Consider the following 124,999-nt stretch of genomic DNA (forward strand, 5'->3'; position numbering starts at 1 on the left):
ATAAGTATAATGTGTGTAAAAGAAGAGCGAAATTAGTGATTGGGAATAGTAAAATGAAGGCAGATTAAGATTTTGGTAAACATATTAAATTAGATTTATAAATATAATGAAAAACAGTACTGGAAGCAAGGGAGGAAGAATGGAAGAACAGGATGGAGTAGTAATGATAAATGTGAGGGAAAAAATAAAGGAGAAATAAATGTTGAGGGAATGAATAGTTAAATGAAAATGGGTTGAATATTTTAAAATACTTATGAAGGTGGAAAAGTATGGAGGAACAACAGTAACATGCTTAGACATGAATACAAATAGTTCAACACTTGTACTTGTCACTTTTTTTATTTCCTTTTTATTTCCCTTCTATGCTTTCTCTACTAAATTGCATTCCTGTTTTAATGATTTTTGTTGCCGCTCCTTCGATGTCACTTCTATGCCCTAATTTTCTATGACCTCAATAGTTCAATTCCATGAAGTTGCGTAGTTCTTATTTGAGTTCTAATATCTATCATACTGTAGTCATACTCCCACGCATACCCCTAGGGACTATACATTACCAGAATTCCTCCATTTCCTCTCCGCCCACTGACTGACAGCACCAACCTACATTCCCATTCGCTAATAAGTATGTCATTCCCATCCTCCGCATCCCTTCTCCTTTCATCAGCAGGCCTAGTGGAGGATGTGGCTAGGAATTCAAGTCAACAGTTCACCCAAGTAGCACAGCAGGACAGATCAAGGAGGAAAGGCATGATCATCAACATTCTCGGGACACGGGATCTTTGTAATGGTTAAGGTTACATTATCTCACTTCTGTTCCTCTGGATAAGAAAGGCTAAAGGTTCCTGATACCATTGATTGTAAAAGAAGAGTGAAACTACAGTAGTGATCGGAGATAGTTAAAGGAAGGCAGGTGAAGATTTTGATAAACATATTACGTTTGATTTATAAATGTAATATGAAGGAGTACTGGAAGCAAGGGAGGAAAAATAGAAGCACAGGATGGAGTAGCGGAGATGATAAATGCGAGGAATAGCATTGAGCTCTGCATCGCATCGTAGGTCCCGGTGCATTACTTTTATTTAGTCATCGATGCAAAAGTTTATCAGTGCTGAAAGTCAAAGAAAATGAATTTCTGCATGGATAGCCCTACTATTCTACATCACTTTTTTTTTTCTTATTATTATTACATTTACAGACTGTCCTGACTTTTGTTCACTTTAATGTTATTGTCATCTATCAATAATGCATGGAAAGCTAAGTACTAGGTGAGTCAGTGCAGAGCCTCGGCCTTATCTCAGTGATAGTGACGCAGCAAGAGCAGCCTACACTTACGTAAGCCAGCAACATATTTCTTAGACACAAGAACTGCCTCACGTGGAGGATTACCTAACCCCACCCATGGCCGCGAAACACCGTAGTAGCTATTCATGCCATGCCGCCGTTTCTCTTCATTTATTTATTTTTTCTATCGCCACAACCATCACAGTCTTAAGCCTCCAATATTTTTTTTCCAGCTACCACTTTCGCATTGCATTCCCGACCTTCCCTCTTTGCCACTGTTGACTTCCTTGTTTATCAATCTAATGTTCATCTTGTCCAGCTCCGTCGTCATTTATATTCTCGTTATTTTACTGTGATATCGTGCCATGCCATCCAGGTTATGTATGTGTTAATAATTTGTTTTCATCTTACTTGTGTCTGTCTGTCTGTTCTACCCAGTCACATTGCTTCATTAAACCCTTCCCATGCTTACAAGTATCAAAACAGCGTGGATTGCAAAGATATGGTGATGATGGTTGATATCTTATTTACTTATTAATTCATAAAGACATTTTTTTCATCCTATACTTATTCTGTTCTCGCTAGCCACAACGTTTTGACCTCCTCCTATGGTTATTACAGTGGCGTGGATGGCAAGGATACGATGATGAGTGTTGGTGGCAGCGGCGCCTCAGATCAATAGTTGGTTGGCGTGTTGTGGTGATGGGGAAGGGCGGGGAACGCGCAAGGTGCGTATGCAGAGATCAGGCTGCACGCACACTTCCTCAAGGCACCGGCACCGCGCACCCCACCCCCACGCCTGCAAGAGCACTGGCGACGCTATATAGCTACATGTAAAGAATGTGATTTTTCTGAGATATCAAAGAATGCCAAAATGGTTACGATTTAGGCAAGAAAGAGCGTAATAGTATAATTAAAAAAAGACGCGAGATAACGAAAGATATGATTCAGATCTGATATACGTATGATGTCAAGGGGCAAGGGAGTGCCCGAGTGTATGGTCAGTGCGTGGACGTGGTCATCCCAAAGGTTGGAGTCAAAGTCCTGCCGCAACTAGCTGGAAAATTAGTCATCGTCGAGTGGCAGAAAATAACCCAGACCTTTAATCAACCCAAGCTTCAGCTGCATCGGTCAAGAGAAACACTTGGGAGTAAAATGGGCCAAGCAAGATTCATATATTACGGCACCCACTTAAAATAAATTTCGCCCGCGTTACTGACGAGCTGGGGCCGACCAACAGGCAGGGTTATGGACTCAATATCCAAAAAAGCCCTATAAGAAAACTAGTCTACTTATTAGTCATGCCATCATCATCATCATCATCACCACCACAACAACAACAACCATCATTATCATAATCATTATCAGCAACAGCATCACCAACACGTTCACAGTCATCATCATCATCATTATTATCATCATTATCACTACCATCGTCATCATCATCATCATTGAGGCTTCAGTTCGTTTTCCTGTGCCCTTATCTTTTTTTTTTTTCTTTCTTTTTTTGTTAATCAATTTACCCTACTGTTATTAGTGTTCTGTAGTCTACATGAGCTGCTTCAGTTTCTCTCTTCGAAGTCGCCTCCATAACTTGGCTTTAAATTTAATAATCTCATTCAAACATTTTTCATCTCGTGCCGGTGTGTTATGTGCTCTAACCTCATCCTCCACATATCTACTTGAGGCTTTCCAAGTTTGCGCTCTTTTTTAATAAGTAAGGGAGTGAGATTCTTTCGTGCTGTCGGTAAAGAAATCAGGAGTTTTTTTCATAAAGTTTTGCGAGTTTTCCATCATTAAATTTGCATATTTCATTAGATGACTTTTCTGGCTCTTTTCCATGCTTTTAACCTTAAATTTAATATTCTTTAAGTACACTAATATTTGCAAAGCAGTTTTTCAAGCATCAACATTGCTATTATGTATGACGTACTTCGTAATTACCTCCATCATTTTCTGCTGTGCTATTTTTTTGTCCTTCTTTATTGTTTCACAGTTATCTGCAGCATTCAGGAGAAAATATATTTATACAGAAGATCATCTTACTTCCATCTTATTCTTTAATATGGATGTTAGAAGTATAATTGCTCCTGTGTCTTGTTCTTTGTGTACTTTTTATTGCGATTATTTGTTCATTCGTTATATTTACACTTTTGAGACAATATATATATTTTTTTTTAAACCCCTCGATGGTGCTGCTTCTGTTAGTCATGACTTCTTATTTTCATTCTTTTACTTTGAACTTTAGTATACTTTATCCATTGGACGTCTATTTACAAACAGTCTTTATGAAAAATTTACTTCCTTTCCGATTTTTAGTTCTGTTTTCTTTGTAAAATGGTTGCCTTTCCTCTATACGGAATCTCACAACTATGATACTGATGCCAGACTTGACAGTTGAGTTAAATCAGTGTCATATTTTTGGTAACCAAGCTCTCATCTTCAGTGTATTTCTAAGTTGATTTTGTTTTATATCTCCCTCCCTCATGAATTATCACTCCATTTTTATCGGCGTCGCAGACGCCGACCAACAGATTGTCCTTCTTCTTAGTGTTGTTGTTGTTGTTCTCTTCAAGTTGTTTTCCTGGCCTACCCATGCATTGTAGACATGACATTGTATAATAACATTTGTTAGCCCTGATGAACCCTACAACATGGCATTATAAACAAAGTCAGCTTTTTTTTTTTTTTTTTTTTTCTTTTTTACATCTTGGCTTGTGGCGCCGGTAGGCCTTCATAGTAAGGCCTGATGGCCGGCCCCAGTCCGTTGTGGCGCTGGCAAGTGTTTATAGTGGCGCCATCTTTACTTTTCAGCATTTTCCATTTTAGACCCCTAGTTGCATAATATAAATTGTTGGGAGGGGGTGTTGGAGGGTCATGCGACGCCGATCTAGCACAGTTTTTGTGCTATTAACACTTCTCTCTCTCTCTCTCTCTCTCTCTCTCTCTCTCTCTCTCTCTCTCTCTCTCTCTCTCTCTCTCTCTCTCTCTCTCTCGTGTGTGTGTGTGTGTGTGTGTGTGTGTGTGTGTGAGAGAGAGAGAGAGAGAGAGAAAGGTGAGAGGTCAGGGAAGGAAAGAAGGCCTGTGAAGGGGGATGTAATCCTACCTGACAGACGCTCAGTCTTGCAGTTACCTGCACACAGAATTCAGGCAAGCCGTCCCGTCCAATGTGCCTCGTCAAAGGTTGCTTTCAGCCTACATCTGCCGCTGCCTCTACATTCCCAGAGACACCGAGACATTCGATAATGGTTTTGCCTCGTCAGAGATAATGATTTACGGAGGAAACAGCGTCACAGCTCACCAGGCAGTCAGGCTGCCGCGCGGCCCTGCCAGGCATTGTTGTCCCCTCAAGAAAGTGGCGGCTTTTTCAAGTGGGCGGCCTAGCCTTTAGGTTAGGCCTGGCAGACAGGGGCGGCCGGAGCGAGGGGGGTATATCCGCCCTCATTCAGGAGAAAACTAATTAAATCACTATTAATTGTATGATTTATTTAGTACCTTGGACTTCTGTTATCTCGTGCAATAGCCTGGCAGAAACATAGTGGCGACGCCAATTCAATAACAGGCGAATGTGAAGTGAATGGTCGAGGTGGGAGCCACGTGGTAGGGCATTCCGTTACGACAGTTGGGTGGGCATTATGCCGGCGGGAGGTGCCGCACGCTGCCACGGCCGCCACGGCCTGCCCACACACGGCCCCATGCCCACCCGCCGCACCTCATTACACTTGGTCATTCCGCAAGTAACCGCGTACACTACTTCACTCTAAAGACCCTGGTATACTGTGTTAATAGCTCAGAGTGTGTGCATAAGCAGGGGGCCTGTCATGGGAGTCCTGTTACGTGCCGAGGTAATAACGTCGAGCATGCAAGCCGGAATTTAGATTAAGCCAACTTTTTCCTGATTCCTTTCTGACAACATCCACTCCCGCCCCTGCATAACATTTAAGGGTAGAACGAAAAGTCTAAGTGCGATTTGGCGTTGGCAATTTGGCAAGACGTAGGTCAGCACCCGAGGTAGCCAACTTCTGTTATCACCCGATGTTGTCAGCCTCCCTTCCTATATATAATCAGTTAGTCCACTCAGCAATGAACTCATGGCCTTAGCACCTAGTTTGGCCGCTCATCAAAACAATGCAAGTGTCGCCTGCCACACGTGGCCATAACCAAGGATTTGCCATAACGTCCGTTGCTGGTTTAGAGCTCGGAGTCTTGGCGAGGTCGAAGTTCCCGGTAAACAAGAGGCTCCAGCCCTCGGTCGATCATGCCGAGCACGAAGCACTGCGGGTCGAGGGAGACCAGTGAGTCACGTCTTACCAGGAACGGCGCCGTGACAAAGCCTGGTCCACATTTTGTAATTCCAGGCAGTGACGTGCACCGACCCTCCCTGACACGCCACATGCTTGCCTCTTGACGCTTGCTTGATCCGAATGTTTATAAATGTATATTTATTTACTATACTTTTTTATGTAAACAGAATATCTATTAATATACAATGACAGTTACTGAATGCAGAACAACAACTGATTGTAAGACTGATACTGATAAGGCATCACAATGGACGGCACCTCATCCAACGTCTAGCAGATAAGCTGATTAACAATGTTTTACTAATATATATATATATATATATATATATATATATATATATATATATATATATATATATATATATATATATATATATACAGCGCGCGCGCGCGCGTGTGTGTGTGTGTGTGTGTGTGTGTGTGTGTGTGTGTGTGTGTGTGTGTGTGTGTGTGTGTGTGTGTGTGTGTGTGTGCTCGACCTGCGATATTCGACTTGTGCTCCCCACATGGGAATTTTCCGTAACCCTACAAACAGATTTTTCGTCCCTCCCCTCAACAAACCGTGGCTCCCTCCCTCCTTCCTTCCTGCCCTCCGTCCCTCCCCCACCTTGCCCGAGGCTATCATATAACCCCCAACGGCTACAATAGGAAGCTCGGCCCCCGAAGGTCGTACCGTAGCTTCAACGCGGTGAGCCTCATAGGATTACGATGTAGTATTTGTTTACTGCACATTATTTACGTATTGACCACACACACACACACACACACACACACACACACTACACACACACATCAAAGATAACTGACAATATTTTCATAGATTTGTTAATAGATTGATAGATTAAGTAATCTCTCCTTTCATAAAATTATTAGGTGTAGGAAAGATCGGGTGGGTGGCAACAATGAAACAAGATTTGTTTTCACAATTATCTTGTATTTTGTAGTGAATATGCGGTACAGTTTTGGTCTCCCCACCATGCAAAGGATATTGCTAAATTAGAAGGTGTTCAGCGTCGGGCAACGAAAATGATCCCTTCCTTGCGCAACAAATCCTACGAAGAAAGGCTTTCTACCCTTAACATGTTCTCTCTTGAGAAACGTCGCCTCAGAGGAAAACTGATCGAATGTTTTAAAATACTTAATGGTTTCACGAATGTAGACAGATCAACATTGTTTATGATCGATGACACTTTGCGCACGAGGAACAATGGCGTAAAACTCAGATGTAGACAAGTAAATTCAGACTGCACCAAATTTTTCTTCACCAACGTTGTAGTGCGAGAATGGAATAAGCTTCCACCGTCAGTGGTCCAGTGTAACACGATTGACTCCTTCAAAAATAAGCTCGACCGTCACTTCCTTCAACTTAATATCAACTAGAGTAGAAATGCAACGTTTTGGAGTCTTCTGATTAATGTAAAATCACTTAGGTTTAAGGACAGACCACCAAGTCTGGACCATGGGGTCTGTGTGGTCTGATTTTCTATGTAAATCTATGTAAATCTCTCTCTCTCTCTCTCTCTCTCTCTCTCTCTCTCTCTCTCTCTCTCTCTCTCTCTCTCTCTCTCTCTCTCTCTCTCTCTCTCTCTCTCTCTCTCTCTCTCTCTCTCTCTCTCTCTCTCTCCCCCCCCAGTGTACCTCTTTCGCCACACAAACACACCTCCGCACCCTGGCTGCCCTCCCCACCCATTGCTCCCACCCTTCACAAAGGCCGCCGCCCCAGGTGCTGCTCAGACGGGAAGAATTCGTGCAGGTTCCCAAGCCCCAACACCTGTCTTACCTCCCCTCAGTCTACCCTCCCCTCCTCCGCCCATACCCTATACCCTCGCTCAGGTTCATAGGTGGTGTGTACGAATAAGAGTTAGCCAAACAACACCGTGACGAGGCTGGGGAGAAGCAAATGGGGAAGGGGGAGGCTTCTCACTTTTTTAGCCCCCTGTGTGAGCGAGGTATAAAGCTGGAGACGCCGCCTGTGTGGTTCGAACACTGGCTGGGTTATCTCATGATATGTAAGTTAAATTTCCTGGAATGACAATATCCGTTTCATTCCACAAGCAAGTCTACATATCATTTTATTGTTCTTGTTCTTTTTTGTTGTTGTTTTTTTACTTTCACGCATATCAGATTTTCTCACTCAAGTGTTTCCACTGCTGTAGCCTATGTAACCCCCCGCCCCCACATACGTGTTGCCCACTTATTGTTCTTTATTCACTGGGTCACAACTGTACCGCTGCAGGCCCTAATCAGCATATAACTTTCAGGTAACAACTCATAATGGCACTTTCCCTGGGGGACTCTAACTTGTTCCTTGTCTGTGGGTGTTTCGTAGGGGGCCTTTTGAGTTCCGTCCTGACCCAACCTGTATATTGAATTTGTCTCTCACGAAAACAAATACCAATAACATGTTCTTAGGTGGCTCTTCTCTGCTTCTTTCCGCAATCTGGCCGAAATTTTTCCTCAATTACCAAACTCTTCTTTTCATCGGTCTTTCTTCTGTCTTACCGAAAAGAAAATTACAAACTTTACTTTTATTAGTTTTTTTGCGTTTTTCTGCCGCAAGAGAATCATCGCATTTCCGTGCTCTATCAATAACCTTGCCTTGTAGCGTGCCAGGAGGGAGGGATGACTGTGATAATAACAGTTATCAAGGAGCAGTACGCCCCCCCACCCCTCCCACCTTGTGATATGCTATGCTGTGCCCCCCCCCTTTATGCATGCACTGCGTATATTGCCGATAGTTGCCAACTGTGATCGTCGTAGTTGTCTAACTTCTCTGTGAGTGACAAGTAATTTTCCAATCATTACCTCGGCAAGTGTCACTAACATCTACTACAAGTGTATTTATTTTAGTGTGTTCTGCTCCTCGAAGTGATCTTTGTATTACGCACATTATAATTTTATGTATTTTATTTTTTGCCTTCGCACTCTTCCCTAATCTTTGCTCCTACCCTGGCTTCTCTCTCTCTCTCTCTCTCTCTCTCTCTCTCTCTCTCTCTCTCTCTCTCTCTCTCTCTCTCTCTCTCTCTCTCTCTCTCTCTCACACACACACACACACACACCATGGAGGTAGAATTGGCACACACACACACACACACACACACACACACACACACACATGCGCGCACACATACACACACCATGGCGTCTATCCTCGATCGTTTACTCCCTGTGGCTCGGACGGGTTTATCCTTCCTAAGCGGCCGCAGTGACCCGTATACAAGGGAAGGTCTTTACTCTTTAACCCTACACCCCTACAGGCTCTCGGGCTGACTAATTGTTCCCAGATATAAAAGAAAAAACTTCCTGATGGCGGGACGCGCATGTGTTTAGAGCCTAATTCTGGTGAAGCCTTGCAAAAGGTGACGAGAGAGGAAGAGTAAGCCTTGCTCTTCCTTAATTTGGCACAACGAGTCTTTTCTTTTTCCTCTCATATTTTTCTTCTTTTTTCTCCCAGACATTGTTATCATATAGTAATTTAAGTTGTTTGCGATCTGGCCTGACAAACCAGCCACTGCCGCCGTGCGTGAAGTGCCAGGCTGTGATTGCTTGCAGCTGTGGCGCAGGCAGGGTCACCAAGACAGTGATGACTCAGCAGCTCCGTATCAGGCGGCTGAAGGTGCGTTGCGTGGCCTCATGACGTTTCTCTCCTGGCTGGATACATGTGCATTGCTTGTGGCCTCGCGTGGGTTTAGACTAGAGAGGAGGCAGCCATGGTGTGAGGCGAAGGATGGGTTTTGAGGCAATCTCTCATGATTCAGACTTTCTAACCAACTAATATGCAGTAACTGACACAAACTATCGTCATCATCTAGACTTACTGTTGTCGTACACCTTGAATATCTCTTCTTGTTCTTTCTAGCAAGTGATTACGTTACTTGTTTATGCTTATGTTCTACTTGTAAGAGTAATAATTTATGTGCGTGGGATGGAAACTGTTGCAAGTCCTCTAGCTTTGAGAACATACGCTCCTCAAAGTGTAGTGTAGTTCTCTGCGTGAGACTCATTCTCAGTCGTCCAGTTTTAGGAATATGCTCTCGTGTGGGTGTGTTTCTACATGCATGGGAGGGGAAGTGTTGTCAGCCCCTCAGTTTTAAGAATATACTCTGGTAAGGTTGTATAATTTTATGTGTTAGCGGGAGGGAAGTGTTGTCAGCCGTTCAGTTTTATAAAGATGTGCTCGGAAGAGTGCATATATAGTGCGTGTGCGTGGAAGAAAAGTGTTCTCACCCCTCTGGTTTCAAGAATATGTGGTCGTATTAGTGTATAGCAGTATGAGTGGGATTGGGAGAGGGTGTTATCAGTCGTTCAATTTTAAGAATAAATGCTCATAAAGATTTGTATATGTGTAGGTGTGGTAGGGGGAAGTGCTAGCAGTTTTCCATTTACCATAGGTTCTTAAAACACCCTCCAGACGCTGCATTACGAGGAATATTATTGATAGATAGATAGACAGATAGATGTGTGTGCGTGTCTGTGTATGCTTGTGAGTGTGTATAGTTGTGTGGGTGGGAGGGGAAGGGCTGTCGATCTTCCGTGGAGTTGGTGACAGGGCAAGGTGCACGGGAGACGTCACGAGGGAGGGAGCAGTGCCAGGCCAGGTGATGCCAGGTGAGGGGAGGGCTGCACACGCACACCTGAAGCCTCACTCATACGACTGACTGTAAGGCGGAGGCAAGGTGGGAGAAGGGATTATTGAGGGAGTTGCCATGGTGATAGTGGAGAGGTTACGCTCATTCCTCGTCCTTCCAGTTTGCTTTCCCTCCCCCCCCCCCCCTTCCCTCCCCCGACTCCCAGCTTTCCCTTTCATCTTACAGTATGCAGTTTTTCCCTATGCCAAAGCCTCACCCTACCTTTCCTTCCCATCTTGCCCTGTACAGCCTGCCATCACTTATCTGGCGAAAAATTTACCCCGTCACACCAGGAGATAATTATTTCCATCTTTTCTTTATATAGTGGCGTCATGAAACCACAAATCAGGCCGTCAGTTAATTGATCGTCCACGTCAACTTCGTAATTATTCCTCCCTCCCCCAATTATTTCCTTCCCGCGACACACACACACACACACACACACACACTACCACCACCACCATTAAACCGTCCTCCGCTACACATCTTTACGCTGGCCTTCCAATAAGAGGTGGTTCACTTCGGTAAAAAAAAATCACAATATTATCGCTTTCCCACACACAGGACCCAACCTAAATCTTTCATCACCTGGCGCTGGCGTGTGGCAGGGTGACCGTGGCTAAAGGGAAGGTGGTTTGGAAGATGGCGGGAAGAAGGGAGACGGAAGCAGCACCACGCCCGCCATGGCCCCGTCCACCATCTGTCTCCTTTCACCACTCACACCACAGCCAAGGTATTCATTCCATCCGTGCCCTCCTGTCTAGCTAGCCACTCACCTCCCCTTTCTCCGTTTCTCTCTCCCTTACCGAATACTGCTTCATTTGATTACAAGAACGGACTCCCATTTATACCAACTAACCACGAATTGGCGCTGTGTCTGGCCAGGGAACGTCCCCCCCGAACAAGAGCTATGGAACACCTAGGGCAGCCTCCACAACTAATTCTTCAGGCATTAAATCGAACGACTTTATTGAAGTGTTGTTGGTACATCCTTTTTCTCGGGATGTCGCCGTTTGATTAAATCTTTATCCCTTGCTGATGCACCGAAGCTCCATCAGAATCGTTCCATTTAGTGCTGCCTTTAATCAAGTATGAGTTTACTCACGGCCACTATAGTGTTCTTGCATCAAGAGATACTTGCCTCTACTGGCGGTTAAGTAAATTTTGACTGCCGTGAAAAGTTGGTCCAATATTTTCTCACATTGAAGCAATACTCGACAGCGCCTGACTACATATGTCAATGTCCGACTCATGTCATTACTTTCATTCAGCGAAGAGAGACCAACCATGAACGACATAACTGACACAGCAAATGCAAATATGTTACCATTTCCTACGCATTTTCTTTATTTTCCACATAACTGACCTTTATTAGAAAGCGGCATGATATTATTCAGTGTGTCATCCTTTCTTCATTTACGTGTATGAAAATATCAGTCATTTTACAGCGAGGAACATCGTCATATTACAAGCACCTGCCCAATGGGCGAAAGCCGCTCCCGGTGAGGTATATACGGAGTAGAGGGGGTGCTGCAAGCCTATCGAAGACCCTCACGTGTCCACAAAATTTTAATGTATTTTCAAAATGTGGTTAGAAAAAAATGCCTCGATGTTTCATCTATAGAAGGGACAGACCCTACAGCAGCAAAGTACTGCCACCCCTCCAGCGGCAGGGTACTGTCACCCCTACAACTGGAGGGTACCGTCACCCCTACAACGGCAGGGTACCGTAACCTCCACAGCGGCAGAGTATATCGTCACCCCTAAGTATAATGGCAGAGGAGCGTCACCCCTACAGCAGCAGGGTACTGTCACCCCTACAGTTTACATGTGTGCATGTTCGTCACTCCTGCAGCTCATAAGGGACCGTCACCCATACAAGGGTAGGGGAGCCTCACCCCTACAGCCTAACAAAGGTCTTCGTACCCAGGAAGCCTGCAGGACCAGACAGCCAGCCAGCCTTGACTGGACCCTTTCATCGCTGTCCCGCCATTCCCGCTCTCCGCCATGCCCCATACCCCAGCTGTTACGTCACGCCCACCATAAGTACTGCAGGGGTGATGATTTTAACATCGGTGAACTTTTTTTTAATTGACAACCCTTTCTACAAATGTTCATGTCTATGTCGTGTTTTGAGATGCAAGTTTATCGTCCTGGTGACGGAGGTATTTTAATTGAAATTCGGCGCTTTGACAGGACAAAGAGAGCGGTGAGCGCCGCCTGAGTGCGGTAACAAGGTGTAGTCATTCGTTTGTTCAGCTCATACCCGACCCTCACACGCCGGAAGACTGAATGCCGCTCAGCATGGTTGTGGGCGGCGTAATTTCCTGCATCCTTCTTCACCCCCTCCCCATTCTCTCTCTCTCTCTCTCTCTCTCTCTCTCTCTCTCTCTCTCTCTCTCTCTCTCTCTCTCTCTCCATTATTTAATTTTCTGTCTTCTTCCCCTTCTTTTTGAATCCAACATCAGCCGCAGGTTATTACGACTTACATTCCCTGAAAATATGACTCACACCGAAGCAATACCCTCTTCTACCACAAATAGAACTGTCTCTATCACCGTTAACACCAACGCAGCATCTACATCCTTAATTAACCACCGCGCAAATAAATGTACACCTGGTGGCCGTTGCAGGTGAGGCGGCAAAGGGAGACAATATAGCATTCCTCTATCAATGAACACCTACAAAGCCACCACTGATAATAATTCTGCATCTCACCGAGTACCTGCACACACCGCGGCGGTGTCTGGCGATGGCCATGCGTGCGATTCGTGCGAGAGAAGTCAGCGGCGTTATGCAAGTGGGAACATGTGGCGCGCGACAAGTAGGCAGCCACGTGGTGCTGGTGATTTCCTCCCCTCCCCCATCTGTTCCTCTCCTCTCCTGCTGCAACTCCTTCCCCCGGGCGTGGCCTTGTGCTGCGGGGACCCCAGGGCGGCCACCCCCCCAAGGTCACCACCCACAATGCCCGCGCTCGCCTGTCAATGCCCTGCCTTGCCTGTCTTGCCTTGTGCATCGCAACCGACGGAACAAAGGAAGATGAAGGAAGCGTCCACAGAAGCTCTCTGCACACACACACACACACACACACACACACGATATTACGTTAAATATTCCAGTTTTTAGAGTATAAATCAAACGAGAGGATGGATCACTAACTTGACTAGCGCCATTTCCTTGACAATTTGCACACTTTGCCGATTGTTCTCTCCATTTATGTTTCTATACTCAGCAGTTCAGCGTATTTACGTCAATATTTGTTTCGCCAAGAGGACGAGGTAACATAGTAACAGCCAATCATCCTCGTACACCGTGGACACAGGTCTTTTGAGCGAGGCAGCGTAATGCTTTGACGTGCCGGGTGGTGGAAGGTGGATCAGAGGCGGGAGGGGGGAAGGTCTTGGTGAGGCCCCTGGGTGAGGCGGCCTGACTCGGCTCACACAAAGGCCCTTCACGTGGTGCTCGCCGGCCTCTACAACCGGAAAGGAGACAGGGGATGGAACTGCTCCTAAAAGATAATGGATAGATAAATAGAAAATCCGTATGATTTTATTTCAAAGACTCGAGCATGTCAGAATCTTGGGCGATTAGGGGGAACGGTCGAGAATGTTCTTCCTAAATAGATGGTGGGGAAGGCGACCAAGAACCATGATGTATGTGTTGCCTTTCGTCCGTCACCACAGCAACCGGGCAAAAGTGCGAAGGACGAAGGGCGGAGAGGATAGGCTTCGTACAGAGTTCAACAAGTTCAGGCAGACAGGAGGACGAACTAGTCTAATAAACGTTGAAAAGGAGAAAGGGGACGATAGTTTCTCCTAGGATACGAACTCACAAACAACCATATAAATCTGTTTACCGGGGAACCCAAATGACCTCGGGGCAGACCTGACAAACTGACCCTTCACAAACATTAATTTTCTCCTGGAGCTTCAGCAGAAATAGGAATATACGCTCCCGTGACGCTGTGGGTCCGTGGAAGCTAACTTTTTTTTTTTAAGGAAGCCTCTAATTGTGTAAGAATCCCCCCAAAATCGAATGAGTGTCTTCATTAGCGAAGTATTGAGGAATGGGAAGAATGCTGGGACCAAATACCTCAGCTCCCTTAATTATTAAATTAAAAGAGTATTATGTCAGTGCAGACATAATGGGTTACAGCCCTCCTCTCTCTCTCTCTCTCTCTTCCCCAGACCCTTCAGCTCAAACAGCCGCCGCAGCACCCCTGGCAACCGTACATACCAAGACCACTGGCTGCTGAATACAAAGCCTCTTATCTGCTATCTCGATTGCATCTTGTTGCTATACGGTAATTTGCGTACCCGGCTGCAGTTTGATTATATTTCAGTGTGTTTCATCGTAATAAGTAAAGTTCCTGCGTGCACATCTTTTATTCAATCAAAGAATATAGTAAAGCTGAAAACAACTAATCATACACCATACGTCAGTTCTATATATATCCGTTATTTTTTTGCGGCAACGTTGCAATCTGTAAAAACACAAATACTTCCTGTAAGATACCTGATCAAGGCTCTTTGGCAACGTACGTGTGTTATGGCGTCTAATTCTGTCGATGCTGAGGACGATTTACGTCATGGAGACTGGCGAGGGTGGGGTGACGGAGAGGGTGGTGGTGGCGGTGATGGTGTTAGCATTGGCGGCGTGTAGGTGATGGCGGGTGACGTGGTGGCGGTGGTGGGTGGTGATGGTGGTGACATGGTGGATAGTAAATAGTGGCGGTGGTAATGGCTTGGTGATGCTGGAGATGTGGTGCTGGTTGGGGCGGTGTTGTGACGGCGGATGGGGTGACGGAAGTAGCAATGGTGATGGCGTGGTGGCTATAGTGCTGGTATGTATCCGGATATGGCGTGGTGGTGACATGCTGGCGGTGGTGATGACGTGATGTGTAAGTAGTGGTGGTGGGAGTGGTGATGTGGTAGTATGTAAGTGGAGATGATAGCGTGGTGTGGTGGTGGGGACTCAAGTGGCCATGGAGGTGAGACACAACGGTGACTGAAGGTGAATGTAGGCACGGGCGGCGTACCGGGTAGCTGCGTAGTGGAATGTCGTTGGCCGGATGAAGTGGCAATGAATGATAGCGATAAAGTAGATGTCGGAGTGAGATATTATGTTGACACGAGACGGGGTGGAGGATTGGCGCCAGAATGAAAGTTATGATGGAAACGTGGTGGGAGTGAGTGTGGTGTCATGCTGGTGCGCTGAAGTGGTGGGGAAAGAAAGGTTCCGGGGTCGAGATGGATTGGTAGGGATGTGGGAAGTCAGTTCAGTGGGTTGTGGCGATGTGGTGGACTGAGCTGAGTGTATGTGGAGTCATGTTTGAGTTGGAGTGGTCAGGCATGGTTGTGGTGGCAGTGGTGTAGCGTCATATAAGTGGGCTGTAGTAGGTGGGCATGGTTCTGGTGGTGTGGTGGAGCGAGTGGTGGAAGGAAATATGGAGTCATGGTGGTTTGAAGTGTCTGGACATGGTTGTGGTGGAGTGGTGGGGAGTGGAGTCATATTGGTGGGTTGTGGCGGTGAGGTGGAATGAACTGCGGAAATGGAGTGTCTGGGCAAAATTGTGGCGGCGGGATGGAGTAGTGAGGTGTGTGGACTGTGGAGTCTTGTGTGGAGTTACGTTGAGGGCTTGGAGTGGTGGGACGAGGAAAGCTGTGGCGGTGAGGTGGAGTGACTGGAGGGGGCAACTGCTGAGAGGGTGTTGTGGGGGGCTGACTGGCTGAGGATAACCCGCGGCGCCCCTTGTGTCCGCCTCCCTCACCCACTCTCCCGCAAACCCTCACATTAATCTCCGACCCTGAGACTTTCTGGAGTAACCGACGCGTTCCTGAATCCCTGCCTTAACGCACGGACGTCTGGGGTTCAAGGATTTTTCAATTTTCTTCACCGCTTTCGTCGTGCTTCCTGAACTAAAAACGGACTCATTTGCAGATTCACTGTACTGCCCTTATATAATCATCATCTATACTGCTTTCCACGGATGTATGAATGACTAAAGACCACTGTCCATCAAATGATGAAGTGGTTGTACCGAATGTGAAGAAATACCTCGAGTTGGGGCACGCATTATAGCTATTTGAATGAATTAAATTACAGTTAGAATCGTCTCCGCCGTGTTGTGTCGGCATCTCAGAAGCAGCCCTCAGAAGGTGGCATATGACGAGTAGGCCTCCCGCTCGCGGTGTTGTTGAGGGGAGAGCCTTGTGGTGGGAGCAAAATAGGCCACACGCTTCAGGGGTAAGGACGACAGGCCGTGGGTATTTAAATTTACCTAGTAGGTCAAGATAGTTTTATATCCTAACATTCCTGTTCATCCAAGCACTAGACGCCCAAGAAACGTTAAGACCGAAGTCATGGCATCAGTCAGACCAGTCCTCCCGAAGTCGTTGGGTGTATATTATGTTGTGACGGAGAACCAAGGATGTTTCCCGCCACCACCACCTTCGCGGGCACCACGTGGGTCAGCTGGCATGCCCCCACGCCTCCACTCGACAACTCTCTCTTTTCGCCTCGCTGGCCTGAAACGCATCACGTATCCCTCGCTCCCCACCCACACGTACACAACATACTTACGGTAGTCCACGCGTTTAACGGACCACTAAAATCGCCAGTATGCGTCCGTAGTTCTCATTAGCGGGGTTGAGTTTGAAATATCCCGCCAACTCTGACCACCTTGTTGTCAACCCCGATAGTGTAGTTGTATGTAAACTTTATAACACAAACAAGTTTATGTGATTGGTGATTCGGTTGCGTCAGACAGGTTTTTCTTTCCTCACGTCTCCGTACTGGTCGCGGCTGCAGGCAGGAGCGAGGCTGGGAGAGGAGGGAGAGAGGGAGGGCAGGAACCAGGAACTGCATGTGGAGGGAAGGAGGAACGTCTGCTGCTGGGGTGGAGACCGGTGGTGTTGTGTAATGTGGTTGTCTGTCTCGTGCTACTACCACTTGCAGTACCACCACCACCACCATTTATACCGTCGCTACTACTGCTGCTATTAATATGTGTACTCAAATTTGCCATTAAAAGGTTAATCACTGTCAACCCCCACTATATACCACTAACATTATCACCACCTCCACCACCACTTCTACTACTACTACTACTACTACTACTACTACTACTACTACTACTACAACAACAACAACTACTACTACTACTACTACTACTACTACTACTACTATTACTACAACAACAACAACTACTACTACTACTACTACTACTACTACTACTATTACTACTATTTTTTTTGTAGGCAACAGCATTCGAATATTAATGCAACGAGGAGGAGCAACATTTTAGGAATGCCACCATCACTGCATGTTGCCTTCATCATCATAACTTCTTAATTAAAATGCTACTACAGTATAATTATTCATCCTTTCCGTCTTTGTTTTCTTCCTCCAACCCCTCCTTCCCCTCCTCCTCCTCCCTCTCCTACTCCTACTATTATTACTACTATTCTACTACTTGTAAGCACTCTAGCATCACAACAGCGAAATGCATGAAGACAGAGAGAACCCAAGGGAAGGGAGTTACTTACATTCCAGCTGCGAGTGGAGTAGCTGCTGCGGTTTCGATATGGCTGGGAGAAAATAAGGTAATGACAGGGATGATAAGGATTTTCATAGGGCATGATGAGGAGTACAGGCAGTAACGAGAATATCAGACCGTGTAACCGGGAGATTGGGGTGAAGGGAGATTAGTTCAAGAAGACTGTAAACTCAAATGAAGCAGCAGTTGGGCAATGAGCTTTCACGCCACAGACGATTCAAGTTTCAGGAACTAAGAAGAATTTCAGGGTAATAAAAATAGGCCTAAGTAGCAGTATTCACCTACGTATTGTGAGTATACATACCGTGAGTGACCTTCAGTGACGGAGGCAGTTAGGCCTAGCAGAAAGAAAGTTCACGGCGAGCGGTATCCTTTTAAGAGAAACTGGCGGTAGTGAGTGACTATGTGGTGATGGCGGGGTTTGTGACCATAGATAGGTGATGGTGATGGCATGATGATGTGTGGTGGTGATGGAGCAATGGATAGGTAGTTAGTTATTGGTATAGTGAATGGTGATGGGGCAGATAGCTTTGAGGGCCGGTGGTGGTATGGTAAGATATGTGGTGGTGATCCGAGTAGTCACATGATAATAAAGTTAGTGATGATAGTGATGCTGGATGGTGATACTTTTTTTGTGGAGATCTGGGAGGTGACATGGTGGTGACGGGTTAGTAATGGTTGTGGTGGTGTGGCGAATGGTGGTGATGCAGCAGATAATGGATAATGGTGATGATAGACGATGGTGGAATAGTGAGACATGGTGCTGATCTGAATAACGATGTGGTAATGGATGGTTCGTGATGATATAGTGATAATAGTGACGGTGATAGCATGGTAAGTAGTGATGAAGCATTAGTGATGTAGTGATAATGGTGATAAGCGATGTGCTGGCATAGTGACATATGGTGATCGGAGTGGTGATGTAGATGGTTATTGATGATGGTGATGAAGGGTAGTTGGTGGGGCTATGGTGAGGAGGGGGATGAGACGGTGGCGGGTTATTGATAATGGTGATGACAAGAGTAGAACAATGTACTGGTGGGCTGGAAAACAATATGTATGAATGGGGTAATGAAGGTAGAGGTGGGTAAACTACCGAACGATTTACCCCCCCCTTTCCATTCATAGAAAACCTGTTTCGCTCATTGGGCAGGGCAGGTGAGGGCTAGGAAACAACAGGCAGCAGCTGTTCACTTAAAGGAGAACAATAAAGCAGGGCACAGGATGATTGTGATCACAGCAAGCGCGATTGTCCGATAACACGGTTTATGCCGGGCCAGTTAGCTTCAGCTGGTGTCTGTTGGATGGCTGGACCGCAATAAACATATATCATCCGCTCAGCACCATCGATTGCCACAATAACCGTCGCCTGGAACAGGGGCCACACCACCCATGAGAAGGGTGGGACCTGAGTAAGGCTCGCAGCATTTCCAGAAATTCATAACAGAACATCTCGTTTTTTTTATCAGTAACTCATTTGACACATTTTATAATTATGTGAATATTGATATCCCAGCATATAATTGTGATCAGAGGATTATGCAAATTAGACAGGAAGATTATGTCCACACCATATGGCTTCGATGCAATAATAGCAAACAAAATTTCAAGTCAATTGCATTACGGTGCTTCATAAAGAAATCATGGATTTTAGATGAAACAAGTGGATCCAGGAATCGTCGTACTGCATAATCTACAATGTAATGAATATGGAGGCTCGTGCGGTCAGTTATCGGGTTTATGTATTTCATGTGCAACATTGAACAACTGTGAATTATGCCAAACCCCGTCATTGTCTTTCGCCAATATCAATTTTATAATCCGTGAGAGTACTTCCGTGCCCAAATAGTATGCGTAGAGATTTCACAAACTGTATTTCGGATATAAGGCAGTATGGGTTGGAGAGCCACAGGATAGTAGATCTAATTTTACAATCGTTTTATTTAATCACATGACTAACTTGAGCAGCGTATACCAAATAATGCGTATTGCCCGCTTTTTGGCCAAAATTTGATGCTGAAGATGGCCGCCATTTTTTTTCTTCAAATTTATAGATTTTTTTCGGAAAAGGGCCGCACCTCCCCTTTGGGAAATAGGAAACTCCTTCCGGACGCCCACTCACTGCTGAGTGACCCAGGACATTATATTAATGGAAGCATTCATGATGTACCATGAATGCTTCCTGAATGCACCTGAAGTCATTCATCATCGCCCGTCTCCGAAGAGCGCGATTATGATTTTTTTCGTTGTCCGTCTGCCTGTATGTTTGTCTGTCCATTACCAAAATATCTAAAATAAAGGCGAATTAAAATACAATTATGAAATTGCATTCTCAGGTGAATATCTCAAGCTGATGTTTGGGAAACCTCCGGCAAGAACTGACTAAAGGATTATGAATTGGAATATATATATATATATATATATATATATATATATATATATATATATATATATATATATATATATATATATATATATATAAACCTATGGCTTAGGGCGGCCATCTGGGGAAATCTACCTGTGCTATAAAGAGCATACCGTAAGTGCTTCCAGTGGCTACCGAAAAGCGTTGGAAGATGTTGTGGCCCAGACCATGAGTGCTTCATTTGGTTTCCCTGATCGGAAGGTGGCCTGGCCCAGACCATGAGTGCAGGAGTTGTTCAGCCCCTTTCCGATAAAATCTGAAAAATATGCTGATTTAACAAAGGCGGCCAATATGCCGGTAATACGTATTATTTGGAATAATCTGTTCAATCCATTCAGTTTACATAGTATAATCTCAGTTATTATTGGACTTTACCCAAAATTTAGTCAACTTAATATATTCAACGTACAACAGTTACATAATTGCCCTCCTGAAGATGAACGAAAATTAGCAGTTTCTGATGAACCGGTCAAAGCACATGGGGAATGCCATAAAAGCGATTATCCGAAAATATCGCTAAATGCATTGGAAAGGTTATTCAGAACAGTTACAATCACCGCGGAAAAAAAAATCCACTCGCTATAATTCCGGAAAGTTGCTTAGTGAGTCAAATTCCGTGTATGTGAGGTCAGTGGAGGGGTTCATGTGCCTTTGTTTCCTTCTCATAATTATCCAGTCATCCTTGGAAGCACAACGTTCCTACATTCCAGTTCCTTACAGTTCAGTGACAAATAACAGGAGGACACACGTTTCTCTTATTAAACATCGTCAATTCACAGTCGCATCAAGCATGAAGTTTTGCTTATTTTATGTTTGTACTAATAGAGAATAAATAACTTGGCAATGAAAGTGGTCATATTCATAAACCGGATATAACGTTGGACAGACACCGGGACAAGTAACACCTCAGGGAGCAACTTCCACAATAACGATCTCATAACTTTTAACGGCACAAATAATAACAAATAATAACAAAGAGATTAGCAAAAAGGGTTGGCGCGAAATGGGCAGTAAGGCATGGCTAAAGCGATGGTAGTTTGGGTACTTTTAATAGTTATGAGAATGGAGATAAGATGGTAGTGGTAGTGGTTGTGATTAGCATCTCAAGGGTAAGGTATTGTTAAGTAGTAGTAGTAGTAGTAGTAGTCGTTATACAAGGAAAATGATACTATGGTGATAATGATGGTTGGTTATGTTCTCACCCATCTGGTTTTACATCAAAGTGAAGGGAAGATGAAGGTGGTGGAAGCGGTGGAGGTGGATCAGCGTTGCCAGATTATCGTATTCACCACACTAAACTTTGCTTCCCTGACGTAGCTCGACCTTGGGCACGTCGAGTGGCGGAGAAAGGGCGAGAGGCGGTGAGGCCAGCAACGACCAATACCCCTCGTGTGGGTCACCTCGGACACCACACCCCCAAGCGAGGCTCTTCTTCCTCCTCGAGCCTCGCAGCCTCGCTCTCTGCCTCATCTATATGGCGGAGGCGCAGCTGGAGTGCACCGGGAATACAAACAGTGGAGGCGGCAGGGAGCGGAGAGCTAAGAGTGTCCGGGCTGCGAGGAGGCTGTTGTCACACGTCTGAGCTGAAGAGGGCGGGTACGGCGGCGCCCAGCCTGCAGATGGGCTTTTCAGGCTCAGCACAAATGAATAGGACCAGTAGTGCAACCCCCCACCTCCCACACCACCATAACCACAACCCAACAAGAGCAACATCAACAACCGAAAGAAGGAGCAGAGAAAAAGTAAGCTTTACTGTAAAACTTTTCGCTCGTCATAAAATATTGCAACGCCGTCTTTATTGGACAACAAAGGTGACAAGAGTGTCAATAGCTGTAGATAGATTGAGCGGTTGATTGACATTCCACGTCATACACAGGCATTTACTTAATCAACTTACACAAGTACAGCGTCACTTATAAACTGTATTTTACAGATGATTATATATCTATATATATATAGATATATATATATATATATATATATATATATATATATATATATATATATATATATATATATATATATATATATATATATATATATATATATATATATATATATATATATATATATATATATATATATGTATATATATATATATATATATATATATATATATATATATATATATATATATATATATATATATATATATATATATATATATATATATATATATATATATATATATATATATATATATATATTAACCCCTTTTTATTTATTTTAAAGGGTCTAGGGGGCAAAGCCTCCTCTATAGGGAAAACCTCAACATTGCACTGAACACAACCTTTTTAGATTTTAGCGATAGTGAGCCGCAGGATGCTTTGGCCGTCTCCCGCAGTAGCATTGTTTTGCACATTTCATCATTATTTTCACACTTGTTTTAATGTACGTTTTTTTCTGAGTTTTTTTCAGCAGGTTTTATACATAGCAGATTATGTATGTGGCAATAGAAGAGTACTTAGTAAGGTGGTGATGGAAGTATGGTCACGTGAATAAAACCGATCTTTACTTGAAGGGCAATAGATGGTTTGGTGGGTTGGAACGGTGTAAGTTAGGTTGGATTAGAATCAGTTACGTTAGATTTGGAAGGCATCTCTGACACACCTTCCCGTTGCTGTGATGCCATGGAAAAATAACGTAAACCTCACCGGGAGTGACTTACATTTGTTTCGGCAGGTGTCTGGCTGCCTTCTCCCGTAGGCTGCCTACTTGCCTGAAGTTTAGTTTAGTGCTCGTTATCGTTCATTCACCAGAATCTGGGTTGCCAAGGTAGCAAGGCACCTCCAAGCCCTTGATTCATCACCATCAAGAGAGGCTGAGCTTAAAACCTCAATTTTGCTGCAGGTAAACAATGTGAGGGAACAATCACTAGGTAAACTTTTCATATTGGTTTGTATATAAATAATGGATAAGACAGATGTTATGTTCTTTTAGTACATGAATATCTTGAGCACACACAGGGACGATCTCGAGTCAGGACTTGAGGCAGGAGCTGAAAATGAGGGATAGAAGAAGGCCGGGAGTGAGTGAAATGGGAGGAGGAGGAGGGGTCAGGTTCACTTGTCATGCTGGCCTCCTTCCACGCCGGACGAGTGTGGGGAAGCCTCAGCCATCGCCTGTTTTAGGGTGCCTGTTATTGCTACTAAAGCTGCATTTATCAATTGAGCTATTAATCAGGACAATCTTTGAGATAGCATTTGGACAGCGTCACAGTTAAGCAAAGAATAAATGCGACAAAGGTTTACTATAACCCTCCGCCGCACCAATTGTTCGACTCTGAAAGTCCCCTCCCTGGTGCGCCTACAACAAAGCATGTCGTTGGATAACAGACCATGAATTATGGTAACCTTGTCACGCATTCTCAAGGCTTGCAACTTTACGAAACTGTAACTTGGGACATTAGATTTATGTCATCAAAAGCCTTCATTGGGACTGCTATGTCTACGCTCTCAGCTTATCGGCCCGCAGCGTGTGGCGTGAGGGAGGTGAGCTGTGAGTCAGGCGAGAGCTCAGCGTGGCGCTCAATATCTCATTTATGACCCGGCAACAGAAAAGCAGTAATTTTGTTTAGCGTTGTGGGTGTGGCACCCACCCCACCACCTGGTCGATATTTACGCCACCACCACCACCCTGCCCAGCCAGTCCCCTCCCCCCCTCTCTCTCTCTCTCTCTCTCTCTCTCTCTCTCTCTCTCTCCCCTTCCTCTTCACCACCACCACTCCTATCCTGCCACAGCTTTGCTAACGTCTTCCACTAACAGCAATCCTACCATTAGCCTCTCGCCACCACCATCACGAGTACCACAGTCGTGTTACTCCCTTGTTACTGACCTTCCAGCGTCGCTACTATATTGTTCCTAACGCATCAGCTGCCTCCTGTCCCCCTCCCACGCCCTGTTCCTTACACCCCAGCAACAACTCATCCATCATTGCTATCATGTTAATATCCACCCACAGACCCCTCCAACACCTTATTACATCACCTCATTACCATTTCTGCCGCCTCACATTGCTGTCTGAATTTTTCTTTCGTCTTTCATCATCCTCTACGACAATCTCTACTCCTCCTCCTTGCCGCTTACCATTCACCCTGCCTTGCTGGACGCCCTGCCACTTCCACCGCCCTGCCTCACCGGTTGACGAAATACACGCCGCACCAGTGTGTCTGTGTGGCAGGTAATTACATACCTCAGCTGCCGTGGGGGTCTTTGAGGATCCTGGCGGTGGGGTGCTCTGCCGGGATTATCCCGGGAAGGCCTTTCTCCAGAGCGTGTGTGCAAACAAAACATTTTAGAATTCAGCCGCGGTGTACACTGGGTAAAGAAAAGAGAGGGTTCAGCAGTAAAACTCATATAGGCATTTGCGTTGAACTCACCGATCTCACCAACTTGAATCAACTTTGCACTACATGAGGAGCCAATAAAAAGGCGAAGACATAAAAGATCAAAGCCCAATAGGCGCACCTAACAATACCATAGCCGATCCAGGATTCAGGACGTTTCTTAAGTTAACGAAGGTAATGTTGTACTTGTATTTCGTAAAGAATCCTTATAACCAAAAACTAGCTAAAATTATGAGTATTCTTTTTCTTAACACAACATTCAATAAACAACAGAAAATACGTATAGCTAACGTTGCCAGATTGTCGTACTCAGAGCATAGTATTTAACGGTGTTTGGCGCCTAACTATTGCCAAGAAACATCAGAATCTTACTCTTTTAACGATAACTATAAATTAGTTTCGTTTTTGGAGCCCAAAAGACAGTTTTGGGGCAGGAAGTCGGGAAATATAATCGGCTGGGTATGACAATCTGGCAATAACCTGTGGCCGAGGCAGCAGCAGCCTGCTATATTGCGGATGTCAGATACCTACAATAGCATACCTTTACTGCGTAAAGCAGGTGATGTCACTTATTGTGACTTCGTGAGCTTTCATATTTATCTATTTGTGTATATTTCATGGTGGCAAAACTTAAATTTCTAGTTTCATTTTTACTAGTGACACAAATTTGTGACTGTTTATCACAATAGAATTTCACTCTAATAAGTGAATCAGACTCCACAGAAATATTACCAGTGTGTGTATGAATGAATACAAAGATAAGCACATACTTTGATTTACCTCTAGGATGTCTCGTGGATCATTAATAAATAAAAACAAAATATCCGGCTAAGCTGCTCTTTAGCCATTACCTTTAATGGCGCCCAAAAAACAGTCCCTCCGCCAAGTTTGTACCCCACATTTGGTAATGTCAGGCGCGCCTATAGGGAAGGTGGTTGTAATAATGGCTGGTCTAGGAGAGATTCTGGATTACACTCACAGAAACGGCGCATTCTTGCAGGTGATGGCTGTGGCGCCAGGACTGCTGCTTGTAACCTATGGAAGGTAAAGTTGGGGGCATACACTACAGCTGAGCGTGGCCTCGGTACTCATCTCAGTCGTATTGGTCCTTGAGCCAGTGGTAGGTAAGAAAGAACCCATTACCTCGGGACACAAGGCCAGAATGACATCCGGGTTGCCACAATTTACCTTCCCTAGGTTTCTTCAGGTATCCTTTTATCGACCATCCCGGAAGGGAGGTTGAACAGCTGGGTGAGCTGTACGCCGACTAACCCAGGCCGGGATTCGAACCCGGGCCAGCGGTCTTAGCTAGACACGCTAACCACTGCACCACGGAGTTTTAATCTGTGGAAGGATATTAAACTCATTGTTTTGAATGAATAAAGGGCATGGATGAATGAGACGATCAAATACTTTCCTTTACTCGCACTATATTATTTTTGAGTTACAGTAAATATATATATATATATATATATATATATATATATATATATATATATATATATATATATATATATATATATATATATATATATATCAGTGACTGCTGCAGTGACAAGACAGAATTGCATGGCATTAATAAATTAGTCAAATATACACAAATGTCAAGGGTGAAATGAGTGGCATACATATGGTGATTGTGATGAACAGTGATGATACACTTGTAAAAGTCACGTGTACACACACACACACACACACACACACACACACACACACACACACACACACACACACACATTTTTGCCTTATTATATAGTGTTGCTTCGTTTCGAGGAAGAGGTTAATACAATACTGGAATGTTAATTAGTACGTGAAGCAAAACATTCGTTGGAAGGTATGGCATCTAATTACCCGGATAGGAAAGAAGTATAGAATATACACAGAAACATCTGGCCTTAGTTAATATAACGCTGCTTTCTGCGCCACTAACGGGCTGGGGACGACCAACAGGCCCTTTCATGAGAACCTACCGGAGCTATAGGGCCAACGTAAAAAATAAAATAAAAATAAAAAATAAAATAAAAAAAATAAAAAAAAGTGGCGGGAAAAAAGGTGAAAGCAACATCAAAAGCAGAGGGAACGTAAAGGTAAAGATTTGTGCAAGTCTGGGACATTTAACTATATAGCTGGATACCGGAAGAGCGAACAGGAGATGAAAGCAAGTATTCGTGGAAGGCTAGGGCAAGAGCACGGAGCTGGATTGGAGGATGGGTGGAAAGAATTTCATCCAGCACGTGGAGTCCAGCCCACGTGGTCCCTTCTTCTCGCATACCTGTGTGTGTGGAGGTGCTGAGGCCACGGCTGCGGGACGTTACTGCTTGTCCGTCCATGCCTGCCCTTGAAATGGGACGGCAGGCAATGTGATGTCAATGGGAAGAGTTGTTTGAACTGTAGACTGATATAACAGCAGCAACATTGTCACTGCATCATCACCCACTTCATCACCGCCCCCACCGCTTGCTACGGCAACGAAGATGACAACTATGGATGATGATAATGACGTAGTGATGATGATTATGATAATATTACTAATAATGAAATAATAATAATAAAATGATAATGACCGTAGTAGTAGTACTACTACTACTACAACACTCACTACAACTACTACTACTATTACTACTACTACTACTACTATTACTATTACTACTACTAATAATAATAATTACGATGATAATATTAAGGGTCAAATCTATTTTCTGCTACTCCCCAAGGCGGAAAAAAACAAAACATTATCGTTATTAGCAGTATTAGTATTCTTGGTATTAGTATTATTACCATCATCATCATTGTTAGCATAAATCTCTAGCTCTGCCGTCTTGATTTACTTCTGTTCCTGCCGTCTTCACTTAATAATCAGTGACATCATCAGAGCAGGAGACGGTTATGGGGAGCCGAGGGAAGAATGGGGCGGAAGAGACCTTTTTGGCAGTGTTGTGGAAGATCATGGTTGTGGCAGAAGAGGGCTGGGGAAGGGAGGAAAATTCCTCCAACAGATCAACGAGGGCTTCCCGACGTATACATCATCGTTATTTCCAAACTGGTGACGCAGGGCAACACGTCTCATTTATCAGCCAATTGTATTTACGGCAGGTTACCTCAGCTACCCTTGTTGGGGTGCAAATATAGCAGAGGCAAAGGCTTGGACGGGTGGCGGCGACGGCGACGGCAGTTGGCATGGTAACGTTATGAAGGCGGTAGGGAAGAGAGGGAGGAGGAAAGGTGGCAGGGAGGCGGGGGGTTGAGGGAGGAAGGATGGCAGGGAGGCAAGAGGGGTGAGGGAGAAAGGAAGGCGCGCGTGGAGAAACGAAGCGGGGATTCTGTAGTTATATTTAGGATGTACTCAGACTTTCAATTTTAATGTTACCAATATCGTGTGTGGTTGTGTGCGGTATTCTCTGGATTTCGAGACTTAGGTATACGTTCCGCAGTCCATTTTCAGAATATACGAGATTGTTGAAGGATAGGAGCATGTGTGTGTGTGTGTGTGTGTGTGTGTGTGTGTGTCATATCATCCCACCTCTGCACTACGATGCCTCTGTCTTCACTTTCAGGAAATTCTCACCCCCGGAATTTCAGGGGAACGCGAGTCGCTTGGTGAGTGATGCTGTTCTCGGGAATAGCTTAGCAGGAGCCATTTGCACCCTATGTATGTTTCTCATCACCACTTCTACGGCTTGCTCTCGCTGCCTGCTCCACTTCTCATTATTGTGCCTCCATCACTAATATACTACATCATCACCACCACCATAGCAAGACTCGCAATCGCTATATCACTATATATCAGCTTGTCCTGTTGTCACTATCCCTTGTTTCATTGCCCTTATCTTGATCACACCTACTTTGCCCTATTATCAGTATTCCCCATACCTCACCATTTTTTTAAGTCCCCCTGTCACTATCACATCTGTAGACTGTATGGCTCTCCTCCCCTTCCCGCCACAATCGAACCTGCACCACACCTCCCCTTTGCCCTATTTATAGCACTCCAATATCACCTGCACACACTACCTTTCCCTCAACACAAAAGAAATTAAGAAATGCATGGTAAGTAGTTTGTCCCCTGCAATAGAAAACTTCTCCCTGCGCTAGGAATTGTAGGTGTTTATGAATGCACAATGTTTTCTGTAAATAAAACCAGCCCTGATCATTATTTCATCGTTTCACTTGCACATAACGTGGTCTGGGTGCGTGTGCGGCTGGCGGGAGTCTTGTCACCAAGGGCTTGGCCGCGCATGGCCGTGAGTCGGAGGGCCGCGTGGTGGTGTAGCGTGGAGGGAAAGCCTGGCCAGGTGCTCCAGGTGTCCTTTAGGCTTCAAAGTTACAAATGAAGGTACTGAGAGGTGGATGAATATTTGAACATGACTGGATAGATCCTTTGGTCATAAATTATACCCGTATAAAAAAAAAGGACAGCTGGGAAGCAGTGGGGGTATAGGAAAGTGGGAGGCCAAGTGGTGGTGTGAGGGTGGAGATGACCGAGAGATGCTGAAACTGGAGGAAGAGGATTGGAAGGCTGACTGGTCGGAAGGTTCGAGATGAAATGCTTTGTGACGAGTATTTGCTACCACGTGGCGAGGGCAGAAGGCCACCTCTGAACTAAACTGTCTCAGCGGCAACACACAGGTTGAAGTGTCCGTGGACCATTCTCCCTCAACCTTCATTCATTTTGACTCATCTACTTTTTATCAGTGTGTGTGTGTGTGTGTGTGTGTGTGTGTTGTACTATATATATATATATATATATATATATATATATATATATATATATATATATATATATATATATATATATATATATATTTGTTTTACGGTTATTTCCGCAGGAAAAGTGTACATGTACAGTTCATTTCTCAGAATTCTAAGCCAATAGTACTGTTAGGGGAGTGAGGGTAGATTTCAGGGTCACTATTTAACCGACTGCTAGGGTAGATTTCAGGGTCATCGTTTAACCCTGAGCAACTCGCTGAGCTGCGGCAAGCGGGTGACATCCTGCGATCGGCGCCGTGAACAGCTGATGTATCCGCCCTTGTCCCGTTCCCTGACTCGGGCTTGTTTTCCCTTCCTGGGCTTTCCCATCCACGCCTGTTTCTCCTGCCCCATAATATACTCTTGTGCTCAGCATGAGTAAACGGGAGTTGCTGTACAATTCTCGTAAATAGTGAACCCTTTACCTGGAGATAGGCTTACTGCAGATGCTAGAATGTGAATGAACAAAGTATTTCCTGCATTCAGTCACAAACTGTCATGAATAAGGCGGGAATTTCAAACACACCAATCAGGAAGGACCCTGGCCGAGTTGTCTATGGCGAAAATATTAAAAGCGGTAACGCTGTATCAGAGTAAGTACGCACTTCTGTTGCACCGCGGCATAATAGGGAACACAAACACTGATATATGAATTAATCTGGAAAGTCTGAGGGCTATGGAACATCTCCAAGTGGCTCAAAAAATAAATAAACAATTACAAACCAAACATCTAGATTGAGCAGTATGCGGCACGGGCATGGGCCAATCAGGGGCGGCGGCGGGGCGGGGGGCGGGGCCTCGGCGGCTGACAGCACCAGCGATGCCACACGTGCGAGAACGATTCCTAAATATGACAGTCAAATCAGCTTATTTAACGTTGAACTACACCTTCCACTCCTCTAAAACACACTAACAAGTACGTTTTAGATGATGAGTGTGAGTGAAGATCGTCGTTAGGGTGCATGCGATATCTTTTGGGTGATGAAACCGATAGAGGCAATGATGTGAGTACGATAACCTGGCGGGGCTGGACAGGACTCACTCATCTCGGTCTCGGAGACTCAGTTGGCATTCTCCCACCCAGCTGGGAAGACGTACGTTGAAGGCCCATTGCCCCTGTAACGTGGTGGATGTTGATGTGCATGTGCTTGAAGGTGGCGTGAGGAAAAGTGTGAGAAATACCCATACTGGTCTACAATGCCAGCCAGTAGTTTGTTCGCAGAAATGGAGCGGCCGACACCGACTCCCAGCTCCACCTCCGCTATGGACGAACAAAGGGCGCTGCAGTTAGCCCTTGAACTGTCCCTAATTGGATTAAACAACGAAACCTCGGTGCCCACAAGCGAATCCGAGCACTACGTCGTCCAAGGCCTGGATGCTGAGCGGGCTTCCACCAAAAGGTCCCAAAATATGACGGAGTGTGTGGCGGTGCCCTCGTCGGAACACGTGGCTGAGATCGTAGGCAGACAAGGTATGTATCCCTTCCCTAGTGTATGTGTGTCCACCTCTAAGCATGCCCCTGACCCCTGTGTGCAAGTGGATATGTGACGAGGCGGCGAAGTGGAGGGCGTGAGGTGGAAGGGACAGGGTGAGGGTCCGGGCGGCGTCCCTCCTCCTCCATGTGCAACGTTGCCGGATGTTCGTCGTGTTGTGTGTCCTTTTATCGCCCTAGATGAAGATAGTGGGCCCACGGTGACGAGCTGCCGGGCGTGCATTGTCCGGGGCGGTAATCTGCTCGGCGGAGGGCTCGGGGCGAGGCTGCAGGACAGGCGCGGGGGAGCGGGGCGGAACAGCGGTCGCGGACATCAGCTGTAGCCTGCGCGAATTTTAAGTTGACTGAACGTGATTTATTTTCCCATTTTATCTGGCGTAATTTCCGGTTGGTTTCGTTTTGATGGTAATTTATCGCGTAGTGAGGCTCCTTGTAGGGATGTTCGTGTGGCGTGGCCCCGGGTGGGTGGGTGGGGGTGGGGTGGCGTGTGGATATCTGGCGTGGGTTGTGGTTATTGCCATGTATCCTTGCCGCGCGAAGGGTATCACTGAGACCTTGGCATCGATTTGACATTTTCGTAACAGTATTGTTGAGGACCCTAAACAAGCGTCCATGCTGCAGTAAAATGACGCGGACAACTGGCTGATAGCTCATGTCAGCGTGTCATGTGTGCTTAGCAAACCGTAAGAGTAACTTAGCAGAATATAGCTGTGAATGAAACAAGGGAAGAATTGACATGACATGCAACTCACATGCATTTCGTGTCATTTATGTGCTATTCAGGTTTTGTGCATGCTTTCTTATTCATGTGTTGTAAGTTGGGAATTATATTTATTCTTAATTTGAAATAACATCCCACGCGGGAGGCGGCCGGGGCGTAACGACCTTGTTGGGGCCGAGTGTGAAGAGCCACGCCCATGGACGCTAAAATAACACATGCCAATGTAAAGTGTGGCCCATTAACCGTGCTGACTCTGATGCATCATAACTCAGGATAACGGGCGTCCGATGACTCTAGTATAATTGGAGTGTTGTAACATGATTTGCGTGCCTACTGGTGGGTACGTGACCCATTCTCGACTAAATTGAGCTCGAGATAATGAATGGGATGTATCACAGTGTACCGCCCATATCTCTAGCACAAAGAGGTGTTCCATCCCATATCTCCCCTCCAGTGCCTACCACCCCAAACAAAGGTGGCTTTTGTTCCTGTGTCGGGCACTGCCACTCCTGGGCCGCCTCACATGCACGTCACCCTCACGGCAAAACATGGCCGGCAGGTTGACTCACCACCAGACTGCAAAGAGCATGTTGTATTTTGTTTAGTTAATGTTACATCCTGCCAATTTAGTAATTATCCACGCTTTTAACAATCGGTAAGTTAATGCAACATATAAGAGTCCTCTGGTCAATTATATACGATCTGCATACTCCAGGTGCAAAGCGGCCTGTTTTAGATGAATAACAATGGAGAGCAAGAAATGTCAGTGGGCAATGAGTTGGTCGAGCTTCTCCTCGGCCTCACTCTTGAACGTGGGGCTGCAGAATAAAGCAAAAACTAGGCGCTGGTGCGGCAGGAAAGGTCACTCCGCGCCACCACGCCCTCGCCTGCCCTACATTGTTTGTAGAGGCGCAGCGTAATTAAGTTAAGCATGTACAGTAGTATTTCCGGCGTTTTGATTGCTTGTCACATGGAAGGTCAACATAGGGTGTTATGGATTGTTCTTTTCCCTTGGCATGAAAAAAGGAATAAGCGTTTGCAGACTTAAGTGACCTCTGCGAGCTATATGACATTACCGCCATGTAAGAATAGCCGAGTCAAGAAAAGGAGGAAATAGTGTGGTAAGAGCTGCTGTATCATATTTTATTTTGTGGAGGGTTAGCATTACTTTCGTTCTTGTACTAACCGTTGTGGCAATATTCGCTTGTGGTTTGAAGTAGAATTTTATTAGAGCAGCATGTTCCTCCAAATATATTCGTTCATGCTACACGTAGTGTGCAACCCACATGGTTCTTCACCGACAATTATTGCCAATAATGCTTCAGCGTTAATATTATGTAATTTACCTCGGAAGGCACAACAATGGGTACTTTTTTTATCTTAGGTATCACAAAACCAGCCTTCAGAAAAGTTGAGATTCAGCATTTGATTTCAGCGTGGTAAAGTGGCACTACTCAGCATGATCTAGTTATAGCCATTCATATGCGATGAGTCGAAAGTGAACGCTGTAAAAACTCGTGTTAAGTTTATCGCTAGCATGTAAATTGACACTACAAACTGTGATGACTACGAGGTGGATATTTCCTCTTACTCAAGTTATGAGTGTAGTTGAATTTTGAATGACACGGTACACACCCATCGTAATTGTTACTATTGATAACATGCGACCGCTAGGAAGGGACGAAAGTGAATGCATTGAAGACCAGTTTGGAAGGTAACCGATTGGTAAAGTTTTTGTGGAGGTAGATGTGGCAGAGGCAGTAGCAAGGAAGGGACGGGCCGACGCGGTGCTTGGAAGACTCATGCATATAATTTATATTCATTATCATTTTAGACTTCCGTTATATATATATTCTTGCCATGTCCTGATATTGTCGGTTTTTTTGAGTAGCGGAAGTGATGCATGTCAGCGGAATAAACGCATGGACACATCAGCCTTGGTGACTGGTCGTCAGGAACCCTATTCGTCTTTATCGTGTGATGTGATTTAGTGTATTTTCCTACATCACACCATTGTCAGTTTATTTGTTGGCATACCCACCCAGTGTTCCAGAAGGGTGGGATTATTATTATTGTTATATTATTATTATTATTAAAAATATTTTATAATTACTAATTTGGCGGATTGTTAAGGAGTCTAGGTAGTCAGTGCTATTATGTACCGCCTATTCATATTTGCGTTTTAACCGTAAGGAGTTATTTGTTTTATGCGGGTAAGCTTTGAAGTTGCTATAATAAATTACCATCGAGTGTTAGCTGTCCTCGCTTCAACTAATTAGGAAAGCTTGGTCAAACTCAGATGATCCAACTTAATAAGCATAACTGTACAGCAATGATAACTCAACGATAATTGTGATAATAATGAAATATACCCATATTAGAAATTAGTGTAGCGGGTGATTTGCGACGTTACCAACACACACACACACACAGACACAGACAGCAGCTCATGGTCAGGATGCACTGAAGTCGGTATATTGTAGTACTACGGAAGGAATAGTTTAGTGATGTAGGTCAACTGACTCAAGATAGATCAGTAAAAGTGGAATAATTGGTAGGGTTGAAGTGGTAGCCGTAATAAGAAGTAAGTAGGCGGCATGTGGTTTGTCTTGATTGCTGTCACCCTAATGGAGTGTGTGGAGGGAAGGGGGATGGTATGGCTGTAGTAGGGCATGGTATGATAATATGGTTGGCCTCAGTACATCAGTCAGCTGCTCTTGCTACCATTAGTCTGGGGATGGATAAGGAGTGATGCTATTTCAGGGAGATAATGAAATGGGGGAGAAAAGGGAGGTCCGTTTGGTGAGGGAAAGTCACTGAGACTGAAGGTGAATGATCGTTTCTGGTGTTGAGTTCCATGGAGGATTAATTTTCTTATTTTGTCTCGTTTGGGTCAAGGTTTCTTTTTTTTCTGCTGCCTGCACTTTCATGTCCGGAAGCTAGAGTATACTTTGATTTGTTCCACATTCACGTAATACTTTTTGATGTATTGGTCGTTACAACAAAGGTTATCGGAGCTACACTTAGGTCTTTTTTTTTAATATTGCATTTTGTTTAAGCACTCACGCGTGGGAAAGACTTAATCTTCTAACTTTCCCGTCATTAGAACGAAGAATTATCGTTATCATGGCAAGGAAGCGGTTGTATATAGTAGGCGTGGTAAGGGGCGGTTGTGTTGCGGGCGGAAATGAGACTTGGCAGTAGCGCGGCGGGGGGGTCAGGTTACGTGTGTGGGTCTAGTCAGTCTGCCTGCCTTGCCTTGCCTTGCCTTTTTTCTCGTGTTATTCTTTTCTAGGTATATGCTCTTATTTTCCCTCGTTGATTTGGCCTTTTCCCCCCCAAACATTCCTCACACAATGATGACAAAATACGTTGCTTATGTGGCTACCATACACGGATTCAACTGTCCTTGAATTCTTAAACCACTAATCCTCATGTGTGTAATTCGATAAAATGGTCTAGTGGTCCAATGAAGACAAATGACATCCACGTGCATGAAGACATTGACGATCACGAGCCATCTGGAAAGTCGAAAGTTTTATAATTTCACGTATCAGCATTGTGAGGAAGATTCGTAATTCGCGGGTGATTACATTAGGCGGAGGTATTCGTGTGTGGGCCTGGAGGGGAGAGTGCTCGCGAGGTCGCACCTGCGATATGGCAACGTCGCGTCTGGGGTGGAGATGGTATTGCCAAGAGCCAGTGGCGGACCTGCTCGGACACCCACTAACTTCATTCTCGCTCTCTCTCTCTCTCTCTCTCTCTCCTTTATCATCAGCATCTAGCACTAGGGCGTTGCTGTACTGAGGAGTGCTGAGGATGGCGTGACTGCGGGTTGTCCTGCAGGTTACGCCGATCTCAGCTGTTGCCCAGAAGAAAATGCTGAATTGCACTTCATGGTTGTGATGTGGTGGTTATGCAGTTGACCAGTTATTTAGCATGTGTGAGGATGGTTTATTTAATTTTATTCCTACGAACCATAGGTACTCGCATCAGACGGAGTAATACCAGCGGTAGTTATCAATTGTTTCCTTGTATAACCGGCTCAGGGCAGTGCTCTTGGTGAGGGGGAGTGGGAGGGAGAGGGAGCTGCGGTGTGCATTGGCATGTTATCTTGGCAACATTTTCGTTGACGAAGGATCGCGCATATATTTTTTTTCTCGCCAGGTCTTCTTTGCCAGAGATGCGGGGTGACTTGCCTCCCCCAGTGCTCCCTTTGGGCGTGAGGGATGTGTAAAACATGAAGCATTCTGGCAACTGTGTAAGGAGTGTCGCAGCTGCCCCCGCACGTGTTGACTATTTATAATACCGACTGGAGGGAGGAGTGGTAGCAGGGGGGGGGCTTCTTTCCACCCATGCTAATAATCGCCTGTAGCATTTTATCTGCACACCTTCCACACCACATCTCTTTACCACTCTCATTATACTATAGCCCCTCATTGACTCCTAACAGCTCCAGGGAATAGATTCACCCCAACTGTTTATGAAATAGTGGTGGTGGCTAGTCTAAGCTGACGGCGTGGGTCATGGGGAAGATTAATGCCTCGAGGCGGTCGGTGTGCAGGAGACTGCTAACGGAGAGACCTCGATCACCCTAGAGAGATTATTTTTACCAACTCCCTTCTTTGTCATGGGCGAGAGAAGGGAGGAGCCGCCCCTAAGTAGTGTGTGTATCGCGCACTGGGGGTTCATGCAAGACGAGTTTATTATGGCAGGATGAATTTTATGGCCGCGTGCCTATGTTTCTTTGTTGTGTGCGGTATAACCCACCCGTGAGCACGTGAACCCAAAGCTCGTTTCGGCTGACAAATCTTGTATAGCTGGACGCGATGATGTTACTGGGAGGACCCTCTTAGGGGAATTTCCTGTAATGTAGACTAGCCAATCCTCCTCCCTTCCCCTTCTTGCCATGCGAGCGGATTGACTGGCGGCTGGCTGGCCGGCCGGCTGCATGGGTCAGACATACCTGCTGTGATGCGGGTTACTCTGCCTCATTACTTTTGCCAGATCTACATACGCTAGGGGAGGAAGGTCACAAAAAAATAATGGTTTCGTGTCTGCCCTTTTTATTTCCGTTGCGTGTGTACTGTGATGGGAACGCCGCGCGTATCATGCCCTGGCAAGTTTTGCAATCATTTGAGGGTTCCGCTCCGCAACCTCCCTCAGGCATTACTGTGTTGCTGCTGCTGGGACTGCCGCCTCATGTTGGTGGCGGCGCAGTTGTCTGGCAACCCCTGGAATTTGTCGTCTTAAGCACCTCGGAGAGAGTATTTTTATCCGTGCCGTGGGTAGTGTGGCGGCCAACACTTGTCTCGGGGGCTTTGTCGCAGGCAGGGGCAAGGGGTAATGGGGGTGAGGTGCTTCAGCCTTGGGAGGTAAGATGAGGATGTTGACAGTACGCTGCTCGAGGACGTGGCTGGAGTTGACGGCTAAAGAAATAATTTTTTAAGCATCCAGTTTTAGTAATGTTCATTGGGTAATTGGGTGGTATTGTGATGCATCATTGTATCACGTGATCAACAGTCATAAGATAGTGGCGTTGCCCTTGGCAGTGTGATTCTTCAGGTGCTCGACTGCCTCTACCCACGTGGAGCCCCGTTTTTGCTATAAATAGCCTGCCAGGAAATAGCCCGGAGCTGTATGGTCTGAACTCTGAGCTGCAGACTGTCACTTGGCGGCCGTATAGACACTGAACCGTGCTTGGCTTCCCCCCCCCCCCCGCCTGCGGAACCTCGGCCAAGGGTGGGGGGTAGGGGGGCTAGGCTCTTTTAGACCGGTCTGAATCAGGAGAAGTGTGACAATGGAGTCAGAAAACATGAGCGGGGTTACATAGCTGTCGCGTGCGATAGGTCGCGTTCTGCTGACGTCCTTCCATATTTTTACTCTGGCAGGGCTAGGCTGAGGGCCGTGGGAGAGGGTTGTCGTGTGGCTCCCAGGACGCAGGTGAGCACCGCCAGCAGCCTGTTCCGCTCCCGCCTGCAGTCTGTTGCCCTCGTAATTGCAAGCGGTGCCCAACCTTCCCGCCTGCCCGTGTCTAGACTATCAGTAGACGCCCTTTGACCGCCACCTCCCTCCTCTCCTTTCCTCTTGCTGCCCACGCCACCATCCCCTTCCCGCGTCCCTTCCCTCCCTCCCGAAATTACGACCGACCGACAGGAACTCCGTCATTGATTATAACTTTGGCCTTTCTTTGCAGATTTTAGCTGGTTGTAATCACCAAATATTTGAAGGCTTGGGAGACAGTGTTCGGACGGATAGGTGTTATCGCAACCCTGTCCTTTTCCCCGAGTGTGTGCGGCGGCAGGGTAGGTAGAGGTGGGTGGGTCGTGGTGTTAGCTCTGATTGAGGGCTTCCGTGCCGTGCCCTCTCGACGTCCTGGGTATGGGCTGGATTACGGGGATGTCAGGGTGGTGGGCAGACGAATACAACACGGGGGTCGAGCTGCCGCGTAGGGAAATGTCACGCTATTTTCCCCTCCGATGGATGGTGACCGGCCGCTTGGTGATGTGGAAATATCACCAGGTGTGGAGGAAAGGGTACGTGGGAGTTCCGGCCTCGGGAGGCTTGGTGTCGCCTCCTTCAGGCTCACCCCTGAGTACCAGCGAGGCTTTGAGTGATCCTTCACTTAGGTCTTTTGTCGAGTGTAGAGTGGATGGCCGAGGGTGCGTGAGGGGGTCATGGGGGCCTGGACAAGCTCAGGCGTCCCTCCGTCAGTATATCACATCTTGACTCACCCTCCTCCCTTCAGTGAAACCTTCCGGCCTGGCTGCCGCTTTAATCCCTTCCTCTCGCGCCCACCACCACCCTCACTCATCCCGTCCGCCTCCATCCTCCCCCGCCCGCCTTCACCCTTTTCTCGTCCACTTCAGAGTGCGACCCTCCCTGCCTCCACCTACCCCCTCCCGACGTCCCCGTCTTCCTGTGGCCGCTCTTCTCCCCTGCCGCCACCACCACCACATCACTTGCGACCACGTGGCCGCCATTCAGACAAAGGGAGCTAAGGTGACCACGTGGGTGAAGATAAGTCCTAACAGTCCTCAGGAGATGTCCTCGGCAGCTGATTATCCCCAAGGGAGTTGGTCTTATGCGAAGTGGGATGGGCCTTGATAACGGCGATAAGGGCGATAGCAGGTGGTGAGGGTGGAGGGTATTATACTGGGAAGTGAAGGGTAGACAATGCTTTCACCGAGAGAATAAGGATGGGAGGAGCTGTCATTGTCTGGAGCGGAGCAGGGGAATCCTTCTCGAACATGTTTGTCCGGCTGTCTGGCGTCGGGGCACTCGGGGGTGCTACACTGGCAAGAGTTACTTCCTTGCTTGCTTATGGGTGGTTACTTGGCGTGGGGCCCAGCTGTGTGTCTTGCCAAGCATGAGGGACAAGATAGATAGATAGCTGCAGCGGCCTTGGTGGCAGCGGGTGGGTTGAGGCGAGGAGACAGCTCAGACAAGGCGAGGGTGTGTTTATGTGTTCGAGTGGCTAAGAGGGATACATACAGAACTTACTACTAGACTTTAATGGGTGTACAGAGCTGGTGCTGTTTTGTTGATGCTACTGATTGTGATGGGGCATATCACACATTTACAAGTGTGTGTGTGTGTGTGTGTGTGTGGTGAGGCAGCAGCCTGTATGTACGTGCGTGCATGCGTGTGGCAGCCGGTCGGTCCGTCGGTCGGTCGGGTTGGCGGTCTTCTCATCAGTAGGCCAAGGTTAACAGTCTTTTCACTTTTTTACTCCGACAGTTTAGTTGTTATTAACGGGTGGTCGTTATGAAACACCCCATGTCGTCGTGCGTGCTTTATGTGTGTGTGTGTGTGTGTGTGTGTGTGTGTGTGTGTGTGTGTGTGTGTGTGTGTGTTTGGTTTATTTGGAAGACTAACGTGGTTTACGGTGGCGTATGATTAATGATTTTTCCCTTGGTGACGAAGGATTCTTTTATTCATGGTTGGTGTTGATGGAGGAGAGGGAAGGGGGTTGGGGTGGAGGTGAGGGTACGGTGGGTGGCGAGGGGGAGGGAGGGTGTTGTCGAGACAGGCGGGATTGGGCCCACTCGATCTCACACTTTCATCAGTTTCCATTTATGTTTGTGCAGATTTACAACACTTGATAGTTTTCTGTGATCGATGACATTTTGTACTTTTATAGAGAGGGCGAGGCCTTAAAAGTTCATGCGTATCGCCTCGTGTGTGTGTGTAGGCAACAAATAGAAACTTTTACATGATGGATATTCACATTCGTCTTTGGAAAGGTTGCCAGGTCGCTCAGGTGTAGAGTTTCCGTGTATATAATTCATTCCAACTGCAGACACGAAAAATTCATCAGTGTTTGTTTGTAAAGACGCAAATGGAAAATATAGAAACGTTGATTCATATGTTTAACCTTTTTTTTGCACATGACATCGTTAGGTAAGCGCTTTCTCTCTCTCTAATTTTGCTTCTTTAGTGAGTGTCGAGTAAAAATTAAGTTAGTACGGAGGTCACAGGTGCACTACGTCAATGTTTCTAAAATATTAAAGAAAAAAAGTAATCCAATATCGATCTCTAAAGTAAGGGGGTCACAAGACTTTGGCACACACACACACACACACACACACACACACACACACACACCTGGTCAGTCGTCTTTTCTGCACCTACGTATACCAAACTACTGTTTCACAATACTTAAGCTGTGCAGTGGCTACGGTGGGGTGGAGGGGAAAGCCGGAGGGAGGGAAGCAGTGAGTGTCGTGATGACTTGCCTAATGAGGGTGGTATTTTTCACTGCACCGGCCACTGACAGGGAACTAATTAACACTGCATCAACATAATATTTTTAAGTGCTAATTGCGTAATGATTTTGATGCAACTGCCCTCGCGAGTTCGGTAAATATTTTGTTATTAATTTAATGTTTATGCACTGAAAAAAAAAGTATCGTGAGGTGGAGAGAGAGAGAGAGAGAGAGAGAGAGAGAGAGAGAGAGAGAGAGAGAGAGAGAGCTGCGGTTGCCCTATTTTTCCTAGAGAATAAAATGAGGAAGTTGGTGGTATGTGCGCCCGTGTGTGTGTGTGTTGTGGGGGGGAGAGAGAGAGAGAGAGAGAGAGAGAGAGAGAGAGAGAGAGAGAGAGAGAGAGAATTACTAAAGAAAAAAAAGTTAATGAAAGGAAAAGCAGGACATGGTATTTAATTCGAGATATACGTTAGAGGAGGGGAAGTCCTTATAGGGGATTGTAGGCAGCATAAGTGAGTGAAATGTGGAAGGTATTGAGGCAAGGTTCAAAGCGTGAGGGTGGCAAGGGAGCATGAATACACACGTACACACAGGCATGATTGAAACGGAGAGAGAGAGAGAGAGAGAGAGAGAGAGAGAGAGAGAGAGAGAGAGAGAGAGAGAGAGAGAGAGATGTGGTGTCCTCTAACCCTGAGTCTAAGCGTGTGAGGCAGGGGAGTAGCAGCTTCTTTATTGTATCAGTAAAATTCAGGTGTTACTCTTCTGAAGACGAGAAAGGGGAGCGCCATGAATTTCAGTGTCAAGGTTTAAAGTTGTTGATCGTGGCAAGAAAAGTTTAAATAGTCGCCTTTGTTTGAGTTTTCTCTTTTATTATCATACTGTCAGTGCGTTCTTTCTTATTATTTGGAGTATCATCGCTTACAAGGTGTGTGTGTGTGTGTGTGTAATTAGTCTTATGTGCAGTGTTTTAAAAATTAAATAATTGTTCACAGGAGAAAAAAAACAAAAAACGAGACGATTACATGCTTCTTAATGGCCTAGTAAGTTATTATATCCACGTCACCATCCGCATCGTCACCTAATCATCATCATCGTTCACTTGGACTTTTTGATCGTGACATACCCGGTTACATAAGAGGCGTGTACCCTAGCTATGCGACGACACACACACACACACACACACACACACACACACACACAATAAGAAAATAAGAAAAAATCGGAAAAAAAAAGAAAGAAAATGCCAGTGGGTAAAGAACAAGGTCACGGTATTATTAGTTGCGTTGGTGGACAGCTAGGTAGAAAGTAATAGAAGCAGGTAAAGGGATGCACCAAAGCCTGCGCCATGGACTTAGGGATGGCTGAATGGCGTTGTGACTGAATGAATGGGCGACTGGCTGACTGACTGACTAACTGATTGGTAAAGATTGGGGTTGTTACTGAATACATGACAGACAAGTGGTTGGTTGACTGACTGGATGACTCGTTGACTGGATGGTTTGAAGTGCTGATTGGTAATTGTGATCACAGCTTTGCGGTGGTGTAGGACAAGAAACTAACAGTTGACTGAGTGGCTGTTTGGGTGGTTGTTAGGTGGTTTGGTATACTTATAGTTCTGACCGGGCGCTGGAGGGCAAGAAAAAGGTGACTGGTTATAGCTTGGTGACTGACTATTGGTATTGACCGGTGATTGTTGTTCGTGGGTGGTGGAGTAAGACAAACCAACAACTGACTGACTGGTTGTTTAGGTGATTGTTAAGTGGGATTAGTGTACTTACGGCTGTGACTGGGCGTTGGAGGGCAAGGAAGGAGTGACGCTGACTGGTTTAAACTGACTATTGGTATAAAGTAGGGCATTTAACTGGTACCCGGCTAACTGAATGCTGTTGTTAGTTGTGATTTTTGGTTGTGGTTACGGCGGGGCGATGGTGGAGGACAAGAAGAAAGGCCATCAGCTCCTCGCTTCCACTATTGACGTGCTATTGATGTGGTTAATAATGAATGACCTTAACACGTGTCCACAGCCAGGGTCGTGCGTCACCACACCACTGGCCAGCTAACACACACACACACACACACACACACACACACACACACACACACACACTTATCTACTTATCTTTGTCTCTTGCTGTTTGCCTTTGTACGTGTGTGTGTGTGTGTGTGTGTGTGTGTGTGTGTGTGTGTGTGTGTGTGACATTAAAGATCAAATGCGTCCGTAACATTTGCTTTAACACGCACGCTGGCACACTCACACGATAGAGAGAGAGAGAGAGAGAGAGAGAGAGAGAGAGAGAGAGAGAGAGAGAGAGAGAGAGAGAGAGAGAGAGAGAGAGTCTGTCATAAAAGCCTTGCCAGAGGGGATGAGTAAATAAATAAGGAAGAATGGTAAACGTACTCTTTCTTACCTTTGTCTCCTATTGGTGCCAACACACATATCAGGACGAGAGAGAGAGAGAGAGAGAGAGAGAGTATACAGGAGCTGATCCATCAACACCATTCTCTCCTCGCCTCGGCCTCGCATCCATGTTTTCCACCTTCGTGTTTGTCAGGTGTAAGCAGGTGTGGGCAGGTAGGCGAGGTGGAGCGAGAGGAGAGGAGCCGGGGAGGGAGGGAGGGAGAGAGAGAGGGAGAGTGTTACCGCACGCCACCGCCACTCCTGACGCCGCCGCTACCTCCGCCGCCGCCTATGCTCGCAGGGAGAAAGTGTTGTCCTTGTCTCCCATTCTCCTCCTGCTCTCCCTCTCCCTCTCACCACCTCTTCCCTGGCATCGGTAGCTTTCCTCTCAGGCGAAACTTGGCGGTGACTCCGGTATCAAATTTTGGCTGGTGTCGAGTGTTCGAGAGAGAGAGAGAGAGAGAGAGAGAGAGAGAGAGAGAGAGAGAGAGAGAGAGAGAGAGAGAGAGTGTGTGTGTGTGTGTGTGGTTTATGGTTGTTTGGAACGTCTTAATAAACCTGGTCTGTTGGGGAATGAGTGAGGAAGTCTCTTGGCAGCAACCACCACCACCACATACCCTGACGTCCTTCTTACTCGCTTACATGCACCTTTTCTTTCTTTAGTGATGAATTAATCCGTCAGTGTAGTAACATTTTACGTTTATACACGCTCTTGGCCTCGGTGTGTAAGTATCAACGAACCTTCCCAGCTAAAACAACTAAGTGATGGTATATATTTCTTTGCATAGCTAAAATAAAACTAAACTGTGCTGGGTTTCTTGATGGTAGTTTGGTAGTTTTGTTTTTAGTGTAGTGTATAAAAGTGGTGTGTGTGTGTGTGTGTGTGTGTGTGTGTGTGTGTGTGTGTGTCATGGCCCTAACCTACTGCTACCTGCCTACTCACCAGCCTACCCGTTAGGACAGCAATGCAGGAAGTTCACGTCTGGAACGCCTTGGGACCCCTCACCTCCCCTTGCACTTCAGGCGCGTTCACTGCATAGCTTGTAGGAGGGAGGGGAGGGAGGAGGAGGCTGTAAGGGGGATAAAAGAGCAACATGACTAGCAGAAGGGAGGCAGGGTTAGCTGGCATTATATATATGTAAACCCGCTCGAAATAATAATAGTGATCTTTTGACGTCAAGCATTCAATAATCTGGGGTCGAGTTATGGCTCTTGAGGAAGCTGGAGTGGCATTATTATAAGCCGCTGTCAAACTGCTAATAGAACAGTCCGTCAGTAGCACTAGTTAGCAGCACACGCGGCTATTATGGAAGGTTTACATTTTGTTTTTACTTACGCCATTCACGCACTCACACTTGTTTCGGAAATCGTGTGTGACCTTATTATAACATCGTAGTAATGACAACAACTGTGGTGATAGTGGCAAAGACATTGACCTAAAAATAGAAATGAGGATGATGATAATGATTGATAGTGATGTTAATGATTGTGAAGGTGATAGTGATAAGTACTGTTGCGTGATGGATGAGAAAGAGGAGGAGGAGGAGTGGGTGGATGTTAGGGTTGATGATGCATAAATAGTGATGAGGATGATGTTTGTAATAGCGACAGTGATGAGAATGACGTTAATGATTACGATTGCGATAGTGATGAAGGACTGTTGCGTGATGGATGAGGAGGAAGAGGAAGGATTAGAAGAAGTGGGGGTGGATATAAGGGTATCGCCGAAGAAGCTGTTTGATGATGCATACACGGCTCTGCCACGTAATTGTATTCATCGGTCTCGCATCACGATCACTCATTTCGATAAGGAACGTGATAAGAAAACCGGATTGGTGGGCGGGCGGGGAAGGGAGAGTAGTGGGGTTGGCGCCGGGTAGTGGTGGTACCGGCGGTGGCGGCGGAGACTGGGCGGTTATCGCGCTCTCTTGATGTTTTGTATTATGTAACGTTTCACAGAGACTCGCTTACCTTCCCTTTCCTTTTATACATCGTTCTATACCTCCTCCTTAGCTTCCCACTGCAGGCCATACTTTCTTCCTTTTCTCTTATTACTAGTCTAATACCGTCACATTATTTGTCTAATACCAACCCGTACTCTTTTTGCCTCTTACTGATACCAGCTTAGTATTTTTTGTCCCTTACTAATGCCAGTACATCAGTTTTTATTTCGTACTTATACCAACACAATATTCACGATCTTGTCTTTATCTATTACTCATACCAGCACAACATTTATTCTTTTATCAATATCAGTACAGCATTATTTGTCTCACTAATACCAGCACAATATTACCTATCGCCTAATACACCATTCATTGCCTATTAAATTAAATCAACAGCATTTCTTTCCTCTCACTAATACCAACCCTGCATACCTCGTCTCCCTGATACCAGCAAAACACTCATTTGTCTCCCCCGTAACAGCACAGCATTCTTTCTCCACAACTCACCCCATTAGTTTCAGGTCTATAATTTACCTCTACCTGGTCTTGGCTGCTCAATGCCAGGATACCACTAATACCAACCAATCTAACCTTTCTTTTTTTATCCACAGGTAAGAGGCAGTGTTGTCCGGCCGTCGTTGGGAAGGGGGTGAGTACTTGTCTGACAATGTCGCCGCGCTGGGAGGAGGATAGGTGAGGAGAGGCGGGTGGCAGGGAGAAGACAGTGTCGCCGCTCCTTGGGTTGGGGGGGGGGAGTGAGGGAGAAGGGCAGGGAGGGAGGGAGGGGATGAAGGGGAGCAGTTGAATAAGTTATGGCGCCACGTAGCCAGGTATATTGTCTCCACACTATATCACGCAACAAGCCTAACCTAACCTGCCACAGCTCCTTTATATACATCTTTCTAACCTACCTGCCTTATTCTTTTTCATTCTCTTTACTTTCTGAGTTTATATTGTCTTGTATTTTTTTCTGCACAAACTTTTTTCACAGTCCTCACTAGATCACCCAACAAACCAACCTACCACAGCCGCTTTATATAAATATTTCTAACCCACCTTTCTCCTTTTTCATTCACCTTACTTTCTAAATTTAACTTGCATATTTTTTTATACACGCCACACTGGTTCACCCAACACACCTAACCTAACCTACCACAACCCTTACCTCTTTCTGCCTACCTGCCTTTTTCTTTTTCATCCACTAACCTAACCTACCACAACCCTTACCTCTTTCTGCCTACCTGCCTTTTTCTTTTTCATCCACTTTACTTTCTAAATTTAAATTCTTATCCTTTTTTTTACACTAACTTTTTTTTCACTGTCTCCACACTAGATCACCCAACAAACCTAACCTAACCTACCACAACCCTTTTATATACCTCTTTCTACATACCTATTTTCCTATTTTCTTTTTTATCCACTTTGCTTTTTGAAATTAAATTATCTTCCATCTTTATTTACACTCAGGATTACATTTATTTATACTCTTTCTACCTACCTTCTTTTTTTCATCCACTTTGCTTTTTTGAAATTAAATTCTCACATCTTTTTCTTTTATACCCATGATTAAAAAAAGTGGGAAAAATGGTAGCATACCCTCTTAATTAAAGCTAGCTAGGTAGGTATTTTTTATTCTTATTTTATGACGTAACCTTCATTAACCTTTTTTTCTTCTTGCCCGCTCCGCTTCTCAGAATTTGCCCTTTACTTGTTGGATTCGCTATTGTAGTCCACGTATTTTAATCATCCTTTTAGTCCAATTGTGAGTCACTGCTTCCACCTCCCCTTCTCGCCCCCTTTGCCTCACCTCTCTCCTTGCACCCTCTTATAGTACCTTCTTCCTTCGTTTGCCCTGTTTCTCTATCTTCTGCTATTGTAGTGCACGTATTTTAATTTCCATCCTTTTCCTCCTATTGTGAGTCTGCTTCCACCTCCCCATCTCAACTCACTTTGCTTCTCCTCTCCTCCTGGGCACTTTTTTCTCCTTCCTTGCATCCTCTTCTTCCCAGCACCCTCTTTTCTCATTCCCTGCACCCCCTTTTCTTTCATACTTTCTTTAATTTGCCTTGTCTCCCTATCTTCTGCTATTGTTGTGCACATATTTTAATTTTCATCCTTTCCTCCACCTCCTCATCTCGCCTCACTTTGGCCCTCACCCCTTTCCTCCTGCTCTCCTTTATTCTCTTCTGCAAACTTTCCTCTTTCATACCTTCTTCGTTTATTTGCCTTGTCTCCTTATCCTCTTCCTCTCACCTCCTTTGTAGTGCTTACCCTCTTCATATTCTTTCTTTTGCCCAATCTCCTGTCCTTTCTTTCTCATCTCCCTCACATTGCTTACTTTTCCTTGTCCCTTTCACGCCTCAACTCTTTCCTCTGTTTCCACTCCCCATATCACCTCACTTTGCCTCTCTCCTCTCCTTTAATATACCTTCCTTCATATGCCATGTCTCCGTATCTTCTTCCTCTCACCTTCCTTGCAGTCCTTACTCTCCTTCATTTGCTCTATTTCCTATCTTCTCATTTCTTCCTCTCACCTTTCTCACAATGCTTACCTCTCCCTTGTCGCCTAAATTCCTTCCAGCTCTTTCAACCCCTCCTCCTCATCTCGTCCCACCATCCCTTCCTGTTATTACTTGTCCCCTCCTCCCCCCACTCTCCCCTCCTAACAACACTCAGCCAAATTACAGGCAGACAGACATGTGTTCCCCCGGGCGTACCCTAGACGGGGCGTGTATAGTGTTATTTGCACCTGAGATGGCAGGAGGGGGGGGAGAGGGGGAAGTTACCTGTGCATTGGGCGAGAAAGGGGCAAAGTGGCACATGGTGAATATCCTTCGTATTGTTATTGTGCTTTTTTTTTTTTTTTTTTTTTTTCTATGCAACGCCCCTTACTGTGTTTGTGTGGGAGGGAGGCAAGTGACTGTGTTGTGTGAGTGGGTTGGTTGGAGGATTGTGTGCGTGTGTGTGTGTGTGGAGGAGACAGGTATGCTTGTATGGAGGTGTGTGCGTGCATTGTGAGGTGGTGGGGCGTAAAGGTGATGGTGCGGTAGGAGGGGTGTGTGGGTGTCATGGGGGGTGAGGAGGAGGGAGGCTGCAACATGACCCCGGGAGACATTAGCCACGTCAAACCCCGCCAAGGCTAACGAGGGACTTCTTCACTCTCTCTCTCTCTCTCTCTCTCTCTCTCTCTCTCTCTCTCTCTCTCTCTCTCTCTCTCTCTCGTAGGAGGTGGAATAAAGAGAAAGAAGAGGAGGAGAATTAGCGCCGTTGGGGGTACTCGCAAAAAAGAGGAGGAGGAGGAAGAGGAGTTTAGGTTACGAGTGAGTGGAAGAGGAGTGTGTCGGATAGTAGTGGAAGGGGAGAATAGACTGGAACTGCTCCCACTCCTTCCCTCTCTCCCCTCTCCCTTCTCCTGTTTCCCTGCCCTCCTCTCTCTCCCTCCCTAACCTTTCTCCTACCCACCCACCACCACTAACATGCAGGCGCTATCGAGGAGGCTGATTAAAATTGATTCTCCGCGTCCTCGCCGACTCAGCCCCTAACCGAGGTGGTGGTGATTGGCTTCTGGTGATGGTGATGAGGATTCTGGGTGTTCAGGGCGATGGTGAGGATGATAGTGATAATGGTGGGGGACTCAACGCTTCGCCTCTCTTCTTTCCTTCCTTCATCTCTTTTAGTGTTTTAATTTTATGTAGTTGCTAAAGCCGCATGTTGATTTATTAGCGCCTTGCACTCATAGTAACTCGTTTATTTATATGTTTTCTGGTGGGGTCAGTATTCAAGGAAGTATGAGTGGTATGATGCAGTGGTTAATTTTCCTTGTTGGTGGCCTGGTGGTGTGTGTGTGTGTGCGTGTGACGGGTCGTGGAGTATGGTGCGTCGTTGCCGTTCTAGCTGTTTGCCCTTTTTATTTTTATTGTCATTATCGTTATTGGTGTTGTGTTTCCTTGTCTCGTGTTTTACGTTGTTTATCTGGTCTGGGTGTCATTCTGGTATTTTTGTTGATAACGAAAGCTATATACACTAATCTGTTGTTGTTTTTGTTTTATGACAGACTCTAATGTCATAGTGGTGGTATGAGGATGTCTGGTTGTGGTGGTAATAGTAGTAGTGGTGGTGGTTGATAGTGCTGTAAAGTGTCGTGGTGGTAATGGTGCTGGTGGTGGTCGCAGTGGTGGTGTTGATGGTGGTGTCAACTTCCCTCGGCCCACATGATCTCGCGCTTCTGCAACTGTACCTTCCTGTCCCCCACATCCCCCTCCTCCCCCCACCCACACCACCTGCATCACCACCACCCACCCTGTCCTGCCCGCCTGTCCGTGTCTCCTGCTGTTCCCTTCTGTTCCTGTCTGTCCTCTTTTTACTGTTCGTCTCTCCCCCACCCTTCCCCCACTACCACCCTTGCCGCCACTTCCTCGCATCCGTTTGTCCTTTCTCTCTTTTTCCGTTCCCATGCGTAATCTTACTCGGGTTATATAGTCACTTCCCGTTTTCCAACTTCCCACTTAAATTGATTATTTTGTTTCCTTCCCTTTCCTTTCGATTTACAATGTTTTAGAGGTGTGTATTGACGTTTCATCACTGGGTATTGGTTCTTATCTACGGTAGCCATTCCCTTTCACTCCTTTATATCCAGTTCTTTCATTATCTCGTTTCCTTCATTTTCCTTTCGATTTACAGCGTTATTGACCTTAATATTGTCGACGTTTCATCACTTGGTATTGGTTCTCATCTAGCTAATCCCTTTCACTCCTTTTTACCCAATTCTTTCATAATTATTTTAGAGTTTATATCATTATTCACAAGTTCATACGGTACTCAGGGGTCAGGCGGGTACACTACGTCCTCTATCATAATTACTCTTAATCACCCTCTAGTTAAGCAATAAGACAAGAGAGCACCCACCACAGTACTGTCTTTCCTTGCATTAATTCCAGTACTTATTAGGGGCCGTAGGGTGCCATTATACGTACTCCGCTTTGTCTAATAGCATAATGTCGACGCTTTAGCACGAGTAGGCATTTTGTCATGTAGTTAATCCTCTATTCAGTCTAATGCCTTAATTTTAACACTTGTATTAGTTAAGAGGATATGTCAAATCTTTTATTTTACCAGTGTTGACGTTTTAGATAGCAAGAGTTAGCTAGGGAGGGTAGGGTTAGGGGGTGAAGGCAGGACAGGCAAGGAGGCACCGCCAAGGCACTTCCTCCTGCTCTCTTCACTCGGCGTCACATCAAGTTGAAGCATCCAGAGACGTGTGGCAATCGTGGCGCGTGCTGTCTGCTGGGGGGACGGGGCTTAGTGCAGGGGCGGCTTTATCCTCCCCTCCCCTACTCTCGTCTCTGCTTCCTCCTCCCCTCCTCTTCCCTCCCTTGACACCACCCAGTCAGGCAGTCACTCACCCTCCCTGCCACCTAACCCCATCCCTCCTTCCTCGTCCCATGTGATTCATTCTCTCTCTCTCTCTCTCTCTCATATTGCAAAGGAAGATGTAATATGGAAGGATGTGTTTGTTTGGTCTTAGATATGTTTGCTTTTTTCTTACTCATTGTGTGTGTGTGTGTGTGTGTGTGTGTGTGTTGAGAGATAACGAGGAAACTATTCTAGGAGGAAGGGGTGGTTGCCTCATTTACAAGTTTACTGACTCACTGACTGACTAACTGTTAGGCTGAATGGTATGCTGAAGGGTGACTCATGGAATGATCGACTGATAGAGGGGGGAGGCGGAGCGAGGGAGGGCGTGGCTAAACGAAATGAGTAAGTCACAAGGACCTTCACCTAACCTTTGAAGATTCTTAGACTTTCGTGTTTTATGTAACGTCTTCCTCCTAATACTACTACTACCACCACTACTACTACTACCTTTACTACTACTTTTACGACTACTAATATCCTCCATAACCTAATTTTTCCCTTCATTATCTCCATCGTCACCACCCTTGCACATTTTTTTTCTTCCTCCTCTTACTTTTTCCTCCCTTCATCCCCTCACACACCCCATTTCACTCACTTCTCCCTCTCAATGTCACAAGGACTTTTTCCCTCTCGTCTCTTCCTCTTCCCCCCTTCCCCCGTTTCATCCCTCTTTCTAAATCACCCGCCGCTCAGTCAGCACACACACACACACACACACACACACACACACACTCTCTCTCTCTCTCTCTCTCTCAATCCTTCCCCATCCTGTCCACACACTGCTCACTTCCTCCCTCTCAACCTCTCTTCCTCTCACCACCGTCAACCACTTTTGCAACCCTCCTCCTCCTCCCCCACCACCTCCCGCTCCCTTTCTTCTCCCTGCGTCACCCACCCACCCACTCGAACTAACGGCCGTCCCTTACCATCAGCCAGACACCCACCCGTCCAGACACTCACGAGAAAAGGTCACTTCGCCTGCTGGTTGGCTCACAATAATCGATCATACTGGTGGTGGTGGTGGTGGGTGGTGTGGACCTTTATTTTATCCCTCCCACTCACCCACCTTCCCTCTCTCCGTCTGTCTCCCTCTACAACGTCGATCTTTTGGTACTTAAGCTAAAATGGGCTTAAGTTGCTCTTGTTAGGTTTAGTGTGGTTGTATTTGTTTTGTTATTGTTGTGTTGGTGGTGTTGCTGGTTTGTGTTGTGTTGAGCAAGTGGGTTATTGGGGTAAGTTATTTGGGTGGTGGTAGTGGTCGAGGGAAGGAGTTTTATCGATGTGGTGTTGCTTGGTGGAGTGGACGGTGACGGAAGAGGGATAATAAACGGTTCTGGGCACGCTTTGAAGTTGGCATTACTGGTGATGGAGTGAAACGTGACAAGTGGTGGTGCTGTTAGCGTGTGGTGGTGGGTAGACAGACAGGCAGGCTGCGAGAAGCATAAACAAAGGGGTGGAAATATCGGGTGGGTGGGAGGTAGACAGGAAGGCAGGCAGGATCAGCTGACTAGGGGAGGGGACGGGAGGGTGGAGGTAGGGTAGGGTAGGACTGTTCAGGGTAGAGTTTGGAGACAGATGTGATCCGCGTGGGGGCCAGAGACATCTAAGACAGCTACCATCGTCAGCATCAGCCATTATCCTCTCCTACCCCCCCCTCACCTCCATCACTTTCCTCTCCCTCTCCTCTCACTCCACATTTTTCACCTCGTTCATCACCCAGAGACCCTTCCCTCTACTCCTTCGTATACTCCCCACATCATCCCTATCTACTCCCCCCAAACACTACTCCTCTTCACTCCCATCACTTGGCTTTGCTATCCTTCACCTCCGTCTCTTCCTTTTTCATCCCATTCATCACAGCTCGCCTACAGACCATCCCTCTACTCCTTTGTATACTCCCACATCTACCCACGTCTGCCTGCCCTCCCCACGCGCCTCCCCCTCATCACCAGTACCCTTCCCCCCCACCACCACCACCATTGCCACCACCACCGCGACGCTCTCCCTGTCCCCACCAGCCCCATGCAAATATCCTTTGTCTCCTTGCGCGGCGTTGAAGCCTTGTGACTCACATTTCTTCCCTTCCTTGCACACTGCACTCGCTCTCGCCACCCCATCACCACACCACCTGGCAGCTACTTCTTCACCTCTCCCTCTCTTGTTTCCTTCTTCCCTCCTTCCTTTCTCTTTCTCCTTTCTCTCCAGTGTTACCTATATCCTCTCGTTTCCTACTTCCTTCCTTCCTTCCTTCTCTTTCTCTTTACTTATTGTTATGCATCTTTGTATTTGTTTTTCTTTCCTCATTCTCTCCAAGTCTTCTTACTGTTTCTCTTCTCTGCTTCCTCCTTCCTTCCCTTTCTTTCCTTAGTGTTCTCTTTCATGCATTTGTTGACTCTTCCATCTTTCCCTTCGTCTTCCTTTCTGTTCCTCTTCTCTCAATCCCTTCTTTTCCCTACGTCTTCCCATCTGTTTCCTCACTAACCTTATTTTTCTCCTTCAGGTTATCCATCTCTCTCACTTCCATTCTTTTGTTTTGACATTCTTCCCGCTTACTCATGGTTCTTTTGTAAGTCTCCTGTTTCAATCGTCATTCCTCCTTCCCATCTGTTATCATTTCCCACTTCTCATGTTCTTCTCTTTCTCTCGCTTCCCCTCATCTCCGTTGCTTCTTCCTGTCGCGTGTTCTCCCTTTCCTATCTCCTCTCCCTTCCTCTTATATTTCCCTACTCCAAGCATTCTCATGTAACCCCTCATTTCCCTCACTCGCTTCCTCCTCCTCCTTCTTCCCGTATTTTCCACCCTCATCACTTCCTGTTCGCTTCCTCTCTCTCTCTCTCTCTCTCTCTCCACCTCCCTGAATGCAATACCTTACGTCCCTCTCGCTTCTTCCCTCTTCCTTCCTTCCTTCCTTCCTCTGCAATTTTCTCCCAACCCCTTGTACTTCTTGATTGAGTCTTCCGTATTTGTAGATAGTTGCCTCATCTTTTCTAGCTATTTCCGTCACAATATTTCCCTCTTCTTCCTGCTAATTCTTACGCCTTTATTTCTTTGTTTTTTCTTCTTGTTTATATGTTTTCGTGTTTGTATTCTTTTCTTCCTGTTTCTTTCACAATATTTACCTTTTTTCCCTGCTAATTCCTAATCACCTTTACTTTTCTTGTTTGTGTTTTTTTCTTGTTTGTATTCCTTCTTTACTCCCCTCCCTCAAAGCCTATACCTCGCTCCTACTTGTTTCTCATATCCTCGCCTTTCTGTTGTTTCATCCTTTTTTCCTTTTTCCATCCCACATTTCCTTTTTGCAAATTCCTATCCCCTATACTTATTTGTCTATTTCTTTTTTGCATTCATTTCTTGCTTCCTCTCCCTCCCTCATAGCTCCACCTCGCTCCCACTTGTTCCTCATGTCTCTCCCTCCTCAGTAGTGTTCCCGTTCATCCTTTACAGCAGAGAAAAGAAGGTCGGGGCATGAGCGAGCACACACCACAAGCCCTCATCCGCCTGTGTGGTCACGGTGCCTGGTGGTGGTGGTGGCTGGGGGTGATGGTGGGTGACGGGGTGACCGGCTGTGACCCAAAGATTTACTCCCCCACTACACCACACCACACCACATCACCCCTTCACCAGCTCCCCACTCTTCCCCTCCCCTCCCTTTCCACACCCTGCCTGTCCAAGGCCTTGGCCTGTCACGTTTCCCCAACCCAACTTCACCCCATCTCCTCGTTTCCCATTCCCTCCCCCAACTCACACCTCTTCCCCTTCCTCACTTCTCCCTGCCTGTCAACCCCCCCCCACCACCACCACCACCACCACCCTCACCCCGCATTCCTTCTTTTCACCTCACCCACGCCACCCCCTTCCCCCTCCTCTCCCCACCATCGCTTCGTGACCCGGGACGTGAGGTCAAACAAGAAAGTTGGAAAAACAGGTAAACACGACCCGACAGGAAGCTCGGACATGGGTTCCTAATCTCTCCTCAGGTCACGTCCAGGTCGGGGTCACAGTGACACGCGGGGACGGCCACACAAGGGCGCTTTTACCTCGTGTGACCTGGGGCGAAGGAGCTTTATGGCCTTGCTCGTGGCCTAGAAGGAACTGGAGGAGGAGAGGGAGGGAGGGAGAGATAAATGCAGGTAAAGAAGGGAGGGGGAACAGGAGGATAGGGAGGGAAGGGGGTAAAGGTAAAGGGTTGTAAAGAAGGCAGGGTGAGGGAACGGTTTTGAGGAAAGGGAGGGGGAGGGTTGGGAGGGGTAAGGGGCTATGTCAGGTCAAGGTTTAGCCGTGTGTAGGGCTAAAGAATCCCCCGGGCGAGGCTTACAACTGGCCCGGGGTTCCTCAGGGGTTTCGGAAGGTGTAGGGCGGCTCACTGAATGCGCCGCCTCCACTGTTATCTCCACCACCACCTTTTCCTTCTCGCCTCCTTTTCCTCCTCTACCTCCACATCATCACCCATCGCATCAACCAACACCTTTTCTCTCTCACTTTTCTTCTCTACCTCCTTCATCATCAACCAACACCTTTTTTTTCGCCTATTCCTCCTCCTCCATCATTGCCCATAGCATCCACCTTCACTTGTTACACTTCTCGCCTCTTCCTTCTCCCTCATCCATTAACAACCTCTACATCCATCATCATCACCCATTGCATCCACCTCCACTACCACCTATATACTATCTCCCGCTTCATCACAACAATTTTTTTTTATTTTTTTTTACAGTAAAGGAAGCAACTCAAGGGCACAAAGGGGCTTGCTAGATACTGCTCCCTCGAAGTAGAAAGAGTACTACTATTACTACTACTACTACTGCCACCACTATCAACACTGCTCTCACTTTTGTTCACCACGCATAGAGACCTTACGTAATTGGCCCTTATATTGCTCTTTCCGTCCCTCGCGTTGCTGTTCTACTTGCCTTATCGTGGGCGCCCGAATGTTAACCGGGCGATTAGTGTTCAGCCAAACCAGTTCAGTAATAGTTATTCAGGTTACGTCCGAGGAGAGAAAAAAATATAGCACAGTTCTTTTTTTGTATATACCTATTTAATAAGGAACTGTGTGTGTGTGTGTGTGTGTGTGTGTGTGTGTGTGTGTGTGTGTTCACCTCACCTCACCTTACCTTATCTCACCTGAAATCACACAGCATTACCTCTAACCTCAACACACACACACACACACACACACACACACACGGCGCTGCTCCAGTTCTGTCGACTAAAGGAGTGAAGTAGAATCAGACCTTTCAACGGAGGAAGGGGCAAGAGGAGGAGGAGGAGGAGGAGGAGGGGAGAATGTAGCTGTGTGTTTGGCCGCGGGAGGTAGTGGTGGTGAAGGTGAGGGTGAGGGTGAAGTGGGGTGTGTGGGGGGGAGGGGAGGGAACAGTGTAGGTGGTAGTGGAGGAGGGAGGAAAAAAGGTTGAAGATGTAGTTCGTTTTGGGGAGTCGATGTAAGGAAGAGGAGAACGAAGGGTGGGTGGGGGGGGTCGTGTCATGCGCTGGCGGTTGTGGTGGTGGTGGGGGTGGTGATGAAGGTATTAGTGGTGGTGGGGGTGTAGTTACAGGTCAGACAGGTAAAATTGTAGCAGGTTTTTGTCAGGTAGGTCGGACGGAGTAGTGGCGACCTGGTGACATTTGCTGGTGCTCGCCCTTCCCAACCTCCTCTCCCCTCTCCCCTTCCCTCACCTCCCCTGCCTTGCCGCCGCCGCTTCCCCTTTACTGCACTTTAGAAGGGTCGGGAGAAGGCAAGGGGGGAGGGGGAGGGTTAGGGAGGTGGTGGGAGAGCGATGCGTTGTGTGCTGGCGGTCGTGGGGGTGATGTGTGTGTGTGTTTGTGTGTGTGTGTTTTAAGCTTAAGCTCTTGATGCCCACCTGACTATCCTTTGGCTATTCACTTTAAATTCTAAACTCCCAATTTTTATTTTATTTTTTATTGCATTAAGCTGTATGTACGTTTTAAAAGCTTATTTCGAGTGTCAGTGCTATTACTACGGCTTGGATGTCATATCAGTTTTTTGCTGTAAACCTCGTCCATCATTTATGTGTGTGTGTGTGTGTGTGTTTATTGTGTGCGTAATGATCTTGTATATTCATGCGTGGACAGTCGTGTGTGCGTGTCTGCCTGCATATCATAATATTAATCACATGCATATGCAGTAGACTAACGGGAGGTGAGGTGAGGGGAACAAGGGAGATGTTCAGACGCAGCGTTATTGCAGCATTGCGCTCCTGAAGAAGACACACCTCAGGAAGAAGGAGTCGTTGAAGGAGGAAGAGAAAGAGGAAGAAATAAAAAATGTAGGAAATGCCAGAGCAAAAGGGGGAGGAGGAGGAGGAGGAGGAGAAAGAACTTGGGTTGCAATAATTATGATAAGGGAAGAGGAAAAGTTAAATAAAAGGGATGATGAATAAAACAGGTTAGTAGGAGGAGGAGGAGGAGAAAGAACTTGGGTTGCAATAATTATGATAAGGGAAGAGGAAAAGTTAAATAAAAGGGATGATGAATAGAACAGGTGAGTAGAATCGATAAAAATGGAGGAAAAGGCAGAGTAAAAGGAGGAGAGGTGGAAGCTTAAAATGCGATAATATTGATAAGGGAAGGGGAAAAGTGAAGGAAAAAGAGAGGATGAATAGAAGGTTAGATAAGTAGAACGATAATGGACGACGAGAGGAGCTGGAAGGCGGATAATAATGAAAATAATGAAAGTTAAAAAAAAAAAAAGGATGGTGATGATGATGAGACCGAGCAAAAAGTTGGAGGACGAAGCGAAGGAGCAGGAGGGTCGGGTGCGAAAACGTGGCCATCGAGAAGAAGGAGGGAAAGGAGGAGGAGGAGGAGCAGAGGGCGTGCCGGGCCACTCTCCTAATGAGTGTGGTGATGGCGGCGGAGGCTGGGGTGTTATCAGGGGGCGGGACGACGCAACGCAGGCAATAAAACCAAGTAAGGAGCGTCCTGGGAGGGAGTAGAACCGCCGCCACCACCCCTACCACTGCTCCTTCCCTCCCGTCCTTCCTACCTCCTACTCCCTATCTTCCACGCGACACCTACTCTTCCTCCTCCTTGCCTGTTGTCTCGCGTTCTCCTCTCCCGCCTCCCTCTGTCCCTTTCTCCTCCTCCTCTCTCCATTCTCAGTTACGCTATTCTCCATCTGCCCTTCCTTTCCTCTCTCTCCCTTTCTCTCTCGCCCCTCTCTCCATCTGGGCTTATTGTTATCTTCCCTTATCCTCATTTCTTTGTGTTCAGCGATAATTTCAGTCAGTCAGTCAACCCCCCACCCCACCTCTCTCTCTCTCTCTCTCTCTCTCTCTCTCTCTCTCTCTCTCTTTGTGGTTACGTCATAATTTGTTGTATATTTATTCAGGTCCTTGAAAAAAAAATAGTTGGCTTCTCTATCAACTTCTGGCGGTGTTGATGGTGGTGGTGGTGATAGCGGTGTTGATGGGTCAGGATACCACTATGATTATACGATTATGTTGATGGTGGTGACATTATGGGTGATTTAAGGGGGTGGAGTAGGTAGATGGTGGTGGTTGTTAGTGGTGGTGGTGGTGATTTTTAAAGGTCGTCTTGAAGGAGAGAGAACACACACACACACACACACACACACACACACACACACACACACGCACACAAACGTTTCTCTCTCTTCTCCCCTCCTCTGGCCTTGGGGAGGAAAGGGGGAAGCGGTGGGGAGAGGGGATGTAGAAGGGGAGATAAGGTTTCGGGGAGTATGTTGACTGACGATTGAGATTTTTTTAAAAAGGAAAGAAAGTAAAATAATCTATGTATTTATTTATTTAGTGTTCCATCGCTTGCTCATCATTATCGCTGTTATTTTTTATTATTTTTATTTTCATTACTGCTACAACCACAACAAATGCTTCCACCACCACTACTACTTATACTACTTTTACTACTACTGCTACCACTACTTCTATACTACTTCTTTCCTTATTCTCTTTACTATTTGATGTCAGTATTGTTAGGCAGTTTCTCTCACCCACTCCCCCTCCCTCTCCTTCCTTCCCAAACTTCAACTTGCCCTCCTCCTCTTCCCTCCCACCTCTTTTCTTTTCCCTCCTTTTCGTCCAGCATTCGCCACCCTCTCCCTCTGTTATTTTTTTCTACTTATATTTTACGTACCCTTGCCATTCTTGTCCTGTTACCAGTGTCAGGGTGCAGGGCAGGGCAGGGGAGGGGAAGGTAGGGTATGTCACGATGGCTACCCAACCTTCCCTTCGTGACACCTATACACGCTCCTTCTTTTACCTGTCCACCTCACGCCAGGAGTCATTAATAACCCATCTTGCGTGCAGGTGACGGTGGTGCTTTCGTCCTTTAATTCAAATCATAGCAGGTGGTTGTGATGGTGATGGTGGCGTGTGTCTGTTTTTTATTATTTACTTTTTTATTACTGTGTGTTTCATTTATTTTTACGGTTTATCCTTTTCATTATTGCTCTTCTTCGTCGTTCGTCCCTCTCTTCCCACGTTCCTTCCTCTTCTGGCTGCCCGAGTCTTTCATTTTTCTTGCTCTTCGTCTTGTATCCTCCTCCTTGCCCTGATTATACATACCTTGCTCTTCTTCTCACACACACACACACACACACACACACACACACACACACACACACACACACACACACCCGTCCCGTGCAATATTCTCGTAAAGGAAGTCGAGGGTCGGCCGCTTGCGTATACCCTTAGGTAGGTAGCGAGTGGGTGTTGGCCTTACCGTTGCCTCACTAGTGTTGCCTCCCTTCCGTTGCTGTGTATTACCGCTTCGAGCTGGTCTGTCATGACTGTCCACCCCCACCACCACCTTGGAGCCGCTCACTCAGGCATTTCTTGGTCTTCAACAGGGAAAGTGTCCTCTAGTGTGGATGGGGAAGAGTGGAGGGAGAGAGGCTGGGGGAAGGGAGGAAGAGGGAGTGAGGCTGGGGAAGGAAGGAAGAGGGAGTGAGGCTGGGGAAGGAAGGAAGGAGGGAAGGAGATGGAAAGGGGCTAGAAATGAGAGGGAAAGATGTGGACAGGGCTGAAAATGGAGGGAAGAGGGAGTGGGACTGAGGGGAAAGGAAAGGAGGAGAGGGAATGGGCTGGGGAAGGATTCAAGGAAGGAAGGAAGGCGGTGGAGACTGGGGATGAGGAAGGCAATGGACAGGGGACGGGAGAATGGGAGGGAGGAGATGGACTGGGGAGAGGAAGAGAAGGAAGACGGTCTGGTTTGGGGAATGGGAGGGAGGAGATGGATAGGGGCAGGGGGAAGAGCTGAGGCTGGCGACGGAATTCCTTGGGTGCTGGTAATGTAATGCGCAGGTTGTCCTTGCGGCCGGCTCTTCCACGTTAAGTACTATTATTATGTCTGCTGGTGGTGGTGCTATACTACCGCACCTACTACCACTGCTACTAAACATTCAGCAAGAGCAGCAGTAGCATTATAGAGTGTTTTCATTACTCATACATCGCTGTTGTTGGCGAGAGAGAGAGAGAGAGAGAGAGAGAGAGAGAGAGAGAGAGAGAGAGAGAGAGAGAGAGAGAGAGAGAGAATATTTTAGCCTATGCCTGCCAAATATGGAATCCAGCACCAACTGTAGTAGCATCACCATGATATTCAAAAAACCTTGTGTGGAAGAGTATCCTGAATGTCTACTACTACTACTACTACTACTACTACTACTACTACTACTACTGTTACATGATTCTTTTTGAAGGAATGTAAAAATAAATAAAATATAGTCAGGAAATATATTAAAAAGAACGTAGCAGCGTGGGGAAGAAAGGAAGGAAGGAAAGGAACTGAGAAGCAGCTCAGGAAATATCACACCAGACATCTTTTTCGTTTTCTTTATATTCCTTTTTCATTTCCTCTTCATTGCCTCGTGTGATGTGGAAGGTTAGGGGAGGAGGAAGTGGCAGCGGCAGTGATTGACGTCAATGGTGTGTATTTACAGTCAGTATCCGGGCTAAGCTAGACTTGGAAATCGAACACACACACACACACACACACACACACACACACACACACACACACAAAAAAAAAAAAAATATATATAGAACACGTGACACTTTCCCCCACACGCCTTTCCCCTCTCCCCTCACACCCACCTATCAGCTCGGGCACTGGACTTTCCTCACCCTCTTCCCCTCATAGACTATTTGTTTAGACTTTGGTGCAACGTGTGGGCTGGCGGCTGGCTGGGGCTGTTGCTGGTTGAGGAATGGTAGGGGTGGGTTGAGTGGTGTAGGAAGGAAGGGAAGGGAGGGAGAAAGGGTGGTTAGGGCAGGGAAAGGAAGGAGAGGAAGGACAAGTTAGACCGTTAGAGAAGAAGAGTGAAGAAAGAAAAGAAAGAGAGAAAACAAATTGGATGGGGCAAGGGAAGGAAAGAGAAGGGAGAGAGGAGGATGGGGCAGGGGAAGGAGAGAGAAGGGAGAAAGAAAAGGAAGGGAGAGATTGGGGCAGGGGAAAGGCAAGAGAAAGGAGGGAAGAGTAAGGAGAAAGAAAAAGAAGTAAGAGTAAAATCGGGCAGTGGAAGGAAAGAAGAGAAAGAAGGAAGAAAAGGAAGTGTCAAGGAAAGGAAAGAGGGGAGGTAGGAGGGGAGAGGGAAGGCTCTAGGAGTTTGGAGGGGAAATGAGGAAGAGGATACGGGTATATTTACAGACCACGCACAGAGAAGGAGGAGGAGGGCAGGATCGAACTAGGTTAAGGAGGAGGAAGAGGAGAGGAGTGGGTGTAGGAGGTAGGGTAACAAGGAGGAGGAGGAGGGTGTAGGAAGAGGAAGGAGACGGAAGGAATGTGATTATCTGCGTGAAGAGCTTGGTGGTGAGGGCCGAGAGGAGGAGGAGGAGGAGGTGGTGGTGGTGGTGGTGGTGAAGGAGGAGGAGGAGGAGGAGGAGGAGGAGGAGGAGGTGGTGGTGATGGTGTTGTTACCGTACTCCTTCCCTTCTTCCTCCTGTTATCTTATTTTTTCATCATCATCTTTCAATACCTTTTCTTTTTACTACTACTACTACTACTACTACTACTGCTACTGCTACTGCTATTTCCAGACTACCACAAAAGACGCATCAAAGTTAAGACTGAGAGGTGTGTGTGTGTGTGTGTGTGTGTGTGTGTGTGTGTGTGTGTGTGTGTGTGTGTGTAATCACGTGGCCAGGTGCCGCTACCCTACCTGCCTTTCCAGGTGAGCGCTTCCTCGTGGTGTGTTTTTCTAAGGACGTTATCTGGGCGCCTTATCAGGTTATCAGTGAATGCTTATCTTGTCTCCCTCCCACCTCCTCCTCTCCCTTTCTCTCGCTCCCACGTTGCTGGTCTCCCTCCCTCCAGCATCATAACGCTTCACCTGCTCACCTTGTTGGGCTGAATATGGCTACCCGTTGTGTTTTTGTTGTAATTATTAGGTATTATTATTTATTTTCATTACTGCCTGTGTTGCTACTAATACATAAGGAAAGATAGTTGAGTCAAAAGAATAAAAACAAATTAAAATATGTAGGTCTGTGTTCATGTTCATGTTTAGATTTAGGTTGGGCAATGAATCGATAATCAGAAGAGAACTTTCTGCTGTTGTTGGGAAAAAATAATTACAAAACATTGATTCAGGAAAATAATGTACATGTAGGAAAAGCAAATCAAATATATTCAAAGGAAACAAAAATATATAAAAACGCGAACTATAACCAAAATATATCAATGAATAAATAATAGGAAAATAAAACGGATGATAAAAATAAATCATCCCACCTGAGCGCCCTGGTTTACGCTAATGTATTTTTTCTACTATTTTCTTATTTTATAACACGATAGATAACTTAAGATTCTCGTCCTCATGAACACGAGGGCACACACACGAGTGACAACATGGCGTGGCAGCGCTACACGAGGTTATTGGCCCTGAGAGCAACGCATGAACATATTAAACACCTGTGATATACGAGGCCAGAAACGAAATGATATACGAGTCTGTAATTAGTTGCTTAAATGTGAACGATTATCAAGACACGAGGAGGAGGAGGAGGGAATTAATGCTAACATAATACCGTTTAATACGAAAATGCGTTCCTAACCAGTCAAACAGTCAATTCCTAATAAATCTAATTTAATCTATAAGAAAACAAATAAACAAATGACCAGTTACTAGCAGATGAATAGATATCTAAGTAAATAGACATAAATTAAAGTGACTAAAAACAAACAAAAACATAAGTAAACAAACGAATATAGAAGTAAACAAGACAAATACAAATCAAACTCGTGACTATGTTAAACAAACACTAACAAATAAACAAACAGACAGGATGCGAGTGAGGGAAAGATGTACAGCTGGAGGGGGAGAGGTTGAGAGGGATGGAAGAAATGTTTACTGCCAATGCGCGTGTACACACCTACCTCAGTATAGAAGCGTAAAGGGAATGAAAAATATTATTGACGTAAGAGTGACGACGTGCGCATGTGCTTGCATCAGCCGTGGCCGCACCTAGGACATGGATGCTTCTCGATGCTGGGAATTCTCTTACGACGCGGAATGCACTTGGCTTATTATTTTTACTCTTATTCAAGGAAGTATTGGTTGGGTAACTGACTGTGCAGCGCTTCCCAGGAACTCATTGTATTTTTGTGAAGTAAGTGTTAAGGGGGGGGGGGGAGGAAGGAGAAAATGAAAGTAAAGGAAAGGAAAAGTCATGAGAAAAGAGGAGAGAGTAAAGAAAATGAAAGGAAAGAATGAGAGATAAGAAGAGTGAGAGTGAGAGACAGACAGCCAGACGCTTGCAAAATTAATTAATGCGAAATAATTATAGGCAGGTGGGGGGCCTTGGTGTAATTATCAGGTATTATTTTCAGTCATTAGCGAGGAGCACGCGTGTAGCTTGGGGCCTTGTTAGCAGACTGGCCGCACGTGTGAGCCGCGAGGGGTGGGGAGAGATAAGCGGAGAGGAAGGAAAGGAAAAGGGGGGCGGTATGGAAGATAGTGGAGGGGAGGGACGGGAGGGGTGTCGTAGATATCGAGGTCACAGGAGTGAATAATATGCTTAGGTTTCAAGAGGAGAGAAGCAAGACACTCTCTCTCCGAAATTGACCTTGCTTTTGGCCATTTCTCTATGCTTTCTTATATATAGTAAGTTATTAGTGGACTTTTTTTTTTCCCATATGTTTTTGCCCTTCCTTGAGTTGCTTCCTTTACTGTAAAAAAAAAAGTCAGTGTTTGAAGATTATAATATTTTTTGATGGTTATGATACTAGTTTAATCTTTACTCCTTCGTCATTTTATTCAGTATTATTCTGTTTAATCGTTACTTGCAAATATTACCTAACACACACACACACTAACAAAACATCCCATTACTTTAAATCACATTGAAAACACAAAGGTTATTTATTCATTTCTCATATATTTAGTGTTTTTTTTACGTAATTAGTTAAGACTCCTAATAGCATACACTAGCAACACCACATTGCTTTAAATCACGTTGAGAACACAAAGCTTAATTATGGGTACTAGGGACTTAATGATTTCTGAAGAGGACTTGAACGGAACACTTAGAGGAGAGGCTGAGAAGTACCCTACCCACGTAAGACACGCGTGGAAGGGCAAGGCAGGGTGAGAGGAAAACTTATGTAATCTTATTTTAAACTAGATTTATTCTTATTCTTATTATTCTTATTTATTATTGGTGAGTGTTGTTGCATACTATTACTCCCCCTCTTCATCCTCCCTTTTTTTTTCTCCATCACCGTCATCACCATCTTTATCATCTTCATCTCTATCGTCATCTCCGTCCTATCACACCCACTCCCTCTCATCCCCCCCACACAACAGCCTCTTCCGTCCTCTTCCTTGTAGTGGAAGAAAAATAAGAAAGAAGTAGGAGGAGAAAAGTCGAGTAAGGAGGAGATGCAAAATCAGTTTATTTATAGTTATAGCCACGTGTATATGTCTTTGATGCGGCAGTGTGAAGGTGACGCTCAACTTGGTAAAGGAAACCTACTTTGCATTCACTACATGATGACGACTGACGCACGCAACGACAAATTTAGCGCATGAACGGCGTATGTCTGTCTGTCCGTCTCTATGTGACTTCGCACGAATGCGTAAAATAGTCAACGCGTTAATGTTCGCGCAGGCTCAGGAGTTGGCAGGGCGTTACATTGTTTTGCGTTAAGCGTCAGCGCCAGTGTTGTCCATTATTAGTTGTTTATGTCGAGGCCAAAGTGTATCCCTCCCTACCAACCCAAACTAAAGTAACGTTGATCTAATTTTCGTAACACTCACTGGCCAAAATGAGTCCCTACCAACCAAAGCTATAGTAATGATCTAACTTAGCCTAATCACCCCTCACTGGTCGCCTCTCTCACGGGTACGTCAGCGCCAAAAAGTGTCCCTCCCAACCAACACCAGCTAAAACACTGATCTAATCTATCTATAATAGTCAACCCTCACTGGTTGGTCGTCTGTTTCAGTTGCCACCGTCTGCATTCTTTCAGCGTGTATTCCTGGTAGCCCCGACACTATTCCACTCCTTAGATCTTGTTTTTTTGCTTTGTCCTCTGCCAACCCAAGCTGTGGTCTGAATCTATATAGTCTAGTCGTGTTTTTAGCTCCTGCGTGAAGAGGGAATTCTGATTGCTTACTGGTTTCCTCCTCCATTTCGGTTTCTGTTTGTTGTTCCGACTAATCCAAGCGGTTAAGTAACTTGGATCTAGTTCAGTCGCCCCTCCCTGCGCGTCTATTTCTTTTTCCCGTCGCAGAGTGAACGATCAGCCGCTGGTCTCGTGCATCTCGTTTTTTGTTTGTCACCTCATCCGTTTTCCATTAGGCGGTAGAGTTGTGATTGTTTTCCTGCCAAAGCATTCTTAGCCACCTACCTATTATTACCTCCTAAGAATCTTCTGCCAGTCGCCTCGTTTTCTTTTTGCCCTATGATCTCGTTTTCTATCCACTGCCTGTTCCGTTTACCTTGGCCTGACTTCGCTGTCCATCATCCATTGTTACGTTTTGAAGCCCCAATACGTGACCTGGTCGTGTCCGGTGCTTCTTTACGCTTCACTTGTACGAGATTTAGGTTCATGTTCTTAAACGTATCGGGCTCCCATTAAGGCTATTCTCCAAGGCCACAGAGAAGATTAACCTGGTTTTCTTGGGTGATTTTCCCGTTCATGATGCAGAAGTTGGGTAGAACTGTCACTTGCATCACAAAGCAGTTCATGGAAATCCAAGCAATTTATACAAGAGGCTTTTCAAACGTGCGAACTGAGATGCCGATAGTACGTTAGAGAATACAGATTTTACTATACGTGTTTTTCTCGTCCAATTCTGTATCTTTTACGGGTCGTTTTTACAAGAGGCGACAACAGGATTTCCACCCATCGTCCCCCTTCCAGCACCGTTCCATTCTTGCACAACGAGTACAGATCATTTCCACGTTTTTTTTTATATATATTTCTAAGGTGGTGTTGCATTTAAAGTATTACATGACCTTTTTAAAAGCTAATCCAGAAAACATTAGCCTCGTTATTCCCTTGGCACGCTCTTATTTATACATCCTTTTCCGTCCTTTTATCGCGTTTTATCCTCATTCCTGCTGGCGTATTCACTTCCACCGACAGTCACTTACTCATTTCCTCACTTCCTCTCCTTCCCCTTCTTGATAATGCCCCAACCAACGACGTCTTCTCCGCCCCTTGAAAGCATTAATTGACGTCTGCCTTATAACTTATGGGGAGCGAGGGCTGGAATGTGTTCTCAAATGTGCTTCGTAAGAGAGAGAGAGAGAGAGAGAGAGAGAGAGAGAGAGAGAGAGAGAGAGCGAGAGCGCCCAGAATAATCACACAAGGCCAACAGTCAACAGTATAGGCAAGCAAAAATGATACAATGGCTTCAGTAAACATTTTATATTCTGGCTTGACGGCGCTGGAATACATTCATCCCATTTGGTCTAATAGGCGAGGGATCAGTCAAGCCAGACGGGCCATCAGTCAACTGGTAGGCAAACAGGCGGCAAAAGACGGATATGTGCTCCTTTGTTGGGCTGAGGCTTTTGTATACACACCTTGAAGTCGACGGCGGTGATTCCTCTCGCGACTTCTTCCCTCCCTCGCGCGCGCTGGGCAAACACTCGGCGGGGAAGCGAGACGTAGGAAGAAGAAACGAAGGAAGGATCTTGCTTACGTGGGTGCGGGTGTTGGTTGCGTGCGTGACAAGCGGTGGATGTCGATAAGAGAGAGCAACGCGTGTGTATTGGGGGTGGGGTGGGGGTGGGGGGGTCTTTTGTGTGTGTGTGTGTGTGTGTGTCGTTTTTTTTTATCGCTCGTTTTATGTATTTAGGAGTTTACGTCAGGTACTACACACACACACACACACACACACACACACACACACACACAGCGGCGGCTCGGGCACTGTTCAAGCGGGTTTATTTTTACAAGGTGGCAGCTGCTCCCCCCCCCCCCCTGTGTGAGTGATTCAGCCGTGCCTGGAGGCTGTGTGTGTGTGTCCCTCGCGGCCCGCGCTGCCCACACACTATAAGCCAATACGCTTCTTGCAAAGGTTTCTTCTTTTTTTTTTATCACCTCAGCAATAAAAGTGACCAGCTTTCCTCTTTGAGTGAGAAAGATTTATATTTTTTTAATTTCGAGGAAACCTGAGATGTACGCTTCGTTTTTATCGTTCTGGGAAACGTTTATTGAAGGAAAACCGAGATGTGTTTGCTTCGTTTTTGCCGTTCAGAGAAAACTAAGAACGGTTGTTTATGCTAATATAAATCTTTAGTAAGGAAACCGAACGCTGCCACTTATTTTTTTCCCTAATAATAATTCAAGAGAAGAGAAACCTGGATTCTTTTATACATGCATCTCTTTGTAAGTTTATACAAGTTTTTATGTGCAGTGAACGACGATTACCATATTAATTGTAACCAGCAGGGGGCATTTATGTATGTAGCTCATTTTTATTTTTTGACAGCCAAAGCGGAAATTATTCAAATACTTCATAAATGCATTGCGTCCCCTTACTACGTTTCTAACTTAACTTTCTTTAATAGACAGCCAAGGCGTATGGTGTCCAAATGCTTCACAAATACATCGCGTGCCCTTAATGCTACTTTCCCTTTGCCAGTATTCGGGAAAAGCAGCGGATTGGTTAGTCACGTCAGTCAGTCACTAGCGAGGGCGACTGATTGGCCCGTCGCGCTAACTCCAACAAGTAATTAAACACTAATACCGTTTGAAGCCCGTCAGCCCTCATAAGACCAGTGGATGGAGGCGCCCCGGGCTTTGTTTACTACAACAGGCAGGTTCCCCCCCCACCCCCCGGGGGGGGGGGGCCGTTGTGCTGGCAGGTAAAGGTGATTGACGCGTTAATTGGACGTGAATTGCTCTTAATAAAACATTTCGCACAACTGCTGTCTCGTCGTTTGGCTATTTAGTGCTGTGTGGTAACTAGACGAGCGGGGTTGGCAATGTTTAGTACGGTAGCGGTGGTGGTGATGGTGGGTGGTGGTGGAGTGGTAGGGGGGGAAAGTTAAGGCGATTATCTCTCGTGTCTGACTGGAACTTTGGGCTTTGATGGTTGTTTGAGGTTTTATGAGTGGAAATGGACAGTAGAATATTTGTTGTGAGAGTACTGTTCAGAGAGAGAGAGAGAGAGAGAGAGAGAGAGAGAGAGAGAGAGAGAGTCAGTATGTTTTTTTAATCCATTTATTACGGTCAAAAGGCCTGAGTTGCGTAGAAAAACCAACGGATAGATTAGACCCCAATAGTGTGTGTGTGTGTGTGTGTGTGTGTGTGTGTGTGTGCCGAACTGAATTCAGGAAGTAACTTAACGAGTTGCCAAAGGGATCTAGCACGACTTTTCACAGCACCGACTAGACTATAACGAACACGAACTCGTTTACTCTTCTCGTTATCGCCAATCTGTCATTAGGTATTCAGAGCTGCGAGCATCAAGGGAGGAGCAGGGAGGTGGTGGCGCACGGACGTAACGCTCAAGTGGCCTTGTTTACCTTTAGCCTACCGGGAGAGGACCAGGTGAGGGGGTTCCCAGGAGCATGACGCAGGGAAGGCCTAGTGGGAACACTGTGGGAAGGTAGTCAGGGAGACCAGACAGGCGGAGACAGACAGGAACAGACAGACAAAGAACGAGCCACTGGGGAAACTAAAGGAAGGAAAACAGACGGACAGACAGATAGACATACAGACGAAAAGGTAAATTGAAAAGGTAGATGGGAAGGAAAACAGACATAAACGAACTTAGACATGCAAATATAGGTAGACGAACAGATTAAGTACTACTGGGACCAATACGTGAAGGAAGAGACACAGACAAACAGACAGACACAGACAGTTGGCGCTACCTCGATCCGCACGGACAATTATTAGGTGGGCCCAAGGAACAAAAAAATACCGGATGTTACAGCAGAGTGGCAACGGTCGAGTGATAGTCTAGCGGGCTGACATCCGCCTGCTGCTGGACTCGTGGCTGGCTGGCTAGTTATGGACCCTCACTAAGGACTAGACGAGCATCGGATGTCCCCGGCTCGTGAGGGAGGAAGGGGAAGGAGATTGTTGGTGCTTGTTGCTTCCTGCCTTCCTTCCTGCCCCTCCTGATGGTGGTGGGAATGGACGGGGCTATGGAGGGGAAGGTTTCTTGCTTGTGGATAGTAAGTTAGTAGCCTCAGCGGGGTCATACACGTTCAAGATGCAACACGTGATGGCTCCGACAACGTGTAGATGAGGAGGATGCATCAAGAAATTGGCCTCGTGTGAAGGGATGTGTGGGTGGATTCTCGAAACTAAAGGGCGGTGTGAATGGGTGGAAGAAGGGGGACGTGTTGGGGAGAGAGACATGGTAAAAGGACTGGCAGGGAGGGAGGCATGGAGGAAAGGAATAGACTTTTGGGAGGGAGGCATGAAAAAGGGAATACTATTAAAATTAGTTGCGGATATAAAAGAAATGGCCTGATTCTGTCCATGATCGCTCAGCATCTCGCTATCTTATCAGTATCACGTTTTCTCTTGCCTAACCTTGTGCGTGTGTGTCAATACTGTTTTTCTCGCTCCCACTATCCGGGAAAAAATCAACAACCAAAAACTAACGACCGGATTCTATCTTCAATCGCTCAGCATCTCGCTACTATCTAATCAGTATCACGTGTCCTCTAGTCCAGGTTTACCGGATGCGTTGGTATCATTACTGTTTTTCTCGCTGTCATAATGCTGGAAAACAAAACACACACACACACACACACACACACACACACACACACACACACACAGTATCTCGCTATCCAATTTAGTATCCATCACGTTTTCTCTAGGTTACCCCGTGCGTTTGTGTCAATGCTGTTTTTCTCGCTGCCATTATTTTCCAGGGGTGACACGAATAAACACACGCTTCGGGGAAAGGGTGCGGCGTACCGGCGGGCATAAGGTGTCTGCTCGGGAGGGTGTGGGAATAGGAAATGGGAGCGGGAATAGGAGTGGCCAGTCAGACGGCGCCTCGTGTGTACTACCAGGAAGGTTTGGATGGTTGGCTGGGTGGATGTTGTTGGGTTTTAATGTGCCATTTCCGGCGAGGCGACATTCGGATCCCATCATGGAGGGAGGTTAGGACGGTCCAGTGTAGTGTAGTCCAGTCGAGTCTGTCTTGCTTGAGTCATGGTTGAGCGAGAAAACGGTTAATGGCTTGTTTGTTTGTTAGTGTATTTTAACCGTAATTGTAGTTTTAGAAGTGTTTAATGCAGACAAGGCGACCACGTAATGTTAGTTTATTTATTTATTATTTTTTTTTAATGTAAAGGAAGCAGCTCAAGGGAAACAAAAGCCCACTAACCACTCCCTACAAAAAGAATTCAGAAGAGTGGCCAAAAGAGGGCAATTTCGGGAGGAGAGGGGTCTCGATACTCTCCTCCACCATAGTTATTGATTCATTTAGTCCAGTTCGCTGTAGTTGAGTTAGATGGTTGAACGAGTAAGCAGTTAGTTGGCTTGTTTGTTTGTTAGTGTATTTTAGCGGTAATTATTAGTTCAAGAGTTAAATGCAGACAAAGCGGTCACGTAATGTTGGTTTATTCACATATTGCTCCTTGATCATTGTTGTATTCGTCAATGTGAAATAATAGTGATAACAATAAAAATAACCTTAACATTGTATTTCATTATTTTATAACTTTTCATCGTCTCATTGTTACTTTTTTCCTCTTCAATATTTTTTCTTTCTCTAGTTAAGGGTTAGTTTGTTCGTGTTTGCCGTAATTTTAGGTTCAGGAGTGTTAAGTGCAGACAGCGGTCACGTAATGTTTGCTTGATCATTTGTTGTTCCTTGATCACTGTCGTATTCGTGATTGTGATGTCACCAGGATGTGCTTAGCAGGCAGAATCAGTCACTATCTCGGGCTTGTCTTGGCGTTTCACTTTTATTTCTAGATTCCTTTGTGTGATTGCCAAGTCTTAATATTATTACCGCATGTTTCCCCCATTAAATATTATATTTCCTTGTGCTAAATCGGAGGTAATTTGTTAGCCGAGGGACGCACATTGACTGACAAGCATAATTATGTGATTATATATATTAAGTTTTTAAGTGCCACATCATTCCCATTATGGACAACTTCGAATGTCTTGTATTTATATCTTTTGCGTTGTAGCTATTCGTGTATTTTGTAATTGTTTGTATTTTTTGTCATACTACAACTCTTGCTACTACTGTATGTATGTATGTACGAGTATGACTAACGGAAGAACCCCATCCGCCCTCATGAGAAGAAGTTCGGCGCCTCATTGTTAGCTGGTCTTACATAAGCATTCACACGCAACTCGTCCACACAGATAATGATCGACTTAAGCCTTCAACCTGACAGCCCCGTCTGGTGTGTGTCTTGGGCTGGGAGCTGGAGGGAGGAAGGGAGCGGCTCAGAACCTCAGAAGTGATCAAACCTTGCCTTGTACCGTTGATCCTCCTTGTAGTGCCTCAGAGGCGAACCAACCCTGTCTTGTGTACTCTTGATCCTCTTATTATGAGAGGAGCACGCGGACACAGACTTTGAGAGGAACGGCAAAGACAAGGGACACGGAATGACAGGATCGTAAGGCTGGGAAAGAGAATGCTATGGTACTGAGGTCAAGGACAGAGGGGAAAATGGTACAGCACCACGTCACAAAACTATAATACCTCCTCAACCCTCCAACACGCTTTTCGTTCGTCATGTGATCAGCCTGTCACCGCGGCGTCCCTCTAGGTGTGTTGTGATATCGGGCACCCGAGCTGTTTTGTTTACACACTCCGATACGAATAAGTCAACTTCTTATGAATGTATTGCCTTGACCCATCTTTGATCTTGAACTGTAGGCACGCGGACACGAACGAGGGAGTGGGAGGAGGAGACGTGAATGACATTGGGTGGTAAGGAGAGGCAGGTAGAGGAGGAGGAGGTGGAGGTGGTGGGTTGAGGGGGAAGGGTGGAGTGGGGGGGCACGGACGTTATGTAGTGCGGCAGTGACGGTTAAGAAACAGCATCATCATCATCATCAGCAGCAGCAACGGGTCAGGCGGAAAACGTGCCTGCTTCTAGAATCGCCGGGACACACACACACACACACACACACACACACACACACACATATATTTCACGTTTGCTTATCATTGTCCGTACAGCTGTTTGATTTTGAGCAGGGACAACGTTAGTAGGAGGAACACCAGTAGTAGGAATAACAACAGCAGCAGCAGTAGTAGTAGTAGTAGTAGTAGTAATAGTGGCAGCAGGAGGAGGAATGGCCGTAGTGGCAATAAAAATGATGAACTGATCAATGTGGAGACTGGGAGGCGGGCGGTCGAACAGCTGACAGTGGGAAGGGTGAGGGGGTGGTCAGAGGGGGTATAAGGAGGGGGGTGATGAGAGTTTCCAATCCGTGTTTTTATATCCCAAGTTTGTCCAGTGTGATGGTAGTTGTGATTTGACGCGTCTCTCTCTCTCTCTCTCTCTCTCTCTCTCTCTCTCTCTCTTGTGTGTGTGTGTGTCGATTAAGTGGCGTGTGGCTCTGAAACGTGATTCTGAGAGAAGCTGGGTGATGCAGAGAGAGAGAGAGAGAGAGAGAGGGGTCGACAAAAAAATAATATATAGCTAGAATCTTCGCCCTTCTGTTCTGTTCATCTTTTTCTCCCTCCCTCCCCTCTCTCCTCCCGCCTCTTTTACTCCCCCACACTATTGTTCCTTCCCTCCCTTTCCTATTTGTCTTCCTCCAGGATTCCCTTTCTCCCTCCGGCTCCCCTCTCTCTCCCCTCACCCTTATAACTCAGCCGCCTCTTCCTCCTCCTCTTTCTCCTCCGCGCCGTATGTTGTGTCTCGACCCTTTCTTTCCCTTACACCTCCTCCTCCTCCTCCTTCAAAGTTTGTGAGAGATGGAGGAAAAAGGGGGAAAAAAAGGTGAAGGTTATTCCGAACATAATTTTTCTCCGTAAGCTGCCATCCTCCATCACATCTTCCCTCCTTCCTTCCCTCCTTCTCTCCTCTCCTTCCCTCCCTCCTTTCTGTCCCTCCATCTTCCTTACATTAGAGAAGAAAGACGATATTTTTAGTCGATCAGAAGGAAAACGTTAAATGAAAGAATGGCTGCAAAGAGAGAGAGAGAGAGAGAGAGAGAGAGAGAGAGAGAGAGAGAGAGAGACGTTGTGGTGGTCACGTGACACCTTATCCTCCCTCGTTCGTCATTCCTTCCACCACACTCACTCACTCGCTCACTCTGTCACTTCTCCCTCACTCGCCCATTTTTAAAGTTAGAGGGAAAAAGAAGAACGAAGGAAGGAAGAATAGAGGTTGTGGTAGTGATGGAAGAGGGAGGAATGGTAGAGGAGGAAGGAGGAATGGGGGGGGGGTGTATAGGGTTAGCGGTGGGGTGTTTGTGTGTGGGTGAAAGGCAGGTGTGGAGGGTGGAAATGGGATCTGGGGGGGAGGGGGAGGTGTAATGGGTGGGGTGAAGGGAGACGAGTGATGGGTGGCAAGGGTGTGGGGTGCGTGTGTGTGTTTTGTGAGTGTGCGTGTTTGTATGTTATAGCGTGAGTGTGAGTCGAAGCTTAGAGAGAGGGAGAGAGGTAGTGTGTGTGTGTGTGTGTTATAGTTTTTGTTGTTATTGTCATTGTTAGTGTGTGTTAGTGTTGTTGCTATTAGTGTGTTTATTTTTCTAGCTGTGTGTTTTGTTAGTGCGTGTGTGTTCTTGTTGCTAGTGTGTTGTTATCGGTGTGTGTGTGTGTGTGTGTGTGTGTGAGGCAAAGCTTACTGCCACACCCTACACGTGGTGACTCAGGATATTGATCAACCTCGCGTCTCACTCTCGCTCTCTCTCCCTTCCCTCTCCCTATCCCCTCCTCTCCTCTCCTCTCCCTCGCTTTCCTCCCCTCCCTCTCCCACTCTCCCTCCTTGCCCCACCTCACTCGGAACTGCACTCTCGCTCTTTTTTTCTCCCCCAACTCTCTCTCTCTCTCTCTCTCTCTCTCTCTCTCTCTCTCTCTCTCTCTTATAGTGAGAGTGGGAAGGGAAGGAAAGGGAAAGCGAAAAAGAGAATGAAACGACGTCTTGGCATAATAAGAGAGAGAGAGAGAGAGAGAGAGAGAGAGAGAGAGAGAGAGAGAACCACCTGACCTGACCAGTGAGATTGATGGGGTTCAGCTCTTCTCTCTCCTCTCCCTCACTCACTTCCTCTCGCTGGTTCCTCTTCAACTCTCTCTCTCTCTCTCTCTCTCTCTCTCTCTCTCCTCTCCTCTCCTCTCCTCTCCTCCCTCCCCTCTACCTCTCCTCCCTCCCCTTATGTAAACTGACTTAGGCCTGCCCCCCTTCCTCCCCTGCCTCCCCTCCCCCCTTCAATGTTACCCCTCTTGTTGGTCGATATTGTTGGTGGTGCCTCCCCTTCACCTCCCTCCTGAGAACACCCCCTCCAGTCTCCTCACCCCCTCCTCCAGACGCAGCCCAGCCAGCAGCTTCCCTTCGACTGGGCCTTGGTGCTTCCCCCGAGGGCAGACCAGCTCACATAAGGCGGCCATAAGGGGCTGTGTTTTCCAAGGCGGGCTCTAAGAGAGGGTGTAGCTAGCTGCTGTCTGGATGTGTGTGTGTGTGTGTGTGTGTGTGTGTGTTGTAAAGCTATGAAATCTGTATGTGTTGTTTGCTGGTTGTTGCGTTGGTTTGCTGTATGGTGTTGTTGTTGTTGTGTGTGTGTGTGTGTGTGTGTGTGTGTGTGTGTGTGTGTGTGTGTGTGTAATGTAGTTTGCCAGTCAACGTAACAGAGTGAAGGTGTGGGTGACTAGGTGTAGGCGAGGGGGATTACAAGTATTTACAGGATTACACGGGAATTAGAAGTATAGCAAGGCATGGATGGTGGTGGGTGAGCTTGCCAGGCTTGGGAGGGTACCTAAGTGTTTGAGTGCTAGGTGAACGTCTTTAGAGGTCTCGGTGCGTGGGGTTGTGGTAGCTAAGATGTTGGATATGTCAGGTTGTAGCTGTGAGGTGTATTGCTGGATGTAGGAGGCATGGGAAGTCTGGAGAAAACGAGGGAGTAGCAGTGGCATAGCACAAGGTACGAGAGATAAGTAAGTAGTGTAATAACCCATAATTGAGCATAGAATTGATATCCCCGAGAGAAGGAAAGCCATGGGTGTTGTGTATGATTGTACCGTATATTAAGTAGGTGGGCGAGAAGGTAGGTATTATTAAGCGCCGAGTTGATATACTTTAGGGGCGGTATGAAATAGGTGTATAGAGTGTGCCGTTGGTGTTTCTACTGCTCTATCGCCTTTATACGAAAACTTTTACCCTGTCTATCATCCATCTCCACCATTCTCCTCCCTCACCAAGTATCCCTCCTCTCTCCCTTTCCTCCCTCCCTCCATTCCATTCCTGCCCCCATTCTTCCCTTCCCTCCTCCCTCCCTGCCATCCATCTTATCCTCTCCTACTTTACGTCTCACCTATTTCTCCACCACTTCCATGTATCTTCACCTTGTTCCCTTCCTCTTCTCGCATACCCCTTCCAGCCTCCCTCCTTCCATTTATCCCTCCTCCTCCCTCCACCCGAACCTCCACCCATTCATCTTATCCTCTCCTACTCCGCCAGAACCATGTATCTTTTTCAAATTCCCCTTCACCCTATTTCTCATTACCTCGTTTTCTTCCTTTTCTTTCTTTCGACCTCCCCCCCCACACCCCCCTTTCTTCACCCCTACGCACAGCTCTTCCCTCCTCTTCCTCCTCTTTCAGTGACACCTATAATTCACTCCACGATATATCTTGCTTCAAAGTGTGTGTGTGTGTGTGTGTGTGTGTGTGTGTGTGTGTGTGTTATCTCCCCCCCCCACCTCCCCCTCTCCCCCGTCCCCTCTATATACATACTACGCACCTTCACCACACCTATTATATATGTCCCTCCTACACACACACACACACACACACACACCAGCCTGAGTCAACACCCTAATGATGGGAGCACAGATGTTACCAGGTGTGTGTGTGTGTGTGTGTGTGTGTGTGTGTGTGTGTGTGTGTGTGTGTTTAAAATGTACACGTGCTAATGAGAGTAGTATATCTTATTTTTTTATTTAGAATTAATTTTTGTGTAATTATCGTCATTATTCATTATTATTATTATTATTTTTATTATTATTATTATTGTAGTAGTAGTAGGTACGGAGAAAGATGAAAGTAAGAGTATAACATCTGCCAATTACTCGTGAATGGCGTCGTGGAGTTAGGGTGGTGGTGACGGTGGTAGTGGTCACGTGCTGGGGGCCGCGTTGCTTCGCCGCCTGGGCCATGGGTTGGAGGCGTGGTGGTGGGGGTGGCCGAGGTTGCAAGAGGGTGGTGGTGGTGGTGGTGTGGGACGATCCAAGACACGCCCTGAACGACCCAACACCACCACCACCACCACCGTTCCTCCTCCTCCTCTTCCTCTACCGTGGCTGGGCTCTTGTAAGAATTGCTCGGTCTCTCTTTCGTGTGTGTGTGTGTGTGTGTGTGTGTGTGTGTCCTCCCCCTCTTGTCTCGCATTATAAACTGCGAATGTCATTTTCACACGACGCCGCCACCACCACCACCACCACCAACAACAACAACAGCAGCAGCAGCAGCAACAACACAAACGTCTCCAGAGATCACACAAATACACGCACGCACACAAAAAAGAGAATTTCCAATACTTCACATTTTCCTTCCCTCAAATAAGCCTGATCCCTGTGGAGACGAGGAGGAGGAGGAGGAGGCGGCAGAGGATGGAAGGAAGGAAGGTGAGATAGAAGATAGAGTAAGAAGTAAAGAAATAGAAGGAGGCTCATGCACGAGGAGGTGGAGGAGGAAGGAAGGAAGGAAGGAAGGAAAGAAGCTAAAGGAAGGATTTACGAAATAATAGAAAGGAAGTAAAAGGAAATGCCAGGAAGAGTAAAAATAATATCAGGAAAAGGAAGAAGGAAAGAAGATAAAGGAAGGACTAATGAACGAAAGTATAGGAAAATACCAGAAAGAAAGGAAGTGAGTCAGAGAGAGAGAGAGAGAGAGAGAGAGAGAGAGTAATGAACGAAGAGAGGGGAGGAAATGAGTAAAGGAAGGAGGAACGACAATAACCGAATGATGAATGTAAGCACAAAGCGAGGAAGGAGGGAGGGAGGGAGGAGGAATATAATGAGGGGGAAAACAAAAGACTGGAGGAGGAACAGGGAAGAGGAGGAGGAGGAAGAAGAAAGGGAGTAGTGGAGAGAAGGAAGAGAGAGAAAGAAAGGAAGTAAAGTAGGAAAGGAAGGAAACATTAAATTACAGACGGGGAAAAGGAAACGAAGAGAGAGAGAGAGAGAGAGAGAGAGAGAGAGAGAACAAGATCTAAAAACAAGAGTAAAAAGAGTGAGTTGAGTGAATAACCGACTGAGTGTGAGAGTGAATGAAGAAAGTGGAGGAGGAGGAGGAGGAGGAGGAGGATAGAAAGATGGAGAACCGGGTTGGGGCATGCGAGGGTGGGGACGAGGTACAAAGGGTAGGAAGAGAGTAGGATAGAGAGGCGGGAAGGAAGAGAGGAGGAGGAGGAGGAGGCGGTGGAGGAGGAGGAGGAGGTGGGGAAGAGAATAACTGGGCACGAAGAGAGGACGAGGCAGGCAGGCAGGGAGGAGGAAGAGGAGGAGGAGGTAGTTTTTTTTATTGGGGGAGTGGAGGAGGAGGAGGGGAAGGAGGAGCAGACGGAGAAGAGTCAAGGAGTTATGTTGCTTGCAAGGCTGGTGTTGTGGTGATGGTGGTGGTGATGGTGGTGGTGGTGGTGGTGGTGATGGTGGTGGTGTGTGAGGAGCAGCAGCGTGGTGTGGTAGTGGTGGTGATGGTGGTGGTGGTTATTGATTCCACTCTCTTCCTCCTCCTCCTCCTCCTCTCTCCCCTTCCTCCTCCGCCTCTCCTTTCCTCTCTTCTCTCTCTCTCCCTTTCTGTCTCGCTCTTTCTCACTCCCTCCTTCCGTTCCTCCTCCTTTCTTTCCGCTCGCACGACTACGGGAGGGGTAAACACACACACACACACACACACACACACACACACACACACACACACACACACACACACACACCTCGCTACACAACTTTTCAACTTGCATAAGGCTTCTGGATCAACAACAACATCACTTGGTCTTGTGTTGTTGAGTTTCTGTGTTGTTTTTTACCTGTCTAGCTACTTTCCTATTTACCTATGTACACGTGCGTTGTCTCACCCATAATCTATCCCTTCCCTCTTGCCTTCCATAATCTACCTTCTCTCTCCCTTCACACTCACATCCGTTCTTGTTTTCCTTCCCTTTAACCTTTCCCTCCTTCCTTTCTCCTTCCTTTCGTTTTCGTCATCCTCTTTCCTTTCCTCTTTTTCCTCCTTCATGTTCTCTTCTATCCTTTCACTCTGCATTTCTTTCTTTCCTTCCTCCATTTTCCTTCCCTCCATTATTCTTCCTCCTTTCGCTCTCGTCTTCCTTAACTTTCATCCTTTCTCCGTCTTATCTTTCCATTCCTCTTCTTTCTCCTTCATATTCCCTTCTCTCCCTTCACTTTTCCATTCTCTTTCTTTCTTTCTCCTCCCTCCCTCCTTTCCCTCCCTACCATCATTCGACAGTTCTCTTTGTTCTTGTTCCCTTCTCTTTTCCTCCCTTCCCTTATATATCCCTTCTTTTCTCCAACATTCTCTCTCTCTCTCTCTCTCTCTCTCTCTCTCTCTCTCTCTCTCTCTCTCTCTCTCTCTCTCTCTCTCTCTCTCTCTCTCTCTCTCTCTCTCTCTCTCTCTCTCTCTTTCCTCCTTCGTCATTTCCTCCTCCTCCATTCCTGTCTTCTATCCTTCACATTTTTTGGCCTTTCATCCTCTCACTACTCTTCCTCCCTTTCCTGCTCTCCCTTTTCTATTTCCTTCCTCTCTTGTCCCTTTCCTCTTCCCTTTTATTACAAGTAGCGGAGGTGAAAGGGAGAGGGATATTGTAGTGTCATGGGGTGGAGAGATGGGAAGGGGGTGTGGGGGGAGGTTGCGTGACTGAAGGCGAGGGTGGAGAGTTGAGGAAGGGGTGGAGGGGTGGAAGGAGAGGGGGTGGGTGAAGGGGAAGGTGAGGGGAAGGACAGGTGACGTCATCGTACCTCGCGTTGCCCGTGTAAGGTGAACTGTTTTGTGTCTAGACTCCTCCTGCCTCGGTCTGTCTGTCTCTTCTTTTTTTCCCTCCTTCCTTCCTTCCTTCCATGTTTTCTCTTCCTCCTTCCTTCTCTTGCTCTTCATCGAACTCCCTTACCTCACCCCTTCTTTCCTCCTTCCTCCTGCTCATTTCCTTTTTTTTTCTGTTTTCTTCGTATATTCTTGTTTCCTTCCACGTCTTCGTTCGTTTCTCCCCTCCTCTTCTTCCTCCTCGTTTGCTTCTTCCTCCGTTTTCCTCTTATTCCCTCCTTCCTCTCTTCTTCCTCCTCCTGTTACGACCCTTTGTAGTCTTCTTCCTCCTCTTCGTTCTTTCCTCCTCAATTTTATCTTTCCTCCGCTTCTCTTTTATTCTTCCTCCGTCTCTTCCACGTTACTACCTCCTCCTCCTCCTCCTCCTCTCTTTCTTCCCTTCCCTGCCGCAACTTTTACCCACTCGCTCTCTTTTCTCTCTTTCTCTTTCCGTCTCCCTTCATTATTTTTTTCCCTCCCTCCACCTGTCATTATCCCTCCCTCTCTTCCTCCTCCTCCTCCTTGCTGTCCCCGCCCCCTTCCTCTCCCTCCCTCCTTTCTTTTCGTTTTACATTTGCCTTCCAGTCCTTCCTCCCCCTCCTCCTTCCTTCCTCTTTTTCCTTCGTCATTTTTTTTTTCCTCCCGGCTTCTCATTGTGTGTAGTAGTAGTAGTAGTGAGAGAGAGAGAGAGAGAGAGAGAGAGAGAGAGAGAGAGAGAGAAAAACGTATTCTGTACTCGTTCTACCATGACCTACCCCTTTCCCCCTCTTCCTTTCCTTTACACAAGCAAGATCACACACTCACTCTCTGACCTCGCCGGGGATTTCAGGTTGCGGGGTCACGGACGGAGTCACCAGCTAGGAGGTCAGGCCAGGTTAAGTCAGGTTAGGCAAGGCAAGGTCAGGATAGTTTAGGCAAGATAATGTTTGTCAGGTTAGACTAGGCTAGGCACTGTTGGGCAAGGTTAGTTTAGGTAAGGTAATGCAAAGTAAAGTTGTTAGGTAAAGTTTGGAAAGGTTAGGTTAAGTTAAGGTATGTTAGGCAAGTTAAGGTCAGGTTAGGGTATGTTAGGCAAGGTCAGGTTAGATTAGGCAATGTAATGTATTAGGTCAAGTTAGGTTAGTTTGTGTTAGGTAAGTTAGGTAAGGTCCAGGTTAGATTAAGTTTGCAGGAGGAAATGCAAGTGAAGATGAGAAGAAAGAGGAGTGTTGGTAAAAGAGGAAGAGCAGAGGGCAATGAATATAAGGAGGAAGAGGAGGAAGAAGAAGAGGAGCTTTTTAGCTTTTGACATGAAAGGGGGGGAGAGAAAAGAGAAGATTAAAGTAGGAATAAGATGACAGAGAGAGAGAGAGAGAGAGAGAGGAGGAAGGAGGGAAGGAAAAATGAAGACGAGGAAAAAAAAAAGATGGAGAGGGAGATATTTTGGCGGAGACGGTGTTTTGACGGCTCACTGTGAATGGAGGAGAGGAGGAGGAAGGGGAGGGAGGAAGGAAGAGAGAGGGAGAGAGAGAAAAGTCTGAGAGAGCAGGTTTAGATGGTGATAGGGGGGTAGGGGTGAAGGGTGAGGGGGGGGAGGGGGCTAGACGTGCCAATAAAGCCGAGATCAATACAGTAAAGGGACATCCGTACGGGGGGGGGGTTGATGCTGTCTTCTGGTCCGATCTCGCGTGACCTAACACACACACACACACACACACACACACACCGCTCACCGCACACACACTTTTCGTTTCTTTTTTTCTCTCTCTCTCTCTCTCTCTCTCTCTCTCTCTCTCTCTCTCTCTCTCTCTCTCTCTCTCTCTCTCTCTCTCTCTCTCTCTCTCTCTCCCATTCATCACACATCCTCACAATCTATCTCCTCTCACATTAATCTTTCCTCCTCCTCTCCTTTCTCATTTTTCTTCTCCACTTCTACTTTCATCATCATCAGCATCATTCCTCCTCCTCCTCCTCCTCCTCCTCCCGCCATTTAGGGGGTATTGCCTTCCCCCATTGAGGCTGGAAGCGACGGGCGTCCTCTTGTTCTCTCCCCTTTAAGTTCTCTCTCTCTCTCTCTCTCTCTCTCTCTCTCTCTCTCTCTCTCTCTCTCTCTCTCTCTCTCGTCCTTGATCCTTTCCTTGCTTCCCTTCCCTCCCTTCCCCTCTTTTTTTTCTTCCTTCCTTCCTTCCTTCCTTCTTTCTCACCCTTGTCTTCCCTCATCCGATTATTCTTGATCCTCCTGTTTTTTTCTTTACTAATAATGTTTTCTTGAACTGATTTATTTTGTTTTGTTCTTTATCAGCTTCATTAATATATATATCTTTATCTATCTATCTATATCTGTATCTACAAGCATCTCGTACGAGTCAAGGGAATTTTCATTAGATAGATAGATAGATAGATAGGTAAATAGATGGAGGTAGAGTGATATTGCTGAAACGATAGGTAGGGAATGGGAAATAAATAGAAAGTTGGCAAAGGGAAAGGATGGGGAGGAAAGTTAAGCTAGGAAGGGACAGAGGGATAGAAAAAGGGGTAGAAAGTATATGTGAAAGAAAGTGTAAAGACTGGATAGGGAGGGGAAGGGGCTGGAGAGGGAGTGAAGGGAAAAAAGGCGGTGTTGAAAGTTTTGGAGGTGGACAGGGGGGAAAAAAAGAGAGAGAAGAGTTTTAGTTGAAGAGGAAGGGACGAATGGAAAAGGGTATAGTGTAGTGGTGGTGGCTCTGGGTGGGTGGGTGGATAGAAAAGGGGAAAGTTCTTGTTTGTGGAGAGGATGTGGAGTTGTAATGGTTGGTAGTGGTTGTAGTAGTAGTCAGTGGTGGTGGTGGTAGTGGTAATTGATAAGTAAGAAGATAAAAGAGTTTAGTATCGTTGTTCTTGTTGTTATTATTGGTGGTGGTGAAGGTTGTGGTGGTCGTGAAGGTTGTTGTGGTAGTGGTGGTGGTAAAGATTGTGGTCGTGGTGGTCTTGGTGGTAGAGCTCCGCAGGTTTCCGTGAGGAGATGTAGTTTATGACGTGTATTGATGATAGGGTTGGCGGGGCATTATTCATCATCATCATCACCCCAACCACCACCACAGCTACCGCCGCCACGCATCTGCTGGTGTGGCGGTGGTGGTGGTGCTTGTGGGGCTTCATGTTGACCCGGCCACACCTAGGAAGTGTCCAACCCGCTCACTCGTGTGTGTGTGTGTGTGTGTGTGTGTGTGTGTGTGTGTGTGTGTGTGTGTGTGTGTGTGTGTGTTTTGTACACGTTATAGGATTAGTGGTGGTGGTAGTAGTTGTACTCTTGGTAATTGGTAATGGTATTAACAGTATGGTATGAAAATAATGATGATAATAATGAGCTTAAAGTTACTGTAGCATTGTGTGCTAACGCTGCAGAGCTAAAAACATACCTGGAAACAGTTGCCGTGTGTGTGCGCGTGCGTGTGTGTGTGAATGTATGAGAGAGAGAGAGAGAGAGAGAGAGAGAGAGAGAGAGAGAGAGAGAGAGAGAGAGAGAGAGAGAGAGAGGGGGGGGGGGGGAGGGGGGAAGGTTGCAGCGGGTGTCGGAGGGGCAGCAGGAGGCGACCCGGCAGCCATGTCCCCGGCGCGGCGGGTCTTGCCGGAGGGACGGAGGTTGTACAGCTTCCTCGTGGCCAGTCCTTGGCTCCCCCGAGACGCCTTACCTGTGTACCGTCTGCGGCACCTGTGTGCACCTGTCACCGGTGGCGGCACGGAGGCACCCAGGGTGCCAGCGGTCACCGCGTCGGGCGTTTGGTGGCAGAGATGTGTCTGCCTCATGTCCATGACTGCACATCGCCGCGGGAGGCGTTTTTCAAGACTGCTGGCGTGCATCGGTGCTGACTAACGGCCTGCTGCTGCTGACGTGCTGAGGCTGCAGCAGCTTACCCCTCTTGGTCACTCGCCCCCGTCTGCCAGCTTCTCTGGACTCCGCCTGTTAAGCATGGAAAGGAATTTTCTTTTAATGGTTGTTAAATATAAATAGAGCTGTGCGGTATGGTCTGTATTTAGCCGCAGAAGGGGGTGGGGCGGGCAGGGCCGGGGCGGGGGAGGCCGCCATGCACCCGGCACTCGCTGGCAACCCCGTCTACACCCTACTATCGATTGTACTGCAGACGATCCCGTCGCCGCCGCCGCCGCCGCCGCCACCATTGCTGCCATCGTTACCCCAAGTGGCGGGGTCTGGGGACGAGTCACGACCCTGCTTCAGACTCATCATTAGGGGCCATGCCCTTTGAGCAGCAGCCCTTCAGCCCCTTGGAGGGCCCTGTGCAGCCTCTCCTCGCCCCTCCAGCACGAAGGGCGGCGGGGCGGGGCTGCTGTCTGGGCGGCTAATCAGGATGTGTGTACTTAACTTTTTCCCCGGCCTGATCGCTTTGCTCCTGACCCCGTGACCACCGCCGCACCTGTCCGTCCGTGGCTGGCGTCCGTATCTCCAGGCCCCGCCGCCCCTGCCGCCGCCCAGGCCCGGCTCACCCGGCTCGTGTCCGGCGTGGAGCGGAGCGGGCGGGGCTGGAAACAGTGGCGGCTGAGCCTCGTGGCGACACGCCGTCTGGGGCATAATAGGCCCCACCTTTTGTGCCCGGCGTGAGGCCCGCCGCTGAATTATGAAGCAGGCGGCACCCCTGGGGCGTGAAGGGGGAATGGCAAGGCTGAAGCTGAGAAGAATTAAACCATTGGGACCACGGCGAGAGTGGAAGCACGGCGGGGAGGCGACGAGGAAGTGAAGGCGTGGCTGGTGCAGGCAGGGAGGCAAGGCACGTGGGGGGAGGGGGTGACAGGCAGGTGAAAGCCACGACGGATGTTGGCATAGGCTTAAGCCATTAATTCCTTTAGGCGTGTGTTTGGCTGGAAGATGCGGAAACAACGTGTGATGGGAGGAGTAGGCTTAGCAGGGAGAGAGGCCGGAGACGGCGATATGTCCTGTGGGAAAGGGGGAGTAGGGGGGTCTGCCACACCGCCGCCAGTCCGGCCAGCCCCTCTGCATGCCACCACTGTTGAGGGCTGGGGAAGGGCGCCTGCCTCGTGTTGCACCGGTCAGGATACCGACTGACGCCAGAACAATCGTGCCTCTGCTGAGGATGCTGCCAGGGAAGGGAAAGGGAGCGCCTAGGTGCAGGGGAGGCGTGGACACCCGTGGACAACTCCCTGGGTGGATGTGAACCTGGTGTTGCAGCGTCCTGGCACGGCAGCGAGGGAAAGACACGTACAAAGGCATGGAATTGTGCTTTAGCCGGAGGGGAAGCTGCTCCACCCTTCTTCCTCTACTCGCCCATTTTCTCCTCTAGACGCCCTGTTCACTCCCTCCTTCCCTCCCTCCCTTTCCTGCCACGGGCGAAGGGAGCGAGGGGTGGGGCGCCCCGGCTCACTATCGACCCAGGAGAACGTCGGAGGTGTTAATATTTGGGAGCCACTGAGTCACCGGGGGGAGGGAAGGAGCCGAGAGAGAGAGAGAGAGAGAGAGAGAGAGAGAGAGAGAGAGAGAGAGTAGTGCTGATAGCTTATCCACTGTGACGCACCGCCATTGTGTTACCACGTATTTATTTATGACGAGAGAGAGAGAGAGAGAGAGAGAGAGAGAGAGAGAGAGAGATTAGAGGGGGGTGGAGGAGAGGGATGGAGAGGGTAATCATGGCGGAGTAAAAGATGCAATATGAGCCTGACCCCCTGACGTGCCTCCTCCTCAACTGTGGGTACTTACTGTGAGCCACGGCGAACAGAGGAGGAGGTGAAGGTGGTGGTGGTCAGAAGAGGGTGATAACATGGATGGGGGCGTTTAGGGCGGCGAAGGGGGAGGCGGAGGTGGTTATCTCGGGAGGGCGGAGAGGTTATCTGAAGGTTGTGCTTGTGGGTACCTCCTGTGACGTCACTGTGCACCCTTCTCTCCCTCCTCCTCCTCCTCTTCACCTTGAGATGATTCGGGTGATGAAGAAGGTCTCAGTCCGTGTGTGTGTGTGTGTGTGTATGTGTCCGGGAGTCAAGTGAAACGCCTCCCATACTTCTTTTTTACGTCAGAATCATGCTTCATTTATTTTTTCCTTATTAAACCAAGGAAGCAATTATAGAAAGTGGTGTAATAGAGGCCAGATGATAACCAGTATTTCACCCACTCCTTCCTTGCCTCCCTCTACCTCCTTCCCCTCCCCCCATTCCCCTTCACGTAGGTTAGTTCTCCCTTCCCTTCCCTTCCCCTTATCCCTCCTCACCATTCTCCTTCCCCTATTCTACTTCTCCTTTCCCTTCCCCCTTCTCCCTCATATCCTGCCTCTCCCATCCCTTCCTTGCCTACTATCCCCATTCCCCTTCACGTAGTCTAGTTCTCCCTTCTCTTCCCCTTCTCTCTCCTCCCCTACCCCTTCCTCTTCTTCCTCTGCCCGCTTCCCCATCACCTATAGTCTAGTTCTCCCATCCCTTCCCTTCTTCCTCCTCCCCTGCCCCTCCCGTCCCCACGCTCTGAGCCAAGCGAGCGTGACTGCAGTAGTAATAAGGGCAGATTGTCGGAATGTATGCCAAGGTTAGGCTGATAGTGCTGCTCCTCTTTGTTGAGTGTTTGACAATTCGATAGCACGTCCAGAGGCAGCCGTGACCACAAGCAGCCGTACCGACACACACACACACACACACACACACACACACACACACACACACACCGTGGCGCAACTGGTTAGAACGTTGCGGTGGCAGGCTTCACGGTCTGACAGGGCGGCGGTTTGATCCCGCTGAGGCCGGATTCTTTCCGTTAACTAGGAGTGGTTACTGTCCCCCCTTGAGCAAGGGGGATGGGTGTGTGGTGTGTGAAGTCCTGGCAGTACCCAGAGATTGACGATAAAGAGCACTTGCTCATGTCGGGAGGGTACCTGCTGGCGATTACGAGTCCAACACGTGATAGACCGTGGTGAATTACACACACACACACACACACACACACACACACACACACACACACACACACACACACACACACACATGCCCTGAATATGATAGAAGAGGCCAAAACAAAAGGAAATCCACACGAAGAACAGAGGAACGGTCAGACACAATAAAGGAGATGAAAAGAAGAGCAAGAAAAAAGCACATAGGAGGATTCCAGACGTGCTCACTGCAGTAAACGAAGAGGAGAGAGGAAAAGGAAGTGCCACATTAGGAACAAGAGATCGGCCAAACAAACGTGGCCACTGTAACACAAACAAACACAGACGCACAGAGGGACAGCTTCACGCGTCTCTCAAAATCGGGGTAGGCGAGTGCCTTCCTTTCTTCGTCGTGTGCCAGTCGTCACCTCGCAGAACCACTCGGCCTTTCTGGGAAGGAAAATAAAGGAAAGGGTTATATTAAACTTTTCCGCTGCCAAGCACACACACATTGACAGGGCTTTCGTAGAGGTTTGGGGCATTTCCAGTGGTAGTTTAATGACCCGGGTGGCAGTTTGACCATTCTTCTGTAACGTGAACCTAAATAAGCACTCGTTAGAACCCGATTGATGCTCTTGTCAGCCTTTGGAAATAGTTAATGTAAGAGGCGGAAGCTATCGTCTGAGAATACCGATCAGAGCCCCGTCACCCTCCTGCCACGGGATGGGGAATGCCGGGAGAGTTGGCAGCGTGTTGTGTGGCCATGCGAGGGACTGGGCAGCGTTCCACACGCACACACACACACACACACACACACACACACACACACACGTCACGTTTGTCCCATTATTTGTTGTTAAAAGAATCGTAAAAACAAAGGACGATTGGGGTTGCTGGAGTAAGTGATGTCACGCCCACCACCTGAGAGGCCAAACAATCTTCGGTCCACTTAGAAAAAATTATGACGGAGGAGGAAGAAGATTAGCGTGTGTGATACGGCGTGTGTTTGCAGTTACTCAGTTCTTCTTCTGCTTATTCTGTTTCTGCTTCTTCTTCTGCCCATCATCTCATCATTTCTTTATTTCTTTCCTTTAATCATTTTGTTATTCCTCTTTTCTCTGCCACTTTTATCCTGACTTCCTTCATTTCTAACTTTTCTTTTCTTTCTTAACCTCCGTTCTTCTTATTTTTCTTCTTCTTTATCTCCTCCATCATCATCACCTCAATCATCATCTTTTTCTTCGTCTTCATCTTCTTCTTCTTCTTCTTCTTCTTCTTCTTCTTCTTCTTCTTCCTTACCTCCATCATCATCCTGGCTATTGACGGAAGAAGTGCGCAGCGGGGTGTGAGGCATCAGCTGGCGAGGAGACGAGGCTAGTAAATGATGTAGGAAGTAAATACCTCGACCAATACCCCCCACCCCCCCCCAACCCACCACCACCACCACCATGACGCCACTTGACCCAGAAGAGAAGGTCAGGCCACCGATACTGCTTGAGTGACCTGGCGGCAAAGGAGTTAGGGGGGGCGGTGGGGGGGGGGGGACACGGTTAACAGGTTATAGCACACTTCACAGGTTGACATTTACATTTAAAGGTCACGGGGGCTGAACAGGGAGGGAATTATTTTTTTCTTGCTTTTTCTGTTGTTTTTATACATCGTCATATATTAACACGTAATCGAAGAGAAAGATACGTTGATGATGGTGATGGGAAGGAAGAAGAGGTGGTGGAGAGAGAGAGAGAGAGAGAGAGAGAGAGAGAGAGAGAGAGAGAGAGAGAGAGAGAGAGAGAGAAGCAAGGAAGAGGAAGGAAAAGGGAATTATTTGTTTTATTCAGCCACATATAAACACGTAACTGAAGCGAGATAGATGTGTTGAAGCTGAAGGGAAGGAGGAGGAAGAGGGGATGAAAGAGATGGTGGAGAGGGAGAGAAAGAGAGAGGGAAGAAGCAGCAAGAAAGAGGAAGGAGCAGGGGATTTTTTTTTTCTTCTTATTCATATATAAACATCTCACCGAAACGAGATGTGGGTGTTGATGCTGATGGGGAAGAAGAGGTAATGGAAGACGAGCTGGAGGAAGAGGAGGAGGGAGAGGAAGAACGAGGGAGCAAGCTAGGAAGGAAGAGGGAGAACGGAGGGAGGAAGGGAGCAACAGAGGAAGGAAGGGAGTGGTCGATTGCTTGGCTTGTTGGTTACCTAGATGTGTGTGACAGGTAGGTAATGGGGGGAAGGAGGAGGTAGGGGGGAGGGTGAGTGACTGACTGACTGACGGGCTGACTGACAGGTGGACAAGCTTCCCGAGATGGAGTGGCTGGTGGCGGCGTGGTGACTTCTGCAGCGGGGCCAGTCACGTGATCGGCGTGGCGTGGCTGCCTCAGGTAATTGCCACCGCCGAAGGGGCCGTGGCCATCGCTGGGCGGGGCGGGGCGGGGCGGGACGGGGCTGGCGGTGGCGGCGGCGGTGGCGGCGGCGGTGGCGTTGGCGGCGGCCCTCCACTTCCTGCCGCGGGTGTGACTCACTGTTTCGTCCTCTGCCACCACCACCACCTCCTCTTCTTCCTCTTCCTCCTCTCTTCATTTATTCCTTCCTTCCTTCCTAACCTTTTATTCATCATCACGTTTCTTCCTTCCTTCCTGTTTATCATCCTTCCTATCCTCTTCAAGCTGCCGTCACTTCTATCTTTTCTCCTGATCGTCTCTTCATTTCTTCCTTCCTTCCTGTCATCATCCTTTTGTTGTTCTTCCTCTTTTTTCCGCCACCTCTATCCTGACTTCCTTCGTTCGTTCCTCTTTCCTGCCGTTACTTTCCTCCTTTCTGACTTGTTTTCTTTCTTTATCCTTCCTGTCGTTAGTTCCTTCCTTTCGTCTGCCTCCTTCATCGCCTTTTACTTTCACACCTTTTTTATTAGTGTTAGAATGTACTTGACGCCGCGGCCTAACTTACTCGTATCTTGTGGCCGTCTCTATTTTTTTCTGTATATTTATGTCCCTTCACTTCTCTCGCTGTCCCTCCTCCTCCTTTCTCCCGCTGTCCTACTTCTTCCTCCTCCTTCGTAACCCTTTACCTCCTTTCTCCCACGTGTTTTACCTCCCCTCCCTCCCTTCTCCTCCCCCCCATTCCCTCCCCAGCTGTCTCTTCTTCCTCTGTACCCCTGTCCCATGTGTTCTTGTATCTCCCATCTTCACCTCTTCTTCCTGGCCTCCTCCTGTTCCTCCTCATGCCACTTTTCCCCCTCTTGTGTCTTCCACCTTCACTTCTCTTCTTTCTCCTCGTGACCCCAACTTCCACCTTCTGTCCCTTTCCCCTCCCAATCTTTCTCCTCCTGACCCTCTTCCACATGCTGTCCCTTCTCCCTCCCACTCTCTTTCTCCTCCTTACCATCATTCCACCTTCTGTCCTCCGTACCCTCTTCCACATGCTGTCCCTTCTCCTTACCACTCTCACCCTCATTCCACTGTTTCCCCCGTCTTCCTTTCCTTCACCTATCCCCACTTCTCCCCTTCCCCCTCCTTCCCCTTCCCCCCCTTCCCCCCTCGCTTCGGTAATCAGCGGCGTGCCAGCAAATTCATGGAGGAGATAAAGGCTTCATCAGGGCCGCCGCTCGTGTGTTATCCCGGCCTCGTCCCCGCAGCCACGACCATCCATCTTGGGCGGACCCGCGGAGCTCAAACCCTTGGTACGCTAGGTTCGCCGCCCCCCCTCTTGATCTGCCGCCCCTTGCCTTCCGTACCCCTTCCCTCTCTTCCACCCTGTTACCTTCCCCTCCTCCTCCTCCTCCTTCATCCCCTCTTGATCTGCCCCCACCTCCACTCCCGTACCCCTTCTCCTCCACCTGGCCTCTTCCCTTTCCCTTTCCCCTTAACGCCTCCACACCCCGTAGGATTGATACACATAGGTACCCAAAGTGGACTCTGCTGTGGAAACTAGGGCGCCGTGTCTGTGTGTGTGTGTGTGTGTGGGTGGGTGGGTGTGTGGGTGTGTACGCATCTCACCCATCCGGAAAAAACTTATACACTATACTGAGTAACGTAATAAGCACACAAGCAAGGAGAGAAAGGAGTGCAAGATATGGGTCGGAAAAAGGTCAGCTGGTGGATGGGGGAAGGAGGGGAAGAGGGGAGGGGATTGGGGGAAGTCGAACTGATGCATGCTTGAGTCGTTCAGCCAGTGACCTTCTGTGACGGTGGTGGCGGGAGTTACGACGCTGGTGACGCGGAGGGGATGGTGCGGGATGGCCTGGCCTGACGTGTTCGAGGTAGCGTGCCAAGAAGCTTCTCTGGTGCCTCTCTTGTCTCCTTCCTTCCTCTCTGTCCTCTCTTCTGTGTCTCGCCCCGTCTCTCACTCCAATATCATAACACACAAGCTCACTCCATCCTCCCTTGGCCCAGTCCTCGTACTCCGTTATCTATACCCTTCGTACCTACTCACTCGTTCACCCACGCCTGTCCTTCTCCCCATCCTTCTCATGTTCCTGTTTCTCTTTCTCCCCACAACGGTTCCCTCAAGCCATCTACAATAATTTCCTCCTAGCCCTCCTCCTCCTGTCCTCTCCTCACTACTACTCCTGTTTGGCCTCGTGAGTTCTCTGTGGTGCAGCTGTGTGTGTGTGTCCAAGCGACCACCTGCCCATCATCCATCCAGCCATCCCTTGCATCCGTTTCCTCATCCGCTTTTAACTGTTCCTTCATTCTCTCTCTCTCTCTCTCTCTCTCTCTCTCTCTCTCTCTCTCTCTCTCTCTCTCTCTCTCTCTCTCTCTCTCTCTCTCTCTCTCTCTCTCTCCTGTGCCATGCTGTTTATTTTCGTCCTCCCCATTCTCTTGTCATGATCCCCTCGCTGGCTTCCCCTTCTCGACCCTTCATTTGGTTTGTATTCTTCATTTCTCCCCTCACCTGCCTGCTGCCCTTCTTTCCTCCTCCTCTTCTTCCTTCTCCACGTGGTTCAGTTTCTCCTTCGTCATTTTCTCGCCTTCGTTTCATTCCTCTCACCTCCACTACGAAAAACTTGTGTACGCACGCCCTTTCGTATCCCTTTTTACTCACTCCACCGCGTTCACTCCACGGCTAACGTCCTCGCTCCACTTCTCTCTCTCTCTCTCTCTCTCTCTCTCTCTCGGTAGCAGGTATTCCTCCCTCTGCCTCCTCCTCTCGTGGCTCGCTTTGCAGATTAACCAGAAAAGTCGCCTGAAAATTGACTAACCACTTATACTGACTGACCTACACCACTGCACCATTCTCTCCCTGCCCGCCTGCCTGCTTGTCTGCGTCTCCGGTTACTCTCGGTGTTGGAGGAGGAGGAGTTGCAGTAGTGGTGGTGGTGATAGGTGGTGGTGGTGGTGGTGGTGGAGAGAGGTGGTGGTGGTGGTGGTAGGGGTGGTGTGGTTGCGGCCTCGCTGTTTGTGCTGATGCTTTACTCTTGGTTCGTGTTATATTTAGGTCCCGCAAGGCCACCACCACCGCCACCACTGCCTTCTGCCCTCCCCACCCTTCTCCCCACTCCCCATACCCCTACCACCACTTCCATGGCCTCCCCCTTCCCTCACTGTCTCCCCACGCCTTGCCTCACCCATCTAGGCCTTTGCTAAACACGTCTCCAGCATGTCCTTCGTCCGTGTTGGTTGTTAGGGAAGACATTCTTATAAGAGGCGGACAGGAAACTATGCCCCCTCCATCCTCTCCGCTTCCCCCTTAGTCACTTGGCAGGTTTCCGTCCCCTTCCCGGTGCGCGGCGAGGAATCACGTAAGCGGCGTGGTGGTGGTGGTGGCGGCGGGCCGAGGGTTGGCCGGCCAGGCTGTGTTGGGGGATAAAAAAATAATGTCGCTGGTGGCCGTCGTTGTCTTGGCACCGCTTCAGTCGCCGCCACTCACTCACTGCCTCGCCTACCCCCTTACCGTCGCAGGCCCGAGGAGGTGGCGCATCCTTGCTCTTAATAACGCCAGCGCCGCGGGAATACCTGATGGGCGCCGCGGGGCCACGCATGATTGGTGAGGCGATCTGTCTGCGGTGCGAGGCATGGACGGGCACGTGGGAAGGAGGCGGGGTCAGTCGGGGTGGTGATGGTGGTGGTCGCGCTATCTGGCCCGATAAGCGACATCCTGGCCACGTTACTTGCAACACCCGGCCTGTCCTTGTTGATGGTAAGCGCCTCGTGGTGGTGGTTAGGCTGATGATGATGATGATGATGACGCCGTGGCCTCCCTAGACACGCTGCACCCCACGCCGCGCCACACTTTGTCCTTTCTCGCCTCGTAGCTTCTCGCCTATCTTTACGACCCTCAAATTTGGCCACAAGAATATTCGGGATGTCGTAACCTTGCCTTTCACTACACAAACCAAAGTGCTGCCCTTCCTGCTCCGCCCTCCAGGCTCCGAGGCGCCCGCCCACCCGTGCAGAAACACCACATTCACTTAACGATCCACGCGAACAGAACGCAGAACAGAGTGAAACACAAAACATAACACTCACTCACTGTCTGCCTCAAGTCGTATGCCTGCAGGGTGTTGCTATTGATAATGATTGCGTGAATGATAAATGTGTCGCCATTGTTGTTGGTCGTGTGCTAATGTTTCTCTTTGTGTTTGCAGGTGAGGCCGGAGTGTGAGGGCAGCGGCGGGTGTGGTAAGGAACAGTGGAGTAAGTAGCGGCCTGTGACGTGTGAGCGATGACGGACGGTAAGGCATAACAGTGAGGGGGGACAAGGCCATGGGGAGGAAGGAGGGATGAGATAAAGAAGTACCAGTGTGCTCGAGAGAGAGAGAGAGAGAGAGAGAGAGAGAGAGAGAGAGAGAGAGAGAAAGTTGAAAATGAAACTTTGTTGTTATTATCATTATTTCTATTATTACAAGCTATCTACGTCAGAGAGAGAGAGAGAGAGAGAGAGAGAGAGAGAGAGAGAGAGAGAGAGAGAGAGAGAATGATAATAATAATGATAAGGGTACTATCCCGAGTCACTATATGATTAAAATAAGATAAGATGCATCGGAAATTACGAAGAGATAAAAAAAGACAGTTCTCAAGGAAAATAAATATGAATAATAAATAAAAGTACGAAGAGTAAAAGATAATGATGAGAACAGGAAGACGACACGAACGAAGCGGATGAGTCACAAGGCGAAGTAATGCATGAGGGAATGGAAGTGAAGAGGAGGAGGAGGAGGAGGGGAAGGAGGTGGAGTACGGGCAGAGGGCGAGCATTCAACCTTCCCCCTCTAGTGCCCCTGTCTTCCTCCTCCTCCTCCTCCACCCCTCCACATGCACTCTCCAGGCTCACATACATTACATTCACCTCTTCTCCTCCTCCTCCTCCTCCTCCTCCTCCTCCCTGAGATTTTTTCCCCCTCCTCGCGTTGATTGGTCAGTATCCCCTCACCCTTCCCCTCACCCTCTCCCCTTCCCTGTCCTCTGAATCATGCCCCCCCCCCCTCTCTCCCTTTTCCTCTCCCCTCCCCTCCCGTCCCCTTACCAGCAAAACACGTCCTTCCTTCCATTCCCCTCTTGTCCTCTCTCCCTTCCTCCCCTCCCTCTTCCTTCCTTCCCTCCCCTCTTCCCTTCCCTTCTTGTCCCTCTCCCCTCCCCTTCCCCTCGCATCTCCTGACTCATTATTGCACGATGATTTTTTTTTCTGCTATTCATCGTGTCCGTGATTTTTCCTCCCTTTCAAGGTGGAGGTGGTGGGGTGAGCGACCGGGGGTGATGAGCTCGGGGCCCGGGGAAACGCGGCTTTGTTTCTCCGGTGTTGACGTGGGGGTGGGGTGGAGGGGGAGGGGGACAGATGTTGGGATGGTGGTGGTGGTGTTGGGTGGAGAGGGAGGTGGAGAAGCGAGAAGAAAATGTAGTGTCGTGATTATCCTTGCTCTGGACCTGTGTGTGTGTGTGTGTGTGTGTGTGTGTGGGGCTGATGACCAGGTAGGTGGGTGGGGTAGTCAGGGTAATGGTGGTGGTGGTGGTAGTCATTGTAGTAATGGGATTAGTGGTAGCAGTGTCCTCTTTCTGTTCGTAGTTTATTTTATTATTGTTTATTATTACTATTAGTGGTGGTGGTGAAGATGATAGTGTAGGTGGTGACGGTGACGGAATTGATTATGTGACACGTTTGACTCTCTCTCTCTCTCTCTCTCTCTCTCTCTCTCTCTCTCTCTCTCTCTCTCTCTCTCTCTCGTGTAAGAGAGAGAGGAAGGTGCTGTGTGTGCGCCATGCCTCGCCCCTGCAGCATCGTGGCCTCGGGGCGGTGGTCGGTCGGTCGGGCTTCCCTCACAGGGCGTGCGTGACGTGCGGTCTGCAGGGCTCGGCGCCGCCAGGCTAGACGGGGCGAGGACACCCGTATTGATAGACCGGCGAGGCTGCTCAAGGAGTTTAGTGTAGCGAGGAGTGCTGGAGGGGCGGGGCGGGGCGGGGCGGGGTGGGGTAGGGTGGAGGGGCGTGCGGGGTCAGGGGCGCCTCTCATCAGCGGAGCGACGTGGAGACTCCCTCTTTGTTTACCTCTCACGGGGCGGATGTGGCGGCCAAGCGTCAGGGCCGCTGAGCCGGGCAGGTGGCGGGCCGGGGACAGGTAGGCCGTGACGGAGGAGGTCACACACGCCTCCTTGAGTGGCAGGCGCCTTTGCTCCGACGCCTTTTCTTCTCACTCACCATAACCCTCCTGCCCCCCGCTGGCGCCCTCCCTACTTCAAACACTGGCTGCCTTGTGACGCCGTAAACAGTGTACAAGTAGTGGAGGCCGTCAGCCCGGCAGCGCCCGAGGCGAGGCAGGGCACGGTGATGAGACGTAAAAGGGCGGCACACGTGGGGTGGTGTTAGTTCTTGGTCCCGGGGTAGGGCTGGAGGAGACCAGGAAGGGACCAGTTATCGGGACATGCCACTCCTCGGCCCGCCATACGTCTCCCTTCTGAGTGGTCTCTAGAAACCTATGTAGGTCAGGCGCGGATGTGAGATTTGAGCCACAGTTTCCTGCCAAACAAGTAGACGAGGGCGGCGGTGTGGCGTGGGCCGAGGCGGTGTGTGTGTGGGAACCCTGAGCGAAAGTGATAGCTAGAACTTGAACATTACGCTGTCCCATGGGTTGTTGCCATCCTTTTGTGGGGAGGGAGAGCCCTGCGCTGTGTTGTGCTTCCTGCGCCTGAGGACACAGCGCAGCACGGTGACAGCTGGGGGCAGAGCTGGTCGTTCGTTGGTGCTGCAGCACACCGCGGCGGGAGGGAGGGGGGAGTTGCACTACTTGGCAACTCTATCAAGGTCAGGTTAGGTAGCTTCTGCCGGGATGTTTTTTTTTTTTTCTTTCTCTCTCTCTCTCTCTCATGAGGCGGCGGTTAACTGTGGCGACGAGTCTCTGCCTGCTCGATGCTGCTTGCTGCGAGGCGGCGGTAGGCGGAGACGGCGGCGCTGCGGACGGCCCTGCGACCTTCTGGGCCGCGGCTGCGTGGAGGGTTGGCGGCGCTGGTGGCCTCCGGCGGCGGCCATGAGCCGTGCGTTAACGCCTTGTAGGGTTTAGGTGGCCTGGGGCGCCTCGAGGCCCCGCGGATACCTGCTGTGGGCTGGGTGATGGTCGCAGGCAGATTGGGGGTGGGGGTGTTGGTGGTGTCAACAACAGATCGACAGGTCAACACTGGGGGAAGGTCAGGGACGTTCAGGCGTGTTGACTCTGTCCTTCCCTCACTCCCAGCGCACCTTTGCCTCCCGTCCCTCCGCCTCCGCTTGTTTGTCCGGCAGCTTCCCTTCGTCGACGCCTGTAACCATCTGCCTCGGACCCCCCTAAATTATTCCCGCTGGCCTCCCTCCTCACCTTTGCCTGCCCCCCCCTCCTCCTCCTCCCTCCCCCCGGCGCTCAACCTCCCCCCCTTTCTTGTCCACTGGAGGAATGTTGACCAGAATGCAGAGGTCATCTTTGTTTCAGGCCCGAGAGGTGGTGGAGTACCGACGGGGGGGAGTAGGTAGAGGAGGATTGTGGCGCGAGGAGTGGCGTGATGGCGTTGTAGACGTGGCGAGAATGGCAGAGTTAGTGGCTGCTTTGTTGTGGGGGTAGTGATGATGGCGTGGGTGGCGAGGGAGGACGGGGATGAGGGAGTAGGAGTGTGGGTGTGGCGGTGGAAGACCTTGATGTGAGTGTAGTCGGAGGGCAGCGGCATGAGCAACTGTTCCTTTATGTAGTGTGAAGGGCAAGGGCATGTGTGTATATATAAAGGAAAGTGGGATGAAGGGCAAGGACTTCGCTACGAGTTTACGAGGTCAGGGGCAGTAGGATGGAGGGCAAGGGAAATTGATGTTGATGGCAGTGAGATGAAAGACAATGGAAACCGTGCAGTAGGTGTTTAGGGCAAGGGTAGCAGTGTGGTAGGAAGGCTAAGGGCAAGAAGAATGGTGTGTGTAGGTGTTTAGGGCAAGGGTATCAGTGTGGTAGGAAGGCTAAGGGCAAGAAGAATGGTGTGTATAGGTGTTTAGGGCAAGGGTATCAGTGTGGTAGGAAGGCTAAGGGCAAGAAGAATGGTGTGTAGGTGTTTAGGGCACGTGTTAGTAGTGTGGTAGGAGTGCTAAGGGCAGTAGGGCGGACAAAGTGTAAGAAGAACGGTGTGCTAGAGGGCAGTGGGACGAAGGACAAGGAGAAAGACGAGGTATGAGAGTTGAGGGCAGTAGGATAAAGAGCCGGGGCAGTGGTATTGAGGGCAAGGACTGGGGTTGGCGTGGGAGAGTAGTGGCGTGCACGGCGTGGGTGCGTGGGGGAGGGCGGGCGCGCGGGTAGCTGGCGTTCGTGTTGGTGAGTCGAGATGATGCTGTAACCTGCACCCCCTCCCTCCTTGTGGGTGGAGGTGGAGCAGCGGGTCTCTGGGTCCAGTCTGCCCGCCCGTCTGCGTCTGGGGGTGGGAGGGGTGGGGGTGGGGTAGTGGGGTAGGGGGGAAAGGGTGGAACGGCGGCTAAAGAAGGGATCCACCCTGTCTGTAGTGTACCCTGCCCAGCCCTTTCACTCGTAACCCTAGCCCCACCACCACCACCATTACTTCCACTACCACCTCATCCTCCCTCTCAAACATATCCGTGCAGCATCCTTCCCACACATCCCCCCTTCCCACCTACTCACCCCTCTACTCTTCTCACCCTCCCTTGCCTAACCACCCATCCACCCACACACTCACTCTTCCGTTCCCTACATCACATTTTCTCCTTTGCCAGACGCTCAACAACCATCAACAGTTGTGCATTGTTCTCGTCCTGTTGTTACAGTGGGCAGCACAGTTGTGTGTTAAGGGGGAGGAGGAGGAGGTAAGGAGGTGACTGGGTATGTGTATTTACTCTTACAAGTTCCTCTCATCCTCCCTAACCACATTCTTTCTTTATTTTTACCTTCTCCTCTATGACTCTTCCTCTACCTTGCTCTTTCCCTTTGTGCCCTAGAACGGATATGTGAGGTAAGGAGGTGACTTGGTCCGTGTACTTACTCCCCAAATGTCCTTCTCATCCTCCCTTTTCACATTCCCTTTCTTCATGGCTATCTTTTTCCCCTGATTCTCTTCCTCTCGCTGTCTCTCGCCCTCTCTCCGTGTGCCTTAGAGCGGATATGTGAGGTAAGGAGGTGACTGTGCTTCTACTTACTCCCAAAATTACTGTCCCTCTCTTCCTCCCTTTTCACATTCCCTTCATTGTTAACTTCCCTTCCAGATTTTTTTCTCTCTCGAGCGCGCGCCCTCTCTCCGCGTGCCCTAGAACGGAAATGTCAGGTAGGGAGGCGGGCCGGCCAATCCATGATGAATTAAACACCTTTTGCCAGACAAAGGAAATATCAAGCAGGGAGGACCGTCTCCTTATTGGTGGTGCTGCCTTGCCTGCACCTCCACTCCTCCCCTCCTCCACCTCCTCCTCCACTCCCCATCAGTCATGCCCCCACCACCCTCCCCTCCACTCGATCCTCTTGCCTCTCGCCCCCCCATATCCGTGTGTTGCTCCTCTCCTCTCGGCCAGTCTCCTCTCCTCCCTTCCCAGTGTCATTACCTCCTTCCTCTTTCCTGGAGCTGTCATGGCGTTAACCCGTATCCCCTCACTTCCCCTTCCCTTACGGCCACCACTCATCTTCCTTCCTCACGATCACCGCCCCATCCGTCCTCCTCGATTCTGCCGCCCCCCACCCCCCTACCCCCCACCCCGCCACGACGCACTCGAAGCTTTTCCTTGGTGTGGCGACAGTTTGGTTGGGGGTGCGTGGGAGGGAAAGGAAGCTTGGGACTCGAATAGCGGATTCCTCCCTCACGTCCTCTCCTCTCCTCTCTTCCTCACCGCCTCCACCCCTCATTCATCTCTTTTCACCATCAGTAAATTCTTTTCCTTTTGTATATTTTCAAGCTGTTGTTATTTATTTATTTCTCTTGACGTGCTGAAAGTATTCTTTTTAAGATAAACACCTGAGCATGTCGAGATAAACAGCTAAGGATGTCGAAAGATGCTTGTTCACACACACACACACACACACACACACACACACACACACACACACACACACACACACACACACACACACACACACACAAAGATTGCAGGCTTTTTATATAACCGCTTTTCATTGGAAAGGAGATGAAGGAGATTCTTGTTGTGTCATATTTTACGTAAACAATAACAAAAGAGTCTGAGGGATGGGGGCGTGTTGGGGGCAGGTGGTGGGCGGCGTGGGCTGGGTGGAGCGAGTTGGGGGTGTACGTAAGGGGGAGATCATTGCTCCCAAGCGAATAGTCAAGGTCACTTCAACCTCGGCACGTCCGCTCCCACACTTCCTCCCTCCCTCTTTCCCGCCTCCCTCACACACACCTCTGGTCACCCCTAATAGAGGGTTCACCACCACTTGTAAGGACCATCAGCCGGCTCGTCACCAGCCTGTACTGCCGCCTGTCTGGCCAACCCCTTTATTGAGACGTTGTTCTCTTAAGCCTCGGCCAGAGCGGCACCGGCTGTTGATAAGTGGCACGGAGCAGCGCGACCCCAGTCACTTCTCACTTGGAAGTATCAGCGACATGGTTCTGTTGCCCAAGTGTCTTCCGTATTGTTGCCTCAACAGGACGAGTCGCTGGGCCTCGTGGTGTTCATTTTGGCGGTGCGCTAGACGAGGATCCCGCCGAAAAAAGCTGATGACGCAGCAGCCAGAGTTTTGCTCGATGGTAACACGTGTTCGCTGCAGGTGTGTGTGAGGCGCGGCGTGTCGGGCTGAGTGAGGGTTTGGGGGCCTGAGCGGTAAGGTGGGCGGGGGTGTGGGGAGGTGCGGGCTGCTGGGGTGACCGGGAGTGCGAGCCCTGGCCAGGTCAATGTTCAAGGACACGCTTGTTTTTGTTTTGCTTGACGGGCGGAGCAGCAGCTCGCCGCCCCCGTATCCGCCCGCCGCAGCCACGTGACTCCCCGTAGCAGCGCAGCGCCGCCGCCGGTCACTCAGCCTCGGTGGGCGACGCGGGGCCAGTGCCTGTGAATGCCAGCGTCACGGTGCGGAAGAGGGGAATTTACCAAACGGGCGACACGGGCCTGTAAGGGTGGGGCGGGGCGGGGCAGGTGTTCCTTCAGTATAGGCAGGAAGTGGCGGTCTTTGTGTGCGTCCCGGCGAGGCAGCGGGGCCAGGTGAGGACAGATGAGGCCGGGTCACGCACGAGAGGACGCCTGACGCCCCGACACCTGGTGGGGCAGCAGTGGCGGCGGCGGCGAGGCACACTTCGCGCCCCTGAGTTTGGACGCAAAATGGCAACTGAATCTTTCAAGGGCATCCGGTCGCTTACCCTCCATGACTCTTGTGTCTCTCCGCCATCCTCCTCCATCCAGTAGATTCCTCTCCTCTCTCGCCCCTCCCCGCCGCAGAGATAGAATACTACCTTTTAAAGAGGCCAGTCCTTGCCCTAAAGAAGACGCCCCCCACCCCCCTCCCTTCCTCGCGAGCAGTTTACCTAACCTTCCCCTCCCTCGCCGCCAACTCTTCCTAGCAGCGCACGTGTAAGCACCGTGATGCCCGCATAACTGAGTAATAAGCTCACAACAGTAGCGACAGATCAAATAAATGAGTGCGGAGAGGAATTGATATCTCCCTGTCATCATCCTCTTATCTCATCGTCAATAGTCACCTAATAGTAGTAGTATCAGTAGTAGTAGTAGTAGTAGGGGTAGCAGCAGCGGGTGTTGTAGAAATAATGATAGCAGAAAACCCGCCTCCAGCCGTGCGTCTCGACTAAATGAGTGACTGAGCCGGTTGAGTAAACTGAACCTCTTTAGTGAGTCGATCCGTGTGAAGACTGACAGACAGATTCGATGGGGGCGGCGACACGGCACCACCACACCACCGCCGGCGCGCGTGTTGTGATGGTGTTCCGTTCCTGGGAGCCTCGCCTACCCAGGGTTTGTTACGAAGGTGCTGGATGCTGGCCCCGGGGGTCTTGGGTGTCTTCTGCTCCGTCTGGCCAGTCACGTTCACCCGGGAGACCGAGGGCTTGTGATGGCGCTGGTGGTGGTAGTGTTTTCCGGGGGGTGGGGTGTGGCCTCGGCTAGTCTGGTTTAATGTCGGTGGAGTTGGTAGGGTGTGGTGCATTTGTCTGGCATTCCCTTGTCGTTATTGTTGTGGTGGTGGTGGTAGTGGTGGTGATGGTGGAGGTGGATGAACAGCTCGAGAATGGTACAAGACACAGGTATGGAGGAGACGGAGTGGAGGTGGAGGTGGGGGCGGCGGAGGAGCAGTGAACCATAACGCCGCTCGGGTCACCACCAACCACCACCGCTCCAGCACCACCACCACCACCACCACCGAGGCTTATAGGGGGCACTGATCTCTACTGTGTGTGTGTGTGTGTGTGTGTGTGTGTGTGTGTGTGTAGGGGGGCGGGGGTGTAGGGGGCGTGTGGAGGTGACCTTTGAGGCGGGTCATTGTAAGATGCCGGCGAGTGGGCGAGGGAACTGGTCCTTTTTCGGCTCTTAGGACCCCCCTCCCCCCTTGTTCATGTTCCCCTTCGTGCAGGTGTGTGCCATGTGCGGGCGTCGCCAGGTGCGGCGCGGCGGTGGCACCTGGATACGAGGTTTTTGTGTGTAGGGAATGTTTGTGCCCCGGGCGACAGGTTAGGCTTCAGCCGCCCATTGTAATGACCACCGACATACCTCAGCCCCGCCCGCCCGTCCTTTCCCGCCCCCCCTTTTCCCTGTATACACACACACTCACGTGCTGACGGTCAGCGCGGCGTGGTAGAGGCTCAGCAGCACACTTGTGGAGGCGCCCACCACTGTTCATGGTCCGGTAGCCGTGGCTTAGCGGCCGGCGCCTCGCACACCAAGAGCAGTGGGTCATTGGCACGATCCAGCACGTCTCGGGTAGTAGGCACGGTGCTGGACGGCTCTCCCCCCACCCCCGCCATTCCTCCTGCAGGCCTTTCGGGGGTGGTGAACCGATGCACTGGGGGTGGTGGCGGTGGTGATGATGCCGTTGATGATGGTGGTTTTGATTGTGACGGTGATAATGGCGGCGGCGGCGATGAACAGACTCACGCTGGGAAAAAGCTAAACCAGTTCCTGTGGCAAGCCAGCTGCAGCCACGCTCCGCTGATGCTGAAAACGTGAGGCGGCCGCAGATGAGTGCTGGGGGGGGGTGCCGCGGCGGAGAGTGAGAGTGCCTCCTCCTCATCCTCCGTTTCCTTCGCCTCCTCATCTGCCAAATCATCTCTCCTCCCTTTCCTCCGCGTCCTCAGTTTCCTTCCTCTGTCGTTCATCTATTTTGCTGTTCATTTTCCCGTTCCTTTATCTCCGCCCCCTCGTTTTCCTCCTCCTTTTCCTCTCTTGTTCCTCCTTTTCGCAGCCTGTCCTTCCTTCATTGTTATTGTTGTTGTTGTCACTATCGTCGTTGTTGTTCCTCCCTGCTGTTATTTCCCTTTCTCCATCTCCGCTCCTTTCTTTTCCTCTCATGTTCCTCCATTTCCCCGCCTCCCCTTTCCTCTTCGTTGTCATTGTTGTCATTCACTGTTGTCGTTGTTGTTCCTTTCATTCTCCCGTTCGTTTTCCCTTTCCTCCATCTTCTCTTCCTCTTCCTCCTCCTCTCGTTGCGCCAGGCTTCCCGGCGCTGAAAGAGAAGACGAGTTGCAGAAGGAAAGTGAGAGTCGACACTGACACTGACATTGAAACCCGCAGCCACTTTCCCCCGCCAGTGTCAGGCTCAGGCGGCGGCCAGCTGATTCCCCCCCCCCCCCATCCGGCACCCCCCCACCCCCCGCGTGCTGATGATCAAGGTCAGTGGCGCGGCGGCCCCTCAGTGCTCCTCGCAGGGCCCTCGGGGTGTGTTGGGGGGGAGGGGAGAACACGAATGGCAGGAGAAAGTGCCAGTGGTATTAAGCTGGAAGACTCGCCTCCTGTCTCCTCCTCCTCTTCCTCCTCAAGCAATCTTCACCCTGACCTACCCTTTCCAGCTTAACCCCCCCCCCCTCTCCTTACCAACCCTCTACACAATTGCACCACTCCGTATCATTCACTTCTCCCTTACAATTTTACTCTCAGAATCTTCATCTCATCTCAACCCCCCCCTCCCCCCATACTCCTGCAGCCATCCTCCTCCGTGCATTATCCCCTGACAGTCACCCCTTCCCTCCCTCTCCCCCCACAGACCAATTTGCCCTCCACATCAACTCTGCGCCTCCCACACTTCCCTTCAGGCTCGTCCTCTCCCCGCGTCCCTTGTATATCTCATCTGCGTGCTGCTGACGAAGCCCAGAGCACCGACCGGTCAACCCAGCCGGCACCAGGGGCAGGGCGCGGCAGGAGGGGGGGGGGGGGGGGTGGAGGCAGGATTGGGGAGGGGAACAGCAGGATGGGAAGGGTTAGTAACGAGGTGCAGGAGGAGGAGGGTATAGAGGGGAGAGAAGTGGTAGGGGCGAGGGAGCATTTCTTGTTGGTTCCCTCACCTTGATCTTTACTGCCCTCGCCTCCCTCCTCTCACCCCCTTCCTCCTCCTCCTCCTCTGTTCTTCTTGAGTTCGCCTCGGAGCGTCACTGACCTGTACACTCGCGCACCGGCCGCAAGGTGTTCCTCGGGGCCAGGTGAGCCGTGTGCGCAGTTTCCGCAGCGGTGTGAGCGAGGTGGAAGGAGGGGAGGGAGGAGGAGGAGGAAGGTGTGGGAGGAGGAGGAGGAGGAGGAACAGGAGGTAGGGAGGCATGAGGGAGAAAACAGAAGCATTAGCCGTGGATGGGTTGAATGGCCACATGTCCTTGTGTGGCGGTGAGGGACGCCCGGATGGCAGGCAGGCAGGGAGGGAGGGAGAGACCGCCCGGCAGGAGGAGGAGGAGAGGCTGTTGCTGCTTCTGCTGGTGTGTGTGTGTGTGGGGTGGGGTGGTGGCGGGGGGCGGCGAGTGTCGTGGGCATGGTGTGTGTGTGGCTGCGTGCCAGACCTCCGCTGTGGTCACTAGGTCATTGGCTTCATGTCCTGGCCAGGGTGGAGGTGAGGGAGGGACAGTGAGGGAGGGAGGAGGGATTACTAGCCTGCCTGCCTGTCGGGGTGTGGTGGAGGAGGGAACTGTGGCGGCGACGGGATGGTGGTGAGTGTTCTGGCCGCCACATCCGGGGGGAACGCTCTCCACACTCCAACACGTTCACACACACACACACACACACACACACACACACACACACACACACACACACACCACGTGGGATCACCAAGTCCACCTTCACATCACATCGCCAGGCAGCATTTCCTCTCAGCGCCACCCTCGCCGCTCTCATCTCATCTTCCTCATCTCCATCACACGTGTTCGCCGCCCACACGCCGCCTGCCAGTGACAACGCCCGGCGCGACCCATTCAGGCGGCGGCTGCTTCATTCCCAGAACTTGGAACAACGGAAAGGATAAATATTTCCCACAAGGCCCGCAGGTGTGCCGCGGTCCGCCGTGCGCCGCGTGGTCGCCTCAGGTGTGGATTATTGGCGCGGGCGAGGTCAAGGGACCAGTCGGCGGAGGCTGCCCAACCCTCGCCTTGACGTAACCAACCTGCTCCGCCACCGCCAGATCTCCGTATTGACCAAGAGGCCTGCACTTCTTATTTTCTTTTCGTCTGAGCAAGCTGCGTGCGTACATACCTGTACCCTCCCGCTGAGTTATCAGACCATTGACCCGCACCCTGCGGCGGCGAGACACTCGGTGTTTAATGCTCCTGCCACACGGGTTGTTAAATTGTTCAAATTGTTGCAGCTTTTTGTCAGACGTGAGAGTTTCTACCTATCTTTTTTTCTTTAATCGGGACATACAAGGCGAGGTTGTTCACCCCTTAAGGCGTACCCTTGGTAATGTCTCTTGGGTTGTTATATAGTTCATACCCTCTGGGGGGCACGTGCGTGTACCAGATCGAGAACAGCGACCGGGGAAGACAATGGTGAAGTCTCTGAACTTTTAGACAGACTGAACCACACACACAGCCTTTGTTGGCGAGAAGAAAAGAAAGAAAAAAGAAACTTGGCCGGACATCGCACTGCCTGCCCGTGTCTATACCTCGTGATTCTGGGCTGCCCTCCACATAGAGACGAAGCTCAGCCAGGCTCAGCTCCGCGGTAGGGCAGATGCCGGCCGGCTGTGGGGGTGGAGTTGGGGGTTGGGGGGGGCACTTGAGGGCCTCTTGTTCCCAGCACTATGACATTTAGGTTTCGGGCGGGTGAATAGATGTGTGCCGTGTGTGTGTGTGTGTGTGTGTGTGTGTGTGTGTGTGTGTGTGTGGTGGCGAAGTGGTGTGGCGGGCAGGTGTGTGTGTGTGTGGGCAGGCGTGGGTCGGGTTGGAACGTCTTGTTATTGTTGGTTGATTATACGAGAGGTATGCTCCTCCCTCCCTCCCTTCCTTCCCCCTTTCTCCTCCACATCTCCACCTCTCATCTCACCTCTCTGACCTTGCTCTCACCTCCCCACGCCCACCTTTGTCCTCTCCGTCCCTCCTCCCGGGGCCGCACTCTACATCTTCACGCCGACGAGTGGGCGGAGGGGGCGGCCGCTCCATCACCCTCTCGCCCAAGTATGCACGCTGGTGGGCAGACGCGGGGCCGCATTTCCATAATTATTCTCACTCGGACAAAAAGGTATTTGGCCAGACGCTTTGGGCCGGGCCGGGGCGTGAGGGGACGGCGGCCGCTATTGAGGAGGTGGTGGCGCGGCCGTTGAACAATATTTACGGGCAGTCCACATTAACGAGCAAGGCGCATAAAGGTGTATAAGAACGTGTGTGTATATTAGGATGCGGTGTGATGGTGTACTCTTGCAGAAAGGTTATGGATGGGGAGGTAAATGTGTTAGTAGTGGCCTTAAGTTCGTATAGAATGAGAGAACCAGAGTTGAAACGTTATGTAAGAGAATATAAGTACGTTTTAGTGTCTGTATTTGATGTGACGCGATGATTGAGAGCGAGATAAACATGTGAGTTGAAGAGTTTATAATTATGAGAGAAAAATAAATTAGTTTCGTGCTTTAGGAGCCGCAGATATAGGTGTACAGAGAACGTTTATTTGTCCGTATTTGGTGTGATGTGATTGTACAGTCTTGAGAGCGGATGGAAAGTAAGATAAACGTGTTTAGTCTAAAGTTTATTCAAGAGAACACAACTTTAAATAATACTTCATGCATAAGGAGGCGCAGAAAAATATGAAAGTAACGTTCGTGTGTCTTTAATTAGCTTGATGTGATTGTATAGTTTCAAGAACCGATGGGAAGTGAGATAAATGTGTTTAACAGTGATCTTGGAGTTTGTGTGGGGGAAATTGAACACACGATCAAACTAAGGGAGGGGCGGAGGGAGGAGAGTCTATATTCAGTGTGATGTGATTGTACAGTCTCAAGAGCTGATGCAAGGTGCGACAAACGTGTTAACATTGGTCTTGAAGTTTGTACAACGACACGGAGCACACGATTAAACTAAGAGACTGGCGGAGGAGAGTGAGAGTTACAGCAAGCATTAATGTCTCGTGTGAGGTGGCAATGGAGTGTGACGTGAACCTGTTAGCAGCGGCCTCAAGTCGGCACGAGGAGAGAACAGAACACGAGGTAAAGCTTCACATGTAAGGGACGGGCGGGGCGTGTGCCGGGGGATGGTGGGGGAGAGGAGGAGTTTAAGGAAGCATTAGCGTCGCCAGTAATAGTGATGCGAGGCCGCGTGAGGGAGGCAGATTAGATTCTTAAGCCGTACAATTAGTGTAATGACCCGAAGCGGCGGTGGAGGTGGTGATTGGTTTTGACGGGAATGAGGAGTCTTGAGTGTCGTATATGGGAGGATGGGGTGGTTCGGGCGTGCAGAGTGGCAGGGTATACACTTCCCCCCCACACGGAAACCCTCGTGCCAGAAGGTTATGGATGGGGTGGTTCGGGCGTGCAGAGTGGCAGGGTATATACTTCCCCCCCACACAGAAACCCTCGTGCCAGAAGGTTATGGATGGGGTGGTTCGGGCGTGCAGAGTGGCAGGGTATATACTTCCCCCCCACACAGAAACCCTCGTGCCAGAAGGTTATGGATGGAGAGGTAAACGTGCTACCATTGACCTTAAGTTCGCACGATGAGAGAACCAGAGTTAAAACATTTTAAGTAAGGGATTATAAATATGCCGTGTGTGTACAAGAATACGTGCTGATGTTGCCTGGGGTTGATTGAAAGGAGAGGAAACAGGGTACAGTCAACCACAAGTCCTCAGAATTAAGCACCGCTCTACCTTTTCTTCCTGTAGCTGTTTAAAGGTTAGTACACGAGTTCACCTTCTTTGTGTTGTTACTGAGCTCGTTTTCTTCGACGCTTTCGGCTCCCACAGCAACTATTTTCAAAGGTCACGAAGGAGATTAGTCGTGTTCTCATGAGTGTTCTTTATATACACGGTGCAGAAGCCTTGTCAAACTATCACTTAGGCTCGTAAAACTGCCCATGGATGTGCCCTCAACCTCTTCGGAAGCCTTACCAAATGTGTGTGTGTGTGTGTGTGTGTGTGTGTGTGTGTGTGTGTGTGTGTGTGTGTGTGTGTGTAAGCCCCGAAAGGTTTGTGAGTACACGTAGGCCCTAGAGTCTTAGTTTGTATAGTACTCAAGTGTTTGTTTGCTTGCTGTTTTGTAAGTACTCGGAAAATCGTTCTTCTCGAGTTATTTATAGTTACATCAGTGATAAGATTCGCATCACAGCTTCACCGCCATCACCATAATTATGTAACCACCACTTCCGCCGTCGCCACCACCATCACCAACGCCACCCCCACCACCACCACCACCACCACCGCCGCTGCTGCCTCCTCCATCACCACCACTACCATAACCACAGCACCATCGCCACTCTCCACACCCCACAATCACAGGTCTTAAATCACCACTGTGTATCGCGCATCACACTTCACCACAACCACTACGCTGTACCCGAAACCACCACCACCGCCACCATCACCACCACCACTACCAGCAACACGGCACACCACTACACAGTTTCGCAAAGATAAATCTCCTCCGTCTCTTTCCTTCACTTTTATCAGAGCATTTTAGTTTAACATTTACACACACAAAAAAAAATAAAGCCATATGTAACTCACTAAATGAAAATAACGTACATAGCATTGGCGTACATAGCAACAGTAAAAATGATGATCTCACACACACACACACACACACACACACACACACACACACACACACACACACACACACACACACACACACACACGCACGAGGAGTAATGCACTTTCATGTAAATCTTGTAACACAGGACACACGATACTACACAGATTCCCAGACGAACAGACACACACACAAACACATGTACGTACCCTTGGCCCGGTTACCCTCTGTTATCGTCGCTTAATCAAATTGCATGATAAAGAAAAGGTGTCTCGTGGGTGTTATGCAAAACTTCTCGGAACGCTCACGATAAACACAAAATCTGGCGTAGTGTCACTTATATGTATGTACGGAGTCAGCGGGGAGGGCGTGAAGGGAGGTGGGGGAAGGGGAGGAATACTGGGTAGCGTGGTGTTTGGTAATGTAGGGGATGTTGAGGGGGTGTACAAGGGGGTGGCGAGGTGGGGGGAGGAAAGTGGGGGTGGTATTAGTGTGGTAGGGCCGTAGGGGTAAGGTGTGAGTACTGACTGGGTAGCGTGGTGTTAGGTAATGTAGGGGGTGGTGAGTTAGGGAGAAAGAGGGGGTGATATTCGTGTGGTAGGGGTGAGTAAATGGAACGGGGAGACGTGTAACTAAAGGTAGAGGTTGAGGCTGGTTGGGGAAGTCATTGTTAGGTAATGTGTCTGGAGGCGATGAAGGAGGAACGTGTAAGTGGAATAAAGGCGGGAGGCGTGAGTAGAGAGCCGGAGGTGGGATAGACTTGGGGGGGGAGTGCGGTTGCGGAGGTTAGGTAATATGTGTGTGTGTGTGTGTGTGTGTGTGTGTGTGTGTGTGTGTGTGTGTGTGTGTGTGTGTGTGTGTCTGCCGTGTTGGGATGAACGCAGCGGGTAGGTGAAGTACAGGTGTTAGACGTGGAGATAGAAGCAGAGGTGGGATTACATGGGGGTTTGAGGGGGGGGCGGTTAAGTAGAGTGGAGTTCGCAAAGAGTCGGATTATGAGAGTTCTGAGTAGAGGTAGAGAGCGCGTTCAGATAGAGTAAGGGTGGATAAGTTAGTGAGGAAGGGGAGAGGGTACAGGTAAAAGGTGAGAAGTTTATATAATACGTATCTGTGGAGGTGAAGTTTAGTGAGGGGTGCGTGGGGTAGAAGGTTAAGGTAAAGGAAGGGAAGTTAAGTGTTGTGAAGGGGAAGTTAGGTAAGGGAGACCAGGGGTGATTGTAGCCAAGAAGTTAGAGGTAAGAGGGGCAGCTATATGATGGGGTGGAGAGGCGTTGAAAGGACCAGGAGAGGAGGTAAAGGAAGATAAAGGAATTGAAGTTATCGTTGTGAAGGTGAAGTTTGGTAAGGGGGGCGAAGAGAGAACTTAAAGGAAAGGAAGTTAGCGCTGGGGAAGTGAAGTTTTAGTGAATATCTTGGGGGAGAATGAAGCTAAAGGAAGGAAAGTTAGATGAAAGAGGGGCAGCTATTTGATGGGGTGGAGAGGCGTTGAAGGGGCCTGGGGAAAAGTTTAATGTAAAGGAAGGGGAGTTAGCGTCAGAGGCGTAGCAATTTAATGAGGTGAAGAAGCATTAAAGCTAAAGCAAAGTGAGGTTCTGAGAGGGTGGGTGAAGAACGAGGCTACTGACCTGATCTTCTTGCTGGCAGAACTCTTCACAGAACAGTAATTGCAACAAGAAGCACCAGCAACATCCTGCAAACCAGCCTGACCTGACCTCTTCCCCTCCCCCTCGCTGCATCCCCCTCACCGCCACGCCCACAGTACCGTATATCTACACTTGCTTGTACGACTTCCCTCCCTCCCACCCTTCTTCCTCTCTCTCCTCTCTTCTTTTTCTTCTTAGGTTGGTATTCTTAGACAGTTCCGCCTCACATCAACTAATCCAAAGGCCAAAAATGAGATCAGTCGGGTTCTAATGAGTGTTTTTTGTAGGTTCATGCCACTGAAGAAGGGTCAAACTACCACTTGGGTCATTAAGCTACCCCTGGAAATGCACGAAACTCCTACGAAAGCCTTGTCAAATATGTGTGCTGGGGCGCCGGAGTGTAAGAATACGGCTCTTACTCTTCCCTCGTTTTTGTCTTCTGACGATCCCAATGACACGTTTTTTCCCTCTTCAGTCGATGCGCAACACGATTAGTCAGTGTTTTTCATTTTCTTGTGTTTTGTTCATGTTATTTTCGAGTATTACACAAGATTTTCAGTCCAGGTTATATGATACTTTTTTATATGAGTCTTGAGTACAGGTAGAGAGCGCGTTTAGATAAAGTAGGGGGTGGATACGTTTGTGAGGAGGTGGAAGGGGTACAGGTAAAGAGTGAGAAGGTTTTTTTTTTAATACGTATCTGTGGAGGTGAAGTTAAGTGAGGGGCGTGTGGGGTAGAAGGTTAAGGTAAAGGAAGGGAGGTTAAGCGCCATGCCGCCATCATTTCTCATTTGATTCATTCAGTTACATTCGTGTGTTTATAAAGTCCGGTTGTGAGTCCAGGTTAAAAATACTCAAAAGTCTTATCGACGCCTCCAGTCCAAGTAAACGTTTAATTAATTTATTTTCGTGTGTTTTAATAATCAGGTGTTTGTGTTGTTATTAGTAGTCCATCCTTCCTACACCCTTTTTTTTTATATTTTTTTTATTTTTTATTTTTTATTTTTTTTCCTATCTTGGGCTTGGACAGGTTTGCTTGGTGAAGGTTAATTTCTGTGTAACCTTGAGTGTGTTTTATTGAATTTACTTTTTTGTAGCTGGAGGGAGTGGTAACAAAATGGTTCCTTGGATACTTAACTCTACATAATTTTTTAACTTTACCGGAGGGAGATAAGTGATGGTAAAATGTTTTCTTGTACACTTAACTATATGTATGTTTTTTCTTCGGGTTCTAGCTTAATATTTAATAGCAGTAATTGTAATGGCAGCAGAAGTAGGAGTGGCAATAGTAGAAATAGTAATGTTTAAATAAAGACAGAAGCAGCAGCAGCAGCAGCAGTAGTAAGTATCAGTAAATGTTAAGTATCAAATAACACGTGTTGAGGTGTGGCCAGTGAGCGGTGCTGTGGTGCGCGTCAGTCGCAAACATAAATGTTAACCGAGTGTTTCTTTTCCAGGCTGCAAGATCAAGGCTCTGCGGGCCAAGACCAACACGTACATCAAGACGCCCGTTAGGGGAGAGGAGCCTGTCTTCGTGGTCACAGGTGAGTGTCTTCCTGTTGCTTGTATCCTCCTACACGCCTTGTCCTGCCTCCCTGCTTCGCTTTAACCCTTAGTGCCTCCTTGTGCCTCCACTTCCTGCTGCTCGTATCCTCCTTCATGCCTCATCCTTCCTCCCTGCTTCGCTATAGTCTTTAGTGCCTCCTTGTACCTCCTCTTCTTCCTACTTCGTTTGTATCCTTTCAAGCCTCCTTGTGATTGTTCCTCCCTCTTCCCTTCCGTTGGTCGTGTTCCTCATCCTTCTTCAAATCATTTCTGTGTCTGTTCATGTTTTCGTCACACACGTATTCATGCTTTTCTTTTTCTTACGTCCATTTGTCCCTTTGCTTGTCTCCACGCTGCTTTACATTCCAATAGTTTTTGTAGCTTCCTCCTCCTCCTCCTCCTCGTCTTGTTTTCCTCACCTTGTGTATTCATGCCTTGCTTTCCGGCCATTTGTTTGTGTTCCTCTGCCTCCCCGTCACTCCGCTTTACACTCGAATAGTTTCTTGTAGCTTCCTCTCCTCCTCCTCCTTGTCTTCGCCTGTTTTCCTTGCTCAATATATCCACGCCTGCTTCGCTTCTTGTCAATTCGTCCCACGTTCACCCAAGTCTGCTTTACATTCCCGCTGTTCCCTTAGTTGCGTGTCTACCCGAGTACTCCCTCACCCCCCTTTACCTTCTTTACTGCCTGTCCGTATTTGTGTTGTGGGTACGTAGCCTCGGGGTGTCTGTAGTCTTGCCCCACGGGTCACCGGCGGGTCACGAGCAGAGGTTGGGGGCGGTGGGAGGGGCGTGGCGGGCTGGGTTTACGAGCAGGGTTTGGTGGGGGGGTGGCGAGGGCAGGGCGGGGGAGGGTTCCATACCTTTACTCCCTTAATGTGAATATTATGCCGGCCAGCCTTACGCCTCGCCGCGTGAGGGTGATTCCACCGGCCTCGGCAGGAAGGGATGATGTCGGCGGGAGTGTAACAAGGCGACAGGCGGGATCAGGGAGGAGTGCTGCGAAGGCCTAGCGAGGGCGTGTGAAGGGTGCCAGGCCTGTGGGTGGCAGGGCGTGGGCGTCGGGGCCCCTCGCTGGCTCATGAGTAAGTGGTGTGTGGTCAGACGCGCGGAGTGGCTTAGCGGCGTGGTGTGTGTGTGTGTGTGTATTTGGGTGCGTGCGTGCGGGAGGTAGTATGTGTTGCTATTATTACTGTTGAACCGTGAGGGGCCGAGGTGTGTGTGTGTGTGTGTGTGTGTGTGTGTGTGTTGTGAAGTGCTAGGGGGGAGCTCGCGTAAGCACGTCTCTTTCTTCTTTGTCCTGTGCTGGTTATTTAGGGAAGGGGCGGGGCGCAGAGAGCGTTCCGACATGGCCGTTGATAGGACTCGCATGCACGTTTGGACAAAGTACCCTTCCCACGCCCGCCCCGGTCTGGGGTTGAAGCTGAGGGAGACAAAAACTGCTGCAGCAAAAACTAAGATAGGGTGGGTGTCAGGGGAGGAGGGGGTTCCTGCTGCCGCCGTATTTGGTCACCTTGATTTACCTCCACTGCATCCCCCTGTCTTCTCCCCCCCATTCTCTTCCCTCATCCAGACCTGCTCAGGACCTTGACCACGCTTCCCCAGCTCCCATCCTTCCCCTAGCACTGACCGTCCCGCCCTGCTCCCAACACACCCTGCATGCCTTCCTGCCAAAGCTCTTTATGTTGGTGTGGTAGATGTGGCGCCGCTCACTGTCTCCTCCTTTGTCTGCTTGGCTTGCTTCTGTTTTCATTGCCGCTTCTTTGTGCGTCAGCCTGAGCACGAGGCTAATAACTAGTATTAAGGTTGTGATACAGTCGTTCAGCATGCCTCTAACCCACTGACTGGTGACTAAGAGGTTGTGTGTCCTATGCAGGGCGAAAGGAGGACGTGGGCATGGCCAAGCGGGAGATCCTCTCCGCGGCGGAACACTTCAGCCAGATCCGCGCCTGCCGCAAGAACAACCTCAACGGCTCCATGGCTCCGGGCCCCCCCACCAATGTTCCGGGGCAGGTGACCATCCAGGTGCGGGTGCCGTACCGTGTGGTGGGCCTGGTGGTGGGGCCCAAGGGCGCCACCATCAAGCGCATCCAGCAGCAGACCCATACTTACATAGTCACCCCGTCTCGGGACAAGGAGCCCGTCTTCGAGGTGACGGGGCTGCCGGAGTCCGTGGAGCAGGCCCGAAAGGAGATTGAAGCACATATTGCCATGCGCACGGGCGGCCTGCTGGACCAGGATGAGCCCAACGCCGCGGCCGCTGCTGCCGCCGCCGCCGCCGCCGCGGCTGCTGCAGCTGCCCGTCACCACGCAGACTATCCACCACCCTCACACGGCCTCGACAATTTGTTCAGCCCCTCGTCCTCGGAGCTGGTGTCGTCGCTCTACAAGCTCAACAACTCCTCGCTCAATGGTCTGGCTTCCATCAACGGCCTCACCAATGGGACCGGCCTCAACGGGCTCGCCAACGGTCTTTCCAACGGTTCCTCAATCAACAGTATCAACGGACTGAGCGGGCTGAGCGGCGGCGGGCTTGGCGGCATGACGGGCCTCAACAACACCCTCAACAGCCTCAACACTATCAACCAGCTCAACGACCTCAACTCCGCCTTCACGCTGCTGGGCGACGCCGGCTCCTCTCTGCTCGGGTCCTCGGGCAAGGGTAGCGGCGGTGGCGGCGGCAATGGCGGCGGAAACGGGGCCCTCGATTCATCTCTCTTCTCGTCGTTCAGTGGCGGCAGCGTGGGCGGCACCAAGCTCGGCGGCGAGGTGACCAGCGGCGGCGGAAACGGCGGTGGCAGCGGCCTGGGCCTCTACGGGGTGGACGAAGGCCTGGGCTCCTTGGGCTCCTCCATGGGGTCCTCTCCCTCCTTTGACCCCACGCCCTCCAGCATCTGGGGTGAGCTGGGGCGCCCCATGAGCTCCACCGTCAGCTCCAGCTCATCCCTCAGTTCCACATTCTCCTCCCTCTCCTCTACCTTGTCATCCTCACTGACGCGCCGGTCGTCGTCAGTTTCAGGATCGTCACCACCCTCCTCCCGGCTCTCCCCCTCGCTGGAGGCCCACCCCCCCGCCCGCCGCACCAGCTCAGACTCGGCCCCGGGCCTGGCCTCCGCTCCCTCTCTGGCATCGCTCAATTCCGCACTGACGGGGGGCCTAGGGGGCCTGGGGGGGCTGCCCTCCTCCTCCCCCTCCTCCTCCTCCCCAGCCTCCACCCCAGATCTCACTCAGCAGCTGAACGCCTTCCAGGCCGCCCCAGGGCTGCCCCCGTCACCCGCTACCTCCACAGGCGCAGCCATGACCCACCTAGTGAACGGGCTGGAGGAGAAGAAACGCTGCGTCACTTGCTGCGAGTCCGAGGTGGTGGCCGCCCTCGTGCCCTGCGGCCACAACCTCTTCTGCCTGGACTGCGCCAACAAGCTGGTGTCCGAGGCGGCTGAGTGCCCCATCTGCCGCATGAAAGTGACCCAGGCCATCCGCATCTTTTCCTAACGCGGCACTCAGCCCTCGCCACACGCCGCCAAGCTCGACCCACCAGCTTATATAGATTATATTAGTCTGTATAGCATATATTTGCAGATTGAAGAGTATTATCTTAAAAATTAATAATGATTTTTTATTAAAATATTGTGAAGATATTTTTATTTCATTTTTTCTTACGAAATGTAACGCATTTTTAACGGTGTGACTCATGTGAGTGCCGGGCCGGGCCAGGCGGCCGAGCGTCGGTGTTGGACGCGGGTCCTTCAAGTCAGAGCGGAGAACAGCTGTCGCCAGGCTGTGATAGGCGGGCCGCGCCCCGCCAACAACTGCCAAGGGGTTACGCCCCTCCGTCGATCTCCCACTGTTTCCTGGGTACTCGGGACGGCTCGGGGCGGGGCGGGGCAGGACGGGCGGGCAGGCAGGCAGACAGGCAGGCAGGCAGGCGGGCAGACCAGCCAGGCTTCAGCCGGCCAGGCCAACAGGGCGAAGCCAGTACCTAACCGCTCCCAGATCTGAACCGCTGGCCCCTAGCGCCCTTCTGTCCACCGACCACCCTCCCGTTCGCCCGCCCGCCCGCCCAGCCTCCAAGCTGCCACACAACGAATGCAACATATCCTCATCAGCTCCACATGAGCGTGTCAGCCGCCCACCATCCAGCCAGCCGCCCGCACGCCCGCGGGTGGCCAGGTGGCCAGTGGGTAGCGTGGGAGGGCTCCAGGACCAGCGGGGCCAGGCCGGCTCCGTGACCCACCCACCTGAACGATCGCCTCGTGCCTTGACCCCACACGCCCGGCACCACCACCACCACCACCACCACCTTCACCCACTACAACCACCACCACCACAACAACCACCTCGACCTCCACCACCACTACCACCTCTTACTCCACCATACCAGTTCCCAACCTCCCCCAACCACCACCATCACCGCCCAGGAGCCACCCACCAGAGTTGACCCAATTTGTGCATTCATGTAATGGAAGCAATACAGTGATATTATCTTAGTCATAGTGCTTTATCTAAGTTCTTGCTCATTATTGATATAAAGAAAAGAAAACTATGAAATGTGAAAACTTTATTTTGTATAGAGACGAAAAAATCAGTATTCTAGACCAATTTCTAATTTCCAATATATTTAATTATCAATACATTTTTGTGATAATGTTTGTTTGAGTCTGACTTGAAGGACTGAGCGTCGTGCACGTGTTACACATGACCCCCGTGCCGCGGCGAGGCGGGGCGGGGCGGGGCCTGGGGACAGCCCGGAAACAGCTGGGGGAGGGGGGAGCTCATGGGCACCCACCCTGCTCTCCCCAGTCCCCTGAGGGGCCTTCCGACCCCTTCCAGGCCTCGCCAAGGATCATTTGCCAAGTTGTGTCCCTCCCCCAGATAGCGCACGAGGCCGGGCAGGAGTCGCGGGTCCCGGGACGCGGTGCGGCGGCCCTGCACCACCACGGGACAGTTCAGAGGACTCTTGGCACTGCCAAGAGCAGATTATTTAGTTTTAAGGTTATATATATATTTTTGTCCTAAGATTTATATTTTTCTTTTTCTTTTAATGGAAGTTTACAGTTGAGTGTTTTAGTTCCTTTATGATATATTTTTTCTACCTGTCCTTCCTAGCGCGTGTCATGTAGTTTTGTTTACCCTGTGTGAGGGTAAGTGAGTCCCGGGCCCCGCGCCCCGCGCCCGCGTGCACGCCCTTCCCCGCGGCCCACCTGGCAGGGCGCGGGCACATTGGTCAAGGTATTTAGGTGCAAAGTTTGTCAAAAGGTATTTTTTTGTAATTAGGGAGAGAATTGATTTAGTTTGGAGCCCTGTAGAACTTAACAGATAATCAGCGACAGACATGAAGCTCTGAGCGAGAGTAATATTACTGATAGTTTAAAAGTGTTATTATATACCCTTTCGATTCTCACCCAAACTGTTTCATATTCATTTTGTATCAGTGTTTCCTGGGGTAACCCCCAATGACGAGTCTGTATGTCTCGGGGACGGAGCGGGGTGGGCGGGGCACACCCGCCTCCCGCCCACACCTTCACCCCCCACAGTGTCGCTGGGAGTCGAGTAAAGGGCGCTCTCACGCTGCCCCCCCGGCCCACCGGTGGGGCGGGACGCGGGAGGCCGCCCCCCCGCCGCCTCCCCAGTATAAACTCTAGTAACTAATATACCCAACCCCATTGTATCTTACCATAGAGCACAACTTAATCGCTATTTACAAAGATGAAAGTTTACGTAGTTTTTCATATATCTATTTTAATATATATGATTTATTAGAGGAAAATTTATGGTGTAATTTGTTTGTGTAGCCTAGTTGAGTGATCTAAGAAATTATTTTTATTACCTTATTTCTATACTGTTTCTGAGGACATCAGAATGCTGTAGTGTTGTAGGTGTCCTGTTGTGGTGTAGTCTATATCAAGTGAGAAGACGTTATTTTTCATTCGTTTTTTATAAAAGAGCTGAACAACCACATCGCCTTTGTGTTTGCTGTTGTGTGTGACGTGTCGGCCCGCGGCGCCGCCCGGGCCACCCCGGGAGGCGGCCGCCGGGACACTGTTTACGCGGCCAGAGTTGAGGTGCAGCGCCGGATCACCACCTTCCTCTCCAGCTCGAGGCGCTAAACGAGGCTGAGCCATAAGTTGCGGCCCCCACCTGGAGGTCACCCCTCGCTGGCCAGAGGCACCATGGACCCAGATCAGAGCCAAGTCTTAAAGTACTGATGCATTGCCTTGTGGCTTAGCACCTTTTTCGCCCCGACCTGCATGCTTGCTGCTAGCGCGACAAGCAGTCCGGGTCTCGCACTGTGGCCGAGGACGGGGAGACGACATCGCCCGTCCCGCCACCGCCCGCCGCCGCTGCGGAACCACCCCACGCCCGCCCCGCCGCGCCGCCCGCCCTGCCCTACCCTCCCCCTGCGATCATTCAACGCTAGCCAATCAAAGCTCAGCACGGCGGGTGAGGCGGCGGGGCGCGGGTTGGTGCGGCCCTCGCGAGGTGGCGGGTTTCCTTGGTTCAGAAAACAAAATCGGTGGAAACGTTTGGTCAGCAGCTGCTTCGTTCCATGGGTCTTCCAGTACAGCGTTGAACAACTGTCGTCAGTGTCATAAGTTAGTTCACAATACCTATGCACTCTAATCCGTAATGAGTTTATTTTTTGTACTTTTCTACAGCGCCGTATATATATTGTATGGTAATTTTTCATAAAATCGTAGTGTATACTTAGGATGATAAACAAAATGATAAAAATACCAAAAATATTCTATGCTTCTTGATGAAGGCTTCCCGCGTTAATCGGTGTGTACAGGGAAGCTGGGGCGGGGCCCGGCGGCCGCCCCCCCCAGGCGGCGCCGCGCCCCCCTCAGGCACAACCTATTGCAATAACTCATCAATGATTGCTACACTATTTTCAAGAGATTTTTTGTCACTTATGCAAAAAGAGAAATATTTAAAACCCCTTCAAGTCAGTTTGTGGCAGCCAGTCCGCCCCGCAGTGGGCCGGGCTGCTGGGGGCCTGACGCAGCCCTCGCGCCTGGGCGGGCGGCTGCCTGGCTTGCTCCTGCTCAGTATTTTGTAACGTAACAGATTTCTCAATAATAATATTAATAACCATTGCAGGGACACTCATCGTCTCCAATTGTTTTTATCCAAATGTGATTTTTTTCGTTTTAAGTGGTTGAGCGCAGTGTTGGTGCGCGTGCCGGGGCAGGCGGGGCCGCTGGGGGCGGGACCCGGGCGTGGGGCCCACCGCCGCCCCGCCCACCTGTTCCCCGTCATATCCCACCCAAGTTCCACTCACAATATAGTCTATATACTTATAACAATGATATATATTTGAGTATCAAGTATATTCTCGTAGACATGAGCGTTCGTAACGATGTTCTGAGGTAAAAAGCGAGGAGAGCCGCCGCGCCGCGCGTCCCCGACCGCTCCGGGTCCGGCAGTGCTGGACACTCTCCCGCAGCCGAGACTCGCTTCAAAATTGGGGTTGTTTAGCGTCACTGAGGGGACACGTCAGATCACTGTGGAGTGAGCGGAGGTCGGAGCTTGTAGCGAGGACCAGCGTGTTGCAGCAGGGAGGCTCGCGAGGCCAAAAGCATATGCTCATTACCTGTGTCCGCGCCAGCCAGCGCCCAGGCTGGTGACGGCTGGCGCGGCCGCGTTATTTTTCCCAGTATTCAGATGTAAGGGGAAGTGTAGCCGGCGGTGGACGCTCCTACAACCAGACGCTGCCCGTCACTCATTCTTGTTACGGTCAGCTTGAGACCGTCGTCACTGACATGTTGGGCGTGCGTTGTTCCTGCCCCTCGCCGCGGCGTCTGGGTATGGGTCGCGACCGCTGCGGTCCACACTCCGCCCTCCACCTCTCTTCTCGTGCTCTTTGGTATTGTTGCCTTATATCTGGAGAGCGAGGGAGCCGCGCCGCCACGTCCCGCCACGCCGCACTAGGGCCGCCCTCACGCCGCCCGCCTTTCGCTTGGAGGCTGCTCATGAAGAAGGCTCCGGCGGGCCGCTGGGCGCCCTCCCTCCCCCTCTTTCTGGCCATCAATAGTTAATAAATATTTATAGTTATAATGGTAATATATTCTTTATAATGCTGATATAAAAAAAATGAAAAAAACCGAGCATAAAGAGTAGCCCCCGGAATATATCTCTGCTGAGGCGTCTCGGGGCGGGGCGCAGGCCGTGGCCGTCTGTCCCGCCCTGGGAAACTCGGCGCCAGCGATAGCTTCGTTTTGCATGTTTCGTACAATATTCACTAGTGGGAGCGAGAGGGAAGCGTGTGTTGCGCATGCGTGCGTGCATGTTTGTGTGTGTGTGTGTGTGTGTGTGTGTGTGTGTGTGTGTGTGTGTGTGTGTGTTTGAAACTTGAGTCAGTAAGTCAGAGAGAGAGAGGACAGATCTCACATGCCAGGAGCCGCTGTTCACCGCGTCTTGGAGGAGGCGGAGGGAGGGAGGGAGGGAGGGAGGAGGAAGAAGCAGGGCACTGGTCAGGCTGGCTTGGCAGGGCGCGGCGCGAGCCCTCAGCATTACCTACAATGCTTTGCTTTACTACTCTGCGCCAAGAACTATTTTCTTCTTTTACCCAGAAAGTGTATATGTTTAGTTTATTTTTATATTAGAAATAGTTATAATGTTCCTAAGTGAGCTTGTAGAATGGTTGTTCAAATTTTGCCTTTTATTTCTTCTTTTATTTAACTAAGAATGAGTGTTTTGTTTTGTGTGTGACATTAGAGGAGCGTCGCGCCGCCGAGCCAGCCGCCGCGCCCATCTGCCCTTACTTCAGCTCTCATGCTTTAAGAAAAAAATATGCTATCTTTCCCAAAAAATTATTGAGATTTGGAAGCGAATCAGTGTTGCATCCAGCACAACCAGTGGCGGACGGGCGAGTGCCGCTAGGCGCCGCCACGGAGCCGCAGCCTCGAGCCTCCTGACATGTCTTTTCTTCACCTGTAACCAGAAGCAATAACGTGTACTCGGTAGTGTGTTCTCGTGTCAACTTGATATTGTGACCAGTGTAAAAACCAACAAAAAAAAAAATATCTGATGGCCACGACGGTGCTGGATGTAAGGCGGACAGAGGCAGGCCAGGGCCCGCCAGTTTTTGTCATTTATCAAGTAGTGAGTATTTTTTCACGATCTTGACAGTGGTGTCGCCGTATTGTAGCAGAGTAGCAGTCCAGTCTCGGTTGTGTAGCGGCGTCCCGGTGCCGGAGGGCCGCCCCGTCACCCCCACTCACTGTCCCGCCCGGCCCGTCAACCTCACGGAAATTCTAGTTGTGTGAAGTGCTTGATGTTGTGGTGACGGCCGCCCCCCCGCACCGTGACCCACCCTCGTGTGTAAGGCCCCCCCACCCCCACCTCCTTCACCCGGCCTCGGGGCGGACTCCCACCATACCTCACCACACTCTGTTGTCCATCCCATAGCCTCATAGCTAAATATATCTGTATATATAGAGAGAGAGAAACAAATATATACACATTATAATTTTCTCAAGATATTTTCTACCATAATTTCAGAAGCGTTATGTAACACTGGCTCAGTTGAGTGTTTCTGAAGACCTGATGCTCCCCCCACCATTACCCCCACCCCCTCCCCCTCCCGTCGCCCTCCGGCACAGAGTCCGCCCCCCTTCCCCTCCCCTTCGTCTTCATCTTCCTCATCCTCTTCCTCCTGGTAGAAATATATTTTGCTACCCATCTATACTGTTATTATCAATATGTAATTTTATTACGTAGGTTAATTTGTTATTAATAATAATAATTATACTTTTTTTTTGGTATCAGTAAAGCCAGAGTACTTCTTACACGGGCATCTTAAATACTATTATAATTAGGTCTCACGAGGTCAATGGAAGCCGGGTTGTCCAGGGCTCTCTACTTTGACTTGACAAAGAAAACGTGAACTAGTCAAGCGTTTGGTTACTTTATCCTCGACCCTCGGCCACTAGCCCATCATTATCATTATTATTGTTTTATTGTTGGACTCAAAAGTGATGATTGTTTACAAGTTTGTCTAGTTAAACCTTTCGAGTATTTTTTATTTTTTTTTATTAGCTGGTGTTCGGAGGCTGGGGCAAGACGCCTCCGCTCTCCGGGGCAGCGGGTGGGGGGGCGTGGCCCCCCGCCCCGCCCCGGGGAAGACATGGGGGGCAGCCTTGCCCCGGCAGATACACACAAGTTTTTACGGATCACAATATATTATTTTCCTACCATATGTGTTTATTTTGATAGCAATATGGCCTCAGTGTACCTTTATTTGCTTGAGCTGTTAGTTTGTTTGTTTGTTTGTCACTGGGAGGAGGGTGGCCCGCCCCCCCTCCACCGCCAGGAGCTCGCAGACCGCACCATCTCCCTCAGACTGTACACCCTAGTTCCATATTAAGATAATGTATTCCCATATATTTTTATTATTGATGTTTCCATATGCATATTATTAAAAATAAATGAAAAAAACAAATATGAACAAAGCATATTTTGGAGTTAATACCTCGGTGTGGCTACTGATCCACTGTGGTACTTAAAATATATGTATGGTTAATTTTTCATGTTTGCTAATAATTTTATTTTCTGATTTTTGTGAGAGTGATTCAATAGATAAAATAATAAAGTTACATGTATTAAAAGAAGTGCTGTATTGCTCACACCTTTACCACATTATCAGTTAAGACAATGAAAACATAAGACTCTTGGAGGAGAATAGTGTTGTAAGTCTCAGGTTCCTTTATCTAACTAAAAGACTAGCCAGGAATGGACACACGAAAACTTCTCACATTAGGAGGAAATGAGGAGAAGGAAAGCTGTTCCAAGGATCCCAGTGGAGTCAAGAATATGGCATGGCGGCTTGTACCTTACGTGTTTAGCAATTCCCTGTTTACTACTACCATGTCAGACGACCAAGGCTACAATGTGAGCCAACAATCTTCACTTAACCACATTCCAAAACGCACCAATAGCATAACGTAGTAGTTTCTTCAGTAGGCATTAGGGAGACCGTATCTTTGCCACCCGTTCAGACATACTGATAGTACTAAGATCGGTTTGCCTTCCATTTTCTAGTATTACGTTATATCTGTAGGTGATGAAGTGGCGACCCAAACAGTAGTATGCCGCGACCTAGTACTGGAGGCAACCCGGACTCGAGAACCCTGCCTTAAGCTGCCGTACAGACCTAAAATCTTCCCTTATCGCTTCTTAGGATGGTTGGGCCTCTCGCTCTATCCCAAGGCGCCGCCAGGAGAGGGTGCGTGAGCCGGAAGTGAGAGTGGAAACCTACTAACAAGCCAGAGAGAGAGAGAGAGAGAGAGAGAGAGAGAGAGAGCAGAGTAGTGGATGTATTTAATCATGTCGGGAGATTTACGGGAGTCAGGATGATAGCCTTTTGGTGGTGCTGCTTCTACTGTTAGGCTAAGGAAGAATCTATATGGTGGAGGGATGGGAGTGGTGGTGGTTGTGATGAATGTGGTCTTGGGTAGGGTGAAGGAGGGAGGGATAGGGCAATGATGATGCCGGTTGTGGCTACTAAGGGTGGCTGTGTAATGGGTTTAGGGTTAGAATGTGTCCTCTTGGTGATGGTTGAAGTGGTTTGTGGGTGAGGTAGAGGTTGGTAGGGTGATTGGTGGGGGTCACGAGGGAGGTAGGGAGGAGCCATGTGATGTTGGTAGTTAAGACGAAGGAGAGTGTTCTGGTAGAGGGCGTGGTTGTTAATAGTGTAAAGGAAAATTGTGGTTGTTGTCCAGGGTAAGCGAGGGTCGTGGCTAGGGTGAATGAGAATTATGGCTTCCTTTTTTATATACAGCAAAGGAAGCAGTGGGCAACTAGAGCAGAAAATAAACAAATAAAGACTAAGAGGTGGAAAGTCGTTACGATGTCTAGACTCTAGAGTGAGAATGGGTCGTGGCCAGGGTGAGGGAGAAATGGGATTGGTTGTTTGGTTAGGGTCAAGGAGAGTTGTGGTTGTTATGAACAGGGTGAGAGAGGGTCGTGGTTGTTGTACTTAGGGTTGGGAAGAGGTTTGTCGTATTGGCGGTTAGGGTGACAGGGGAGGAAAGAGAGTGGTAGGGTTAGGATGAAGGGGTGAGATGTGGTTAGGGTGAGGGAGAGATGTGGTTAGGGATATGGTTGGCGTAGTTAGGGTGATGGGTAGAGGTGTGGTTGGCGTGGTTGGGGTGATGGGAAGGGGTGTGTTAGCGGTGGTTATGGTGAGGGAAAGGGATGTGGTCGGTGTGGTTAGGGTGATGGGGAGAGGTGTGGTTGGCATGGTTAGGGTGATTGGAGGAGAGATGTGATTGTGTGGTTAGGATGAGGGAGGGAGATGTGTTTGGTATGGGTAGGGTGATAGGGAGACATGTAACTAGTGTGGCTAGGGTGAGGAAGAGAGGTGTGGTTGGTATGGTTAGGGTTATGGGGAAAGATGCAACTACTGTGGCTAGGGTGAGGGTGGGAGGTGTGGTTAGGGTGAGGGGGAGGGATTTGGTTGGTGTGGTTAGGGTGATGGGAGAGATGTGGCTGGTGTGCTGCGGGTGAGAGTTGTGGATAGTTGAGAGGTGTGGTTAGGGTGAGGGGGAGAGATGTGGTTGACATGGTTAGGGTGATGAGATATATGGTTGGGGTGATGGGAGAGATGTGTTTTGGGTGGTTAGGGTGATGGGAAGGGATGTGGTTGGTGTGGTTAGGGTGATGGGAAAAGTTGATTGGTGCGGCTCAGATGAGGGGGAGAGATGTGGTTGGGATGGTTAGGGTGATAGGAAGAGGTGGTTAGAGTGATTAGGGTGAGGGGAGAGATGTGGTTGGTGTGGTTAGGGTGAGGGGGAGAGATATGGTTGGTGTGGTTACGGAGATGGGATTGGTGTGGTTGGCGTGGCTAGGATCAAGGGGTGAGGTGTGGCTGCTTTGGTTAGGGTGAGGGAAAGAGATGTGGGCAGCGTGGTTAGGGTGAGGGGCAGATATGTGGTCAGGGTGAGGGTTGGTCAGGCACGGAAGGACAGGGATATCAGAAGGGTGATATTTAATCTGAAGGAAGGACTTGGTGGTGGTCAGCGTGAGACACGGAAGTGATCTAATGACGGTGGTTAGGGTGAAGAGAGTGAGTGAGGTGTGTGGTATTGGTGGTGGTGGTTACAGTGCAGGAAACTCATGGCATCGGTGGTGGTGGTGGTGGTGGTGGTGCTTGGACGCGGCTGTGGCGGTAGTGATGGTTGTGGTGGTGGTGGTTAGGACGCGGCAAGCTTGCGTCAGGAAGAAGGGGGCATGAGGGGGGTTGGGGAGGTTGAGCACCTGCCACTGGGTGTCTATAAATAACCTGTTCGTTGACGGAAGGTGTACGCGAAGCAGGGTGACGTAGAGGGTGCAGGGGCGGAGGGAGGGCGGCTGCTGTGACTCGAGGGAGTGACCAAGGGAGGGAAGGCAACGTAGAGGGAGGAAGGAGGGAGGTTGGCATGGCTGGCGGCATCGATTGCTCACCCTCCTTCCCTTGCCGCTCGCTCCCCTGTCGCTCCCCTCTGTCTGTCACTCCCTCTCTGCCGCTCTGCAAGGTTTTACGTAAAGTTTTGCTCCCGTAGTAATTGGTTAATCGCCACGCACTCAACACCAGCTGGAGGAGGAGCAATCAGACGTCACCATCGACCTCTCGCATCACGGGAGGCGACGTGGCGCATCGCGTCATGACGCCTGTTTGTATTGCTTGTCCGTGCCAGGCGGCGGCTTGCGGCCACACCTGCAACGGCCATTTGCCACCTGCCGTGCTCCTAGAGTACGAGTATCAGCAACTTTATTGACGTTACACTCTTAAGAAGTAAGGCAGGAGACGAAAAATTTGCAGCGTGAAATAACATCGTGTCATTTTTCAGACCTTGTTACAAAGACTTTTGTCCCCGACTTCCTAGTAACTCTCATCACAACAGTTCCTGGTGCTCCAAGTCTCCCTTTTCGCCATTCCCCATCGCAGAGCAGGAGGTGGAAAGGAAGGGATCGACTTTTATGCGTTACTTTGTAATGAAACCTGGCGTGATCGTCCCCGAGACTTTCCTTTATTGTTCATCGAAGAGGAAGCCGTGAGGCGTAATGGCTGCGTACCCTTCTAGTTTCGATCAGCAGGATAAGAAGAATGTGCAGCGATGGCGGCACAACGGGACCCTGAAGATGGCTTTCTTTCATTCGACCACGCGAAGACGAGGACCAAAGGAGACGGGAATAGCGGCTGGAGACAGAATAGACCAGCCCGTCAGTGGGCGCTGAGGGAGGGAAAATGGGAAGGAGAGAGAGAGAGAGAGAGAGAGAGAGGGGGGGGGGGGGGAAATATTTGCAAATAACGAAAAAAATCTGAAAAAATGGATGGAAAGGAGAACCCGGAAAAGGGAAGCGGAGAGAGAGAGAGAGAGAGAGAGAGAGAGAGAGAGAGAGAGAGAGAGAGAGAGAGAGAGAGAGAGAGAGAACCAGATAATAGCAAAAGTGAAAAAAAATATTTAAGTGAATGATAATAACAACAAAACCATAAACAAGAAGAAAAGAAAATTAGATGAGGCGATACCTCAATGAAAGAAAGCAAAGGGACACACACACAGGGAAGACACGAAAGGAAAGAGGAAGCATGTAAAAAGAAAACGGAGAAAACAGGGCAGACGCTGAAGAAGAGTCAGGCAAGCAAGCAAGCAAGGTAAGCAGTAAAGACGAACCGCAAAAAAAGAAGAAAGAAAGGAAAAGAAAAGAGGCAGCAGAAAGCGGCAGCACCAGCAAAAAAGAAAAACGTAGGTTAGGTAATGCGTGACAGTTTGGCTATTCACCCTCCTCTCCTTACCCCTTCCCTTTCCCTCTCCCTCTCCCTTCCTCTCTCACT

At 49.0% G+C, this 124,999-nt stretch overlaps 1 protein-coding gene and 1 long non-coding RNA gene across 3 annotated transcripts; both read left to right on the top strand.

The window, feature by feature from the left end:
• Window positions 1-10,704: 10,704 nt before the first annotated feature.
• Window positions 10,705-28,678, top strand: LOC126995505 (uncharacterized). 2 transcript variants are annotated; one of them, XR_007750347.1, is made up of 3 exons: window positions 10,705-10,946; window positions 21,514-21,938; window positions 25,543-25,956. It is a non-coding gene; the product is annotated as an uncharacterized LOC126995505 (long non-coding RNA). The 2 variants fall into 2 exon arrangements; XR_007750346.1 differs by lacking the exon at window positions 25,543-25,956 and adding an exon at window positions 28,097-28,678 and having other exon boundaries at window positions 10,706-10,946.
• Window positions 28,679-30,337: 1,659 nt separating this feature from the next.
• LOC126995506 (RNA-binding protein MEX3B-like) lies at window positions 30,338-120,794 on the top strand. The gene is made up of 3 exons (XM_050855105.1): window positions 30,338-30,762; window positions 110,097-110,183; window positions 112,058-120,794. Exons 1-3 carry the CDS (start codon window positions 30,489-30,491, stop codon window positions 113,671-113,673), a joined length of 1,977 nt encoding a protein of 658 aa, XP_050711062.1. The 5' UTR covers window positions 30,338-30,488; the 3' UTR covers window positions 113,674-120,794.
• The last annotated feature ends 4,205 nt before the right edge of the window (window positions 120,795-124,999 follow it).

The sequence above is a fragment of the Eriocheir sinensis genome, chromosome 8, assembly GCF_024679095.1.
Source record: "Eriocheir sinensis breed Jianghai 21 chromosome 8, ASM2467909v1, whole genome shotgun sequence".
NCBI lineage: Eukaryota > Metazoa > Arthropoda > Malacostraca > Decapoda > Varunidae > Eriocheir > Eriocheir sinensis.

Bases quoted from the DNA above. Each gene is read 5' to 3' on its own strand.
- LOC126995506 (XM_050855105.1), top strand. From the start codon at position 30,489: ATGCCAGCCAGTAGTTTGTTCGCAGAAATGGAGCGGCCGACACCGACT. The intron at 30,763-110,096 runs GTATGTATCCCT...TTTCTTTTCCAG, and splicing joins TGAGATCGTAGGCAGACAAG to GCTGCAAGATCAAGGCTCTG. The intron at 110,184-112,057 runs GTGAGTGTCTTC...TGTCCTATGCAG, and splicing joins GCCTGTCTTCGTGGTCACAG to GGCGAAAGGAGGACGTGGGC.